Raw genomic sequence first — 144,179 nt, 5'->3', positions numbered from 1 at the left:
CCTGTATATATCTCATTGCCTCTAGGTGCGCTCGAACCTAACTATGCAATATGATTGGAATCATAACCAAATACACTTTGTATAGGCGTAATCATCTGGAACATTGAAACTTTCTCATCTCCCATTCTGACTGCACGAGCACATTACACTACTGAAGACCATCTTTGTATCTTAACAATCTAAAGACCCAGAAAATATTGCAGTCTTACTGCTCTAAAAGCACTGCTCTTGTATAACTTGACACTTATGTTATATATTTTAAGAAAGTTTAGTCAATGGATAGATTTCAATAAAGAGATAAGCAAGATTTCTGTAGATTTACAAAAAAAGGTAAGATTGCTCTATAAAAAAAGAACTTGGTTCATCCCCTGCTGTGAGCAGTTCTGCAGTTAGCTGTGAATTTCACTCTGTCTATTTTTTGTTCAGATTGAATTCCAATCTCCAGAGATACTTGAAAGTAAACTGCAGAGGCAGTCAGCTGTGGAAATTCATGGCCTGGTCAGTCAGCACTGCTGGTTGACTGCTCCTTTTTTCAGCTCCCATTTGGTAAGTCCTCTCACAATTCTTTCCATTTTAGAAGGACATTTGTTTTGATTTTTTTAATGGAGTTCAAAATAATGCAATAAAGCAAAAGAGATCTGCATTCCATACCCTCACACACCCTGTCTGAATACATTACAAGATATCACACTTCCTTTTGAATGGGAATGCAGTTTACACACAATATCCTATGCTCTTTCAGACCTGATGCTGCCCTTTCCTTACCATTCTTCAAAAATGTGATGAAGTGGCAGAGTAGGAGATCCTCTGTGGGTTGATGGCTTAGGCAGCCCTTCCCACACCTCCATTTCGAGTCCTGCTCAATGGTTTGTTACCAGACTATGGGACAAGAACATCCTCCTACAATTAAGAATTAGACTACCCAGAGTCCTGCTTCTGCTTCTTTGAGTCAGAACATGTAGCATGATGGGAAATCACTGACTAGTGTTGACTTTTAAGATCTCCTCGAGAAGAAATGTCATATCTCTCTCTCTCTCTGTCTCTCTCTCTCTCTGTTGCTGTCTCTCTCCTACTGTGATCTATATTTATCATGTGGAATTGCACAATAATGACACCCCATTCCCTCCATCTCTGTGGTCATTGTTTAGGCCATCCTTGTTGAGACAGTTGGTCATGTATCCTCCAACCTGACTTGAAGATAAACCTGCAGAAGAGGTGAACAAAGATGTATTATGTGTGATTAAAACTCTGAAGTTATTTTTGTAACTTTGCTCCTCATGACTGTGATTAGTCAGTAATTAGCATGTCAACAAAGATGTAAATCTTGAAACTTACTTCAAATCTGATGCAGTTAGGAGACTGTTGAAAACATTCGGGGCTTTGGCAAAGAGAAACAGAGATTCTTCCCAACCATGCATCAGGATGAGAAGATTTGTGTTTGTAATCTTTCCAACTAGTGTAGAGACAAACAGTGGGACATAGAAGGAAGCAAGGTGAACATCAGCAATCGGATGGGTTGCAAAGGAAACTCATCACGTTGCAAGAAGATTGAATTTTCAGCATTTGCATGTGAATGAATGAGTGCATTCTCATGTCTGAATGCCTGGAATTGGGACCATGTGGGAAACCTGATAAATGGTAGAATTGCTCAATCATAGAGATATATAATGCAGATGAGAGGCCTTTCAGCCCATTGAGTCTGGGCCACCAAACTGCATTATTACCTGCATCAGTCATACATTTTTTTACACGAGACTCATAGCTTTGAATGTTATGACATTCATTCAAGAGAATTTTAAAAGTGATCAAGTTACCACCTCAACTATCCTCCTGCTCAGTGCATTCCAGATTCCCACCACGCCTGAGGTGTAAAATACTTTTTGTCCGATCCTTTCTAAACCTCCTGCCTTTCACTTTAACAGCATGCCCCCTTGTTATTGACCCTGAGACTAGGGGCAACAGCTGCTCTCTATTCACCTTGTTCATCCCTCTCATAATCTTATCCACCTTTATCAGGGTCCCCCTCAACTTTCTCTGTTCAAACGAAAACTGTCTTAGCATATCCAGTCAGTCTTCACAGTTAAAATGCTCTATCCAAGGCAACTTCATGGAGAAGCTCCTCTGCACGCCTGTCATTGCATTAATATCTTTCCTATAGTGTGATGACCAGACCTGCACATAGTATCCAGCTGTGACCGAAACTAAGAACTGTACAGCTCCAACATGATCATCATGTCCTTGTAATCTGTGCCATGACTGATGAAAGCAGGTTCCCGATGTGCCTTCTTAGCAAACCCATTAACTTGTCCTGCCATTTTCAGGGATCGATGAACAAGCAATTCAAGAGCCTATTGTTCTTCTGAACCTCCTTCTATCCCAGCATTCACTCTGTGCTCCTTTGTAATGCCCCTTGTTCTGAAGTGAATTGCTTCAAGTTTTGGAAGCCTTGGTATATGAGTTTACAGCCCATCAGACCAATATGTGTACATCTTCCTGTAATCTAGCATCTTGCTCCTCACTGTCAGCCACCAGGTTAATGATCATGACAGCTGTAAACTTACCTATTGTCCTCCAACATTCTCATTCTGATTATCACAAACAATAAAGAAACCAGCAACGATCCTGTGTTATATCACCGCAGACCAGGCTCCGTTCACACAAACAGTCCTCCAACACACTCTGCCTCCTGTCACTACGGCAATATTGACTCTAACTTGCCACTTTACCCTGGATCCCATGAGCTTTTCATCCTCAGTTTCCAATGTGAGGTCTTATCAAAATCTTTGATCTGCATCAACCATCCTACCGTCTTCTACACATTTGGTCACCTCCTATAATATTTCACTAGATTTCTTACGCATGACCTAGGCCTGAATGTGCCATGCTGACTATCCCTGATCAAACCCTACCTTTCAAAATGGAAGTGACTTTTCATCAACATTATCTTCTCCAATGGTCTCCAGTTCTGCCTCATCTATCTTTATGACTCTCCTTGAAAACAACATGAGATTCCCTTGAGTCCTCTAACACCTCCTCTGTGGGCAGAGAAAATGTATAAGTTTGGGTTAGGATTCCAGTGTATCTTCAACCCTGATCTCCCCCAACAGCCGTGATACAACCAATCCACACCTGCAGATTCTAAATCTACCAAAAACAACCAATACTTCCTCGCTTCTTATGCCGATCTGCTCAAGAATTCCACAATCAAGCTTCTCAAATTCTGTATACTCATCCTCCTTCATCTGATTAAAGTATTAATTATTAAGACAGATTAAAGTATTCATTTAATACTTTACCAATGCCCTCTTGCCTTCATGCATAGATTGACCCTTTGGTCCATAACAGATCGTAATCTCCCCTTGTGGATGTGAGTTTGCTCACTGAGCTGGAAGGTTAGTTTTTTGGACGTTTCGTCACCATTCTAGGTAACATAATCAGTGAACCTCCAATGAAGCGCCTGTGTTAGCTTTAGCGGGACATAACACCAGCGCTTCATCGGCGGCTCACTGACAATGTTACCTAGAATGGTGACGAAACGTCTGAAAACTAACCTTCCAGCTCAGCGAGCAAACTCTCATCCAGAAACTCAACCTGAGCTACAAATCTTCTCAAAACTCGCCATCTCCCCTTGGTTATTGTTTTTTTCGTTATATAATTGTACAACATACGGGGCTCCTCCTTAATCTTGCTCACCAGTTGTTTTCTCATACCTCCTCTTTGATGTCCTAATTTCCTTCTTTGGTTTGCCTCACACTTTCTATGCACCTCACTGTTTTGTTTTGCCCCCATTGTTCCTTTCTATCTCGTCCTGAATATTCTTAGACAACTGATGTTCTCGGCGCTTGTTTTTCTTACATTTAACCCAAAGGAGAACATATTGGATCTATTGCTTGACTCTCCCAGAAATACATGGTGAGTCACTGTGTTCAGGTCTGCTCCCATTGGCTGACTTGTCATCAGTCCAGAAATTTCTAGTGGTAGATAATCCTAGCAATAACTTCACTCAAATCATTGTTCTTCACTAAGGTCTGTTTCAGCAGTTGAATGTGTTTCTCCTCAGGCAATAAACTGATGTGAGAACATATGACCAAAATACACAGCATTTGTGAGGAGCTGAGATGATGTACTGAAATAACCCCTTTAATTCAGTACAGTTGAACAAACAATACAATGTCACATAATGGGTGTCTTTATAAAGGTGCTTCGCAGATTCATTTGCGAGAAGATCAAGGACAGAATAACACGACAATCCATTTGGATACAAACTTACACAATGGCAGGTGTAGCATCTACTTACCAGGAGCTCCTATAGCAACGAGGATCAGGTAGTAAATTTTCTCGATGCCATCAACTGGATTGTGCATTTTTGCATGAAGTGAACTCTCCGTTTGAGAGGTAAGCAATCAGTTTTCATTGAACCTTGTGTGATTGCATTAGATGTTATTGCATTTATATGCTGTGGGAGCTCCATGGGGAATATGGGAATATTGTGATTGCAGAAACTCTCAATGTATTTATTTTAAATTAGGCACAAATCAGCAGAGCAGGTAATTCTCTGTTGCTGAGATATATTTGGTAGTGCCGTTCACTTGGATAATACGGTTCACAACTGTGAACAAAGAAAAGTGATGTTTTTCTTTCCCCCCAAAAAATCAAACTCCTCGCAAACACGATCAATAGAATACTCAGATCAAGCTCATTTTCTTCGAGTTGTCATTCCCACAACTCGAAACACTGTATTGTTAAGTTTCACATGAGAGAGAGTCTCTGCCCTGATCGTTCGAATCCACTCTCAGATAAAGCTGTCTCCTTTTCACTGCAGGTCACTGAGATCACGTTTGCAATATTAAACTCATACAACATGTGAAATTAGTTTCATGCCACAGACTGACACGGTCTGATCCCTTCAATCTGATACAGCAGCACAAACTCATGCAATGTTTAAACTGAATGTAACACCTCAATAATAAATCTCACCAATTGTCTTGCACCAGTCAAAGAGAATGCAATTTACACAGTTTTTACCATTGTTCTGATCTGAGTACAGTTCCTCCAATCAATGAATATATATTCACATCTACCAGTACTCAGATACCGTTCTATCCCCAATCCTGATGATTTAGTGAATTGTATCTTCTTCAGTCATTTCAACTTCCATCCTACCCTCCATCAGAAAACACCTTCCATCGATCTATTTATTCGGTTACAACTTAGCACCAGTCGGTGGCAAGTGATGCACATTTGAGGGTGGTATGTGATAATAAGTAAAAGGGTTCACTGCCCATGTTTCACCAGATGCCAGGCAACTTCATTGGCTGCAGAGATATTTGTGAACGTTCTCAGGGTGTCTCTGTCTCATTGGCAGTGTACCATTGTGCTGCCACCTGTGCTTGGTCTTTCCTGCCAAAGGAAAATGACATACTCAAGGATGGTGATGTCTTAGACATTGTAAGGGAAGTTTGGAGGATGGAAGATGGAATATGGTCAGACCGACAAGAATGATTGAAGCAAACATCGATATTAAAGAGAAAAATGTTGGTGCAGAGATTATCAAGGCTTGAAGCAAATAGGATTGAAGTACAACATAAAAGTGGAAGAAATATCAAAAAGAGTTGGCATAAAATATATCTGATTGGATGGAGTATTCTGATTCAATTTGATCAATCAACAGTAGAAAGAGCTGGGCATGGTTTTACTGATTTTCATGATTCATAAAAAAAGTTACCTGATTTTGGCAGTGGACTATTTGTAAGTAATTTTCTGATAGTTTGAGTTCATGAAGAAGCAGCTGTAGAAATATTATATGTTCATATATTAGCTGCAGCGAGAACACAACCATGCCAATTGTGGATTGTTCCCTGTTGCCAGAGGAGAAACAGGCTGTTGCTGCAGAATATTTTGGTCTCCTTAAATTTTTGGGGACGTCATTGTTCTCTTTAGCCGGGTTGTGTGTGTGAACTCCTCCCTCAGTCTTCTTCCTCTTTGTCTGATCAGTGTTCCACCTGCCTGGTGATGCCTGGTTAATGAAGACTGATGTGTTGAAACGTTCCCATGAGAACTGCTGCTGACTGGATCTGCTTGATGAGAAATTCCCTTGAAGGAAATCCCCTTTATTCCTCAGTCTATTCTTTTCTTTGTCCCTGCACAGATCCTCCAGCCTGCATTTGACCTAGCCCTGCAGTAGTCTCCCAACTACAGTATCTGAGTCCTTAAATTTCTTGGCCCCTGCACAGATTTTCTAGCACAATTTGTCTTTTATAACTTCCTTGGCCTGTGCTCATTTACATAGAGCGGAGACCATAGAACAGTGCAGCATAGCACAGGCCCTTTGGCCCACAATGTTGTGCTGAACTTTTACTCTAATCCTCAGGTCTATCTAATCTCCATCCCTACCTTATACTATCATTCATATGCGTATCAAAAAGCCCCCGTAAATGCCCCAATGAGGCTGCCTCCATTACCATCTTCTGCAATGCTTTCCATGCCCCTACCACTCTCCGAGTAAAGAACCTACCTCTGATGTCTTCCCAATACCTACCTCCATTCACTTTAAAACTATGTGTCCTCATAATAGCTACCTCCACCCTCGGCAAAAGTCTCTGGCTGTCTACTCTATCTATACCTCTGATCATTTTGTGCACCTCTATAAAGTCACCTCTCATCCTTCGTCATTTGAAACAGAAAAGCCCTCCACATCTTTCCTGTAATGAGGCGACCGGAACTGGACACAATACTCCAGATGTGGCAGAACCAGGCTTTTGTAGAGCTGGAGCATATCTTCACAGCTCTTGAACTCGATCCCTCTATTAATGAAAGCTGACACATCATATGCCTTCTTAACAACCCTATCCACCTGGGTGGCAGCATTCAGGGAACTGTGAACATAAACCCCAAGATCCCTCTGCTCCTCCACACTGCCAAGAATCTTTCTGTTAACCCTGTATTCTACTTTCAAGTTTGTCCTTCCAAAATGAATCACCTCACACTTTTCAGGGTTAAACTCCATCTGCCACTTCTCAGCCCAGTTCTGCATCCGATCTATGTCCCTTTGTAACCTAGAACAGCCCTCCGCACTGTCCACAATGTGACCCACCTTCATATCATCCACAAACTTGCTAATCCACCCTTCCATTCCTTCATCCAAATCATTTACAAAAATCACAAATAGAAGAGAACCCAGGTCAGATCCTTCTGGCACACCACTCGTAACTGAGCACCATGTTGAATATTTTCCTGTCCACTCCCACCCTTTGTCTTGTAAGGGTCAGCCAATTCTGAATTCTGCCACATTTTCCCCTATCCCATGCCTCCTTACAAATTACAAATCCGTTTCTCCAACTCCTGCCTATCCATTTCAAATCATCCCGTATCACTTGAACAAACCTCCCTCCCAGGATATTTGTGCCCTTCTGGCTCAAGTGCAACCCGTCCTTACTGTACAGGTCCCACTTTCCCCAGAATGTGCTCCAATTATCCACATAATAGAAGCCCTCCCTCCCACACCAGCTCTACAGCTACATGTTTAGCTGCACACTCTCCCTATTTCTTACCTCGTTATCACATCACACTGGTTCGAGTCCAGAGATAGCTACCCTGTTTGTCCTGGACTTCAGCTTCCAACCTAACTCCCTGTCCTTGTTTTTCACATTCTCTGTCCTTTTTCTACCTGTGTCATTGGTACTGATGTTTACCATGACTGCTGGTTACTCACCCTCCACCTTAAGGATCTTGAAGAACGATCTCAGACATCACAGACCGTGGCACCCGGAAGGCAACATACCATCTGTTCATCTTGCTCCCGCCCACAAAACCTCCTGTCTGTGCATCTTACTATCGAATTCCCCACGACAATAGTTTGCCTATTCTTCCCCCTTCCTTTCTGTGCCACAGCGCCAGGCTAGTGCCAGAGACCTGTTGGCTCTGGCCTTCCTCTGGTAGGTCGTCATCCCCAACAGTATCCAAAACGGTATACTAATTATAGAGGGGAATGGCCACGGGGTCACCTGCACTGTCTACCTATTCCCTTTCACCTTCCTGACATTCACCCAGCTACCTTTTCCTGTACCTTGGGTGTGATTACCTCCCTATAACTCCTCTCTATCACCCCTCTCAGCCTCCCGAATGATCTGAAGTTCATCCAGCTCCAGCTCCAGTTCCCTAACACGGTTTGTGAGGAGCTGGAGGTGGGTGTACTTCTCGCAGTTGAAGTCAGAGGCAACACCAGCAGTGACCCTTACCTCCCACATCCTGCAAGAAGAGCATGTAACTGCCCTAGCTTCCATTCCCTCTGCTCTAGATTTCCAGAAGAATTAGAAAAGGAAAAGTTACCTGACTGGCCCTCCACACTGTCTCTTTTTTTGGTTAGAGGAGGCGGATGGATGGGAGATAGTAAATGTGAGGTGTTTTGGGTTTAGCCAATGCCTGAATATATCAGTTCCTTACTGGCTCTCATTCTCTCCACACACCTGCCGCATAAAATAAGAGGGTCACTGCTGTGTGAGGTAAGTTTTTATACTGGAGAAAAGTTCCAGTGCAGACTTTGTCTTGCAGCTTCTATCCTGAGACCCCCTCTCTGAGTCTGGCACGCATTGTTCATGTTTCTAGGTGCAGGTTATGTTCTTCGAGTCAATATTCTGAAGCGTTTTGGCCAAATGTCATGGGGCAGCTATTCATGTTACAAAGATACAGCTATATTCCTGACTTGCATGGACAAGTCTCAGATCAGGGCTGACAGCTTTGCAGATCCATTTCTGTATTTGCTTAATCACAATTTTGAATCAGTCTGTTCAGGGATGTTATTACACATCAGGTGGGACCTATGTTCCAGGGAGCTCAGAGCCAAGAGGATCTACAAGGAGATCAGCCACTGACTGCCCGTGGGTCCTGCGGAAGTTATGACATCTTTCTATAAACATAGTGTTATATATGTCAACAATGTGCTATCTCAATCTCCTGATATCTTAGACTCCAGGATTACCAAACTTAGTCTGTCCAGTTGCATTTTGTAACTAAAATTCCCAGTCCATGCAGCATCCTGATGTATCCGCTGTTCACACCCTCGAGGGCAAACACATTTGTGTTAAAATGTGGATTTCTGACTGTGCATAATACCCTAGCTACAGCCTAAACAGCACCTTATACAGTTCAGGCATTGCAATGAGCCGATAGAAAATGAGACTTATCAGTGACTGCAATGCAAAATGTAACCTTTTTGTTGTGAAGCATCATAACAGCACCACCCTGTTGCAGAGAAGCACTTTCCTCCTTCCATGCAACCGCAGGCCGTGATGCCACAACATTGAAATAGCACATGACAATTCACTAACAATGAACTAGCCTTTTACTCATAACTTTCTGAGGAGAGGAATGGAAGGAAAACTGAGGGAAGTGTGAAATAATTGAAGAGTTTTCAACGTATATAATGCATGTAAAGTGCATGTCGCAAATAAGACAATATCAGAATGACAAATTCATTTATTTTCACAAAGATGACACATGTGAGAATTATAGAAAGTCCATGAGAACTATCACCGACATGGTGCAGGTAGTTTTGACTAAATGCTATTGAATGTGCTTTGCAATCAGCTTGTGTAGAACTTCATAATACAGAAATTTACATGTTGGAAAAGAGGCTAGTTCACAAATCCAACAAATTGATGCATACCCTTCACATTAGTTTGCCACTTCATTTCTGAATCTCTACATACTTTCCCTCAGTTATCTGCAGTTTGTTCCAACTTTAAACAAAACACTTCTGCTTGGGAACCCTGCAGCCCAATGGTATTAATGTGGACTTCACAAGCTTCAAAATCTCCCCTTCCCTGACGGCATCCCAAAACCAGCCCAGTTCGTCCCCTCCCCCCACTTCATCCCAAAACCAGCCCAGCCCGTCTCCGCTTCTCTAACCTGTTCTTCCTCTCACCCATCTTTTCCTCCAACCTCTAGCTGCACCTCCATTTCCTACCTAGTGACCTCATCCCACCTCCTTGACCTGTCCCTCTTCCCTGGCCTGACCTATCTCCTCTCTACCTCCCACCAATACTCTCCGGTCCACCTATTTTCTTTTCTCTCCATCTTCGGTCCGCCTCCCCCTCTCTCCCTATTTATTCCAGAACCCTCTCCCCATCCCCCTCTCTGATGAAGGGTCTAGGCATGAAACGTCAGCTTTTGTGCTCCTGAGATGCTGCTTGGCCTGCTGTGTTCATCCAGCTTCACACTTTGTTATCTTGTCTCAAAGCTGTTTACTTTATTGGTTTTGAGCACATCACTCCCACCTCTGTCTCAAACTCTCTTCACAAAATAAACCTAAGAAAAAATGCAATTCTTTTAGCCATAATATCATCTCCTAAAATAATTGCTATTTGTGACATGATGGCTCAATGCCTAATCCTGCTGTCTCACAGTGCAAGGGTTCCATTCCGGCTTCAGGTGACAGTCTGTGTGGAGTTTGCATGTTCTCACTGTTTCTGTGTGAGTTTACTCTGGGTGTTCGGTTTCCTCCCATAATCCAAAGATTTGCAGTTTAGGTGAATCGGCCAGGCTAAATTGCCTGTAGTGTGTAAGGTGTGAAATGTTCTTCAGAGAGTCAGTGTGGATTCGATGGGCCAAATGGCCTGCCTCCTCACTGTAAGGAGTCTATGATTCAAAGGTCCAATGAAATGGTCTCCATTGTGAATTTAGAATCTGTTGCTTTCATTCAAATTCACTACCCAGTATCCAGTATCGAAGAAACAAAGACCTTTGCTTTGGCAGGTTGTGGTAATGTTTCTTCCAAACCAGCTTTGATCAAGCATGATGCGATGGTACACATCCTAGCTGCAACAGCTTGATTGGGATAAACAAACCACAGAGGTCAGAATTATGTTCTCAAAAGGCAGGGTACTGGGAAAGGAAACTGCAGCACAAGAGCAGAGGCTGCACCCTGCAGATGTGCACTCGGTGCAAGACCAGTCTGCGCTATGGCACTTTGGGGAAGATTGATAACATGCTAACTGAACTGGAAAGCTCCAACCTTTAATATACTCTGTTAGAAGCCAAGCATGCCCATGCACTTGACATCCTGCATCATACCCCTCAATGCAAACCAAAACCCCACAACCCCGGTGCCTTCCTGTACCTTGTACACCACCCCTCATACCTTGAATGCATCTATAACCCAGCTTCTCATCCAGACCCACTCCTGCAAAGATGAGAATTTCTACTCCCTGAGGAAAGCCTTCCAACCTCGAACCACTTCTGCCATTGTCACTGCCGCGATGAAAACCTGGGTCCCTGTTTCTTGTGGTGTAGAAAATGATTTCTCCTTCATTTACCAAACCTGAGGCCAGAGTGTCAAACACCATGTCAAGCTGCAGTGTTCAAATGAAAGCAGTGCACTAATATCATTCTCCAAACAAAGCAGACCTATCAGTGAGGATTCACATCCAAGCTACCAGGCAGAATGGCTCTGCCTTGATGAACTCTGGGAATCAAATATGGCAAATCCCTGAGATGACAAAAAACTTCATGGTGCTCGCTGGTTAAACTGCCGTGATTTATCAGTGAATGCTGGATTATGGGCATCGTACAGAGCGAGAGAGAGGGACAGCATCCAAAAGACTAACTTGATCAACATCGTCTCTGAATAATTGATGCGTAACCCTGGAGAGTGAGCCAGTTCATGATGATTGGCATTTACCTTCCAGCCTTTGTTTAAGTTTTAAATCAAGCTGTTTGATTCTGATTGGTCAAAGCATCGGCCTGCAGAAATAAAATATACAGAAGGGCTGTGGAGTGACTGGAACCAGCTGGATCTTGTTGACTTTGAGATCCTTGATTGGGGGCGTCAGTCTGATTATAACCGTTTGCTTCGTCACAGAAAATGTGGTAGATACATGAGCTTTATAGATGAAGCCCTCATTGCATGCATTCTATCCCTCTCTGTAAAACAAAATGAATGGATTCAGGGGACTAATTGGTTACACTGATAGTTCTGTTGTTAAAAAAAAGCATTAAATGGGATGTTGACACTCAGATGTGCTTTTGTTTGACTGTAAGCTTTGAACAAAACTGCAATTTCTTTTTGAGGGCTTGCCGTAACCTCAGCTGCAATATTGTGTGCTGCTTTGGTCTCCCTCACTGAGGAAGGATGGGCTTACCATCGATGGATTGCACCATGGGTATACAAGGCTGATACCTGAGATGGCAGGACTGACCTAGGAGAAGCTACTGATCCTGTATTGACAAGTGTTTCAAAGGATAGATGGGGATCTGATTGAAATGTATAAAATTTTAACAGGGGTCGATAGAATCACTGCAGAGATGATGTTCCATTGGTTTGGAAGTCTGGAACCAATCTCCAGAATTTGCTGCATGGCTGAAATGAAGAAACACTTTAGTTTTCACTCAGCCACCACAGTTCTGGTCACTCAGTTACAGGGAAGGATGTCAATAGGCTGGAGAGAGTTCAGAAGAGTTTTACCAGGATGTTTCTGGGTATGGAAGGTTTGAGTTCTGACAAAAGATTAGATAGGCGGGAACTTTTTTCACTGGAGTGACGGAGGCTGAGAAGTGAGAGTTTAGAAGTTTATAAAATAATGAGGGGTACAGATGGAGTTAATGGCCATTGCCTTTTCATTAGAATGGTGGCTTTCAACTCTAAACGGCATATATTTAAGGTTGGGTGGAGAGTTTTAAAAAAAGACAGGAGGGGCAAATGTTTAACACTGATGGTGGTTCACATGTGGAATGAACTTCCTGAGGAAGTGGTGGATGACAGTAGGAAGGAATTTATTGAATTCAAAAGTGTGTAGAAAAGATTTACAAGGATGTTACAAAGACTGGGGACTGGCATGCATTTTAAGGAGAGGTCAAACAGTCTAGGCCTTCTTAGCTGATACAAAAATAGATGCTAAAGCAGGCTGTGATGAGGAAATAGAGTTTACAGATGGATATGAAGAGATCAGGAGAACAGGCCAGAATTGGGCAGATGGTTAAAAGCAATGTCCGTGGATAAGGCAGGAGATATGCAATGGATAATAAAGTTTATTCAGGCAAATGATCTCCTTCTACACTGTAATTATTCTGTGATACTATTCCCAGGAGAGGGCAGGGAAGCAGTAAATGAAACGTTATTTGTTTAATGAGTGTAATTAAAGTTCCACATGATGTAACTGACTTTTATCACCTGGGCACTGAGAAATCCATAAATGGTTCTTGCTTGTGGGTAGAAGCTGTACTTACCCTAGAATATAATCATGCAAAGTAATTCCCATTCCCTTAGAAATACATAGAACATTACAGCACAGTACATGCCCTTCGGCCCTCGATGTTGTGCCGACCTGTCATACCGATCTCAAGCCCATCTAACCTACACTATTCCATGTACGGCCATATGCTTATCCAATGATGCCTTAAATGTACCCAAAGTTGGTGAATCTACTACCGTTGCAGGCAAAGCGTTCCATTCCCTTACTACTCTCTGAGTAAAGAAACTACCTCTGACATCTGTCCTTTATCTTTCACCCCTCAATTTAAATCTATGCTCCCTCGTGCTTGCCATCAATAGAATGGGATAGGCAGCAATCCTCCAGATAAAGGACATTTACTATCCCGTTCTGGCAATCTTTAGTGTTCCTGGTAAGTCAGTGAATCCTTGTGGGTGAATAGTTATCATTGGAGATGAAGGTATGGCGCCTAATCAATATTTTTGCATTCACCCCTCTTACACCCGTGCTGTACAATCCTAGAGAAGCTGGAATACAGAGTTTCAAATATGCTTATGGCAAGGGAGATATTTGTCTAAATGATGCAAAATGGGAAGTTGAAATTCCTCTATATAGCATTGGATTTTTTCTCACTGTCTCTCTCTGTCTCCTTTTCTCTCTCTCTTTCTCTCTCACTCACTCTCCCTCTCCACCCAGCCCTTTTATAGTGCAACATTGTCTTTGAGTGACACCTCTTCGTTCACTAACATTTTTCAATCTGCCTAATGCTGGCAAGCACCTCCATTTTGTTTTTTGGAAGACTTTTTATGAAATGCGTGTTGGAAGAAACATTGAAGTAAATCAGGGAACCAACTCTTTCTGTGAGGACTCCTTTAATCATTCCTGACACCTGAATGCAGTCCTGAGACTTGTTCCATTGCATTATGTGGAACATTTTGGGAATACCAGAATGCAGTTTATTGGAAACTCGGGATGATCAGCCTGTCAAAACTTGTTTTATCTGTTGCCCTCTATCTTCCTTGAACAAGAGAAAAGTGATCAGTTTGACTCATATCAGGAGTCTGCTTCTATCAGAAATGAAAAGAAATATTAGCTATATATATTCCATATGGGTACAATAATGTTCTACTTCTCTGTCTGTTTCTTGCAGCAAATGTTATGACATTTCTGATTCTCTCCCGAGGAAATTGTGGCCTTTCAAAATGTATCTCTGTCTACATGATGGGCATGGCAGTAGCAGATCTGTTCATCATGGTCTTCAATGTAACAGTGTACTTGATAATTAATTATCACTTTCCATATTCTTTTCTATCTTGCACTGCTGTATATATGTTTGTCTTATACATAACTTTTGTTACTCTAGATATTTCAGTGTGATTCACAGTCACATTCACGTTTGACCAATTTGTGGCAATCTGTTTTCAAGACTTTAAAGTACTGCACCAAGAAAATTGCAACACAGTTATTGTAACATCTTCTGTTTTGACTTTTTTAAAGGGTATTCCTACATTCTTTTCATAAGAAGCCAATCAAATAATTGACAATGTACAATGGGGGTGCAGGACAAAAGCAGTTGTTTATACAATACCCACATGGTCAGTGTACAATTGGCTGCAGTCAACATCAGTAGATTTTCTCCCGTTTTCTCTCATGACCTCATTTAATTCTTTGACTGTCAGACATATTTTATTGGCTGACACAACACGTAAGGATCTTCGAGCTAAAGGAAATGAGGTTCAGAATGATCCAGAGGTGAACAGTCAGAGGAAATCCTTCATATTATTCTTCACTGTGTCAGACAGCTTTATTCTATTGTGGTTAACATCTGTTGGAAGTTTTGCGGTCACTCGACTGTCAAGCAGCATTTATTATCAAGGTGATTACTCAAATCCTGGATATATAGCCACGAAATCTGGATATCAGCTCATGTATTTGAGTTCCTGCACAAACACATGTATTTATGCAGCAAACCAGAGGAAAGACAGTGAAGAGCTGAGAAATGTTCTGAAGTCTCCTTGGTATAAATGTTTTGACTTTTTTTTTAAAGATAGCAAACATAAACCCCACACCCTCCCAAGAAATGTCATCTCATAACTAAAACAAGGTTTGATCTGTTTTTCTGTGTAAGAGTGTCAATCATCCTGACAACCTGGTAATGGGAAATGTTGGAAATGGTACAAATGATCTTCAATAAAACCTAATGAATTCAACTTGTTCACCATGTCTGGAGAATATAGTTAGCTTCCAAGATTGGATGTTTTCAAACGAGAGTGGCGGTAAGCTGACATGATAGTCATATTAGAAGTAGTATAAAATGCCATTAAAGTTTGCTTCCAGCTGCTGGCTACGATTTGAGGTAAAGATCTACTGTAAGGAACTTCAGCAACTTTACAAATTTGTTTCTCATTTTCAATATCACAAAAATTTGTCAATCTAACCGCTAAGAAAAGTGGTTTACAAACTTCACCATTCCAGTTACCTAATACTGCACAATTTATGTTTGACTCTATACAGGATAGAAAGAATTTTTCAACTATCAGCTGTCCTTCCTGTGCACCCTGGAGCAGGAATAATGCCATAAACGCTAATTGGAATGAATGAACTTTAGCTGTCAGGACAGAAGTCCTGTAGTGGCTTGAAAATATGTTTATTTGGACGCAGGTTGTTCTGAAGAAGGGTCACTGGACTCAAAATGTCAACCTCACTTTCTCTCCACAGATACTGCTATACCTGTTGAGTTTCTGCAGCAGTTGATGTCTTTGTTTTTGATTTTCAGAACCCAGAGGCTTTAGTTTTGTTAAAATGTGAGGTGGTGATTGCCTGCAATGAATATTACAATTGGCTGTTTTGGAGGCTGTACTTAGAGTCGAAATGATTCATAAAGGCTTGCGCCTTCTTTTTTGTTGAAACATTGCTGATCCAAAAGGTTTTCCACTTCATGATTTCCAGATAGTCCCTCAAATAGAACATAACCTCCAAGAGTTACAGAAGCAGCCTTCTTATGTCTCCTCTCCATTCCTCTGGTCGCTGTAGCTTTCAAATCCGTGCCCTGGTGGAGCATTGCAAATTATGCAGTGGTTTTTGAGCTAGAATTCTAATCTTTGACAGATACAGTGCATATCTCGCCCTTCGCTGATTCGCCAGTGAACGAAGAGACAGGAAATATTTAACTTGCTTTGGGAAGTGAAATGGTAGGATACACAATGTCAGTAAACTTGGCTTCTAACCCAAAAATAGCCCCCACATTTCCAATAGGCCCTGAGTGGAGAAGATTCCATCTTCTGTCTCAATGAAAGAGGCAGAGTGAGGTCAGCACAGCTTTAGGTTTTTATTTAACCAAGACCTAGGCACAATCTTTTCTGAAACCTCTGAAGTGAAACCAAACCATGTTGCAGCAGACTTCTTCATAATTCATATTCAGTAATAATCATAGTGCAGAGGCTCCTCTGTTGTTAAAAACGTTGACTAAATTTAAGTAGTGACGGACACAAATGACAACTTCTTGGCAATTTAATATTCATAACATTTTAAAAAAGCATCTAAAATACAAACTCACAAAATACAAAATACACTTACAAAGCCCTCTTGACACAATGACCTGAAGTAGCAAAAATAAAGCTATAACATGAACATATTTGAATGCAAATGGATTAAGCTGTTTATCTTAACTGCAATGCTAACAGATCATTGGGTCTACTAAATTAACTAATTTCTTTGTTTAGGTTTTGGGGAGATGCCTGAAACATCCCAAATTAAATGTTCTTGCGATTGTTTAAAGTGCAGTTGGACATCACTTATGTGAGGCAGGTAGCCACATGCCCTGAGGTTGAGAAGAACCAACCAGTAATGCTGATGATGTAATAAAAATAGAAAGGCCTAGTCAACTGAAATAAGTATCTTGTTTGTGTGTCGTGGGATTAGACAAAGTTAGAGCTGCCTATCATTCACAATTCTGTTCTATATTAGTGTATCAAATATTGCATTTTACAGCATGTGCCTCACAATTAACATGTTAGGAAAGTGGCAGAAAATTACAGGGTGGGAATCAGACAGCTTGGAAGAAAAGCTGGCAGATAGCTGACTTGCCAATTGGAAATGCCCACCATAGCCATAAAGGACTTTGGGCAGACTATACGAGCTCCGAATGAAACTTGCACCCCTCCCCTCACTGGGGAAGAAGTCCTGCTCCAAGGAGTTGCTGCACAATTAGACTGACCAGGAGGTTCAGCAGTGCTGGCAGCACTCCACAATGGGCTCCCTGGTGCTGAATCCATGAACATCAATATGGGGGAAAAGGGGTATTTGTCAAATTGGATGGGGCAAGGATTTGGGGTGGATTTAAAAGAATTTGCAAAGGGAAGAAGTAGTGTTGCCATTTTCAGGGGAAGGAGTGCACCACCCCATTACTTCAGGCTGTTTTAAGTCCTAACCAACTCCGTGGTTCTCTGCTTTTCTGTTCTTTCTTGTGACAGGTCAGGCGTGGATACTCTTTGTCCTGCTATGACCCAACCAAGGGGCAGAGGTATTTTAAATATTTCAATGTGCTTATCGTGATGCCTCACTCAAAACTGGAGGGCATTCACACGAGCCGAGCAACAACCTCACTTATTCATGCTCATAGAATGATATTGTGCCTGAGCGAAAATGCTAAATATCTTGATACCACCAACTCAGGACATTTTCTTAATAAACATCAGGACAGAGGTGGAGGGACAATAAAATATGTTTGGAACTGAGTTCCCTTGCGTGTCCTCACCATTCATTCCAGGATCATGAAATCACATGGCATCTTTTGATGTATGGGACAGATAACCTGCTGCTGAATCCCATCTGTTCCATTCTACTCGCAAATGTTGACTCTACACTCTCCACAGTGAACATTCTATGGAGGAAGCACTGATGGCGGTAAGGATTGTGATCTTCATGTGGGACCGAAATATCCATGATCAACAGTTATTTGATAGCACCGATACAGACTTCGGATTGCTGAGTGCAAGAGGACATTGCTGCTAGACTGAAATGGTAGCAGGTGTTGAGAGGGAATTTAGAAGGACAAATGCAGCAGATCGAAGGCAAGAAAGCCATTGCTCAGTGATGAAAGGCAAAATTTCACAGCACTCAATGTGTGTTCCCACTGATCCCCAGGGAAAAAGAACATTATTTTCTTCTTGTATTCTGCTCTCCCTTTTTAAAAAATATGGACAAAATGGAAAATTGATTCTTTATTCCTTGTATTATGAAGAATGCTGATGTTCTTACTGGCTCAGGGAGATCTTTGACTTAAATGACGCTTCACATGTATTCTTTCTTTTTTTTCATTTGACAAGATGGTCTTTCACTGAAACATGACTGCGCCATGTTGAAGGATTAGTTTCATCAAGAAAAGAGCAGTTCATTAAGCAAAAGAATGCTAAAATAGAATCAATCAAGTGCTGCTGAGGATTGATTTGTACTCAGTGGTCCGAATGGTCTGCTTCCACACTGTAGTGATTCTATGTTTGTAATGAAATCATTCAGGTTTCATGTCAGAAATTCAAAAATAACAATCCATGATTTTTCCAGTTAAAAGCAGGATAACATTCTTCAAAGCCAAACAAAGAAAATGCTGGAGAAATTCAGCAGCTATGTACAGAAAAGATATAACATGGTACCATCAATGTTCCATTTTTCCGATATCCTCGACTGCGCTCCCACATGTGTGTAGAGTTTGTGCCTTGTTTATTTTGCACTTAGTCGAGAGGACAAATTGCCTCTATTTCACATCCTAATTAAAAACTCATTTCACATCTGAGTGACGGCAAGAAATGCAGGTGCTGGTGTCAGAGATAACACAGTACGGAGCTGGAGGAACACAGAAGGCCAGGCAACATTAGCGGAGCAGGAAAGTTGACGTTTTGGAGCAGGACCCTTCTCCAGAAGTGAGATAGTGGCTGCCCATTCCTCCTCTTGGCCCCTTTTTTTCTGCTCATGGTTCTGGTTCTCCAAGCATCACCTCCTTGTCAGTCCAACCATGCACAGAATGGCCATTTTGGAGTGACGACAACATAGACAAACCATTCAGACCCCTGACCTTTTCTGTGATTCAGCAGCAGCATTTGCTGACGCCATAGAGCATGCTCACTATGAACTGATGAAGGCACGTGCATGAAATTCAAGGGAACACAGTGAAAAAGTGTATTCCAGGTCAAAGGCCAAAGAAACAGAGACTAGAGGTGGGGGGTGCCTAAGGCAAGAGGGAAAATGCCTCTTGGATTTGTTGCAGTGGCAAAACCAAAGTAAAGGACCAAGTGTCTGGGATTGCCGGAGATAAGAGATCAGGCCAAGAGGCATAGAGGCTGGACGTAGCAGTGGGAGCAAGAGTTCAGGACAAGTGTTGAAGCGACTGAGGCTGGGCCATGGAGAGAGTTAAGGACAGGGGGTAAAAAGACTTGAGCTGGGGTGGAGGTTAGATCAGAAGGGTAAAGAAATTGTGTGTGTTTGGTGGAGAGATCAGGACAGGTGTAAAGTGACTGAGATGGGCGGATGTGAGTGACCAGGAGAAGGGACAAAGAGACTGGAAATGGGGACTAGGGAAGAGAGCTAGACAAAGGAAAAGAGATTGGGTATGGGAGGGAGGGTAGAGAGATTAGGACCAGTGGTACGGAGACTTGGATTTGTGGTGTCAAGTTATCAGGAGCAATGGTATCAACTAGGTCAGGGGAAGACAGAGAAATCAGGACTTATGAAGGGTGAGAGAAGACATCTGTGGAGTGATCCTAAGTGGAGAGGATAAAGTAAAGATGGGAAAGGGTTCAGGAGCAATAGACAGGAATTTGGGAAGCATGAGATCGGAACAAAAACAGAAATTTCTGGAAAAGCTTAGATGGTCTGGCAGCAACCATGGAGATAAATCAAAGTTAACCTTATGGGTCCAGTGATACTTCCTCAGAACTGATGTTAGATCAGGCAAAATTGGTTTCAATGATAAATATGGGTGTGAAAGGGGGTGAGGTGCTAACGATGGGTGGAGACAAAGCACAAAAAGCACAAATAGTGAGAAGAACAGTTGGACAGACAAAGGAGTGGATAACAATCAGCTTGGGAGGATGAATGGCTGCTAATGAGGTCTGTTCATGTCTAACAATGGGTTGTGTGTAATAACAGACCAGATGGCAATAATGTGTGTTGTGCAGGTGGTGGGAAAAGGACTTGGGACGAGGTGCCATGAGCCCTAAAATTCTTCATCTCGATATTGAGTCCAGAAGACTGCAATGTCCCCAAGTGAGAAATGAAGTGTTGTTTCTCCATCTTGAGCTTCACTTCACTAGAGCACTGCAGCAAACCTGAGACAGATGTTCAGGCAGGGAACAAGGTACAGTGTTGATGTGGCAGGGAACAGGAATCTTAAGGTCAGTTTTGAAGACAGAACATAGGTGTTCTGCAAAGTGGCGAACTAGCCTATGCTTTGTTTTCCCAAAGTAGACTAGATTGAGTGACTGCTTCATCTGGAAGGTGTGTTTTGTCCCTTGGATACTGGGGAGGGAGGAAGTAAACAGTGAGGTGTCACACCTTCTGTGGTTGAACGGGAAGATGGCATTGGGTTGTGGGGCAGTGGTGTTGAGACTGAAGAAGTAGTGGACCAGACTATCCATGGATAAAGCTCCCTTCAGAACGCGTAGAGAGGAGGGGAGGGAATATGTACCTGGTGGTAGTGTCCCATTGGACGTGGCAGAAATGGTGTCTAATGATATTCTGGGTGTGAATGTTGCTGGGATGGTAGATGAGATCAAGGGGGACCCTATTGCTCTTGTGGGAGGGAAGAAAGGGGATGAGGGCTGCAGTGCAGTAGATCGGCCAGATCCAGCTAATGGGCGTTGTCAACAGTGGTGCTGGGGAATGCGGAGGAAAGATATAGGTGGGCAATTTGGAGATACACTTGTCAAAGTTGGCATCATCAGAATAGATATGACTGAGATGGAGGAAATGGAAGAATGAAACAGAGTCTTGACAGAAAGCAGGGTCTGAAGATGCACAGTCAAGGCAAATGGGGGAATCAGTGGGGTTTATCATGTAAGTTGGTGGCCAGCCCATACCCTGAACATAAACAGAGATGTCAAGAAAGGGAAGAGCAGAGTGAGAGATGGACCAGGAGAACGTAAGAGCAGGGTGGAAATTGGAAGCTAAATTGATCAAAATTTTCAATTCCAAACAAGGGACGAATGCTGCACAGATGATATCATTGATAGACCAGAGAAAGAGTTGTGGTGGGTGTCGGGAATAGAACTGGAAGCAGGAATGTTCCACTTAGTTCACAAAGAGCCAGGCATAACTGGGGCCCATGTGTGTACCCATGGCTACACTTTTGGCCTGAAGAATGTGAGAGGACTTAAAAGAGAGTTTGTTCAGGTTGAGGATGAACTCGGCCAGGTGGAGGAGAGTGGTGATGGATCAGGACAGTTCAGGCTTTTGTTCCTGGATGAACTGGAAATCCCTGACACTATGCTGATGGGGGAGAAATGTGTAAAGGGATTGCATGTCCATGGTAAAGAGGAGGTGACTGGGCACCGCAAACTGGAAATTTTGAGGCCTATATAAAACTTCAAATGGATCATGGAATGTCAGCAGGAAAGGGACTAGACAAGGGGAAAAAATGAAACATGGCACAGGGATTGGGACACGAGATTGTGACTGCGGGTAGTGGGTATCAGGTGGGAAGATATCAGGGTTTGTGTTGGAAAAACACCTGCACCCTTAGGTTTTGCGCATCTCAAATTATACTTCACTTCCAACGGTCTCTGTCCAGTTGCCTGATTCACACTCTTTATAGTTCCTTACATTACCAACTCAACATACACGAAAGCTCTTGTCTGTTTACAATTCCCTCCTTCCTCAGTGAATCACAAGCCCTGGGATGTTAGACGCAGTGAGTAGGTAGAGAGATGAACTGGTCTTTTGACTGACTGCTTTAATACAGAGCGAGATCCAAGTCAGCAGGTATTCGATTCAAAGTCCTCATTGAAAAAGACAACATAATGTGGCCCTGGAGGATCACAGAAGGCCTGGCAGCATCAGGAAAGCAGGAAAGATAATGTTTTGTTTTTGGACCCTTCTTCAGAAATAGGGAGCAGGGAGGGGGGAGGGAGCTGGGAAATAAATAGAGAGAGATGGGGTGGAGTTGGGGAAGGTCAGTGGGAGGGTAATAGGTGAGTGTAGGTAGGGAGCGGTGAGGATTGGTCAGTGGGATAGGTGGGGCAGATAGGTGGGAGAGGAGATGGATAGTTTGTGCCAGGTCAAGGAGGTGGAGATGAGAGGAAGGCTTGGACATGGGATGGGGGTGAGGTGTGGGATACGAGGCAGTGCCAGTCTCGGGGCTGAATCTAACCATATTCCGCCAAATATCATTTTCATTGGGTTTCTCAAAGGATCCCTCCCTGTGATGCCAAGTGAGATTTTTTTCCCTCTATTGCCCAATACTTGGCTTATTAATTCCCCAGCCCACCCCTCTCATCTGATGCTGGCCCAATTCTTCCCACTTCCCATTTCTATCTCAGTAAATCCCTTCCCTTCTCCGATTCCCAGAGAAACAGCCTACAATGGGGCAGAACGAACACAAAGTCTCATGTGGCAGGGAGCCAATATTCCAATCATGACCCTGTTTGCCCGGGCAGCTCACCGGCCATGCCCAAACTTCTGGACTGGTGCTGGGGATTGTTCTTCACTTATCATGCCAGGAACCCTGACTGCAGAGCATTTCCCATGACTTGGCAGTGAACCATTGCCCTGAGCCTTTGCGATATGGTCATTTGCAATACTTTTGCCAAGGTGGCTGCGGGTACCCGGTGAAGGTACAAGATTGATGTAGCATAGTGCCATCCAGAGACATGACCACCCATTTGGCTCACGACCCCTGGCAAGGCATGACAAGCATCCAGGCCTTGTGTCAAAATCAAAATGCAAGACAAGGCATCCAGGTAGGTACAAGCGAGTGAATGTGAAGAGAGAAAGCACACAGCCCGGAGAGACAGCCTGGTCCATTTGGTGAACTGGATGCCTGGTCCTGCAGAGCAGAATGTGCATTTCATTAAGGCAAGACTGGGTAAACCTGAGGGTGACAGTGAGCCATCACTGCTGCTGAAGGTGTTAGTTTAATTTAAGAAATACCTGAAATTTAAACTTTAATGATGACTGTGGATCTATTGTCGAACATCGGGAAAAGAAAGTCCTTTAGGGAAGGAAACTGCCATCAGTTATCTGGTCTGGATGACATGTGACTCCAGACCCACAAAATGTGGTTCACTCTTAACTGTACTCTGGGCAATTAGGGAAAATATCCTGCCTTGCCAGCAACACCCTCATCCTGTGAATGAATAAAGAAAAAGAAGCATAATGAACTGCAGAAATTCACCTAAGATCCTCCGAAGCACTGTCCAAACTGACAACAATTCCCATCTGGAAGGACAAAGGCAGCAGATACAAGGGATCTGCCACCAAGTGCAAGATCTCCTCCAAAGTACTTATCATCTTGGCTTTGAAATATATCACCATTCCTCTACGTTACTGTTTCCAAATCCTGGAATTCCCTCCCTAATAACATTATCGGCCAACTTGGAGCACATGAACTGCAGAGGTTCAAGACAGCAGTTCACAAACACCTCATCAAAGGCAACGAAGGATGGGCAATAAATGCTGGGCCAGCCAGAAACTCCCACTTACCATGAATAAAGAAAGAAAAAAATTGTTTTTAAAATGTGACTTGCTGCTCTCGATGTCAGGGAAGGTGTTGTTTGAGTTCGAATGTGGTTCTCCCAGATCTTTCACTGTTGTTCATGACATTCACTGGCTGGGAACATTCTACCCAATGTTGTTTTCAGTTTACCGTGACAGACTATCCCATATTAAACATTTGTATCGTTATTAATAAACTTTGATTCTTGTTCTTTCTTTCCATCTCCCCAGGATACCTACTGCCAACTTCTCCAATCTTTGTGCTGAGGAAATTGCCCTCGTTCTCAGTACAAGCCATTCACTGAGTGAGTTACTCTTCCTATAATGCATCCAAACTCACAATTCTGTCCCATCATTGCTCTGCCTAATAGAGAAGAGGAGTAGTCAGCCATGGATTGAATGAGTGTTTATGAGCTTCTTAGAAATGGAATATAGGCTTTATTCAAAACTTTTCTGTACTTGTTACCAAATGCTAATCCTATATATGTGCTGCCCCTTACCTTTCCAGATGGAAATGTTCTTGGGTTTGGAATCTCGGTCAGAGGATCTTTAGTAAATTTCTGCAGTGCATCTCGTAGGAAGTACACACTGCTGCTCCTAAGCACCAGTGGTGAAGGAGTGGACGCTTGGGCATTCAGTGCCAATAAAGTGGGCTATTTTGTCCTGGATGGTTTTAAGCTTCTTCAGAGCTGTAGTAGCGCACACATCCAGGCAAGTAGGGAGTATTCCATCATATTTCGGTCTTGTGCCTTGTCGATGGTGTACAGGCCTTGGGGAGTCAGCACGAGTTACTCACATCATTACTCCTTGGTTCTGACCTGCTCTTGTAGACACGATGATTATGTGGTGTGTCCAGTTGTGTTTGTGGTCAATGATAACCCTCATATGATGATAGTGGGAAATTCCGTAATAGTAACACCATAGAATGTCAAGGGGTGGTTAGAATATCTCTTATTGGTTTTGCTCAGGCATAAGTTGCAGGACACTGCCTAGAGCTATTTCTATGGAGTGACACCATTTCCCTATGTGTTTGTTAGATCTCAATCTCCTGCATTAATTACAGAAGTATATCAAATCCTTTTCTTTGAATGAAGTGAATATTCCATTAGTGATAATCCAGTGATTGGAAATGGCCGCAATAAGGAGAGATGATATTTTGGAAGGGTGCTCAAACATGGTTCTGTGGGTACAACTTAGGAATGGTGTGGGGACAGCCACTTCACTGGGAGTGAATTATAGACCCCCAAACATTCAGCGAGAAATACAGGAGCAAATAGGTAGCCTGTTCACACAAGTGCGTAAAAATAAACAGTGGGTAATTATACTAGGGCATTTTAAATTTCCAAACATAAATTGGGTTAGGCATTGCTTTCAGGGTTTAGAGGGGCAGATTTCTTGAAATGCATTCAGGAAAACTTTTTCTATCAATATGTCGAAGGCCCATCAAAGGATCATACAATGCTTGATCTGGTTCTGGGGAAAGAAACCAAGTAATTTATCAATGCGGCCACAGGGGAGCATTTTCGTAATAGTGACCACAGTACCGGAAGTGATACTCTGTTGAGGACAAGCTAAATGATGGCCTGAAAAAGATAACTTCAGATTGGGGAAGGGAGCTGTTATCAAAACATAGCATGATCTGGCGAGAGGTGAGTGGGAACTGCTCCATACAGGTGCATCTACAACAGAGCGTTGGAACTCATTCAAAGAATGACCTGGGGAGAGTTTCCTACATGTAGCCTTTCAGGGTAAAATGGTGCACCATTTCAGATAACCCTGGATGTCTCGGATAATTCAAGACTGGATGACGCAGAAATGTATATCTTTTAGCAAGTCCAAATGGAACAACCCAGCTGAAGTCCAGAAGGAATATATGAAATGCAAAACTGAACTTTAGAAAGCAATTAGAAGATGTAAAAAAGGACATGAGAAAGGAATTGCACACACGATTAGGGAGTATCCAAAGATATTTTATAAATATCTTAAAGGGAAGCAGTTAACCAGGGAAAGATTTCGGGACCAAGGGGGCAACCTGTGTGTGGAGCCGTAAATCTGAAAAAGGAGAATGTCAGTGTGGAATTCAGGAAAAGGGTCTGTGTGGAACTTGCGCAGTTTGGCATAGAAAATGGAGACTCTTTGTAGGCTCTGTGAGGTTTAAAAACACACAAATCCCTTGGCCACGATGAATTGAATCAAAGGCTGCTGTGAGATGTTGGGCAAAATCTTCAAAAGCTTTAACACAAATATTTTAATTCCTCTCTGGCCATGCGAGAAGCACAGGAGGACTGGAGGATGAGTACTAATGTTTTACTTTCTCTGAAGGTTGGTAGAAATGAACCAGGAAATTACACACCAGTGACTCTCATATAAGTGGTAGGGAAAAAGTTTGGAGAAAATTCTGAAGGAACGAATGAAAGCATGGTTAATTTAAAAGCATGGGTTAATTAGGGATAGTCGGAATTGCTTTGCAAGAGGGAGGTCATGCTTAAGAAATTTGTTAGAATGTTTTGAACATGTGATCAAGTGTGCAGATGAGGGGTTTACATCAGAGACTTGCACTCTCTCACTTTGCAGACATGGAAGATAAGAACACATAAGACGTAAGAATAGAAGAACTAGGAGCAGGAACAGATGATTCAGCAGCCCCAAGCCTAATCAGTTACTTGATCAATCATGGCTGATCTCCTATCTGCTCCATCTGCACTTTCCATGACACTCTCCATGATGCTTCAACTCATTACTCATAACGTGCTTCTTTTCATTCTTCTGTCCAAAACAGACACTTGCACACCTCCCCAGATTGAAGTCCATTAACTCGATATTTTCTTACGCACTTAACTCCTTTACATAGCACGTTTATGTGACATTATGTTTATTCATAACTTATTTTTCAAGATCTGTTTGCTTCCTGAGCAAATCTAGCAATCTCTGCCTTATCATCCATGCCTAACACATAATAGGAACAGGTTGAGTCTTAGATTTTCTCCCTGTAGATTTGCTAACCCAAATAACGTCCATGAATGCCCACACTCAGTTTGATTTGAGACAATGAATCATCTATCCACACTGATATATGCCACCACCACCTCACACACACTGTTAAGGCGTCTCACAAACACAAGGACAGTGACCAAAGACAGTGAAATCTGGAGGGTAATTGAGTGATCAGAAAAATTGGGAATGAGCTTAATAAGTGACAATCAAGCGTGAGAGAGAAAGAGAGGACTGATAGAGTGGAGCAGAAAGAGAGAGAGTGAATTATTGAGGTTGGGATGGATTTAAGTGAGGGAAAAGAAATTGGTCGTGAAGATCTCACCAGAATGGAAGGAAGACAGGCTCAATAGATTATTTCTGAAAGGAGAGAAATTAGATGTTTTCATAAGAAGAGGCTTATTTAATTTGCTTTTCTCGAGTAAAGTATAATGAGATCGAAGACATCGCTTGTTTGAGATATCATGGTGGACTTTTCCTGTCCTCTTATGCAGCCAGCACCATATCTCTTTCAGCCTGGATCACAACTGGCCCTCCATTTAATACATGTTTGCTGCTTGCACTTCTCTTGCTTTTGACTCTATTAAGAATCTTTGGACAAAAATTCCACGTCTGTGAACTCAAATCACTGGAACCTGCCTCTAAAATGCTCCCAGTTGCTTTGTTCATGAATGACTTACATCATTGATGTCATTGGGTATTTCACCAGTTTCCTGAGTTGCTCTCTAAACCTTGACTGAGTAGCCACATAAATAAAGGTATTTGTGCAGCAACTTAAATTCCGCAGCATAAAGCCGAAACGTTGAAATGTGAATTCTGAGTTGTTGTAATCCCTTGTATTTACACCAGTTGTGTTATAATATAAGAAATGTAAGACAAACACCAACCACAGAAGGATGAAGCTGCCAGATATGCTGAAAAGCAAAATGATCGATTTCTTTCTGCTCTTCATCTCTGGGTCAATATGATTCTGTGCTTTTCTTCCACCCGTTAGTCCTTTACGAACACGACTGGCCACTAAGATGTGTCGGACAGTCAAAACATTGAGCAACAGAATTACAGTGAAAGGTAGCAATGGATTCATAATCTTGTCAAACCAATCAAATCCTATCCACCCCGGGTCAGTATAAAAGTTTGGTTTTATATAACAGAGCCATGGGATATTGTTGATTACCTCACCAGCTTCAAGTATAAAGTAAAGGGGGATACTTTTTAAACAGAACAGAATACAAGTTATTGATAAAACCAACAGGGTTATTTTCTCAGTGCAGTACTTTGTTTTCAGTTTTTGGCAACAAATGGCGACAAACCGATCAAAGGAGAAAGTGACGGTGAACCAAACAGAACAGTCAGTTGCTGCACACCTCAGGACATTTATAACACTGCATACAGGTGTAATATACAGGAAAGATCCCGGGACATAATAATAAAGTACGCGCCACAGCATGACCTCGGTGATGATGACGAGTAGGTCTGCAGATGCCATGGAAACCAGGTACCGAGAGGTGCAGGTGCAGAGGCCACACTTACCCTGGGACAGAATGACAATCGCCAGTAAATTAACTGTTAAAAAAAAGTGAGAGGAGACAAAACACAATTATAATTTATTTGTCAATGCACTCTGTGTCTGACTGAAAGAGGGGGGATGGAAATTCAGCATGTAAAAAAAAGATCAATTTCAAAAGGATGCATAAAACAAAAAAACTCAATGCAATGTGCTAAGATTCCACTGTCATCTGAATTTAAACTTGCCATTCCATGATACTGATTATAACAAACAGAGTTAGTGAAATAAACCATCCAAAATTCCTTACTTCAAGGATCAGTCATCAAATGGATCAGACTCTCAGTGAGGTCATACTCATGCCCTGAATGGATAAGAACCCTGTGAGAGGATCGGAGTTAACTGAGAACCAAACCTATCCCCGGATTATGTCTATCCCATCAACAGTTCAGATACCATCAGGGTCAGAAACTTCCTGGTTTTTGGAGTGACAATGTTCAGTTTGTTACAATTTTGTACAAGCTGAGATTCTGCCTTGCCTTGCTGTGGACCTTCATCTTGAATCTGAACTCAGGATTCATACACATTACTGATGATAACCAGGACTACCCCTGACATGTCCATACACTCTCCAGATTCCATACATTGAAACATGGAAACATAGGAATTAGAAGTGAGAATACGCAACTCAACCCTTTTCGCCAACTCCACCATTTACCATGATCATGGATGATCATATTCTGGTCTCAACTCCACCTTCATTCTGTCCCCTGTATTCCTCTATCCCACTTCTCATCAGAAACTGATCTATTTCCTTCTGGAGGTAGTTTATTGATTCTGCTTCCAACACACTCTGGGGCAATGAGCTCCACAGATTCACAACTCTCTAGGAGAAGTGCTTTCTGCTAAGTTTTGAGCCTAGCTCCTGTCATTCAATTTCGATGCCCTCCTGTTCAAGACTATCCCACAAGGGGAAACATCTGTTAAACATCCACCTTATCAATCCCCATCAGCATCTTCTGTACTATAATCAGACTCCCATCATTTTTTTGAACTCCTGTGACTATAAGCCCTAACTGTTCAACTGTTTATCATCTGACGGCTCTTTATCTCCTGTAATCAATATTGTGGACCTCCTCTCAGCTGCTTCCTGTGGCAGCAAATCCTTCCTCCAGTAAGGAGAACAAAACTGGACACTGTACTCCTGGTGTAGTCTCACAAATGCCTTATACAGTAGCAACATCATTTCTTTACTTCAATAATCCAGTCTTTTTGGAATTAATGCCAGGTTTCTATATGCCTTCCTTATTATATGCTGCAACTGCATACCCACTTCCTGTGATTCATGCACAAAGATGCTCAGATCCCTCCATACTCATGCACTTTGAATCTGCTTCCAATTCAAATAATAATTTGCCCTGATCTTTTTCCAGCCACAATGGAAAATTTTGCACTCATATACTTCTGGATCTTGCATGATTCAATAGAATTAGAATTAGAATATCCTTCATTGTTGGATTGTACAGATCACTCATTCTCATAAACTCAAATTATGGCTCCAATTTACTGAGGCATTTATAGAAAGGATCATTTAATCACAAGAACCAAACAATGTTGGTGCCTCCTTCCATGCAAACATATCCTTCCGTGAACAGTGACCAAACCATGGTAATATTTTGCTGCAGTATTTTTCTGACATTATATGTCACGTTAACTACTCTACAGTTTCTTTGTTTTCTCATTATTTTCCATCTTTCAAAAGCAATGTTACAATTGGCAAATTTCAGTTTGCAAGGGCTGTTCCAGAATCTGTGGAACTTTTACAACTCTTAGATAGCATGTTCATTACCTATTGCAGAACATAGACTGAAGTCCAACCGTTCAAAGGGTGATAGCCAGAGAGTTATCCAACATGGGAATAGACCGTTCAGTCCAACCCATCCATGCCGGCCAGACATCCTTATCTGATCACATTCCATTTGCTAGCACTCGGCCCACATCTCTCTGAACCCTTTCTATTCATGTGCCCATCCAGATGCCTTTTAAATGTGGCAACTGAACTTGACACCATTACTTCCTCTTCTGGCAGGTTCCACACTTGCACCACCCACTGTGTTCTTTTTAAATCTATCCCCTCTCACCTTAATCTATTTCGTTAACTGTGGACTCCCTTTCCCTCAGGAAAATGACCTTGGATATTCACCGTAATCATGCTCCTCCTGATTTTATTAACCTTTATAAAGTCTCTCCTCAGCTTCTATTGCTACAGGTAAAAAGGCCCCAGCCTCTACAACCTCTCCCTACGACTCAAATCCTCCATCCCAATACATCCTCGTAAATCTTTTCTCAACCTCATCAATTTTAACAACATCCTTCTTGCAGCAGAGCAACCAGAGTTATACACAGCATACTAAAAGTGTCCTCACCACCATCCTGTGCTGATGCAACACGAGAACCCAAGTCCGATAATTGATGCACTGTCCCCTGACAGCAAACTTCCGAAGCGTCTTCCTCATCGATCTGCCCACTTGTAACTCATTGTGTCATATAGTCTTAGAGATGTCCAGCCTGGAAACAAACCCTTCAATCCAGCTCATCCACACTGACCATACATCCCAAATTAATCTCGTTGTTTGATAGCACTGTCCAGAACCTGACCATTAGGTGTATATGTCCTCCCTCATATGCCTTACCAAAATGCAACACCTCACATTAATTGATATTAAACTTTATCTTTATCTGCCTTCTCCGTCATATACTCATCTAGCTGCCTTTTAAATTTTATAACTCTGCCTACCTCCACCACTTACAAAAAATGTTGTCCCTTTAGTCTTTTTTAAAGATTCTCATCTCATCTTAATCCTGAGCTCTCTATTTTCTTTATTTTATAAACCTTTATTAGAACACCCCTTCTGTTCTGACTTTCTAAGGGAAAGAATCCCACCATCTTCACCCTCTCCATGAAACTACAACTCTGCAGTCCCGGCAACATCCTTGTACATATTTTCTGCACCCTCGCATGCTTAACAGAATGCTTCCTTCAGAAGGGCAATCAGAATTGTATACAATATTCCAAAAGTGGCCGAATCAATGCCCCGTATAGGAGCAACATAATGTCTCAACTCCTATAGTCAATGCTCTGACCAATAAGAGCAAGAGTGCCAAATGCCTTCTTCACTATCCTACCGACCTGCAACCCTCCTTTTTGGAACTGTGAACATACACTCCAAGGTATCTTTGTTCAATTACACTATCCAGAACCTCACCATTAGGTGTATATTTCCTCCCTTATTTGTATTACCAAAATGCAACACCTCACATTAATTAATATTAAACTCCATCTGCCACTCCTCAATCCATTGTCCCACCTGATCAAGGCACTCTGAGATGAACTTCTTGGCTGTCCACTATACCATCAATCTTGGTGCTGATATTCACGTCAAAATCATTAATAGAAATGACAAATCTTGGTGGTACAGGCCTCGAATCTGAAAAGCAAATGCCCAGCACCAACCCCTGTGTTCTCCCTTGCAGCTAGTTCTGTATCCAAATGGCCAGTTTTCCATGTGATCGAACCTTGTTAACCAGACTATCATGCAGAAACTTGTCAAACAGCTTTCTAAAGCCCATATAGTCAAGATTCACCACGCTGCCCACATCATTCCTCTTTTGCACTTCCTCAAAAAGTTCAATCAAGTTAGTGAGTCATGCACAAAGTCATACTGACTATCTGTAATTAATGTTTGTCTTTACAAACACATGTAAAACATATCCCACTGAATCCCCTCTGACAACGTGCCCTCCACGAATGTCTGGCTCATCAGTCTATAGCACCCTGGCTTCTCTTTACCAGATTGTTTGAATAATGGCACCATGTTAGTCACCATCCAGTCTTCTGGCACCTCACCTGTGGCTATCCATGATGTAGATAAGCAAAGGGTGCAGCAATCACTTCCTCTTGGGTAGACCTGATCATGTCCTGGGGATTTATCTACCTTTATGTGTTTTGAGATGTCCCGTGCCTCCTCCTTTGTGATATAAACACATTTCAAGACATTGTGATTTGTTCCTCTAGGTTCCCTAGCTTCCATATCCCTCTTCATGCTAAACACTGATGCAAAATACTTTTTTAGTATATCTCACCCAGCTCTTGCAGTTCCACACATTGGTAGCCATGTTTATCTTTAAAGGGTACTATTCTCCCCCCAGTTACCCTTTTGTCCTTAATGTATATATAGAATCCCTTTGGATTCTCCTTAAAGCTGTAGCACCCTTATACTCTTCTGGGGATTCTACACCTGACATATGCTTCCTTATTTTTCTTGGCTAAAACCTCAATTTCTGTAAACATCCAGCATTCCCTGCACGTATCGGACTTACCCTTTACCCTAATGGGAATGTGCTGTCTATGCACGCTCGTTATCTCATTTGAAGGCCTGCCACTTCCCAGCTATCCCTTTTCCTGTGAATAACTGCCCCACATCAACTTTTGGAAGTCCTTGCCTGATACAGTCAATATTTTCCTTCATCAAGTTTAGAACTTGAACTTTTCAATCAGTGTCCATCCTTTTCCAAACATATTTTAAAACTGATGCAATTATGATCATTTGTCACCAAGTGCTCCCTGACTGACACCTCAGTCACTTGCCCTGCCTTATTTCCCAAAAGAAGTTCAGGTTTTGCTGCTTTGCCAGTGGGCACATCCACATATTGAAAAAGAAAATTTTCTTGTACATTCTTAACAAATTCTTCACCATCCAAGGCCTTAACAGTGTGTTGCAGCCTATGTTTGGAAAGTTGAAATCTCCTGCCAGTACCACCCTATTATTATTACGGATAACTGAGATCTCCTGACAAATTTGCTTTTCAATTTATTTCAGACTATTGGTGGTCCTGTAGTACAACTAGGCAATCTTACCTTTCTTGTTTCTCAGTTCCTTTCAAAGTCAGCTCCAATGCTGAAAAAACACCTCATGAAATAAATAGCACATAGAGCCACATCATTTTTCCTGTCCTCCATCTTGGAGTACACCTTCAAGGAACAATGTACGCGCACTCCAAGATCTCTTTGTTTGGCAAGACTCCCAGAGCCTATTACTAAATGTACAAATCCTGCCCTGGTTTGCCTCTCCCAGTTTTCTTCCATTTGCCCACATGATCATACCTTGTTGACCTTGCTCTGTGCAGTGTTGACATTCTATCCTTGCACACCTTCGTTAATGCCCATTTGACATCTCAATAGCTTCTTCACCACCATTAGCAATCTCTGCCTTGCGATTCAAGCACTCTTATCATCTGGTCACCATCACTCTTACTGCCCCCACTCCCCATACTGGTCTACAGCAAAAAATCATCATTTTCAGCCCTTTTCATGTTCTGGGATTTGACATGTTTTTGTCCTGGGTTTTTCCAATACTTCTCTGTTTTAATCACACAAATGTGGGCATGCTTTAGCTCCTTCATGACTTTCCATTTCTTGTAAGTAACTTCTAATGTTGCAAACAATGTACAAAGTCTCAGTCATTTTCACATTCCTGATGCAAATTTTTCCGACCACTGCTTCACTCAGTCATGATTCCCTCTACAATGGCAAGGGACTTGACCAGCATATCGTGGAAGCCAAGGCAAGAGGGATAATCTATGTCCCTGCTTGTAGATCATCTATATTAACGGTAAACCAGTGCGGTGTGAGGGCTAAATGCTTTGGCACTCAACTAGCTCCAGTTTTCCCTCCAGAGAAGGATCTATTTATCACAGGCCTTTTTCTTTCTCTCAGTCTACAAATTCTCTATCCAAGCAAATATTCTAAACTTAACCACCTGTCATCTGAGCACCCCAGTCAATCTTTCATTTGGCACCTTGTCAAATGCCTACTGGAAGTCTAGATGTATCACATCCACCAGTTCCCCAATGTCCATTTTATTGGTTCCTTCATCAATGAACTCCAACAAGTTTGTCAAGCACCATTTTCCCTTCATGAAACAGTGCTGACACTGGTGAATTGAGCTGCAACTTAAGTTCAGTTCAGCATTCCATACTCTCACATACCGTGTCAATACATTCCAAGATATCACACTTCCTTTTTAATGGGAATGCAGTTTACACACGATATCCTATGCTGTTTCAGACCTGATGCTTTCCTTATCATTCTCCAAAAATGTGATGAAGTGGCAGAGTAGGAGATCCTCTGTGGGTTGATGGCTTGGGCAGCCCTTTCCCCTTTACCTCCATTCCGAGTCGTGCTCAATGGTTTGTTACCAGACTATGGGATAAGAACATCCTCCTACAATTAAGAATTAGACTACCCAGGATCCTTCCACTGTTTCTTTGAGTCAGAACATGTAGCATGATGGGAAATCACTGACCATTGTTGATTTTTAAGATCTCATCGATGAGAAATGTCATCTTTCTCTCTCTCTCTCTATCTATCTATCTTTCGCTCTCTCTCTCTTTCTCTGTCCTTTCTCTCTCCGACTGTGATCTATATTTATCATCTGGCATTGCACAATAATGACATCCCATTCTCTCCATCTCTGTGGTCATTGTTTAGGCCATCCTTGTTGAGGCATTTGGCCATGTATCCTAAAACCTGAATTGAAGGTAAACCTGCAGAAGAGGTGAACAAAGATGTACTGTGTGTGTTTAAAACTTGGAAGTTATTTTTGAAACTTTGCTCCTCATGACTGTGATTTATCAGTAATTAGCATTTCAACAAAGATGTAAATCTTGAAACTGCTCCAAATCTGATATGGATAGGAGACTGTTGAAAACTTGGCAAAGAGAAACAGAGATTCATCCCAACCATGCATCAGGATGAGAAGATTTGTGTTTGTAGTTTTTCCAACAATTATAGAGGCATATAGTGGCACGTAGAAGGAGGCAGGGTGAATGTCAGTAATCGGACGGATTGCAAAAGAAACTCATCATGTCTCAAGAAGTGATAATGGGAACTGCAGATGCTGGAGAATCCAAGATAACGAAATGTGAGGCTGGATGAACACAGCAGGCCCAGCAGCATCTCAGGAGCACAAAAGCTGGCGTTTCGGGCCGAGACCCTTCATCACACAAGAAGATTGAATTTTCAGTATTTGCATCTGAATGAGTGAGTGCATTCTCACATCTGAATGCCTGGAATTGGGACCATGTGGGAAAGCTGATAAATGGTAGAATTGCTCAATCATAGAGATATATAATGCAGATGAGAGGCCTTTCAGCCCATTGAGGCTGGGCCACCAAACTGCATTATTACCTGCATCAGTCATACATTTTTTTTTCACACTAGACTCATAGCTTTGAATGTTATGACATTCGTTCAAGAGATTTTTAGAAGTGGTTAAGTTACCACCTCAACTATCCTCCTATTCAGTGCATTCCAGATTCCCACCACCCTCGAGGTGTAAAATACTTTATCTCAGACCCTTTCTAAACCGCTAGCCTTTCACTTTAACAGCATGCCCCCTTGCTATTGACCTTGAGACGAAAGGCAATAGCTGCGGCCTATTCACCTTGTTCATCCCTCTCATAATCTTATCCACCTCAATCAGGGTCCCCCCTCAACTTTCTCCATTCAAACGAAAACTGCTTTAGCATATCCAATCAGTCTTTACAGTTAAAATGCTCTATCCCAGGCAACTTCATGGAGAAGCTCCTCTGCACACCTGTCATTGCAATCCTTCCTATAGCGTGGTGACCAGGCCTGCACATAGTATCCAGCTGTGACCTAAACTAAGATCTGTACAGCTCCAACATGATCACCATGCTCTTATAATCTATGCCATGACTGCTGAAGGCAAGTTCCCCATGTGCCTTCTGTGCTAACACATTAACTTGTCCTGCCATTTTCAGGGATCTATGAACAAGCAATTGAAGGTAGATTAGATTAGATTCCCTACAGTGTGGAAACAGGCCTTTCTCCCCAACACCGCCCTTTGAAGCATCCCAAATACCCCTGAACACTACAGGCAATTAAGCATGGCCAATCCACCTAGCCTGCACATCTTTGGACTTGGAAGGAAACCGGAACAACCGGAGGAAACCCATGCAGAGACAGGGAGAATGTGCAAACTCCGCACAGACAGTTGCCCGAGGCTGGAATCGAACCTGGGATCCTAGCGCTGTGTGCTAACCACTGAGCCACTGTGCCGCCCAATTCAAGAGCCTATTGTTCTTCTGAACCTCCTTCTATCCCAGCATTCACTCTGTGCTCCTTTGTAGTGCCCCTTGTTCTGAAGTGAATTGCTTCAAGTTTTGGAAGCCTTGGTATATGAGTTTACATCCCATCAGACCAATATGTGTACATCTTCCTGTAATCTAGCATCTTGCTCCTCACTGTCAGCCACCAGGTTAATGATCATGACAGCTGTAAACTTACCTATTGTCCTCCAACATTCTCATTCTGATTATCACAAACAATAAAGAAACCAGCAACGATCCTGTGGCACATCACCGCAGACCAGGCTCCGTTCACACAAACAGTCCTCCAACACACTCTGCCTCCTGTCACTACGGCAATATTGACTCTAACTTGCCACTTTACCCTGGATCCTATGAGCTTTTCGCCCTCAGTTTCCAATGTGAGGTCTTGTCAAAATCTTTGATCTGCATCAACCATCCTACCGTCTTCTACACATTTGGTCACCTCCTATAATATTTCACTAGATTTCTTACGCATGACCTAGGCCTGAATATGCCATGCTGACTATCCCTGATCAAACCCTACCTTTCAAAATGGAAGTGACTTTTCATCAACATTATCTTCTCCAATGGTCTCCAGTTCTGCCTCGTCTATCTTTATGACTCTCCTTGAAAACAACATGAGATTCCCTTGAGTCCTCTAACACCTCCTCTGTGGGCAGAGAAAATGTATAAGTTTGGGTTAGGATTCTAGTGAATCTTCAACCCTGATCTCCCCCAACAGCCGTGATACAACCAATCCACACCTGGAGATTCTAAATCTACCAAAAACCTCCAATACTTCCTCGCTTCTGATGCCGTTCTGCTCAAGCATTTCACAATCCAGCTTCTCAAATTCTGTATACTCATCCTCCTTCATCTGATTAAAGTATTAATGATTGAAGACAGATTAAAGTATTCATTTATTACTTTACCAATGTCCTCTTGCCTTCATGCATAGATTGACCCCTTGGTCCATAACAGATCATAATCTCCCCTTGGTTATTGTTTTTTTCATTATATATTTATACAACATACGGGGCTCCTCCTTAATCTTGCTCACCAGTTGTTTTCTCATACCTCCTCTTTGATGTCCTAATTTCCTTCTTTGGTTTGCCTCACACTTTCTATGCACCTCACTGTTTTGTTTTGCCCCCATTGTACATGTTATACGTTTGTTCCTTTCTATCTCGTCCTGAATATTCTTAGACATCTGATGTTCTCGGCGCTTGTTTTTCTTACATTTAACCCAAAGGAGAAACATATTGGATCTATTGCTTGACTCTCCCAGAAATACATGGTGAGTCACTGTGTTCAGGTCTGCTCCCATTGGCTGACTTGTCATCAGTCCAGAAATTTCTAGTGGTAGATAATCCTAGCAATAACTTCACTCAAATCATTGTTCTTCACTAAGGTCTGTTTCAGCAGTTGAATGTGTTTCTCCTCAGGCAATAAACTGATGTGAGAACATATGACCAAAATGCACAGCATTTGTGAGGAACTGAGATAACTTAATGAAATAACCTCTTTAATTCAGTACAGTTGAACAAACAATACAATGTCACATAACGGGTGTCTTTATAAAGGTGCTTCGCAGATTCATATGTGAGAAGATCAAGGACAGAATAACACGACAATCCATTCGGATACAAACTTACACAATGGCAGTTGTAGCATCTACTTACCAGGAACACCTATAGCAACGAGGATCAGGTTGTAAATTTTCTCGATGCCATCAACTGGATTGTGCATTTTTTGCACGAAATCACCTCTCCGTTTGAGAGGTAGGCAATCTGTTTTCATTGAACCTTGAGTGATTGCATTAGATGTCATTGCATTTATATGCTGTGGGAGCTCCATGGGGAATATGGGAATATTGTGATTGCAGAAACTCTCAATGTATTTATTTTAAATTAGGCACAAATCAGCAGAGCAGGTAATTCTCTGTTGCTGAGATATATTTGTAGTGCCGTTCACTTGGATAATACGGTTCACAACTGTGAACGAAGAAAAGTGATGTTTTTCTTTTCCCCCCAAAAAATCAAACTTCTCACAAACACGATCAATACAATACTCAGATCATTTTCTCAGTGCTGTCATTCCCACAACTCGAAACACTGTATCGCTAAGTTTCACATGAGAGAGTGTCTCTGCCCTGATCGTTCGAATCCACTCTCAGATAAAGCTGTCTCCTTTCATGACGGTTAGGTGATAACAGCAGGTCACTGAGATCATGTTTGCAATATTAAACTCATACAACATGTGAAATTAGTTTCATGCCACAGACTGACACGGTCTGATCCCTTCAATCTGATACAGCAGCACAAACTCATGCAATGTTTAAACTGAATGTAACACCTCAATAATAAATCTCACCAATTGTCTTGCACCAGTCAAAGAGAATGCAATTTACACAGTTTTTACCATTGTTCTGATCTGAGTACAGTTCCTCCAATCAATGAATATATATTCACATCTACCAGTACTCAGATACCGTTCTATCCCCAATCCTGATGATTTAGTGAATTGTATCTTCTTCAGTCATTTCAACTTCCATCCTACCCTCCATCAGAACACACCTTCCATCGATCTATTAATTCAGTTACAACTTAGCACCAGTCGGTGGCAAGTGATGCACATTTGAGGGTGGTATGTGATAATAAGCAAAAGGGTTCATTGCCCATGTTTCACCAGATGCCAGGCAACTTCATTGGCTGCAGAGATATTTGTGAACGTTCTCAGGGCGCCCCTGTCTCATTGGCAGTGTACCATTGTGCTGCCACCTGTGCTTGGTCTTTCCTGCCAACGGAAAATGACATACTCAAGGATGGTGATGTCTAAGATATTGTAAGGGAAGTGTTTGGAGGATGGAAGATGGAATATGGTCAGACCGACAAGAATGATTGAAGCAAACATCGATATTAAAGAGAAAAATGTTGGTGCAGAGATTATCAAGGCTTGAAGCAAATAGGATTGAAGTACAACATAAAAGTGGAAGAAATATCAAAAAGAGTTGGCATAAAATATTATATCTGATTGGATGGAGTATTCTGATTCAATTTGATCAATCAACAGTAGAAAGAGCTGGGCATGGTTTTACTGATTTTCATGATTCATAAAAAAAGTTACCTGATTTTGGCAGTGGACTATTTGTAAGTAATTTGAGTTCATGAAGAAGCGGCTGTAGAAATATTATATGTTCATATATTAGCTGCAGCGAGAACACAACCATGCCAATTGTGGATTGTTCCCTGTTGCCAGAGGAGAAACAGGCTGTTGCTGCAGAATATTTTGGTCTCCTTAAATTTTTGGGGACGTCATTGTTCTCTTTAGCCGGGTTGTGTGTGTGAACTCCTCCCTCAGTCTTCTTCCTCTTTGTCTGATCAGTGTTCCACCTGCCTGGTGATGCCTGGTTAATGAAGACTGATGTGTTGGAACGTTCCCATGAGAACTGCTGCCGACTGGATCTGCTTGATGAGAAATTCCCTTGAAGGAAATCCCCTTTATTCCTCAGTCTATTCTTTTCTTTGTCCCTGCACAGATCCTCCAGCCTGCATTTGACCTAGCCCTGCAGTAGTCTCCCAACTACAGTATCTGAGTCCTTAAATTTCTTGGCCCCTGCACAGATTTTCTCGCACAATTTGTCTTTTATAACTTCCTTGACCTGAATGCATTTACATAGAACGGAGACCATAGAACGGTGCAGCATAGCACAGGCCCTTCGGCCCACAGTGTTGTGCTGAACTTTTACCCTAATCCTAAGGTCTATCTAACCTCCATTTCTACCTTATACTATCATTCACATGTATATCTAATCGCCCCTGAAATGCCCCCAATGTGACTGACTCCATTACCCTCTCCTGCAATGCTTTCCACGCCCCACCACTCTCTGAGTAAAGAACCTACCTCTGATGTCTCGCCATATCTAACTCCATTCACTTTAAAACTATGCCCCCTCATAATAGTTACCTCCACCCTCGTAAAAAATAGTGTCTGGCTGTCTACTGTGTCTATACCTCTGATCATTTTGTGCACCTCATTCAAGTCACCTCTCATCGTTTGTCGTTCTGAAGAGAAAAGCCCCAGCTCTCTCAGCCTTTCCTCGTAAGACCTTCCCTCAATTCCAGACAACATCCTGCATCCTCTGCACCTTTTACAATACCTCCACATCTTTCCTGTAATGAGGCGACTGGAACAGGACACAATGCACAGATGTGGCAGAACCAGGCTTGTGTATAGCTGGAGCATAACTTCACGACACTTGAACTCGATCGCTCTATTAATGAAAGCTGACACACTATAACACTTCTTCACAACTCTATCCACCTGGGTGGCAGCTTCCAGGGAACTGTGAACATGAACCCCAAGATCCCTCTGCTCCTCCACACTGCCAAAAATCTTTCTGTTAACCCTATATTCTTCTTTCAAGTTTGTCCTTTCAAAATGAATCACCTCACACTTTTCAGGGTTAAACACCGCCTGCCACTTCGTAGCCCAGCTCTGCATCTAATCAATGTCCCTTTGTAACCTAAAACAGCCCTCCGTACTGTCCACAATGTGACCCACCTTCAGATCATCTGCAAACTTGCTAATCCACCCTTACACTCCTTCACCCAAATCATTTACAAAAATCACAAATAGAAGAGGACCCAGGACAGATCCTTGTGATACACCACTCGTAACTGAGCACCATGTTAAATATTTTCTGTCCACTCCCACCTTTTGTCTTCTAAGGGTCTGCCAATTCTGAATTCTGTCACATTTCCCCCTATCCCATGCCTCCTTGCCTTTTGAATGAGCCTACCATGAGGTCTGTTAAAAAATCCCTACAAAGTGACTGCTCCTTTCTTGTTCTGGACATCAACCCAAACTGACTCCGTTGATATATCATTCTCAAACTGCCTTTCAGTAGCTGTTATACCTGCCCTGACTCGCAATGCCACTCCCCTGCCTCTTTTTCCACTCTCCCTATTTCTTTTAATGCATCTAAATCCTGGGACTTACAACAACCATTCCTGTCCCTGAGTTTCCCAAGTTTCTGTAATGTTGATAACATCGTAGTTCCAAGTACCGCCCCATGCTCGAAGTCATCTGCCTTATTTCTGATACTTATAACATGGAAGTATATACACCTCAAGCCATTTCTGTGTCCACAATTACGCTGCATCAACCACATTTCATTGTAAATAACCTCACTCCCTGTTGTGTCTGTTGGAAGAATGCATACCTCATCCTCTGAATTATAAATCTGTTTCTCCAACCCATGCCTATCCATTTTAAACCATCCCGTATAACTCGAGCAATCCTCACTCCCAGTTTCTTTGTGCCCTTCTGGTTCAAGTGCAACCCGTCCTTACTGTACAGTTCCCACCTTCCCCAGAATGGACTGCAATTATCCACATAATGGAAGCCCTCCCTCCCACACCAGCTCTATAGCCACGTGTTTAGCTGCACACTCTCCATATTTCTTACCTCGTTATCACATCACACTGGTAGGAATCCACAGATAGCTACCCTGTTTGTCCTGGACTTCAGCTTCCAACCTAGCTCCCTGTCCTCGTTTTTCAAATTCTCTGTCCTCTTTCTACCTGTGTCATTGGTACCGATGTGTACCATGACTGCTGGTTGCTCACCCTCCACCTTAAGGAACTTGAAGACACAATCCGAGACATCACAGGCGCTGGCACCCAGGAGGCAACATACCATCTGTTCATCTTGCTCCTGTCCACAAAACCTCCTGTCTATGCCTCTTACTATCGAATTCCCCACTTCAATAGTTCTCCTATTCTTCCCCTTCCCTTCTGTGCCACAGGGCCAGGCTAGTGCCAGAGACCTGTTGGCTCTGGCCTTCTCCTGGAAGGTCATCATCCCCAACAGTATCCAAAATGGTATATTTTTTATTGAAGGGAGTGGCCACAGGGGACCCCTGCACTATCTACCTATCCCCTTTCCCCTTCCTGACAGTCACCCAGCTACCTTTTCCTGTACCGTGGATGTGACCACCTCCCTATAATTCCTCTCTATCACCCCCCTCAGCCTCCCGAATGATCCGGAGCTCATCCAGCTCCAGCTCCAGTTCCCTAACACGGTTTGTGAGGAGCTGGAGATGGGTGCACTTCTCGCAGGTGACGTCAGAGGGGACACCAGCAGTGACCCTTACCTCCCACATCCTGCAAGAGGAGCATGTAACTGCCCTAGCTTCCATTCCCTCTCCTCTAGATTTCCAGAAGAAATTGAAAAGGAAACCTTACCTGACTGGTCCTCCACACTGTCTTGTTTTTATTTGGTTAGAGAAGGAGGATGGATGGGAGACACTACATGTGTGGAGTTTTGGGTTTAGTCAATGCCTGAATATATCAGTTCCTTACTGGCTCTCATTCTCTCCACACACCCAACGCTGAAAACAAGAGGGTCGCTGCTGTTCGAGGTAAGTTTTTATACTGGAGAAAAGTTCCAGTGCAGAATTGATCCAGACTCTGCTGTCTTTGTCTTGCAGCTTCTTTCCTGAGGCCCCCTCTCTGAGCCTGGCACTCATTGTTCATGTTTCTCGGGGCAGGTCATTTTCTTCAAATCAATATTCTGAAGCATTTTGGCCAAATGTCATGGGGCAGCTATTCATGAAATTGGATGATCATTGTCTTCATCTGAGTGTTAAATTACCCTTCTTTCTAAGAACAAACACTTCTTATTTTCGAAAACATCTCTTTGATACTCTCTGATGAAGGGTCTAGGCCCGAAACGTCAGCTTTTGTGCTCCTGAGATGCTGCTTGGCCTGCTGTGTTCATCCAGCCTCACATTTTATTATCTTGGAATCTCCAGCATCTGCAGTTCCCATTATCTTTGATACGAGGGTGTGTTTTGCACAAGGTGATTTGTTGATGACAGCTCAATAGGTATCACAACATTTTTTTTGTAATGCTTCCCTTTGTTTTATAATGACAGGATTTTGGAATTACAGAATTTTGCTGTACTGCCTGTGTAATAATTCAGAAGGCACAACTAGAAAGAAACATTTGTTGCTGAACACAAAGATACAGCTATATTCCTGACTAGCATAGGCAAGTCTCAGATCAGGGCAGACAGCTTTGCAGATCCATTTCTGTAAGCCGCACCTCCATTTCCCACCTGCCAACTTCATCCCACCTACTTGACCTGTTCGTCCTCCCCTGACTGACCTATCCTCTCCCCACCTCCCCACCTATACTCTCCCCTCCACCTATCTCCTCTATCCATCTTCGGTCCGCCTCCCCCTATCTTCCTATTTATTTCAGAATCCTCTCCCAATCCCCCTCTCTGATGAAAGGTCTAGGCCTGAAACATCAGCTTTTGTGCTCCTGAGATGCTGCTTGGACAAATTGCCTCCATTTCACATCTTAATTAAAAACTCACTTTACATCTAAGAGACGGCAAGAAATGCAGGTGCTGGTGTCAGAGATAACACAGTACGGAGCTGGAGGGACACAGAAGGCCAGGCAACATTAGAGGAACAGGAAAGTTGACGTTTTGGGCCAGGACCTGCCTTCAGAAATAAGAAACATCTTACTATTTTAAAATTTACATACTACTTTTTATCTATAATTTAGCAGCTGTGGGGAGTTGGAGCTGCAGAACAAAAGTCAGCTTTTCTCCAGCAGACAAGAAACAGAAGCATTTAGCTTGTACACGGGCTCCTCACAGGAACAGAGAGAGGGAGAGAGATAAAGTGATACAGAAACAGAAACAATGAGCAGGACATAACCAAAAAACTGAGACACAGAGACAGAGAGAGATGCAGAGAAAGGCAGAGTGGCAGTTTTAATAAATGAACTTGTGTTGGCAATCCCTGCATTTTCCAGGGTTAATGCGAGATGTTTGGGAATAGGTACCGTCTGGTTACAGGACAATGGTTGGGAAATAGAGGACATAGTGGAACATGTCTTGAAGACACGGAACCAGCATCATTCATTCAGATAGTGGTGCTCATTCCTCCTGTTGGCCCCTTTTTTTCTGCTCATAGTTCTGGTTCTCCAAGCATCACCTCCTTGTCAGTCCAACCATGCACAGAATGGCCATTTTGGAGTGACGACAACATAGACAAACCATTCAGACCCCCTGAACCTTTCTGTGACTCAGCAGCAGCATTTGCTGACACCTTAGAGCATGCTTACTACGAGCTGATGAAGACATGTGCATGAAATTCAAGGGAACACAGTGAAAAAGTGTATTCTAGGTCAAAGGCCAAAGAAACAGAGACTAGAGGTGGGGGGTGCCTAAGGCAAGAGGGAAAATGCCTCTTGGATTTGTTGCAGTGGCAAAACCAAAGGACCAAGTGTCTGGGATTGCGGGAGATAAGAGATCAGGCCAAGAGGCATAGAGGCTGGACGTGGCAGTGGGAGCGAGAGTTCAGGACAAGTGTTGAAGCGACTGAGGCTGGGCCATGGAGAGAGTTAAGGACAGGGGGTAAAAAGACTTGAGCTGGGGTGGAGGTTAGATCAGAAGGGTAAAGAAATTGTGTGTGTTTGGTGGAGAGATCAGGACAGGTGTAAAGTGACTGAGATGGGCGGATGTGAGTGACCAGGAGAAGGGACAAAGAGACTGGAAATGGGGACTAGGGAAGAGAGCTAGACAAAGGAAAAGAGATTGGGTATGGGAGGGAGGGTAGAGAGATTAGGACCAGTGGTACGGAGACTTGGATTTGTGGTGTCAAGTTATCAGGAGCAATGGTACCAACTAGGTCAGGGGAAGACAGAGAAATCAGGACTTATGAAGGGTGAGAGAAGACATCTGTGGAGTGATCCTAAGTGGAGAGGATAAAGTAAAGATGGGAAAGGGTTCAGGAGCAATAGACAGGAATTTGGGAAGCATGAGATCGGAACAAAAACAGAAATTTCTGGAAAAGCTTAGATGGTCTGGCAGCAACCATGGAGATAAATCAAAGTTAACCTTATGGGTCCAGTGATACTTCCTCAGAACTGATGTTAGATCAGGCAAAATTGGTTTCAATGATAAATATGGGTGTGAAAGGGGGTGAGGTGCTAACGATGGGTGGAGACAAAGCACAAAAAGCACAAATAGTGAGAAGAACAGTTGGACAGACAAAGGAGTGGATAACAATCAGCTTGGGAGAATGAATGGCTGCTAATGAGGTCTGTTCATGTCTAACAATGGGTTGTGTGTAATAACAGACCAGATGGCAATAATGTGTGTTGTGCAGGTGGTGGGAAAAGGACTTGGGACGAGGTGCCATGAGCCCTAAAATTCTTCATCTCGATATTGAGTCCAGAAGACTGCAATGTCCCCAAGTGAGAAATGAAGCGTTGTTTCTCCATCTTGAGCTTCACTTCACTAGAGCACTGCAGCAAACCTGAGACAGATGTTCAGGCAGGGAACAAGGTGCAGTGTTGAAGTGGCAGGGAACAGGAATCTTAAGGTCAGTTTTGAAGACAGAACATAGGTGTTCTGCAAAGTGGCGAACTAGCCTATGCTTTGTTTTCCCAAAGTAGACTAGATTGAGTGACTGCTTCATCTGGAAGGTGTGTTTTGTCCCTTGGATACTGGGGAGGGAGGAAGTAAACAGTGAGGTGTCACACCTTCTGTGGTTGAACGGGAAGATGGCATTGGGTTGTGGGGCAGTGGTGTTGAGACTGAAGAAGTAGTGGACCAGACTATCCGTGGATAAAGCTCCCTTCAGAACGCGTAGAGAGGAGGGGAGGGAATATGTACCTGGTGGTAGTGTCCCATTGGAGGTGGCAGAAATGGTGTCTAATGATATTCTGGGTGTGAATGTTGCTGGGATGGTAGATGAGATCAAGGGGGACCCTATTGCTCTTGTGGGAGGGAAGAAAGGGGATGAGGGCTGCAGTGCAGTAGATCGGCCAGATCCAGCTAATGGGCGTTGTCAACAGTGGTGCTGGGGAATGCGGAGGAAAGATATAGGTGGGCAATTTGGAGATACACTTGTCAAAGTTGGCATCATCAGAATAGATATGACTGAGATGGAGGAACTGGAAGAATGAAACAGAGTCTTGACAGAAAGCAGGGTCTGAAGATGCACAGTCAAGGCAAATGGGGGAATCAGTGGGGTTTATCATGTAAGTTGGTGGCCAGCCCATACCCTGAACATAAACAGAGATGTCAAGAAAGGGAAGAGCAGAGTGAGAGATGGACCAGGAGAACGTAAGAGCAGGGTGGAAATTGGAAGCTAAATTGATCAAAATTTTCAATTCCAAACAAGGGACGAATGCTGCACAGATGATATCATTGATAGACCAGAGAAAGAGTTGTGGTGGGTGTCGGGAATAGAACTGGAAGCAGGAATGTTCCACTTAGTTCACAAAGAGCCAGGCATAACTGGGGCCCATGTGTGTACCCATGGCTACACTTTTGGCCTGAAGAATGTGAGAGGACTCAAAAGAGAATTTGTTCAGGTTGAGGATGAACTCGGCCAGGTGGAGGAGAGTGGTGATAGATCAGGACAGTTCAGGCTTTTGTTCCAGGATGAACTGGAAATCCCTGACACTATGCTGATGGGGGAGAAATGTGTAAAGGGATTGCATGTCCATGGTAAAGAGGAGGTGACTGGGCACCGCAAACTGGAAATTTTGAGGCCTATATAAAACGTCAAATGGATCGTGGAATATCAGCGGGAAAGGGACTAGGCAAGGGGAGAAAATGAAACATGACATAGGGATTCGGACACGAGATTGTGATTGCGGGTAGTGGGTATCGGGTGGTAAGATTTCGGGGCTTGCAGTGGAAAAATACATGCACCCTTAGGTTTTGCTCATCTCAAATTATACTTCAATTTCAATGTTTTCTGTCCAATTGCCTGATTCACACTCTTTATAATTCCTTACTTCGGGATGGGCACATTAGAAATGTGGATCTTATTCAAAGAAAAGCTCCTGTGTGTCCTAGATAAGTATGTACCTGTCAGGCAGGGAAGGAGCTGTAGAGCGCAGGAGCCGCGGTTTATGAAGGAAGTGGAATCTCTGGTCAAGAGGAAGAAGGCGGCTTCTGTTAGGATGAGATGTGAAGGCTCAGTTAGGGCACTTGAGGGATACAAGGTAGCCAGGAAAGACCTAAAGAAAGAGCTCAGAAGAGCCAGGAGGAGACATGAGAAGTTGTTGGCGGATAGGATCAGGGGAAACCCTAAGGATTTCTATAAGTATTTAAGGAATAAAAGAATGACGAAAGTAAGATTAGGCCCAATCAAGGATAGTAGTGGGAAGTTGTGTGTGGAGTCAGAGGAAATGGGGGAAGCACTAAATGAATATTTTTCGACAGTATTCACTCTAGAGAATGACAATGTTGTCGAGGAGAATACTGAGATACAGGCTACTAAACTAGGAGGAATTGAGGTTCATAAGGAAGAGGCATTAGAAATCCTACAGAGTATGAAGATAGATAAGTCCCCTGGGCCGGATGGGATTTATCCTAGGATCCTCTGGGAAGCCAGGGAGGAGATTGCCGAGCTTTGGACATTGGTCTTCAACTCGTCATTGTCTACAGGAATAGTGCCAGACGACCGGAGGATAGCAAACGTCGTTCCCCTGTTCAAGAAGGGGAGGAGAGAGAACCTTGGTAATTATAGGCCAGTGATCCTTACCTCAGTCGTTGGTAAAGTGTTGGAAAAGGTTACAAGAGATAGGGTTTATAATCATCTAGAAAAGAATAATTTGATTAGGAATAGACCGCATGGTTTTGTGAAGGGTAGGTCGTGCCTCACATGCTTTATTGAGTTCTTTGAGAAGGTGGCCACACAGGTAGATGAGAGTAAACCAGTTGATGTGGTGTTTATGGATTTTAGCAAGGCATTCGATAATGTTCCCCGCAGTAGGCAATTGTACAAAATGCGGAGGAATGGGATTGTGGGAGATATAGCAGTTTGGATCAGAAATTGGCTTGCTGAAAGAAGACAGAGGATGGTAGTTGATGGGAAATGTTCATCCTGGAGACCAGTTACTAGTGGTGTACTGCAAGGGTCAGTGTTGGGTCCACTGCTGTTTGTCATTTTTATAAATGACCTGGATGAGGGCATAGAAGGATGGGTTAGTAAATTTGCAGACGACACTAAGGTCGGTGAAGTTGTGGATAGTGATGAAGGATGCTGTAGGTTGCAGAGAGACATAGATAAGCTGCAGAGCTGGGCTGAGAGGTGGCAAATGGAGTTTAGTGTGGACAAGTGTGAGGTGATGCACTTTGGTAGGAGTAACCAGAATGCAAAGTACTGGGCTCATGCTAAGATTCTTGGTGGTGTAGATGAGCATGTACACAGATCCTTGAAAGTTGCCACCCAGGTTGACAGGGCTGTTAAAAGGCATACAGTGTTAAATAGAGGGATCGAGTTCCGGAACCAAGAGGTTATGCTGCAGCTGTAGAAAACTCTGGCGCGGCTGCGCTTGGAGTATTGCGTACAGTTCTGGTCACCGCATTATAAGAAGGATGTGGAAGCTTTGGAAAGGGTGCAGAGGAGATTTACTAGGATGTTGCCTGGTATGAAGGGAAGGTCTTACAAGGAAAGGCTGAGGGACTTGAGGCTGTTTTCATTAGAGAGAAGAAAGTTGAGAGGTGACTTAATTGAGACATATAAAATAATCAGAGGGTTGGATAGGGTGGATAGGGAGAGCCTTTTTCCTAGGATGGTGATGGCGAGCACGAGGGGGCATAGCTTTAAATTCAGGGCTGAAAGATGTAGGACAGATGCCAGAGGTAGTTTCTTTACTCAAAGAGTATTAAGGGAATGGAACACTTTGCCTTCAATGGTAGTAGATGCGCTGAATTTAAGTACATTTATGTCGTCATTGGACAAGCATATGGACATGCATGGAATAGTATAGGTTAGATGGGCTTCAGATTGATATGACAGGTCGGCACAACATCGAGGGCCGAAGGGCCTGTACTGTGCTGGAATGTTCTATGTTACATTACCAACTCACCATATACAAAAGTTCTTGTCTGTTTACAATTCCCTCCTTCCTCAGTGAATCACAAGCCCTGGGATGTTAGACTCAGTGAGTAGGTAGAGAGATGAACTGGTCTTTTGACTGACTGCTTTAATACAGAGCGAGATCCAAGTCAGCAGGTATTCGATTCAAAGTCCTCAATGAAAAAGACAACATAATGTGGCCCTGGAGGAATACAGCAGGCCTGGCAGCATCAGGAGAGCAGGAAAGATAATGTTTTGTTTTTGGACCCTTCTTCAGAAATAGGGAGCAGGGAGGGGGAAGGGAGCTGGGAAATAAATAGAGAGAGATGGGGTGGAGTTGGGGAAGGTCAGTGGGAGGGTAATAGGTGAGTGTAGGTAGGGAGCGGTGCGGATTGGTCAGTGGGATAGGTGGGGCAGATAGGTGGGAGACGAGATGGATAGTTTGTGCCAGGTCAAGGAAGTGGAGATGAGAGGAAGGCTTGGACATGGGATGGGGGTGAGGTGTGGGAAGATTATAAAAATGCCTTCCTCTTCGTCTCTGTCCTAGCTGGGTGACCACTTCCTCTGAGACTATGCCCTCTGGTCCTAGACTCTCCCACAAGTGGAAACAACCTCTCTGCATCTCCACTATCAAGCCAAATAAGAGTGTTATATTTGTCAATGAGGTCACCTTTCATTCATTTAAACTCCAGCCAATACCATCTCATATCACTCGAACATCTCCCAGAACAGAATCTTTCCATGCCTGGTTTGAAACTGCTCTGGACTAACTCCGATGCCAATATATCTTTCCTTAGATAGGGGACCCAAAACTGTTCAAAGTATTCAGCTTTGTGTAGTTATCGCAAGACTTTCCCATTTTTAACTCCAGTTTGTTTGAAATAAAGGCCGAAATTCCAAATGCCTTCCCAGCTGCAGTCATTCCCAGTATTTATTCTCCTGCTCCTCAATCTATTAATTTGCTTTTTGGAGCTCAGGAGAAAGGGAAACTGGGTGGACAGTTACATAGAACATAGAACAGAGAACATTACAGCACAGTACAGGCCTTTCGGCCCTTGATGTTGTGTCGACCTGTCATACCGATCTGAAGCCCTTAGTTCCTAAGTTGTCTTGCTGTCCCCTCTTCTGTGGCTATATTCACACCCAGATTCGCATTGAGATGGAATGCATGGTGTCCATCAACACCTTCGAAGCTGAGAGAGCAGTAGGATGCATGGTGTGTGGGGACAGTTGGGTGAAGTGTATTGTGAAAACCCCCAAAACTATCCTGATTTACTGCCTCCCCTTTGCATTTCACACTTGTTCAATGAGTCAATTTGATGGTGGTTTTGTATTCCAAAATAGGAATTGGATTTCTTTGTGAACATTATTTTCCTCTACAACATCATTTTGGTTCAGTTCTGTGAGTTTTCCCATATTGTATAGTTGTGTCAGAATGCCCCTCGGAGAAGCCTTTGGTTTTACTTTGGTTTATTTTACGAACGGTCTGAATCTTTTCCTCACTAAGAGAGTTTCCACTGGATCTGTAAAGGGTCCAGCAAGTAAGGGTTTGTTTTGAACTGCAGTTGAAAATAAGACCAGTTGCAAATCTCTAAAATTTTCTGCTGCCTAATTCAATGGACAGATAGAGGTCAATTGAATGGTGGTAACAGACAGATTTGTCAAGGGTATGGTGCAGGAACTCAGTGTAAAATTGACTGTTGCCTGAAGGGTAAGCCATCTTTCCTGCCCCTTTTCAAGGTTATGCAACTTCCCAAGTAACTTCTTAAATTCTTTCCCTCTCCTTAAACCTATGTGCTCTACTCTTTGATTCCACTACCCTGGGAAATGACCTTGGGTATTCACCCAAACCTTGTCCCTCATGATTTTATGAACCTCTATAAGGTCACCCCTCAGCCTCCAATGCTCCAGAGCAAACAGCCCCAGCCTATTCAGCCCCTCCCTACAATTCAAACCCTACAATCTTGCTAACGTCCTTTTAAATCTTATGTGAGCCCTTTTAAGTTTCACAACAGCTTTCCTGTAGCAGGGAGACCAGAAATGAATGCAGTATTCCAAAAATGGCCTAACAATGTTCTGTACAGCCGCAAGATGACATCCCAACTGCTGCACTCAATGCAATAACCAATAAAGGTAAGCGTATCAAATGACTCCCTCACTACTGTGTAATTCCACTTTCCAGGATATATTACACCGATACATTTTGGTCTTTTTGTTCGACAGGACTCCCCGCGGCCTTACCATTGGGTGTATGTGTCCTGCCCTCATTTGCCTTACCAAAATGCAAAAGATCACATTTATCAAAATTAAACTCCATCTGCCAGTCTTTGGCCCATTGATCAATACTCTGAGACAACTTTTTTTGCTGTTAACTTCACCATTACATTAATAGTCTTCTGCAAAGTGACATCATTCTTTGTATATCTGCATCCAAATCATTTCAATAAAAATCAATGGACCCAGCACCGATCCTTATTGCACATTGCTAGTCACAGGCCTCCATTCCAAAGAACAATCCTCCACCACTACCCTCTGCCTCCTACCTCCAAGCCAATTTTGTATTTAAATGGCTAGGTCCCCTGTATTCTATGTGACCTACCTTCCTAACTGATCTACCATACAGAACCTTATTGAACGTGTTGCTGAAGTCCTCATAGACAATGTCCAGAATTCTGCCTTCATCAATCTTCTTTGTCACCTCTTCAAGAAACTCAATCAAGTTAGTTTGACATGATTTCCCATGCACAAAGCCACAAATCCCGAGATAGCCCTTGCCTTTTGAAGTAAATGTGAATCTAATCTCTCAAAATGCCATCCAACAACTTACCTGCTACTGATAGCAGGCTTGCCAGCCTATAGTTTCCTGGCTTTTCCTGAAAAAGTTTCTTAAATGGTGGCACCACATTAGCCAACCTCCAGTCTTCCGTCACCTTGCCCGTGGCTATCAATGATACAAACATCTCAGCGAGGTGTCCAGAAATAATTTCTATACTGCATTGTCTGGGCCACACCTGATCAAGTCTATTTATGCATTTTAAGTTGTTCAGCTCTTCCTCCTCTGTAATATGGACACTTTTCAATTTATCATGACTTTGAGTTCTCCAAGTTCTTCAGCTTCTATAACCTTCTCCGCAGTGAACAATGCTGTGAAATGCTCAGTTTGCAACTCTCCTTGAGCTGCGTTTCCACACATAGACTGTCTTGTTGATATTTACTCTCTCCCCAGATCCTCATTTGACCTTAATGTATTTGTAGAATCTGTTTGTATATTCCCTCATCCTGTTTGTGAAAGCTGTATGATGCTCATTTTGCCCTCCTGATTTCCCTCTTGAATATACTCCTTTTCCCTGTTACTCTCGGGATTCACTCACACCCAGCTGTGTATCCTTGACAGATGCCTTCTTCTTTGTCTTGACCAGAGCTTCGATTTCTCTAGTTTCCAACCTTCCCTGAAACTACAAACCTCGCCCTTCACACTAACAGGAGTATAATGTCCCTTTACTCTCATCTCATTTTGAAAGGCCTTCCACTTCTCAGCCATTTGAAACAATGAGTTATTAGTCTTGTAATATTTTGCTGAATGCAAACCCTATTTAGAAGAAATTTCCTAACAACACAATTTGGAGCCACTTTCTGCCTGTTGTATTTGAAGAAGTTCAGCAGAAACAAAGGAAAACGCTCAGTGTCGATGCTGAAACTGTGTGATAGGGCACTATCCTAATAAAGGAGAAGGTGGAGATTTTCCAGCTGGTTGTGTTGATACCTCGAGTTAACATTAATTTCTAAAGTGTGAGATCGGACATTTGTACAAATAAACTTGTTGCAAGAGGGTGAAACCATGAAGAGTGGAAGGACAAACAATTGTTTTATAGCATCTTTTCTCACAGGAAATTTAACGCTTGGAACTCAGCAGTGGTGAGTGGAGACCCAGGGATGTGAAAAACAACAATGGTAAAAAAGATTGTTTATGCTTGGGCCACTGGGAAAATTAACCCTCAATTTCAATCTGTTTCCAGTTCTAAATTTGAGGGTTTGAACATTATTAATTGTAGAATAAACCTGTGGAATCTGATACTGGATCAGTATCCTTACTTTGGGAATGTTCTGGCAGAGGTCTGGAAGAACCCAACGGGATTGCTTTTTAAATGTGATAATTTACCTGAATTCAACGACAGTATTGATTTTTTTTGACAATCAGAGAAATGCAGAACACTGTGCGCAGATCCTGAATGCTGGGGTGAATGATCTGATTGTGTACAGCTTAATCCATCACAAGCTACTCCCATGATGCCCAGAATTAGTAAGCCCTCGTCTCACTGAGTTAATTGATTTGAAAAGGCTGAGATCAGTGTCTGGGTTGACATCATGAGATTTGGTGGTGAGGAGCGGAAGGAATAGTTCAGTAAGTTGACTGAAGATCAGAAAGTGGCAGCTTTCTGTAGAAGGGTCGAGGCCTGAAATGCCAGCTTTCTTGCTCCTCTGACGCTGCTTGGCCTGCTGTGTTCATTCAGCTCTCCACTTTGTTATCTCAGATTCTCCAGCATCTGCAGTTCCTACTATCTCAGAACATGACAGCTGCTGTTTTTAAACATGTCAAAGAGAATGGGACCCTATACACAGTGAACTACAACCCCTCACACTGCTGGATCCTCAGTGTGTCACTGGGCCCCATCTTCACACAATGTGACAGAAAACCGTAGCAAGCTCCCAACACTATATTCCTAACGCATTCACAACATTCTGGGAAATCTTCATGGCCCAGAGATTGAAAACTCCTGTGATTTGTTACTGAAGCTCAGAGTGATGGCCTTCTCTGTAGTTTCTGAGAAGAAGATTTTTTTAGAAATGGAGATTTGATGCAGTACAATGTGTACCTGATGTAAACCTATCCTGTCTGGGTTCCTGTTGGAACTTTTGGACAGAGATGTTTCTATCCAGATTGCAGTTTACACATTTCCATACCTCACTATCTAAGGGTTTGTCATTGCACTCATGTAATTCCTGACTGTGGATACTGAGGATATCCGTAACCATCTCAATGAAGCTCGCAGAAAGGAAGACAGACGGTTTGAGATATTTCTCCATTCTGTTGCGGGTCTCTCCACCCCACAGCAGCTTTCCCCCAAAGGAGTTTGTAGATGCACCTCATCAGCAAACAACGTGCCAAATGTTTGGCTGGGTGTCGGAGAATGTTGAAGAACAATTTGGATATGAAGAGAAAAGGAGAATACTGAACACATTTCACTGTCTGTTTGAGATTCAGAGTAAAATCATCATGGGACCTATAGAATTATACTAACGTTCAGTCGATTGAAATTGGCCGCTGGTTATTGTGCAGCGCTGTCCATTGTTATTGGACTCTGTGATGAAATAAAAGAGCTTAATTCAGAGGAATGCAAGTTCCAGAAGAAGGATTTAATCAACTGGTGTCTATACTTCAAACCTGGTTTTGAGTTAATTGTTGAATTAATTTGGTGCTTTGTGTCAAAACAAAGTCTCTTCAAGGAAACCAGATAACGAGAGATGAACACAAGTTGCATGATTAATATGAAAATGAGGAAATCAATCCCTAAGGAGATTGGAATATAAAATTAATTCTTGACAAAAAAAATCCTGAACAATATCCATTATCAATGCATATTGTTACTGAACGCAGTTGCAATGGAATTTTAAGAAACAAAAAGTTTGAACAACAGTTTTAATAGATTGACACAATCCAACAAAAGAGCCTGTTTGATTGGCATCATATCTACAAGTATTCAATCCTTCCATCAATAATGTTTAGTAATAACAGTGTAAACTATCTACAAGATGCACTGCAGAAATTCACCCAAGATCCTTAACACTTCCAAATCCATGACCATTTCCATCTAGAAAGATACAGGCAGTAGATACATGGACAACACCACCACCTACATGTTCCCCTCTGAACCACTCATCGCACTGACTTGGAAATATATTGCTGTTCCTTCACCGTTGCTGGATCAAAATCCTGGAACTACCCCCTTAACAGCATTGTGGGTAAACCTATAATACATGGAGTGCAGTGGTTTAAGAAATAGCTCACCCAGCATCTTCTCAAGGGGGCAATAAATGCTGGCCTCGTAATTGATATACACATCCCATGAAAGCATAAAACGTGTTAAATGTTTGATTTCATTTTGAAGAACAGATAATATCTGGAATCTTAGTCCTGCCAGTAAAAAGTATTGAAAAATAACTGATTATGAAGCATTAGCCTTGAGTTGAGATGTACCTCGGTTTTCATCAGTCAATTTCAGGGCATGAGCCATACCGTTAATGGTAAGTTCCTGGATTGTGTAACTGAACCACGTGATCTTGGAGTGCAGGTTCATAGTTCCTTGAAAGTCCTCGGAGTTTCAGGTAGATAGATAATGAAGAAGCCATTTGGTATGCTTGCCAGTTGGTGAGTATAGGATAATAAAATGTGAGGCTGGATAAACACAGCAGGCCCAGCAGCATCTCAGGAGCACAAAAGCTGACGTTTCAGGCCTAGACCCTTCATCAGAGAGTGGGATGGGGTGAGGGTTCTGGAATAAATAGGGAGAGAGTGGGAGCCGGACCGAAGATGGAGAGAAAAGAAGATAGGTTGAGAGGAGAGTATAGGTGGGGAGGTAGGGAAGGGATAGGTCAGTCCAGGGAAGATGGACACGTCAAGGAGGTGGCATGAGGTTAGTCGGTAGGAGATGGTGGTGCGGCTTGGGGTGGGAGGAAGGGATGGGTGAGAGGAAGAACAGGTTAGGGAGGCAGAGACAGGCTGGACTGGTTTTGGGATGCAGTGGGTGGAGGGGAAGAGCTGGGCTGGTTGTGTGGTGCAGTGGGGGGAGGGGACGATCTGGGCTGGTTTTGGGATGCGTTGGGGGAAGGGGAGATTTTCAAGCTGTTGAAGTCCACATTGATACCATTGGGCTGCAAGGTTCCCAAGCAGAATATGTGTTGCTGTTCCTGCAACCTTCGGGTGGCATCATTGTGGCACTGCAGGAGGCCCATGATGGATAAGTCATCAAAAGAATGGGAGGGGGAGTTGAAATGTTTCACGACTGGGAGGTGCAGTTATTTATTGTGATCTGAGCATAGGGACTGCTTTGCAGAACACAAAGAGTTTTTTTCAACAGTGCCCACTCCCTCAGCACTGACCCTCCGACGGGGGGTATTGAGTATATGCAGAGTATAGGAGTCGGTTTGTCATGTTGCGGCTGGACAGGGCATTGGTTAGGTCACTTTTGGAATATTGTGTTCAAATTTGGTCTCCCTTTATTGGAAGGATGTTGAAACTTGAAAGGGATGACAAAACATTTACAAGGATTTTGTCAGGTTTGGAGGGTTTGAGCTATAGAGAGAGTCTGAATAGACTGGGGCTATTTTTCCTGCACCATCAAAGGCAGACAGGTAACCTTGTGAAAGTTTAGAATATGATGAAGGGCTTAGATAGGGTGAATAGCCAAGTCTTTTCCCCAGAGTAGGGGAGTCCAAAACCAGAAAGCATAGATTTCAGTGAGAGGGGAAAGATTTAAAAGGGACAAAAGTGCCAACTTTTCTATGTAGAGGGTGGTGTGTGGATGTATTGAGCTGCTAGTGGAAGTGGTGGAGGCTGGGGCAATGACAACATTTAAAAGATATCTGGATGGGTACATAAATAGGAAGGGTTCTTATAATGTTGTAAAGTCAGCTGCAAAGTTAATGAAATATTTTTCTCCATGAGGGAGCAATCATTGAGGTATTTTTCGTTTTTCATGGAACTGTCAGCTTCACTCGCTGTTCATTTCTTACCAAGGGGGCAATTAAGAGTCAACCACATTTCTGCAGCACATGTACTTCAGACCAGCTAATGATGGCAGATTCCTTCCCTCAAGGCCATGAAGAAAACTCATGTTTTTCTGACAATCAACAATGGTCATCAATAGATTATTTTTATTTCGGATATTTATTGATTTCAAATTGCACCAATTGCTGTGGTGAGATTCGAATCCAAGTCCCCAGAACATTACATATGCCATTACCTCCCCATAGCTCTAATAGGTTATTCAGATTATGATGCAATGAGTGCAGACTAAGGTATATCTAAAAGATTAACAAAAAGTATTTTTAATGAAAACGGAGAAATTGAAAGAAGCTCTGAATTTACACCAGTGACAGGAAAACCTCCTTATTAATTTCAGAAGAATTGTTCTCATTTCCTTTCATATCCAAGAGAAACAGAAATTGCACCAGGTCCAGAACAAGATTTGGTTTGTTGACATGTTCTCTCTTTTTGTATCTAGATTGAGTCACCTTAATCTAGGAGGAACAAGAATAATAAAATTGCTTGAAGCTGTAAAGGAACATCACTGTCAAGCAGAAGATCTGAGGCAGTACCAGGCTAGGGGCTGAATCTAACCATATTCCGCCAAATATCATTTTCATTGGGTTTCTCAAAGAATCCCACGCTGTCATACCAGGTGAGATTTTTTTCACACTATTGTCCAGTACTTGGTTTCTTAACTCCTTAGCCCATCCCTTTCATCTGATGCTGGCCCAATTCTTCCCACTTCCCATTTCTATCTCAGTGAATCCCTTCCCTGCTCTGATTCCTGGAGAAGCAGCCTACAATGGGGCAGATCGAACTGTAACGTCTCATGTGGCAGGGAGCCAATATTCCAATCATGACCCCGTGTAAGGAGAGGGTCTTGACCCTGTTTGCCCGGGCAGCTCACCGGCCATGCCCAAACTTCTGGACTGGTGCTGGGGATTGATCTTCACTTATCATGCCAGGAACCCTGACTGCAGAGCATTTCCCATGACTTGGCAGTGAACCATTGCCCTGAGCCTTTGAGACATGGCCATTTGCAATGCTTTTGCCAAGGTGGCTGCGGGTACCCGGTGAAGGTACAAGATTGATGTAGCATAGTACTATCCAGAGGCATGACCACCCATTTGGCTCACGACTCCTGACAAGGTATGACAAGCATCCAGGCCTTGTGTCAAAATCAAAATGCAAGACAAGGCATCCAGGAAGGTTCAAGTGAGTGAGTGTGAAGAGAGAAAGCACACAGCCCGGAGAGACAGCCTGGTCCATTTGGTGATCTGGATGCCTGGTCCTGCAGAGCAGAATGTGCATTTCGTTAAGGCAAAACTGGGTAGTCCTGAGGGCGACAGTGAGCCATAATCCTTATTAATTTTCCTCTTGCTGCTGCAGATAGTGTTATTTTAATTCAATAAATACCTGAAATTAAAACTCTAATGATGACTCTGAATGTATTGTCGAACGTTGGGAAAAAAAACGTCCTTTAGGGAAGGAAACTGCCATCAGTTATCTGGTCTGGACTACATGTAACTCCAGACACATTTTTTTAAAAAATGTGGTTGACTCTTAACTGTACTCTGGGCAATTAGGGAAAACATCCTGTCATGCCAACAACGCCCTCATCCTGTGAATGAATAAAGAAAAAGAAGCATGATGCACTGCAGAAATTCACCAAAGATCCTCACACAGCATTGTCCAAACTGACAACAATTCCCATCTGGAAGGACTGAGGCAGCAGATACATGAGATCTGCCACCAAGTGTTTAGAAAATGTGACTTGCTGCTCTCAATGTCAGGGAAGGTGTTGTTTGAGTTTGAATGTGGTTCTCCCAGTTTTTTTTACTGTTGTTGATGACATTCAGTGCCCGGGAACATTCTACCCAATGTTGTTTTCAGTTTACCATGACAGACAATCCCATAATAAACATTTGTGTCAGTGTCAGCAATATCGTTATTAATAAATGTTGATTCTTGTTCTTTCTTTCCATCTCACCAGGATACCTACTACCAGCTTCTCCAATCTTTGTGCTGAGGAAATTGCCCTCGTTCTCAGTACAAGCCAGTCACTGAGTGAGTTGCCCTTCCTATAATGCATCCGAACTCACAATTCTGTCCCATCATTGCTCCACCTAATGGAGAAGTGGAATAGTCTGCCATGGGTTGAATGAATGTTTGTGAGTTTCTTTCATCTTAGAATTGGAATATAGATTTTATTCAAACCTTTTCTGTACTTACTACCAAATGCTAATCCTATATATCTTTCCAGATGGAAATGTTCTTGGGTTTGGAATCTCGGTCTGAGGAGCTTCAGTGAATTTCTGCAGTGCATCTTGTAGATAGTACACACTGCTCCTCCTAAGCACCAGTGGAGCGAGTGGACGCTTGGGCATTCAGTGCCAATAAAGTGGGCTGCTTTGTCCTGGATGTTTTTAAGCTTCTTCAGTGCTGTAGTAGCGCACACATCCAGGCAAGTAGGGAGTATTCCATCATATTTCGGACATGTGCCTTGTCGATGGTGATCACGCCTTGGGGAGTCAGCACGAGTTACTCGCTGCAATACTCCTCACCCCTGACCTGCTCTTTCAGATACAATGATTATGTGGTGTGTCCAGTTGTGTTTGTGGTCAGTGATAACCCTCAGATGATGATAGTGGGAAATTCAGTGATAGTAACACCACTGAATGTCAAGGGGTGGTTAGAATATCTCTTATTGGTTTTGGTCAGTTGTCTCCAAAGGAATAAGTTGCAGGACACTGCTGGGAGCTATTTCTATGGAGTGACACCATTTCCCTATGTGTTTGTTAGATCTCAATCTCCTACATTAATTACAGAAGTATATAAAATCCTTTTCTTTTAAAGAAGTGAATATTCCATCAGTGATAATCCAGTGATTGGAAATGGCCGCAATAAGGAGAGATGATATTTTGGAAGGGTGCTCAAACACGGTTCTGTGGGTACAACTTAGGAATGGTCTGGGGACAGCCACTTCACTGGGAGTGAATTATAGAACCCCAAACAGTGAGCAAATAGGTAGCCTGTTCACAGAGGTGTGTAAGAGTAAACAGTGGGTAATTACACTAAGGCATTTTAAATTTCCCAACATAAATTGGGTTAGTCATTGCTTTTAGGGTTTAGAGGGGCAGATTTCTTGAAATACATTCAGGAAAACCTTTTCTATCAATATGTCGAAGGCCCATCAAAGGATCATACAATGCTTGATCTGGTTCTGTGGAAAGAAACCAAGTAATTTATCAATGCGGCCGCAGGGGAGCATTTTAGTAATAGTGACCACAGTACAGGGTGTTATACTCTGTTAAGGGCAAGGTAAATGATGGCCTGTAAAAGATAATTTCAGATTGGGGAAGGGAGAGTTTATCAAAACATAACATGATCTGGCGAAAGGAGAGTGGGAACAGTCCCCTCCAGGTGCATCGACAGCAGAGCGGTGGGGCTTATTCAAAGAATGACCTGGGGAGAATTTCCTACAGGTGCCCTTTTAGGGTAAAATGGTGCACAATTTCAGATAACTCTGGACGTCCCGGATAATTCAAAGCTGGATGAAGAGGAAATGTATATCTTTTAGCAAGTCCAAATGGAGCAACTCAGCTGAAGCCCAGAAGGAATATATGAAATGCAAAACAGAACTTCAGAAAGAAATTAGAAGATAAAAAAAAGGACATGAGAAAGACACGATTAGGGAGTATCCTAAGGTATTTTATAAATATATTAAAGGGAAGCAGTTAACCAGGAAAAGATTTCGGTATGGAATTCACGAAAAGGGCCTGTGTGGAACTTGCTCAGTTTGGCATAGGAATTGGAGAGTCTTTGGATGCTCTTTGAGGTTTAAAAACACACAAATCCCCTGGCCACAATGAATTGAATCAAAGGCTGCTGTGAGATTCTGGGCAAGATCTTCAAAAGCTTCAACACAAATATTTTAATTCCTCTCTGGTCATGGGAGAAGCGGTAGAAATGAACCAGGAAATTACACACCAGTGACTCTCATGTAAGTGGTAGGGAAAAGTTGGGAGAAAATTCTGAAGGAACAAAAGAATAACCCTTTTTCATAAAGATGGGTTAATTAGGGATAGTCAGGATTGCTTTGCAAGAGGGATGCCATGTTTAACAAAATTTGTTAGAATGTTTTGAACATGTGATCAAGTGTGCAGATGAAGGATTTACATCAGAGATCTATGCGCTCTCATCATGGAGACACGGAAGATAAGAATATATAAGATGTAAGAATGCAAGACCTGGGAGCAGGAGCAGATGATTCAGCAGCCCCAAGCCTAATCAGTTACTTGATCGATCATGGCTGATCTCCTGTCTGGTCCAACTGCACTTTCCATGACACTCTCCATGATCCTTTAACTCATTGCTCATAGTGTGCTTCTTTTCATTCTTCCGTCCAAAACAGACGCTTGCACACCTCCCCAGATTGAAGTCCATTAACTCGATATTTTCTTACTCACTTAACTCCTTTTCGTAGCCCTTTAATGCCACATTATATCTACTTCATAACTTATTTTTCAAGATATGCTAGCAATCCTCTGCCTTATCATAAATGCCTAACACATAACTTGGAAAAGGTTGAGGTCCCAGATTTCTCCCTGTAGATTTGCTAACCCAAATAACGTCCATGAATGCCCACACTCAGTTTGATTTGAGACAATGAATCATCTATCCACACTGATAAATGCCACCACCACCTCACACACACTTAAGGCGTCTCACAAACACAAGGACAGTGACCAAAGACAGTGAAATCTGGAGGGTAATTGAGTGATCAGAAAAATTGGGAATGAGCTTAATAAGCGACAATCAAGTGTGAGAGAGAAAGAGAGGACTGATAGAGTGGAGCAGAAAGAGAGAGAGTGAATTAATGATGTTGGGGTGGATTTAAATGAGGGAAAAGAAATTGGTCATGAAGATCTCACCAGAATGGAAGGAAGACAGGCTCAATGGAGTATTTCTAAAAAGAAAGAAAATCGATGGTTTCATAAGAAGAGGTTTATTCTATTTGCATTTCTCGAGTAAAGTATAATGAGATCGAACACATCACTTGTTTGAGATATCATGGTGGACTTTTCCTGTCCTCTTATGCAGCCAGCACCATACCTCTTTCAGTCTGGATCACAACTGGCCCTCCATTTAATACATGTTCACAGCTTGCACTTCTCTTGCTTTTGACTCTGTTAAGAGTCTTTGGTCAAAAATTCCATGTCTGTGAACTCAAATCACTGGAACCTGCCTCTAAAATGCTCCCAGTTGCTTTGTTCATGAATGACTTACATCATTGATGTCATTGGGTATTTCACCAGTTTCCTGAGTTGCTCTCTAAACCTTGACTGAGTAGCCACATAAATAAAGGTATTTGTACAGCAACTTAAATTCCGCAGCATAAAGCCGACACGTTGAAATGTGAATTCTGAGTTGTTGTAATCCCTTGTATTTGCACCAGTTGTGTTATAATATAAGAAATGAACGACATACACCAACCACAGAAGGATGAAGCTGCCAGATACGCTGAAAAGCAAAATCATCGATTTCTTTCTGCTCTTCATCTCTGGGTCAATATGATTCTGTGCTTTTCTTCCACCCGTTAGTCTTTTACGAACACGACTGGCCACCAGGATGTGTCGGACAGTCAAAACATTGAGCAACAGAATTACAGTGAAAGGTAGCAATGGATTCATAATCTTGTCAAACCAATCAAATCCTATCCACCCCGGGTCAGTATGAAAGTTTGGTTTTATATAACAGAGCCATGGGATATTGTTGATTACCTCACCAGCTTCAAGTGTAAAGTAAAGGGGGACACTTTTTAAACAGAACAGAATACAAGATATTGATAAAACCAACAGGGTTACTTTCTCAGTGCAGTACTTTGTTTTCAGTTTTTGGCAACAAATGGCGACAAACCGATCAAAGGAGAAAGTGACGGTGAACCAAACAGAACAGTCAGTTGCTGCACATCTCAGGACATTTATAACACTGCATACAGGTGTAATATATAGGAAAGATCCCGGGACATAATAATAAAGTACGCGCCACAGCATGACCTCGGTGATGATGACGAGTAGGTCTGCAGATGCCATGGAAACTAGGTACCGAGAGGTGCAGGTGCAGAGGCCACACTTACCCTGGGACAGAATGACAATCGCCAGTAAATTAACTGTTAAAAAAAAGTGAGAGGAGACAAAACACAATTATAATTTATTTGTCAGTGCACTCTGTATCTGACTCAAAGAGGAGGGATGGAAATTCAGCATGTTATAAAAGATAGAATAGATTTCAAAACGATAAATAAAACAAAATATTCAGTCCTAAGTGCAATGTGCTAAGAACCCACCATCATCTCCATTTAAAACTGCCATGATACGGATTATAACAAGCAGTGTTCGTGAAGTAAACCATCCAAAATTCCTGACTTCAAGGAACAGGCTTCAAATGCATCAGACTCTCAGTGAGATCAAACTCATGCCCTGAATGGATAAGGACCCTGTGAGATGATTGGAACTAACTCAGAACCTAATCTATTCCAGGATTATACCTATCCCATCAACAGTTTAGATACCATCAAGATCCGAATCTTCCTGGTTTTTGGAGTGACTATATTCAGTTTGTTACAATTTTGTACAAGTTGAGATTCTGCTTTCCCTTGCAGTGGACGTTTATCTTGAATCCGAATTCAGAATCCATACACGTTGCTGATGTTAACCAGGACTACCCCCGATGTGTCCATACTCTCTCCAGATTCCATACATTGAAACATAGAAATCTAGCAATTAGAAGTGAGAGTTCGCAACTCAACCCTTTGAGCTAACTCCACCATTTAACATGATCATGGGTGATCTTATCCTGGTCTCAACTCCCCTTTCATCCTGTCCCCTATAGTCCTCTATCCCATTTCTCACAGGAAACTGACTATTTCCTTCTGGAGGTTGTTGATTGATTCTGATTCCAACACACTCTGGGGCAATGAGCTCCACGGATTCACAACTCTCTGGGAGAAGTGCTTTCTGCTCAGTTTTGAACCAAACTCCCCTCATTCAATATCTATGACCTTCTGTTCAAGACTATCCCACAAGTGGAAAGCATCTGTTCAACACCCACCTTATCAAACCCCATCAGCATCTTCTATACTCCAATCAGACTCCCATCATTTTTTTGAACTCCTGTGACTATAAGCCCTAACTGTTTAACTGTTTATCATCTGACGGCTCTTTATCTCCTGTAATCAACGTTGTGGACCTCCTCTCAGCTGCCTCCTGTGCCAGCAAATCCTTCCTCAAGTAAGGAGAACAAAACTGGACACTGTACTCCTAGTGTAGTCTCACAAATGCCTTATACAGTAGCAACATCACTTCTTTACTTTAATAATCCAGTCTTTTTTGAATAAATGCCAGGTTTCCATTTGCCTTCCTTATAATCAGCTGCACCTGCACACATCCTGTGATTCATGCACAAAGATGCTCAGATCCCTCTACACTAACGCACTTTGAATCTGCTTCTTATTTAAATAATAATTTGTTCTTATCTTTTCCAGTTGCAATGGACAATTTCCCACTTATCCACATTAAAGTCTCTCTGCAAAGTTTGGCCTACTCTTGAGACAAACAATATTCATCTGTAAACTCTTCGTCAACTCATCACAGTCTGCTTACGAGTTTCACACAAGTTTCAATGAACTATGCATGTGAACCCTGAGTTCTGAGTGTTCTACAACACTTTCTAGGGCCCTAAATATCAGTCTCGGTTTTGGATATATTTAATTTTGGAACATTTGCCGTAGAGAATTTCAAGAATTTACTTGCCTTTGAATAAAGAAATTTCACCTCACCAATCCTACACCAGTGACCCTTTGCATCGAGAATATGTTGCTATGCTTTGGATTTTCCTGTCAGGGAAATAACCTCTGTTATTCTGTTGACTTCCTTCTGGATCTTACATGTTTCAAGAAGAAATAAAATTAGAATATCTTTTCTTGTCAGATGTATTGATCACTCATTCTCGTAAACTTGAATTATGGCCTCTTATATGAAGGATCATTTCATCACAAGAATCAAACTAATGAACCAAAGTGGTTCCTCCAGGTTAACTGGTTTATAGTGCACTTGTTTTCTCATTTTCTCCTTCTTTCAATTGCGGCGCTACAACTGGCAACTTCCAGTTTCCAAGGGCTATTCTGAAATCTGTGGAAATCTTGAAATTCTGAGATAACATGTCCATTACCTTTTGCAGAAGACAGACTGGAGAACATAGAACATTACAGCACAATACAGGCCCTTCGTCCCAAGATGTTGTACCGCACCTTTACCCTAAGCCGAAGGTCTATCTAATCTCCACCCCTACCTTATATTATCATCCATATGCCTATCTAGTAGCGGCTTAAATGCCTCTAATGAGGCTGACTCCATTACCCCCTCCGGCAATGCAATCAACGCCCCCAACTAATTTCTGAGTAAAGAACCTACCTCTGAAGTCTCCCCTGTATCTACCTCCACTCACTTTAAAACTATGCCTCCTCATAATAGCTACCTCCACCCTAGGAAAACGTGTCTGGCTGTCCACTCTATCTATACGTCTGATCATTTTGTACACCCCTATCAAGTCACCTCTCATCCTTCGTTGTTCTAAAGAGAGAAGTCCGAGCTCTCTCAACCTTTCCTCATAAGATCTTCCCTCCATTCCAGGCAATATTCTGGTAAATCTCCTCTGCAACTTTTCCAATGCTTCCACATCTTTCCTGAAAGGAGGCGACCGGAACTGGACACAATACTCCAGATGTAGCCAAACTAGACTTTTGAACTGCTGGAGCATAACTTCACCGCTCTTGAACTCGATCCCTCTATTAATGAAAGCTGACACACCATACACCTTCTTAACAACTCTGTCCACCTGGGTGGGAGCTTTCAGGAAACCTTGGACTTGAACCCCAAGATCCCTCTGCTCCTCTACACTGCCAAGAATCTTTCCATTAACCCTGTATTCTGCTTTCAAATTTGTCCTTCCAAAATGAATCATTTCACACTTCTCAGGATTAAACTCCATCTGCCATTTCTCAGCCCAGCTCTGTATCCTATCAATGCCCCTTTGTACCTAGAACAGACCTCCGCATGCTCCACAACTCAACTCACCCTCATAAGGTCTGCAAGCTTACTAATCAACCCTTTCACTCCTACATCCAAATCATTTCCAAAAATCATGAATAGAAGAGGATTCAGAACAGATCCTTGTGGTACACCATCCATAACTGAGCACCATGTTGAATATTTTCTGTCTACTATCACCCTTTGTCTTCTAAAGGTCAGTCAATTCTGAATCCAATCTGCCACATTTCCCCCTATCCCATGCCTCCTTATTTTAACTGTATGAGCGCACCATGGGGAACCTTATCAGACACCTTACTAAAGTCCTGCTTTGTTAGTGGGTACATCCACATATTGAAAAAGAAAATTTTCTTGTACACTCTTACCAAATTCCTCACTACCCAAGGCCTTAAGAGTATGGTAGTTGCAGCCTATGTTTGGAAAGTTGAAATCTCCTGCCACTGCCACCGTATTGTTATTACAGATAACTGAGATCTCCTGACAAATTTACTTTTCAATTTATTTCCAACAATTGGTGGGTCTGGAGTACAATTAGGCAATCTTACCTTTCTTATTTCTTAGTTGCATTCAAATAACTTTGCTGGATGTGCTCCCCAGAATATCCTTCCCACATATAGCTGTAATGTTATCCCTAAACAAAAATGCTACTCTACCCCTCCATTGCCCCCGCTTTCTATCCTTCCTATAACATCTACGGGGCCAGGATGGACTAGTTTGGGCTAACGGGCCTGTCTCGGTGCTGAGGGATTCTATGACTATATATCTCCATGTGAATCCTTCTCCCATACACCAGCTCCTTGCCACACAATCATTTGCTCTATCCACCTATTTCTACTCTCACTCACTCTTGGCATCGGTAGTAATTCAGATATTGCTCCCTTCAAGGACCTGCTTTTCAACCTTCTGCCCGTTTCAAAGAACAAAGAACAAAGAAATTTACAGTACACGAGCAGGGTCTTCAGCACTCCAAGCCTGCACCGATCGAGATCCTCTGTCTGAACCTGTCACCTAGTTTCTAAAGGTCTGTATCCCTTTACTCCCTGCCCATCCATGTACCTGTCCAGATACATCTTAAAAGACACTAATGTGTCTGCGTCTACCACCTCCGCTGGCAACGCATTCCAGGCACCCACGACCCTCTGCGTAAAGGACTTTCCTCACATATCTCCCATAAAATTTCCTCCTCTCACTTTGAACTTTTGACCCCAAGTCATTGAGTCCCGCACTCTGGGAAAAAGCATCTTGCTGTCAACCTTGTCTGTACCGCTCATGATTTTGTAGACCTCAATCAGGTCCTGCTTCAATCTCCGTCTTTCTAATTAAAATAATCCTAATCTCCTCAACCTTTCTTCATAGCTAGCGCCCTCCACACCAGGCAACATCCTGGTGAACCTCCTCTGCACCCTCTCCAAAGCATCCACATCCTTTTGGTAAAGTGGTGACCAGAACTGTATGCAGTGCTGTAAATATGGATGAACCAAAGTCGTAAAATGCAACTGTAAAATGACCTGCCAACTCTTGTACTCAATACCCCGTCCGATGAAGGATAGCATGCAGTATGCTTTCTTGACCACCCTATTGACCTGTGTTGCCATCTTCGGGAAAAATGGACCTGAACACCCAGATCTCTCTGTACATCAATTTTCACCAGGACTTTTCCATACACTGTATAGTTTGCTCTTCAATTAGATCTTCCAAAATGCACACCTTGTTTTTGCCTGGATTGAACTCCATCTGCTATTTATCTGCCCAACTCTCCAATTTATCTATATTCTGCTGTAATCTCTGACAGCCCCCTTCACTATCTGCTACTTCACCAATCTTTGTGTCATCTGCAAACTTCCTAATCAGACAATCTGTACCTTCCTCCAAACCATTTACATATATCACAACCAACAGTGGTCCCAGCACAGATGCCTGTGAAACACCGCTGGTCACAGGTCTCCACTTTGAGAAACCCCCTTCCACTACTACTCTTTGTCTTCTGGTGCCGAGCCAGTTTTTTTATCCATCTTGCTGGAACGCCCTGGACACCATGCAACTTCACTTTCTCCATCAGTCTGTACAGTTTCCTATATTCTCTCATCAGAACCTCGGCCTTTTCTATTCCTATATTATTGGTTCTAGTCAGTCAAATGAGCTCCAATTGGACTCTCCCTTTTGAGAATTTTTAGCACCCTTTCTGAGACATCCTGAATTTTGGCACCAGAGAGACAACATCCCATTCTGATGTCTCACAATCGAGTGCAGACATGTCTGTCTGTATCTCTGACTAGAAAGTCTTCGATGACACTCCATCACTTGGAAACTGACATAACTTCATTACACTAGAGTCAGTCTCCATAGCAGAAACCTGGCTGTTGGTGCTACATTCCTCTGAAAGTCCATCACCCTCAACATTTTCCAAAACGGTACACTGGTTTATCATGGGGACAGGCACAGGGGACTCTGCATTTCCTGCTTACCGAAACTAAACTGCAGAGGCAGTCAGCTGTGGAAGTTTAATCAAGACATAAACTCAATAAAGACGTAAGTAAGATTCCTGTAGATTTGCAAAAAAACGCAAAATTACTCTGTAAAAGAAGCAATTAGTTCTTCCCTTGCTGTGAACAGTTCTGCAGTTAGCTGTGAATTTCACTCTTTGTTTTTTTTTCTTCGAGACTGATTTCCAACATCCTGAGATACTTGAAAGTGAAGACAGAGGCAGTCAGCTGGGGAGGTTCATGGCCTGGTCAGTCAGCACTGCAGGTTCACGGCTCCTTTTTTCACCTCCCATCTGGTAAGTCCTCACTCAATTCCTTCCATTTTAGAAGGATCTTTGTTTTGATTTTTTTATGGAGCTTTGAAATAATGCAATAATGCAAAATAGAGCAGCAATTACTGAGCTAAGAAGTCAAGGAAATCAGCTCCAACACTGAAAAAACACCTCATGAAATAAATATTACATACTGACATATCCATTTTACTGTCAAAATAAAAATCAAAGGAACTGCAGATGCTGACAATCAGGAACAAAAACAAAGTTGCTGGAAAAGAACTGTGGAAGGGTCGCTGGACACAAAACGTTAACTCTGCAGATCATTTATATTAATTGTAAATCGGTGAGGTGTGAGGGCTGAACGCTGTGGCACCCAAATGGTTTGCCACCCATTTATCATGGTCCTTTGATTTCTGTCAGACACCTAAGCATCCCAGTTAGTCATCTATTTGGCACCTTGTCAAATGCCTTCTAGAAGTCTAGATATATCACATCCTCAAGGTCTCCAATGTCCACCTTGTTGGTGACTTCCTCAAAGAACTCCAGCAAGTTTGTCAAGCACAATTTTCCTTTAATGAAACAATGCTGACACTGGTGAATTGAGTTGCACTGAGTTTCAGTTTGGCAGTTCACACCTTCATGCACTGGCTGTAAATACATTCCAAGATATCACAGTTCCATTTACTTGGGAATGCAGCTTACGAACAATATCCTATGGTGTTTCAGACTTGACACTCCCCATTCACCAAAAATATGATGAAATGGCAGGTTAGGAGATCTTTCTGGGTTGATGGCTCAGGCAGTCCATTGACCTCCTTCATTCCGATCCCTGCTCCGTGGTTTGATACCACACAATAGGATAAGAAGGTCTTCTTGCAATTAGGAAGCTTGGTGCCCTGGATGCCTTCTACTGCTTCCTTTAGTCAGAATATGTAGCATGATGGAACCTCAGCGACCATAGTGGATTTTCAACACCTCACCGATAAGAAATGTCATGTCTTTCTCTCACTCTCTCTCTCTCTCTCTCTTTCTCCCCTACTGTGTGTATATTTATCATCTCGAATTACACAGCAATGGCACCTCCATTCCCTCCATCTCCTGTGGTCATTTTTTAAACCATCCTAGTTCAGATGTTTGCTCACGTATCCTCCAACCCAAATTGAAGGTAAACCTGCAGAACAGGTGAACAAACATGTGCAACATGTGTTTAAAACTCTGAAGTTATTTTCTAAACTTCTTTCTGAATGACTGTAATTGCTCAGCAGTAGCATGTCAGCAAAGGCATAAATCTTGAAATTTCCTCAAATATGGTACAGTTAGGAGACTTGTTAAAAACATCTGAGACTTTGTCAAAGAGAAACAGAGATTCTTCCCAACCATGCATAAGGATTAAACGATTTGCGTTTGTAATTTTTCCAACTGTAATAAAGACAGATAGTGGGACATAGAAGTAAGCAAGGTGAACGTCAGTGATCAGATGGGGTGCAAAAGAGACTCATCATGTCGCAAGAAGATTAATTTTTAGCATTTGCATCTGAAAGAATAAGTGCATTCTCACATCTGAACGGCTGGAATTGGGGCCATATGGGAAAACAGGTAAATGGTGGAATTGTTAAATCATACAGCTATATCGTGCAGATGAGGCCTTTCAGCCCATTGATTCTGTACCACCAAATTGCATTATTACCTGCTTTCATCTTACTTTTTCACACTGGACTGATAGCTTTGAATGTTATGACATTTGTTCAAGAACTTTTTAAAAGTGGTCAAGTTACCACCTCAACTATTCTCCTACTCAGTGCATTCCAGATTCCCACCACCTCGAGGTGTAAAATACTTTACTTCAGGTCCCTTCTAAACCTCCTGCCTTTCAATTTAACAGCATGCCCCCTTGTTATTGACCTTTAGACTAAGAGCAACAGCTGTTGTCCATTCACATTGTTCATCACTCTCATAATCTTATCCACCTCTATCAGGGTCCCCCCTCAACTTTGCCTGCTCAAACAAATAATTAGATTAGATTCCCTACAGTGTGGAAACAGGCCCTTTGGCCCAACAAGTTCACACTGCCCCTTGAAGCATCCCACCCAGACCCATCCCCCTATAGCCCACACACCCCTGAACACTACGGACAATTTAGCATGGCCGATTCCGATTCACCTCGCCTGCACATCTTTGGACTATTGGAGGAAACCAGAGCATCCCGAGGAAACCCATGCAGACACAAGGAGAATGTGAAAATTCTGCACAGACAGTCGCCTGAGGCTGGAATCGAACCCGGATCCCTGGTGATGTGAGGCTGTAGTGCTAACCACTGAGCCACCATGCCACCCTAATGTCTTCGCATTCCAGTCAGTTTTTATAGATAAAATGCTCCATCCCAAGCAACATCATGGAGAAGCTTCTGTGCACCCCTGACATTGCAATAATGTCCTTCCTGTAGTGTTGACCAGAACTGCACATAGTACCCCAGCTGTGGCCTAAACAAAGTTCTGTATAGCTCCAAGATGATTTCCCTGCTCTTATAATCTATGCCACCACTGATGAAGGCAAGTTTTCTGTGTACCTTCTTAGCTAACCCATTGACTTGTCCTGCCACTTTCAGAGATCTTTGACAATCACCTCAAGATCCTATTGTTCTTCTGAGCTTCCTTCTGTCCCAGCATTCACTCTGTGCTCCTTTGTCATGTCCCTTGTTCTAAAGTGAATTGCTTCAGGGTTTGGAAGCCTTGCCCATATGGTTTTACATCCTATCTGACCAATCTGTATACATTTTCCTGTAATCTTCCTCCTAACTGTCAGTCACTATGTCATTGCTTATTAAGCTTGCTTATTGTCCTCCAACATTCTCATTTTCATGAATCCTGATTATCACAAATAATAAGGAAACCAACAATGATCATATGCTATGCACTGCAAACCAGACTCCAGTCTGACAAACAGTTGTCTACCACACTCTGGCTCCTGTCACTAAGGCAATGTTGACTGTAACTTGCCACTTTACCCTGTATCCCATGAGCTTTTCCTTCTTACCCCGTTTGCAATGTGAGACTTTGTCAAAAGCATTGATCTGCACCAACCACCCTACCCTCATCTACACATTTGGTCACCTCCTGTAATATTTCACTAGATTAGTTATGCATGACCTCTGCCTGAAGAACCATGCTGACTATCCCTGAACAAACCTTTCCTTTCTAAATGGAAATGATTTTACTCCGACATTAACTTCTCCTCAGGTCTCAAGTTCTGACTAGTCTATCTCAATGACTCTACTTGTAAATTGCATGAGATTCTCTCGAGTCCTCTAACATCTACTCTGTGGACAAAGACAATTTGTAAATTTGGGTTAGGGTTCTTGTGTAATTTCAACCCTAATCTTCCCCAACAGCCTGATACAATGAATCTAAATCTACCAAAACTCCAATACTTCATTGCTACTTATGCCAATCTGCTCAAGAAATTCACATTCTGTCTTCTCAAATTCTGTATATTCATCTGAATGAAGACAGATTAAAGTATTTATTTAATACTCTACCAATGTCCTCTGAGATTCACGCATAGACTGCCCCCTTGGCAGCCCAGACATTTCCATTGGGAGATGTTCCCAGAAATAACTTTACTCAAATTGTTTCCCTTCACTAAGTTTGGTTTTAACAGTGAATGTGTTTCTCCTCAAGACAATAAACAGCCCCGAATCTCCCCTTGGTTATTTTTTTTTTCCTTTATATACTTGTACAACATCTTAGGCTTCACCCTAATCTTGCCTACCAGTTGTTTTCTCATAATCTTCCCAGAGGGTAATGACCAGAATTGCACACAGTACCCCAGCTGTGGCCTAATCTAAGTTCTGCACAACTGCACCATGACCTCCTTGCCCTTATATTCAATGCCACAGCTGATAATGGCAAGTTTCCATGTGTCTTCTTAGTTAACCAATTAGCCTGCCCTGCCATTTTCAGGGATCTATGAACAAGCACCCCAAGTTCTCGTTGCTCTTCTGAGCTTCCATCTAATCCCAGCATTCACTCTGTGTTCCCTTGTATTATCACTTGTTCAAAAGTGCAGTGCTTCAGGTTTTGGAAGCCTTTGTCATGTTTACATTCCACCTGCTTTTGTTCTGTCCATTTCGACCAATCTGTTTACATCTTCCTGTAATTTAGCATCTTCCTCCTCACTGTCAATCACCAGGTCAATGCTCATATCATCTGTAAACTTACTTAACTGACTCCAACAATCTGATTTTCATAAGTTCTGAATATCACAAACAATAAGGAACCCAACAATGATCCTGTTATACACCACTGGGTTCCAGTCACACAAACAGTCCTCTAACAGACTCTGACTCCTGTCACTAAGGCAGTGTTGAATCTATCTTGCCAATTTACCATGAATCCCAGTTTCCCACGTGGAATCTTGTCAAAAGCATTGATCTGCATCAACCACCCTACTCTTGGTCACCTCCTTAAATATTTCACGCGATTTGTTAGGCATGCCCTCTGTCTGAAGGAGCCTTGCTGACTATCCCTGCTCAAACTTCACCTTTATAAAGTGAAGTTGTTTCTCCTTCATTATTTTCTCCTGTAGTTCCCCTAATATTGATCACTGGTCTCTAGTTCACACTTGTCTATCTCCATAACCCTACTTGTAAACAGTATTAAATTCCCTTCAGTCCTCTCGCATCTTCCTTGTGACAGGGACAATATGTAAAACTGGTAATTTCAGTTCTGATTCCCGAAACAGCCTGTGGTACAACCAATCCATAGCTGGAGATTCTAAATCTACCAAAACCTCTAATAATTCTTCACTTCTAATGTCAATCTGCTCAAGAATTTCACAATTCAGCTTCTCAAATTCTATATATTCATCTTCTTTCACCTGATTAAAGTATTGATTATTTAAGACAGATTAAAGTACTCATTTAATACTCTACCAATGTCCTGTGATCTTCACGCATTGATTGCTCCTTTGGTCCAGAATGCACCCAAGTCGTCACATGGTTATTGCTTTCTCCTTGATGTACGGGTACAACATTTGAGGCTTCTCCCTAATCTTGCCCACCTGTTGTTTTCTCATACCACCTCTTTGCTGTCCTAATTGCTTTCTTTGGTCTGTCTCACACTTCTTATACTCCTCACGGGCCAATGTTGTTTTGCTTCCTCTGTACATGTTATACATTCATTCCTTTCTATCTAGCCCTGAAAATTCTTCAATATCTGTTGTTCTCTAGGCTTATTGTTCTTACATTTTACCCAGAAGGGAATGTGTTGGATCCATTGCTTGACACTCCCAGAAATACATAGTCAGTCACTGTGGTCAGAGCTGCTCCAGTTGGCTGACTTGCCATCAGCTCAGACATTTCCAGTGGGAGACATTCCCAGAATTAACTTTACTCAAATTGTTTCCCTTCGCTAAGGTCGGTTTTAACAGTGAATGTGTTTCTCCTCAAGACAATAAACTGATGTGAGAACATATGATAGAAATACACAAAATTTGTTCGGAAATGAGATAACTTAAGATAATAACCTCTTTAATTCAGTTCAATTGAACCAATAATACACTGTCACAGATTGGATATAAAGGTGCTTAGCAGATTCCTATGTGACACATTCAAGGACAAAGTAACACAACAATCAGTTCAGGTACAAGCTTATGCGATTCAATTGTAATATCTACTTACCAGGAACACCAATAACAACTAGGATCAGGTAGTATATTTTTATAAGGCTATCAATTGGATAGTGCATTTTTTTGATGGAAGTGATCTCTCAGTTTGAGAAGTAGGCAGTCAATTTGCATCGAACCTTGTGTGATTGCATGAGATGTTATTGTGTTTATATGCTGTGGGAGCTCCATGGGAATATTGTGGTTGCAGCAACTCTCAATGTATTATTTCAAATTAGACACAAATTAGTGAAGCAGTTAATTCTCTGCTGATTGGGTATATCTGGTAACGCAGTTCACTTGGATAATGCAGTTCACAATTAATTAAGCATCTTCAACATGATCAACAGATACCCAGATTAAGCTTATTTTTTTCAGCAATTTCATTCTCTCAACTTTAAACACTGTATCATTAAGTTTCACATGAGAGAGTGCCTCTGCCCTGATGGTTCTAATCCAATCTCAGATGAGGCTGTCCCCTTTCCTGATGGTTAGGTGATAACAGTGGGCCACTGAGATCATATTTGCGATATTAAACTAGTGTAACACATGAAATTATTTCCAAGCCACAGGCTGATACAACACTTCAATCTGATACTGTGACACAAGCTAATGCAATGTTTGAAATATATGTAACACCTCAATAATAAATCTCATCAATACAGTCTTGCAACAGACAAAGAGAATACAATTTATGTGGTTTTTACAACTGATGTTGTTGTCCTGATCTGGTACAGTTCATCTAATTGATGAAGACATGTCAACATATAGCAGTACTCAGATACCATTCTTTCCCGAATCCCGATGGATCAGTTAATTGTATCTTCTTCAGTCATTTCACCTTCCATCCCACTCTCTATCAGAAAATATTGCTAATCGATCCATTAATTCGCTGTTGACTTCACATCAGATCCAGTGGCAGGGTGTGCTCGGGTGAGGGTGGTATGTGATAATCAGCAGAAGTTCCCTTGTCCATGTTTCACCTGATGCCAGGCAACTTCATTGGCTCCAGAGATATTTGTGAACACTCCCAGAGTATCTGTCTCCCACTACGCTGCCACCTGATGTTGGGATTTCCTGCCAACAGAAAAGGACATACTCAAGGATGGTGATGTGAAGTTGGTGTCTGAGACATTTTGAGTGAAATTTTTAGAGTGTGGAAGATGTTATATGGTAGGGGAGACAAGAATGATTGAAGCAAACATTGATATTAAAAATCAAAATGTTGGTGCAGAGAAAATAAGGGCTTGAAGCAATTAGGACTGAAATACAACATAAAAGTGGAAGAAATATCAAAAAGAGATGGCTTGAAATATTATATGTGATTGTATGGAGTATTCTGATTCAGTTTGGTCCATCAACAGTACAAATAATTGGACATGGATTTACTGATTGTCATGATTCATAAAAATAATTACCGGATGTAGGCAGCTGGCTACTTGTAAGTAATTTTCTGATAGTTTGAGTTCATGAAGAAGCAGCTGTATACATATGCTGCATTCATAAATTAGATGCAGTAAGTACACAACCATGCCAATTTTAGATTGTTCCCTGTTACCAGAGGAGAAACAGTCTGCTGCTATACTTCGGTCTCATTAAAGTTTTTGGAGCATTGTTTTCTTTCGCCGGGATGTGTGCGTGAACTCCTCCCTCAGTCTTCCTTCTCTTTGCCTGGTCAGTCTTCCACCAGCATTGTGATGCCTGATGAATGAAGACTGATGTCTCAGGACATTCCCACGAGAACTGTTGCCTGCAGGTCTACTTGATGAGAAATTCCCTCAAAGGAAACTCCCTTTGTTCCTCAGTCTATACTTTTCTTTGTGTCTGCACAGGTCGTCCAGTCTGTATTTGACCCAGTCCCAACTACGGAATCTGAGTCCTTAAATTTCTTGTCCGTGCATGGATTTTCCAGCACAATTTGTCTTTTGTAACTTCCTGGGCCCTAATGTAGTTGTTCCAGTGCAGAATTGACCCAGTCCCTGCAGCCTTTGACTTTCACCTTATATCCTGAGTCCGCCTCTTTGAGCCTGGCATTCATTGTTCATATTTCTAGGGGCAGGTTATTTTGTTCAAGTCAATTTTCTGAATCATTTGAGCCAAATTTCACAAAGCAGTTATTCATGATGTTGGATGACCAACACTGCCTTGACTGCCTTCATCTGAGCGTTAGTTTACCCTTCTTTCTAAGAGCAAGCACTTCTTATTTTTGAAAACATCTCTTTGTTGGGAGGATATGTTTTGCACCAGGTGATTTCTTGCTGGTGGCTGAATAGGCATCATGATGTCTGAAAGAACGTCTGAAAACAGAAAGAAATGTGGAATAATTGAAGTGTTTTTACTCACTTACATAATGCATGTCATGTGCATGTTGCAAATAAGATGCAGAGATATTTATCACAAATGACAAATTCATTTATTTTCCCAAAAATGATACATGATACATCTCTTCCAAACCACCTTCGTTCGAGAGTGAAACGATGGGACACATCCTCGATCCAACGGCTGATTTGGGGTAAACTAGCCACACAGCGATTAGTTTTAGACTTATGTTCTCGAAAGGCAGGGTTCCAGGAAAAGCAACTGCAGCATGAAAGCAGGACTACGCGCTGCAGATGTGGGCTCGGTGCGAGACCTGTCTGTGCGATAGCACTTTGGGGAAGATTGATAACATGCCATCTGAACTGAAAAGCTCCAACTTGTAATAAACTCCATTAGAAACCATCCTGCTCATGCACTTGATGTCCTGCATAACCATCAATACAAACCAAAACCCCTTAACCCTGGAGCATTCCTGTACCTTATACACCACCCCTCATATCTCCAATGCATCTATAATCGAGCTTCTCATAGAACACAGAAAATAGAACATTACAGCACAGTACAGGCCCTTCGGCCCTCGATGTTGTGCCGACCTGTCATATCGATCTGAAGCCCATCTAACCTACACTATTCCATGTACGTCCATGTGCTTATCCAATTACGACTTAAATGTACCTAAAGTTGGCGAATCTACTACCATTGCAGGCAAAGCGTTCCATTCCCTTACTACTCTCTGAGTAAAGAAACTACCTCTGACATCTGTCCTATATCTTTCACCCCTCAATTTAAAGCTATGCCCCCTCGTGCTCGCCATCACCATCTCAGGAAAAGGGGTCTCCCTATCCACCCTATCTAACCCTCTGATTATTTTATATGTTCTAGACCCACTCCTGCAAAGATGAGAATTTCTACCCCCATAGAAAGCCTTCCAATCTCGAGCCACTTCTGCCATTGTCACTGCTGCGACGAAAACCTGGGTCCCTGTTTCTTGTGGTGCAGAAAATGGTTTCTCCTTCATTTACCAAACCTGAAGCCAGAGTGCCAAACGCCATGTCAAGCTGCAGTGTTCAAATGAAAACAGTGCACTAATATCATTCTCCAAACAAAGCAAACCTATCAGTGAGGATTCGCATCCAAGCTACCAGGACTCTGGAAATCAAATAGGGCAACTCCCTGAGAAAAAGAACTGCATGATGTTCACTTGTTAAACTGCAGTGATATATCAGTGAATGCTGGTATTGAAAGTAGGGACACCGTACAGAACAACAGAGAGGGACATGTCCCAAAAGATTAACTTGATAGACATCATCTCTGAGTAATAGATGTGTAGTCAGGGAAAGTGAACCCATTCAGGATGATTAGTATTTACCTTCTAGCCATTGTTTAAATTTTAAATCAAGCTTTGATTCTGATTGGTCAAAGCATCGCCCTGCAGGAATAAAATATACAGAAGGGCTGTGGAGTGACTGGAACCAGTTGGATTATGTTGACTCTGAGATCTTTGACTGCGGCTGTTTACCCAGGCCAATTAGAAAAGCCCTGGCTGACGTTTATAACGAGGAAATGCTGCATGTTTGACTGGCTGTCAGAGGGAAGGGCCATGGCTTTGGGGGTGGCCAGTGGTGCTATCTGCCCTTTTTCAGTAGCTACGTCTATGTCTCACTGACCCTGAAGAAGGAGTACATGGTGTGCACGAGCACTCTCTGTACCTTTCAGGAGAGGTGGGCACTGCAGGGCATGGAGTTCTTTATTTCCCCCATAAACTCTATTTTGATTTGATCCCTGCGTAAGCCTTACTTTTTTTTCTCACATAGCCGAGGGGCTCTGCTTGATATGATGCTTTTGTCACATGGATGTTTTTCCTGGTGGTGGTATGTGATTGAAGTTATTTGCACAAGTGGTGGTTTTTTACTAAAAAAAAATTGATATCACCAGGCGATTCAGACTCTTCTCAGTTCAGGAGACTGACATCGAGCTGGCTGCCCGCAGCCAGTGTAAAATGCAGAAGTAAGTAAACGGTGACTTGTTGACTGGATATCAGCCTTTGTGCAGTTACTTCAGTCTGCTGCCTCCTTTTGTTGAGATACACTTGCATAGCGTATGTAAGTGTCCTTTCTGTATTCAAAGAACAAGGTCCTTTCCAAACTTAATGTTGAAATAGGAGCACATTAAATCACTTTGCATGTTAATGACGACTCTGATCTCTGTGTTAACAGCTGTATGAAACAGAATCCACTTGCCCACCAATGGGCACACTGCTCTCACATAGTATTAATATTGGTCTCGGACTCACATTGATCGTGATATTCTTGTTAATTATATTAGAATGTAATGTGCACAGCTGCAAATGCCAAACTTACGTTGGACATTGTAGGCTGCAGTTTGCTCTCTCCAATACTATGCCTACAGATATGTTGGTTTCTCTCTTTTTTAGCAGAATGAGATTAAAAATATTTTGCTCAAGGGCTGTGGAATGAGCAAAGACCAAGAGATTTCACAGCAATGTAACAATACCTCCCATCTAATTTGTTTATAGCAGTTCTACTCATCACAGAAAATGTGGTAGATACATGATCTTGACAGATGAAGCTCCCATTTCCTGTATTCTATCCCTCTTCTGTAAATCAAAATGAGTGGTTTCTGGGGACTAACTGGTTACACTGGTAGTTCTGTTGTTAAAAAAAAGCATTAAATGGGATGTCGACACTCAGATGTGCTTTTGTTTGACTGTAAGCTTTGAAGGAAACTGCAATTTCTTTTTGGGAGCTTGGTGTAACCTCAGCTGCAATATTGTGTGCTGCTTTGGTCTCCCTCACTGAGGAAAGATGGGCTTACCATCGATGGATTGCACCATGGGTATACAAGGCTGATACCTGAGATGGCAGAACTGACCTAGGAGAAGCTAATGATCCTGCATTGACGAGCGTTTAAAAGGATGGATGGGGATCTGATTGAAATGTTTAAAATTTTAGTAGGGGTCGACAGAATCACTGCAGGGATGATGTTCCCTTGGTTTGGAAGTCTAGAACCAGGGTCACATTCTCAGAATACTGAGAAGAAGAAACATTTTTTTTTCACTCAATGAGCAGCAGATCTTTGGAATTCTCTACAACAGAAGACAATGGAGATCAAGAGGCTGAATATATTCAAGAAAACGTTTGATAAAGTTTCACACTATTAACTGCCCTCTGAAATGGTTCAGTTAGGTTGTCGACTTGCTTGCTGAACCGATGGGTTTGATTGCAAAATTTTCATCACCCTGCTAGGTCACACTGTCAGGGCAGTTCCGGTGAAGTGTTAGTGTTCTTTCCCACTTGTTATTTATAAACCTCAGTTTGCTGGGGCGGCTGGCGTCACTTCTGGTTCTATTTATCAGTGATTTGCATATTGCACCCAGTTCAATGTGTTTGTTGACAGAGTTCCAGTTGGACAATCCACCTTCACCTCTGCAACAGACCACAGCAGGAAGTCACAATGTGATCGGACACACTAGTCACTCTACCGTACATCAGAGACATATCAGAGATGACCACAAGGCTACTCTGAACCCTTGGCATTAGGGCAGCTCACAAACAAACAACCACCCTGCGACAGCTACTGACGATCATTGAGGATCCCATACACACAACCAATAAAACTAACGTAATATACAAAATACCATGCAAGGACTGTAAGAAACACTATATAAATCAGACTGGAAGAAAACCAACAATACACATACATGAACACCAACTTGCCACCAAGAGACATGACCAATTCTCACTGGTCTCAAGATATATGGATAAAGAAGGAATCAAATTTGACTGGGTTTATATATATAATAGCACAAGCCAGGGAATTCCTGGAGTCCCTGGCATTCCAACCAGAACTCCATCAACATAGACACTGAACTGTACCTGACAAACAAACCACTGACAAACAGAACCAGAAGTAATACTAACCATTCCTGCAAATCGAGGCATAGAAATAACAAGCAGGACGAACACCAGCATTTCACTGGAGGCACACTGATGACGTTACCGCGCAGGGTAGCGAAACCCATCGGCTAGGACGGAAATACTTCGGCTAGGATGGAAAGTCTACAACCTCATGCATAGCCCGAGTTACAAATCTTCTCAGAAACATTAAATGGTTCAGTTAACCTGTCAATTCAAAGGAAATTCAGGATGGGCAAAAGTTCTTGCCTTGAAAGTGACATCCCATTGAAGAAGAAAGATGTTGAGTAGCCCAATACAGTGTAGGCCCAAAAAGAAGAAGCCAATAGTTTAAATTGATGATTTATGTACAAGATTAACAGCTAAAATGCAATGAGCAGCTGAGTTAAACAAAAAAAAACTTATTTTGCCTTTTCAGATGAGGAGGATAGCTATATCAAGAGAGATTGAGGCTGAAGTCCTGATGTATCTCGGTCCAAGCAAAGGGGATGGGCTTTACAAATAGTGAAACAAAAACAGAATTTGCTGTTGAAGCTCAGCAGGTCTGGGAGTATCTGTTGGAAGAAAACACATTTAATATTTAATATTTCAAGATGGATGACTCTTCATCAAAACTGATAATGGCAAGTAGCAAGTGGTGTTTATGCTGAAGCTAAGGTTGGGGTGGTGTTAGGGTGCGAGCGTCAGGTTTGCTTTCGGAGACCCTCACAGACTTGATGCAATAACAAGACACTGACCTGTTTAGAAAAACATAAATCCTTTCTTACCAAGCAAGTACAAGCTGTGGAGAATCACTGTACTTAACCCGGCATAGAGTGCAGAGTCTCGTAAGTAATTCTCCCGAGCAGCGGACAGACCCTGCTTTTTATACTTTACAAAATACATGATACATAAAACAATTTCACATTTTACAATGACATGATACATGAAACAATTATTACAACAGACAAAGACAGGACACCAAACAATTATTACATCAAGAACGTAAAAGACCAGGATATAGTATAGATTGATAGTGAAGTGGCTGCTACTGGCAGGAGGCGATTTCAAGTTGTTATCGGGACAGATTGTGATTTTAAGTAGCCAGTGTGTCTGGCTAGAACAAAGTCAGCGCCCTGGCCCCTTTGTCAGCGACAGAAGTTACATGCTTCAGAAGTCTCACACCTTTACAAATGTTCCTTACTTAACATTATTATTAACATTAACATTAATTGAGACAGTTTAATTCTAATTTTATTCAGTCAGGAAGCTTAAGACAGTGTCTGCATACCGATGTGTGGGAAGATAAGGAGTTAGAAAAGTTTTACACTGAATTCCTAGCTGGGCAGGAAACTTCAGGGCAGAACCTGTATACCTGTATGTAGACAGATAAAAGACTTTAATTTATAGAAATATAGAAATCAATGGGATGTTATCCCATTAACATCTCATTCCCTCCTTTTATCATTTCATGATAACCTATAATGGGGCCGAGAAGGGAGATGCCAGCCTGTCAAACACAAATCTGCAACAAGGGGCTCAGGCATGCCATAAATGTACAGCAGGTAGCTGTGACATCTACTATAACAACTAACCCATGTAGCAAGTGTGAGTCCCAAGAACCGCCCATAAGCCATCCCAACAAACACTGTCCAGGCCGGGGTCCCTCACTGTGCTGTTCCAACTGCCCCTGTATGGCTTGGATAGCCTGGGCAATGTTATAGGACTCGTTGGTGACGTGGGTAATGCACTCGTCCCCTATAATAGCGCATACTCCTCCTTGCTGAGCCAGCCGATAGTCCACTGCATACCGGGTTTGCAGAGCATCGTGCCAAAGTTCAGCTAATTCTTGGTTGACTGCCTCCAATGCCGTCATTGTGCTGTTTCCCAGGGCGGTGAGTCCACATACAAGGTAATTTGGATTTTCTGTGGTCACCACCCCTGGGGAGCATCCCAAGCTGACAGTTCCCAGGAAGCCGTATTCTCAAGAAAGCACCCAAGGCAATCGGGTTCTGCCATGCAGCGCAAAACTCCCGGCTCAGGAAGCGTGTGACAATTCGCCGTCGAGTTTGTGCTTGTTAGGGACAAGGGACCGTGAGGGGCCCAAAGGTCCCAACAGCAAATAGCACCGGCAGAGTTGGAGTGGCAGTCGTGAAGGTCCTGTTAAGGAGGAAAACAAATCCCTTTTTAGCAGGTAACATACTCACGTATTTCTTGATAGCTATTCCAGGAGGACTGACTCTTATATGGATGGAAGTTTGCAGAGTTAAATGGGAAAAAAAACGTAGTCCATTTTTACATGGATGCTATTGTAATCCCCACAAGTCCACTGTATGCCCAGGGTCACAGTTATTGGGTTAGCTTCTAAGCAGGGGCAGTTCAACAATCCGCCTCTAGCGGTGAAATTTCTCTTTGTCCACCGATGGGGCCAGGAAACATTATGGGGGTGATTAGTGACGAGCGCATGTACAATAAGTCCCAGTTCCAGTAAAGCAAAACGGATAGCTGTTGGGATTTGTACAGTTAGCCCCTTCCATCTCATGCCTAGGTCTAGTGTCCACACAACCAGGAGCGCCATTAACTACCAGTTCCACACACTTACCCTGCACACCTCTCATCCAATTTCCCCTCTCCCCTCGGTAAGTTTTACTGGAATACTCTACTTCATAAAGCTGACTAGGGTCCCATCAGGTGTTGCCACAAATAATGCTTCTACAGACCGTGCCAGTGAGTAACATGCTGCCTGATCCCCGTGCAGCTGGATGTGTGTTCTATAAAACAGATTGTCCTGCTGGCCATGCACGGGCAGAATAACACTCAGCCCAATGGTTAATTGCAAGCTGATGAGGAAATCCATCATTTACAGTCCTTTCACTTTAAGAGCTGTCGGAGTCTGAAGAAGCACTTAGTATGGTCCTTTCCACCTTGGTCCAAGCTTGGGGGCGATCCCAGTCCCGGACAAGTACAAAATCTCCAATCTGCAGCCATGAAGACTGATGCTGAATCTTGAGGTCTTGGTCCGGTGTCTGCAGAGGTGGTCCGAAGGCGCACTTAACCTGCGAGTGGAGAAACTTTAAGGATGATGTCAGTTGCCGGAAGTACCTTTGCATTTCTTCTCCCATCACATTTAGGTCAGTTTGGGTGGGTGGGCTGGTATTGGCATCCCACGGTTCTCTGCTGGGTCGGCCATAGACTATTTCCGCTGCTGAGAGCCTAGTAGTAAAATGGGGTGTTATTCGCATGTGATACAAGGCTAGTGGCAAAACCTTTAGCCAATTAAGGCCGGTCTCTAATGTCAACTTGGTTAATTTAGTTTTAAGTGTCCCGTTAGCTCTTTCCACTATCCCTGCCGCCCGGGGGTGGTAGGCACAGTGGAATTGCTGTTGGATGTGTAACGTATCACACAGTTCCTTAGTAATCTTCCCTACAAAGTGAGGGCCGTTGTCCGAACTAATTTGTCGTGGCCTCGGTATTATTTCAGTTAATAATAGTTTTACTACTGTTGAGGCTTTGTTGTTTTTCGTTGGGAAAGCCTCTATCCACTTACTGAATACATCTACAATGACAAGACAATATTTATAACAGTTTACGCGCAGTAATTCAATAAAATCTAGCTGAATGCATTCAAACAGCCCACCTGGCAAGGGTGTTTTTCCTGGTGAGCATCTCACCCCCTGAGCCACATTGTTTTGCTGGCATGTGAGACAAGATGCTATACGAGACTGGGCAGTCTCAGTCAGTCTGGGGTGCCATCAGGTATGGAGCATATTAGCACTCATTCCCTGCTTGCCAAGGTGGGTGTCAGAATGCAGACAGTCAACAAGCATAGTCAACAAAGTATCAGGTACACACACTTGGCAAATTGGGGTAACCCAAAGGCCTGAGGACGCAGAATGCAAACATCCATGCGCCTTCCAAATATTCTTTTCAGAAGCTGGGGCGTCCCCCTGTAAGTGCCGAACAGTGACAATATCTGGCATGCCCGTCTTGTCTGAAGGCGTGCGATTTACCGCCTGCTTGTTCGTAGAGGGTATAATAAAAATTTGGTCTGCAGCAGCCTGTTTAGCAGCCAGATCAGCCTGAGCGTTGCCCCGAGTAACTGTAGAATCAACAGAGGCATGGGCAGCGCATTTGTTAATAGCCAATTGTTTAGGGAGGACGATTGCCTGGAGAAGGTTTTTAACAGACAGGGAATTCTGGGGCGGTGTACCTGAGGACGTTAAAAATCCACACTGGGTCCGGAGAAGGGAGTGGGGCAGCAGTAAGGTGCAGGCGGGGAGAGGGTAGAAATTGGTTCCTTATCAGGCAGCCATGTCGGGTTCGCTCAGAAATGTGACTGGATTAATAGTGGAGCAGGAAGAGGTAAGGAATAAATCGCAGAGAAAATCTGGGAACGAGGGGGTAATCCCTGAGCTACAGTGTCCAGGTGAGTGCAGTAGTAGGCAACCGGTCATTATAATTCAAGTTTAAAGGGCCTACTGTAAACCTGTCAGTTTCAGTATGATGCATGTGTATGTGTAAGTGATGCAGTAAACTGCCACATTTGTGTCCTTGATATCTGAAGAATGGCAACGCATACACAAAGGGAAGAAACAGGAATGTGGGATCGAAACCACAATGAGATCAGCCATGAACTTAGTGAATGGCAGAGCACATTTGCAATGCTGAACGGCCTACTCCTGCTCTCAGTCCTATGTTCACTATCGAGGAATAGCAGAGCGGGGAGGCGGGGTGTCAGTGAAGGCCTGCAACACAATCACTGCTGTGACAGAGCTGTACGGTACAAAGGAAAGTAATCAATTTAACAGCTGACAAATCAGACAAACACAGTAGAAATGCTACAGCATGTAGTGGGGGTTCAGGATTGGCTGGCTTTAATCACTTGGCTTCATTGTAGCCCGGGTGCATGCAGAAGCAGCAGATGAGACTAGGATACTGTCCACTTACAGGCAGTAAACAGTGAACACTGGGATGGGGCAGGGGATTGGGTTCAGAATAGGAGCATTCTCTCCCTCACCTTGTGGACTTAAGGGGAGCACCAAGGAGCATAGACAGACCCATGGCGCTAGTGGCAGTGAGGCAGATCCACACAGGGGGTAGGACAGCTTCAATACTCACTCCACATGATGATTGCTATCATTTAGGAGGAAGGGCAACAGAGTTAAGTACACAGGAGGAATCCCTGCTCTGTCTCATATCTCATTTGCACAGTGTCACAATATCCCATTTACCAAACTGAACCAGGGAGGCAGTACGGGCACTAAGATTGCAATGGTGTCCTGAACTTAGGCAGAGAGAGAGAGAGAGAGAGAGAGAGAGAGGCAGGAGGGGGAAGAAAACTCTAGTTGGTTTAAAAAATTACCATGTGTGTGTACATCACCATCAGTCAACGGCTAGTCAAGAATTATAGTGTAAATTGACCAAATTATACATGCTAAAAAATTAACCAAATTTACCACACACAAAAATCAGAAATTCTTGGAAAAATAAAGAGAATTAATGTTTCAGGTCCAGTGACCCTTCCTCAAAACGGGAATGAATGAATAGATGATAGGCCCTAGGACCCAGCGGAGCCACAGCTGTGGGAGAAGCCACAGCCGGCAGTTTCAAGAGGTATCAATTACTGGGATAGGTGGGTGTGAATTTCAAAACAATGGAAAGGCGCTCTCCTGTCTTAAAGCGGGAGGGCGGGGGCTCGGGGGGACGTGGGGGGCAGAATTTCACGGGCTGGATATCTCAAATAGCTTCTAGTCTATCCCGGTTCGGCAGGACCAGTACAAATTTGCATTTACTTTTAAAGGACAACAGTACACGTGGAGTTGTCTGCCACAGGGTTTCCATAATGGCCCCAGCATTTTCCACCAGTGTATGGCAGACTGTTTAAAAGGTTTCAGTGAGCCACACAGGCTTGTACAGTACGTGGACGACATCCTGCTGTACACAGACAATGGTGAGGAACATAGCCCCCGAGTTATTGAGTTATTACGACTCCCGTGCAAGAGTGGGTTGAAGGTAAATCCTGAGAAGGCACAGATAGAGTTGAGGGAGGCCAAGTTCCTGGGACTGACTCTGAGGTCGAGAGTGCAGCATAGATGCAGCACAGGCTAAAGAGGTCTTGGGGGAGTGGATTGATACTTTTGAATAGTGCCCAGGATGTAACCTATAAAATCTTTTGGGTTAGTCTTTCGATCAGGGGCCCTTGACAGAATTAAACTCAAGGCTTCCTTGAGTTTAATTCCAAGGGGTACAGACCTGCATTGTATTTTGACCCCATTGTGTTGGGCCCAGGTGAGGGACCGGTTGATTAGGAAATTGTCGGTGATTTTTCTTACTGGGGCCCTTCTTTAGAGGACGGTTATCCAAGGGTCTCTCCCAAACTCTGTCCTCAGAATCACTATCCTCTGTCCGTGAGTCAGGACTATCATACCCTTCGCTACTTGTAGAATCGCTAGGAAACACTAAACAGGCTAGTAGAGGGTCGAGTGGACTGCACACGGGACTTGTGTTTTCCAGGCTTCTTTTGTGGGTTTTCAAAGAATTCTGCCATCCCTCTTTTTGTTCACTAACGGTCTGGTCTGTGTTCTGTTTCCTGTTTGTCTGTTTAGCCTTAGACCTAGTACGACATGAGATAGGGTCTGTACAAGCCGCGGGTTTGTCGGGGATTCATGTGGGCTAACTACTGAAGGGCTTGGAGATTCTATAGGAGGTTTCGTTTGGGCAGCGTACGGTGGCGGTGATAGGGCTACAGAGATTGCTGGGACTGATGGCAGTGTTGGGGTGCCTGCAGATGTAGGTTGGCGAAGGACGGGTAGGGTTGTGGAGGGGGTAGTGGTCCCGATGGGGCAGAGGACTGACTTCCCCAGTCCTCCTCGTCTTGTTCATCTGTGTCATTAATTTGGAGCAACATTGGCATGCCAGATATGTCAGGAGGTACCTCCGATTTTTTTTGTTTTCTGTCAACGAGGCCTGCCGCTCCAGTCCCCGTTCTTTGTCTCATTGTTCTCTCTCCTGCTTTTCTTGTTTAACTCTTTCCCTTGCATTCATCTCATGATCCTCACACTGCAGTTTTAAAACTTCCCATGTTTTAGGTTTCCCCTCATTATCACAGGCACTGATCCCTTTCCTACTGGCTGATTTTGATTTTTCAGTCAGCTCTTCAGCTCTTTCTCAAGAATGGCATTAACCCTTTCCAGTGTCTCTTCTGCCTTACGACATAGATCTATATCCCACGTTCCCCACAACAGCCAATTCTCATTTCCCACTTTTTTTGTTTAGGCATGCTGACAGACATTTGTATTATACTTCATTTTCGGAGTCATCCCGGCATAACCAATGTAAAGGGGTTCCGGCACCCGGCTTATCCAGCCCTTTCACAATTAACTTGTTTGTATATACTACACCAGTGTCCTTCGTCGCAACACCCACGTCAGGGCCCTGACCTTCGCGTGGGGGATTTTCCCTCTTAACAACCGGTCTAAGGCAGGGTGGCTGAGACAGACAGACACTGTAACTATTCTATAACTCGGCCTGAACACTTATTATACCTTCCCAAACTTATACGAATCCCTCCCTTTTCCCATTTGCCCGACTCAGGGACTCAACCCCTGTCACTGGGGGACTCTATCCTCCCGGATTTCTTTTCCAGTTACCTGACCTAGGCACTCTAACCCTGGCCACTGGGGGACTCTAACCTCCCAGATTTCTTTACTAACCTGGGGACTCGAACCTCCAGGCGTTAGGATTTAGCAGTGTTCAAGACCGTGATCTGTCTCAGGGTTCCGTCAGTACAGAGCCACGCAGGGACGAGGGGTCGCATGGATGGCAGGTTAGTGAGAGAGACCAAGGTGAATCGTACCTTGCCGGCCCATCTGTCTCATTACACTGACACTCGAACGATCACTTATTCAGCCCTCCACGTGCGACTGCTGGACATGTTGGAACCCTGCTCGCAGCGCCAAAAGTCAGGTTCGTTTTCAGAGACACTCACAGACTTGCTGCAATAACAAGACTCTGGCCTGTTTAGAAAAACACAAATCCTTTATTACAAAGCAAGTACAAGCTGTGGAGAATCACTGCACTCAACCTGGCACAGAGTGCAGAGTCTCGTAAGTAATTCTCCCCGAGCAGCAGACAGTTCCCGCTTTTTATACTTTACTGAGTGCATTATACATAAGACAATTTTACATCTCACAATGACACGATACATGAAACAATTATTACAACAGACAAAGACAGGATACAAAACAATTATTACATCAAGAACATAAAAGACCAGGATATAGTATTGATCGATCGTGAAGTGGCTGCTAATGGCAGGAGGCGATTTCAAGTTGCCAGTGTGACAGAATGTAACTTCAAGTTGCCAAAGTGTCTGGCTTGAACAAAAGTCAGTGTTCTACCCTCTTTGTCAGAGACAGAAGCTACATACTTCAGAAGTCTCACACCTTTACAAATGTTCCTCACTTAACCTTATTTGAGATAGTTTCCACACATCCCCATACAGGAAGATAAAGATTTGCACAGTTTAACTCTAATTCTATTCAGACAGGAATCTTAAGGCAGTGTCTGCATACCGATGTGTAGGAAGATAAGGAGTTACAAAGTCTTACACCTAATTTCTAGTTGGGCAGGAAGTATTAAGGCAGTTTTAAAGCATACCTATGTGTAGGCAGATAAGGGACATTAATTTATAGAAGTATAGAAATCAGTGGGATGTTATCCCAGTAACATCTCTGCCCGGCTGATGAAGTGTCCATCAATCTCAGCCTTAAACACACACAAGGACTCTGCTCCCACAGTTCTCTGTGGCAAAAATGTTCAAAAAGTCTGAACATTCTGCGAGAAAAAGTTTCTCCTCTTCTCAGTCTTAACTTGACATACAACTGGGTGGAAAGATAGAATGCTCCATTAGCAATGAGAGAGGAGTGGAAACATGAACTTGAGGAAAAGGGTCGGCAGACAAAAGAGATGAATGTTAGGATTTGCGGAACGAGTAAAACATTGGGGTCCCGAGAGCTGTATTTGGCATTCCACAAGATCGTACCTTCTCAGTGATTCCAATTCTATTTTCCCATCTTACCCTGATTATCTTATCTGAGAAGAATCTAACCATCTCGGCCTTAACATTCACTGAAATTGCCTTTACTGCATTGTGAGGCAGAAAATTCAGTGTTTCACCACTGTCTGAGAGAGAAAAAAATATAACCCAATGTCGGTCTGGATCGGGGAAAACCTACTTTTGAAACATTGCCCCTATTTCTGCACTGATCCATAAGAAGAAACCTCCATTCCAATTCCATCCAGTCAAAACCATTCTGAACGTTACAATGCCATCATTGCTGACTGCTCTGAATCCCAGTGAACAGAAGGGGAGTCTGTACAAATTTTCTGGAGATCCAGCTTGCTGACTGAAGGTAGCAAATGAGCAAGCATCTTCTGCACTCTCTCCAAATTATCTGCATCCTGCCTTAACCAAGGAGTCCAAAACCACATGCAATATTCCAGACTGGTCTCACCACTGCCCTGCATGACTGAAGCGGAACATTGTTACACATCTTTGTGCAAATCCTCTTGCAATAAATCACAGAATGCCACTAACCTTCTTCAGAACTTGCTGCAGCTTCATTTTAAGTTACTTTAACTGATTCACAACTGGATACCTCAATGCCACACACAATCATGACAGATTGACAGATCAATAGATTGACGGACAACTGGAGCACTGTGGAAGGTTTGAGTGATAAGGAGAAACTGGACAGACTGTGATGTTTCAGGCTGCAGCGTAGGAGGTTGCAGGGTGACCGTACAAAGGTTTATTAAATCATGAGGAGTATAGATAAGGTTAATGGTGGTTGCCTTTTTGTTAGGAAAGGGCATTCAAGATGTTGGGACTTTTTAAGTTGAGAAGAGAGAGATTTAAAATGGACATTTGGGACAACTCTTTTTTTAACACAGAGAATGATTTGCGTGCAGAATGAACTTCCAAAGGCAGGAATGGATGTGAGTACAGTCACAAGGTTTAAAAGACATTCAGATAAATACAGGAATAGGAAAGATTTGGAGGGATATGGACCAGATGCAGACAAGTGGGACTGGTTTAGTTTGGGATTTTCATTGGAAAGGACTGGTTGCAGTGAAGGGTCTGATTCTGTGCTGCATGACTCCTTCATTCTATAATTGTGAACATGATGGAGGTGCCAGTTTTAGACTGGGATGGACAAGGTCAAAATTCACATAGCACCAGGTTAAAGTCCAGCAGGTTTATTTGCAAACACAAGGATCAGAGCACTGGCACATCAGGTGAAGTGAATCTATAATGTGGAACAAAAAGAGTTTGCAATGGTAAAGACAAATTGTAGGGCAACCAAAAAAAACAGAAAAACTAAAGCAAAAGACAGAACGAAAAAAATCTTGCAGACAGACAGGAAATGTAAACAATATAGAAAGAGGTAGAGGGAGACAAAGGCAACTTGAGAGATAAACTGGATGATACACTGAACAGTCTAATCTTGCCTGAGAGTGTATTTTGGGCATTTTCTTCAACCTTCACTTTGATGTCTTGTTGTGCTCTCCTTTTTTTTAAGAGTCAGTGGACAGTGTCGAGTTCCCTTACCACTGTGACCCCAGGAAATTTGGCAACAATTTCATTGGAAGTCTCTTCCTCAGGGAGCAATGAAAATCCTAGTTTGTGGGTTGAGACATAGTTCACATAGCTACAGAACACTCCCAAAACCTACTGTGCACTCTCCATTTATTACCAGTGTGTGACAGGCAAGGAAGCTGAGGTTTGATTGAACATTGAGTGCTCACAGAGCTGGTCAGACAAGTTCTGTTTCAGTTACACTTACCAGAGAACAATGTGAGCCAACGTATTGTCATTCAGTTCTGCCTCATCTGACATGGGGATTGTGAGCAGCAACAACAGGAACAGTCAGAGGGTGCGCATTTTGAAATTTGTCAGCACCTTTTGATCATACCACAGGGAGAACACAGATGAAACTGAAAAGAATACAAAAAAACTGGTTCAGTTCATGACTTCATTGGTGAGAGACTGAAAGACATAGACAGACTCACATGTTGGCAAAAAGAAAACTTATCTCTTTTATTGTCAGTGCTACCCTGCCAATTTATTCAACAGAAGTTCTGGTTGGAGCACATGGGTACGACTTGTGGATGGAGATTGGGATTTCTTCCAGGAGTTACAGATTATAACCAACCTTTCTTGATAAGTGTAACAGGCCAACAGCGCTCTTTGGAGGTCGTTGGAGGAAAAGTGTAATCAGTCTCTAAGGACAGCTGAAATTCGACAATCTCCACAACAATTTGCACTTAATAGCACCTTTCAATGATTCATCCATCCCACTGGATATTTCACAGCTTTCCAGCACAGCAAACTGATCACAAACTGATCCTGAGATAGGAAGAACTGCCAAAGCAGGCGTCAGAGATAACACAGTGGGGAGTTCGAAGAACAGAGCAGGCCAGGCAACATCAGAGGAGCAGGAAATTAGATATTTCGGGTCAGTAACCTTCTTCAGAGCTTGGGGAGGGTAGAGAGAGCTCGGAAATAAATAGCGGGAGCGGGTGGTGCTGGGGAAGGTAGTTGGGATGGTGATAGGTGAGTGCAGTTAGAGAGTGGTGGGGATTGGACAGTGAGGTGGTAGGAGCAAATCGGTGGGAGAGACGATGGAGAGTTTGTGTCATGTCCAGGAGTAGGGATAAGAGGGAGGGTTGGTCATTGTCCAGAGGAAGTGGTAGATGCAGGAACAGTTACAAAATGTAAAAGACGGTTCAGACAGGTACAAGAATATGAAAGAATTAGAGGCATTTGAGCCAAATGTAGACAAATGGCAACAGTTTAGTTTGGGCATGGGCGAGTTGGACTGAAGGGTCTGTTTCCATGTTATATGAATCTATGACTATGTGGATGTCCTTGTACAGTGGTCATTGAAATCAGAAATGATGGTGCAGTAGGGTAACAAGGTGTGAGAAAGGCAAACAGCATTTTGGCCTTCCTTACATGAGGATTTCAGTACAGCTTGAAAGTTTGTACAATTGGCGAGACCAGTTTGTGTATTACAGACATTCTTGTTCCAGATACCTACAGAAACAGATACCTGCTGTAAAGAGACAAGAGTATGGATTTCCCAGAATAATGAAAAGTGAAAGAACTGTGGATAATGTAAATCAGGAACAAAAACATAGTTGCTGGAGAAGTTCAGCAGGTCTGGCAGCATCTGTGAAGGAAAAAACAGAGTTAATGTTTCAGGTCCACTGACCCTTCCTCAGATCCTTTTCCAGAATAATCCCTGCTGTGCCAGGTTGGCCTGTGAGGAGTGTTGAGCTTGAGTGGGTCTGCACTCACTGGATGATATATGAAGGTGAAGTGTCTTATTGATGTGTGTAGAATTCTGCCAGGGCTCAGGATGCAATGATAATGTTTCCCACTGTCCTGGGAGTCCAGATAAAGGCACCACAGTCTCAGGATACACATGGGAAACCACTTGTAATTGAGATGATGACAAATGTGTTCACTCAGAGAGCGGTGACCATCTGGAGACCTGTGCCACAAAAGGCTGTGGAGACAAAGGTCCTGATTTCTTTTATTCAAAAAAGAAGCAGATAAATTTCCAGAAGCTAAAGTTGCAGGTGGGTATGGGAAAAGAATAGGTGTATGATTTTGCAATAAGTGATCAGCCAGGATCACAATAGAAGGTGGAACACGCTGATGAGAAGCTCACCAATTCTCCCATTGCACATTTTCCTATTCTTTGCTTTTCTTTTCAGATATTCAACTTCTGTTCTGACCAGGCCTGCTATCCATTCTCTACTTGTTTACTCACCTCTTTCATATGTTATGGAATGGACCAAACCTCGTCAAAAACAGTAAGGAGATACTGGACATGAACTTTTGTTTCCAGGCAAGAAAATGGTGCTGCATTCCAGATGTGATTTGAATCATCAAACTACTGAGCTTTAAGCAAAACACACTTTATTCTTACTTCATAACCAAAATGCAAACAAAAAAATTGACATAACTTTAACTCTATTGAAATACTTAAATTACGTGTTGTTTAACTACTACTCATCAACCGACCCAATATCGCAACATCCCATGAACATCCCTCACAAATGCAAATCCAACAATTCAACAGATTCCACCCCAGAAGAAGGATCAGTAACAGGGTGAATCTAGCACAGAATCTAATAGTTTCAACTCCAAAAGCCCAATTTCAACAATTAAAAGCAAAACTAAAACCTTTGGTCTGTTTGAGCTGATTTTGCCCATTTCAGCTTCATTTGTTTACTTTAAACAAAAATTACTTACTCTGCTTTTCATGGAGCAGACACCTCAGCACCTGCTTCACAACCCCCTCATGAAGAGAAACTGAACAGAACAAATCCCTCTGAAAAGCACATATTGTCACACACATCTCTCTCTCTTTGGGCTGCATCTCCATCACCTGCTCACCCCTCCCCTTCCACATCACTCCACCCCCAAGCCCAGTCTTCAGTATAAATACCACTTATTCCTGACTGCTATCAGTTCTTATGAATGGTCACCAGACTTGATGCAGTAACTGTTTTCCTGTTACAGATGCTGCCAGACCTGCTGAGTTTCGATGTTTAGTTTATTAATTTCGAAGACAATTAGTGATGGAGAATGATGGTTGATTTAACTAGCAAATACACCAAAATACAAAAGCTGAACTTGCTCCACTGCTACTGCGGGGTGTCCCCCTCACTCCCTGCACTCCCATCTAGACACCGTATTATCTCTGAGCGCAGACAGAATCCAAAGTGCAGAACCAAGCTCATGCTTCTGCCTCCTGGAACACTATTGCCAGATATTCACCCCCGAATGGGACATCGGCGTACACGAAGTATAGACTTTATTACATTGACCTGCAGGCATTTAATCTGACTGCGGTTGGTACAGATCTCGCAAGCGTGCACCAACATACGCACAGTACAGCTGGAAACTATTGTTTACCATCCATCCAAATGATATTGCAGTTTAAGAATTAGAATTCAAGTTGTGCCTTTTCTACATTTTCACTGACATCATCTTGTCAAACCAGGTATTTAGAAATATGATGCCACGAATTCAGTAACCTGCTTCAGAAAGAGAGAGAGACAGGCTGACAGAATGAGTAAGAGATAGAGAGAGAGCAAACATAAACATAAAGACAAACGCAGAGAGAAAGACACAGAGAGAGAGACAGTGGGGGGCTGGAGTGGAGAAAGACTGTGAGAGAAAGAAACAGTGTGTGTTAGAGAGAGAGAGAGACAGATGGAGACAGACAGGGAGAAACAGAGCATGAGAGGCAGAAAGAGAGTGTGTGTGAGAGAGAGTGAGAGATCTTGAGAGGAACAGAGGGAGCAGTGAGAGAGACAGAGAAAGAGAGACACACTGAGTGAAAGAAAGAGAGAGGGACACAGGGAGTGAGAGAGATAGAATGATGTGTGTTTGAGTGAGACACAGAGAGAGAGAGATTGAGAATGTGTGTGTGAAGGAGAGAGAGTCAGTGAGTGAGAAACAGACAGTGCGAGAGAGACATTGTGAGGAAGAAAGACAGTCAGGGAAAGAGGGAGTTTGGGACACGGTGGGACAGAAAGAAAGAGTGAGAGAGACAATTAGACAGGCATACAGAGGGAAAGAACAAGAAAGAGGAGCAGTGAGAGATAGAGAGTGAGAAATCAATAGTGAGAGAGACAGTGAGAGATACTGTGAGAGACAGAAGGAGAGACAGCGAGTCAGACAGGAGATGCAGAGAGACACACAAGGAGAGAGAGAGAGAGACAGAGACACAGACAGATAGAAAAAATGTGAGTGAGGGAGTTAATAATTGAAAGAGACAGCGAGAGGGAGGTCCTGAGGCAGAGAGAATGAGAGACACAGTGTGCAAGAGAAAGGGCAGGAGAGTGGGACCGAGAGATAGAGATCGAACCTCAGTGGAGAGAACCAGCCTGGCAGAGGCCAATTCAAGATTCACTAACCTGAAACACCTCTTCTCCGAGCTACTGAACAACTCTACCCTTGAGTCTTCAATTTAGTCACTGCCCATGTTGGGCCACTCCTATTTTGATTTGACCAGACATTTACATCTGGGCAAAACATTCTTCTTGGCCAAATGAGATGCAGCATGTCCACCCATCTCTGAGGCCAACAGGCATAAAATGCAAAGTGTAAAACAAAATTCAATTGCATTTGCATGTACCTTTGCTTCGTGCCCACTTGACAACTAAACTCTGGTGGCTGCTTCCAGACCATCCTCAAGGTAAGACGTTTATTCAGTATTCAACATTTCAAAACATGTGTTTAATTACATAAACTCTACTTTTTTAATGAGGCAAATAGTTTGATGTGCTATGCTACTGCTATCTGACAAAATACACTTGCACTCTCCACTGGAAGCGTATCCTGCCCTCATAGGATCAGCAATACCATGCACTTTACTGAAAAGCACAAACCATTTGAAATCTGGCAAGTGGACAACCTGACAGTGAAGCGTTGCCTCACCACTGCTCCTGGTAAGCCTGTGTACTCTGTGGTTTGAACTGCTTGCTTTTAAAATGAAGATTTTAACTATTTCAACATTTGTGATAAGTTTCAGTTCCAGTCATGAGTAGAAAGATTGTTGTCAATCAAAGGAAAAGATGTGTAAAGCTGAATTGGGGGGTGAGGGGGGACACCTTGTAGTGCAGTGGCAATGAACAAGTTAATTAGAAAAATAGATCACTTTAAATCAACAGTTATAAAGCTGTCATTAAACCCCAGGCCTGGGGATTCGGAACACTTTTAAATTCAGCAAATCAGGACTCATAAAACAATGCATTCAGAAAGAAAACAGCATGAAATTAAAATAGTGAGAGACATAAACATGTGTTTTGGAAAACTTTCCCTCTGTTTCCATGATTAGATCTTGTTGGAATTCTGCTCATGACTCAAACTTAAATTGGTTACATATGATGAAATAATTAAAACCTTCGATTTAAAGGCAAGCTGTGCAGACTACAGAGTACACAGACTATCACATTACCAGGAGCAGTGGTGAGGCAACGCTTCATTGTCTGGTCATCCACTTGTCAGATTTCAGGTGGTTTGAGTCAAGTGCACATTACTGGTGATCTTATGACAAAGGACATTGCTTCCAGTGAAGCTTCTGACAGTAATATTTCACGTTAAATTATTTACCTTGTTAATAAAAGGAGAGTTCATTGAGCACATGTTGAATTGTTGTATGGTAAATAAATCCCTCACCTATGGAGCATCTGGAACCAGCCACCAGAGTATAGTCATCAACTTAGTCTGAAACAAAGGAACATGCAAATACAATCAAAAGTTTTGTTTTGCACTTTGCATTCTATCCCTATTGATGTAAGAGATGGATGGATGTGCTGTGGTGAAGATCATTTGGCAAAGAGATTGTTTTGCAAGATGAACTTGCTTGGAGGATGCAAGTTTTGTCAGTGTGAGGCAAGAACTTTTAAACTTTGGGCTTTAATATTGTCAGGTAAAGGGACAGCAGGAAAATTAGAAGGCTTCAAAAGTGAGATAGAGAGAATCCAGAAACAATCCAAAAACCATCATCTCCAACACCATTCATGGCCTCATCACCTCAGGGGACCTCCCACACACAGCCTCCAACCTCATTGTTCCCCAACCCCGCACGGCCCATTTCTATCTCCTTCCCAAAATCCACAAACCTGCCTGCCCTGGTCGACCCAACGTCTCAGCCTGCTCCTGCCCCACTGAACTCATCTCCACCTATCTGGACTCCATTTTCTCCCCTTTGGTCCAGGAACTCCCCACCTACGTCCGTGACACCACCCACGCCCTCCACCTCCTCCAGGACTTCCTATTCCCTGGCCCCCAACACCTCATCTTCACCATGGACGTCCAGTCCATATACACCTGCATTCCGCATGCAGGTGGCCTCAAGGCCCTCCGCTTCTTCCTGTCCCACAGGCCCGACCAGTCCCCCTCCACCGACACCCTCATCCGCGTAGCTGAACTCGTCCTCACCCTCAACAACTTCTCTTTTGACTCCTCCCACTTCCTACAGACTAAGGGAGTGGCCATGGGCACCCGCATGGGCCGCAGCTATGCCTGCCTCTTTGTAGGTTACGTGCAACAGTCCCTCTTCCGCACCTACACAGGCCCCAAACCCCACCTCTTCCTCCGGTACATTGATGACTGTATGGGCGCCGCCTCTTGCTCCCCAGAGGAGCTCGAACAGTTCATCCACTTCACCAACACCTTCCACCCCAACCTTCAGTTCACCTGGGCCATCTCCAGCACATCCCTCACCTTCCTGGACCTCTCAGTCTCCATCTCAGGCAACCAGCTTGTAACTGATGTCCATTTCAAGCCCACCGACTCCCACAGCTACCTAGAATACACCTCCTCCCACCCACCATCCTGCAAAAATTCCATCCCCTATTCCCAATTCCTCCGCCTCTGCCGCATCTGCTCCCACGATAAGACATTCCACTCCCGCACATCCCAGATGTCCAAGTTCTTCAAGGACCGCAACTTTCCCCCCACAGTGATCGAGAACGCCCTTGACCGCGTCTCCCGCAACTCATCCCTCACACCCCACCGCCCCCACAACCGCCCAAAGAGGATACCCCTCGTTCTCACACACCACCCTACCAACCTCCGGATACAACGCATCATCCTCTGACACTTCCGCCATTTACAATCCGACCCCACCACCCAAGATATTTTTCCATCCCCACCCCTGTCTGCTTTCTGGAGAGACCACTCTCTCCGTGACTCCCTTGTTCGCCCCACACTGCCCTCCAACCCCAGCACACCCGGCACCTTCCCCTGCAACCGCAGGAAATGCTACACTTGCCCCCACACCTCCTCCCTCACCCCTATCCCAGGCCCCAAGATGACATTCCACATTAAGCAGAGGTTCACCTGCACATCTGCCAATGTGGTATACTGCATCCACTGTACCCGGTGTGGCTTCCTCTACATTGGGGAAACCAAGCGGAGGCTTGGAGACCGCTTTGCAGAACACCTCCGCTCAGTTCGCAACAAACAACTGCACCTCCCAGTCGCAAACCATTTCCACTCCCCCTCCCATTCTCTAGATGACATATCCGCCATGGGCCTCCTGCAGTGCCACAATGATGCCACCCGAAGGTTGCAGGAACAGCAACTCATATTCCGCCTGGGAACCCTGCAGCCTAATGGCATCAATGTGGACTTCACCAGTTTCAAAATCTTCCCTTCCCCTACTGCATCCCTAAACCAGCCCAGTTCGTCCCCTCCCCCCACTGCACCACACAACCAGCCCAGCCCTTCCCCCCCACCCACTGCATCCCAAAACCAGTCCAACCTGTCTCTGCCTCCCTAACCGGTTCTTCCTCTCACCCATCCCTTCCTCCCACCCCAAGCCGCACCCCCATCTACCTACTAACCTCATCCCACCTACTTGACCTGTCCGTCTTCCCTGGACTGACCTATCCCCTCCCTACCTCCCCACCTATACTCTCTCCACCTATCTTCTTTTCTCTCCATCTTCGGTCCGCCTCCCCCTCTCTCCCTACTTATTCCAGTTCCCTCTCCCCATCCCCCTCTCTGATGAAGGGTCTCGGCCCGAAACGTCAGCTTTTGTGCTCCTGAGATGCTGCTTGGCCTGCTGTGTTCATCCAGCCTCACATTTTATTATCTTGGAATACTCCAGCATCTGCAGTTCCCATTATCTCAGAAGCAATGTGTTCCCGTTTGGGTTGAAGGGCAAGGCTGTTAGGTACAGAGAATGTTAGATGGCTGCAGAAATTGTGGCTTTTTCTGAAACAAAGAAGGTTGCGTAGGTCAGGAATAGAGACCAGGGATCAAGTGAATCCCTCAAAGAGTATAAAGTCACCAGGAGTATATGTAAAGGGAAAAGCAGGAGTGTACAAAGGGAACATGATATAGCTTTGACAAATGAGAGTAAGGAGAATCCAAAGGGAATCTACAAATACATTAAGGACAAAAATAAGTAACTGGGGAGAGAATACATCGCATTAAAGATCAACTTCTGTGTGGAATTGCCAGAGATGGGACAGATAGTAAATCAGTAGTTTGCATCAGTTTTTATCGTGGTGAAGGATATGGGCGCTCAAAAGCTTTCAGAAATAAATAAAAAAAACGTCCATATTACAGAGGAGGAGGTGCTGGATGCCCGAAAATATGTAACGATGGAAAAATCCCTGGGACCTGATCAGGAGTACCCTGGAACTGTGTGGGAAGCTCGGGAAGTGATTGTTGTGCCTCTTGCTGAAGGATTTGTATCTTCGATGCCACAGAGTTTGGCTAAAGTGGTCTCACTGTTGAAGAAACATGGCAATGGAAAGCCAGGGAACTATAGAAGAGTGAGCCTGACATCAGTGGTGGGCATGTTGTTGGAGAAAATCCTGAGGGACAGGATTTAGATGTATTTGGAAAGGCAAAGATGGATTAGGGTTGGTCAATATGGCTTTGTGCATGGGAAGTCTTGTCTCACTAACTTGATTGAGTTTTTTGAAGAAGTAACCACAGGGGTTGATGAATACAGAGTGCTCAATGTGATCTATTTGGACTTCAGTAAGGAGTTCGACAAGGTCCTGCATGGTAGGCTGGTTAGCAAGGTTAGATGATGTGGAATAAAGAGGAAACTGGCTTGAAGGTAGAAGACAGTGAGTGGTGGTGGAAGGTTTCATTTCAGATTGGAGACCTGTGACCAGTGGAGTCCCACAGGGATTGGTGCTGGGCCCACTGCTTTTCCTTGTTTGGATGTGCGTGTATCATATGAAACATGGTTCAGTGGACATAGAAACACAGAAGATCGGAGCTGGAGGAGAACTTTCAGCCCTTCAAGCCTGCTCCACCATTCATTACATTCACAGCCAATCGTTCAACACAATGGTCTAATCCTGCTTTCTCCCAGTAACCACAGATCCCATACACCACATGGGCTGTATCTGGCTGCATCTTGAATATATTCAATATTATGGCATCGACCACTTCATGTGGTAATGAATTTCATCGGCTCACCGCCCTTTGGGGGAAGAAATGTCTCATCATCTCCATCTTAAATGTTCGACTGTGTATCCTCGTACTGTGACCCCTGGTTCTGGACGCACCCACCATCGGGAAGATTCTCTTTGCATCTACCCTAATCCTGTGGGAATTTTACAAGTCTGGATGAGATCTCCCCTCAACCATCTGAATTCTAGTGAAAACAATCCCAATGTAGTCAATTTCTCCTTGTATGTCAGACCTGTCATCCCTGGAATCAGCCTGGTAAACCTTTGCTGCACCCCCTAGAGAGCAAGAGTATCCTTCCTCAGAACAGGAGACTAAAACTGAACACAATATCTTCAGCGAAGAAGGTTACCTCAGCATTCAGTGGCACCAGGATCAGATGGCCAATGGGCCAAGGAATGGCAGATGAAGTTTAATTTAGTTAAATGTGAGGTGCTGCATTTGGGAATGGAAATCAGGGCAGGACGTACATGCTTTGTAGTAAGATCCTGTGCAATGCTGCTGAACAAATAAAGCTTGGAGTGCAGATTGATAGCTCCTTGGAAGTCGAGTCACAGGTGGATAGTAAAGTGAAGAAGGCATTTGGTATGTGAGGAGTTGGGAGGTTATTTTGCAGCTGTGCAGGACATTGGTTCCGCCACTTTTGGAACGCCGCAAGCAACTCTGGTCTCCATGTGATAGAAAGACTGTTGTGATACTTGAAAGAGTACAGATAAGATTTACAAGGACGTTGCCAGGCTTGGAGCATTTGAGGGATTGGGAGAGGCTGAATAGGCTGGGGCTGCTATCCCTGGAGTGTCGGAGCTGTGGGGTGACCTCATAGGTATTTACCAAATCATGAGGGGCATGGATAGGGTGAACAGCCAAAGTCTTTTCCCTTGGATTGGCGAGTCCAGAACTTGAGGGCATAGGATTAAGGTGAGAGGGGAAATATTTAAAAGGGACTTAAAGGACACCTTTTTCACACAGAAGGTGGTGCATGACTGAGCTGCCAGAGGAAATGATTGGAGGCTGGCACAATTACAACATTTGAAAGGCATCTGGATAGATATATGAATCGGGAGTGTTCAGAAGGGTATGAACGAAAAGCTGATAAAAGGGAATAGATTGATTTAGGACATCTGGCGCATTTCGCGGTTTGGATCAGAAATTGGCTAGCTGGAAGAAGACAGAGGGTGGTGGTTGATGAGAAATGTTCATCCTGGAGTTCAGTTATGAGTGGTGTAGCGCAAGTATCTGTTTTGGGGCCACTGTTGTTTGTCATTTTTAGAAATGACCTGAATGGCGGCGTAGAAGAATGGGTTAGTAAATTTGCAGATGACACTAAAGTCAATGGAGTTCTAGAAAGAGCAGAAGAATGTTACAGGTTACAGAGGTTTATAGATAAGCTACAGAGCTGGGCTGAGAGATGGCAAATGGAGTTTAATGTGGAAAAGTGTGAGGTGATTCACTTTGGAAGGAGTAACGGGAATACAGAGTACTGGGCTAATGGTAAGATTCTTGGTAGTGTGGACAAGCAGAGAGATCTCAGTGTCCATGTGCATAGATCACTGAAAGTTGCCACCCAGGTTGATAGGGTGGTTGTGTTAGGTGTTGTTGGTGGAGGGATTGAGTTTCAGAGCCATGAGGTCATGTTGCAGCTGTACAAATCTCTGGTGCAGCTGCATTTGGAGTATTGTGTACATTTCTGGTTGCCGCATTATGGGAGGATGTGGAAGCTTTGGAAAGGGTGCAGAGGGGATTTATCAGGATGTTGCCTGGTATGGAGGGAAGGTCTTATGAGGAAAGGCTGAGGGACTTGAGGTTGTTTTTGTAGGAGAGAAGGAGGTTAAGAGGTGACTTAATAGATGATCAGAAGACTAAATAGGGTGAACAGTGAGAGCCTTTTTCATTGGATGGAAATTGCTAGCACAAGGGGACATAGGTTGAAATTGAGGACTGATAGATATAGGACAGATGTCAGAGGTAGATTCTTTACTCATAGAGTAGTGAGGGCGTGGAATGCGCTGCCTGCAACAGTAGCAGACTTGTCAACTTTAAGGGCATTTAAACGGGCATTGGATAAACATATGGATGATAATGGAATAGTGGAGGTTAGATAGGTTTCAGATTGGTTTCTCAGGTCGGTACAATATTGAGGGCTGAAGGGCCTGTACTGCGCTGCAATGTTCTATGTTCTATGGTTAGCGTGGGCACGTTGAGCCAAGGGTCCTGTTTTCATGCTGTCCAGGTCTGTAACTCTGTGACTCTGTGAGTGTTTCATGGCAACGAGGCCAGTCCCATCCTTTGCAACACGGGGTACAGGAAGAATCTCAATATGTCCTGGCACTTGGTGTTTGTGTACTGAGGGTCTATGCACAGCTTGATGCAGCCACACACTAAGGTGGCCATCAGGATTAGGATGTGGTTGGGTATGTTCACCCCATTTTTCCAGAGTTTCGTGTGTGGACTGTCTGCAGACATGGCTTATCTTAGGCCTCCAGATGAAGTGAAAGCTGGCTCAGGTGACAGAAACAGTACAGTTTGGAGGATGTGCCAGACCTGCCCATGCACAACAACAGAGAGGGTGCTTCACACTTTTAGTTTCTATATTCCCTTGCCTGTCCACTGGATGTCATGTAGGTGACAGTGGGCCGGCAGGAGGCAATGGTCAGAGAACAACACCAGCTGGATGTCAATGGATCTGACTGAGAACATGTAGGATGCAAACAGGAAATCTTTCCTTGGGCCGATAGACCCATCTGGCTGCAACTAGGTGTATGTACGTTCTATCTGCAGAGGTGCTAGAGATGTCATGCAGCTTGGACTTTAACTATGTCTGCCAGGAATCTGGACATGGATTCCAGCTCACTGTCAGCCCCTCTGGGTTGTCCATCCACATCAATGATGCAGTTGGATCTCCAGCCAGAATGACCGGCCCGCACATCGCCAGCAGCAGTCGGGGAGGGGTGGGGGGTGAACATGTTAATTAATCTCAATGGAGCATTTCTGTCTGTAACATCTGCTACAAGGAGGCACCCACCCACCACCTCCTTAACCTCAGAGATGGGGAAGTTGCCTCCTTGCAGCAGAATACCCAGGCTGGAGGAACGGCTGTCCTTTCCCCCTGAAAAAATGGAAGGTCCATAGGTCCATAGCTGTCCTGTAGCTGCTGAGATGCAGTATCCTACACCCCTGCAGAAACAGGACACCTGCTTTGACATTGCCCAGGTAAGCCAATGTGGAAACACATCGTGTCATCGATTCAAAGCTACACACAGTAACACTGGAAATTTTAACACTCATTTTAAAAGTTTATAGAATTACCCAGTGTCAATTCACCCAGTCTTGTCACTGGGGGAGTTCCAGAAAATCCATGGCTCGGGCAAACTGTTGGATACTTTCTGCACTGCTGTAGCTGCCTTGTTCCTCCCCGGGGGAGATTTCTCTGGTCTAGCAATGGTAGGGTGAGAATGAAGCCAACAGGGTCCAGTGCTGAGTCTGACAGAGGGACCAACGGAGTGTCTCTGCTCCCGGTTTCCCGAAGCTGTGGTGTGGTGGGTACTCTGTGGTTTCCAACAGATTCACCAGGCACCGCGGGTTGGGGGGTGGTCGTCTCCTTCTCCCTCATGGTTCTATGTCTGTTTTTTTGTTGATGGCCATCCCTCTGCACGTCTTCATTGTGAGAAGAGCTGCAGGTGTAGCCATCATGTAGCTGCCTCTTTCCGTTTCGCTGTGGGACTTTGGGGGCGTGGCACATTTTCCTTTTCTGGTTGTTTCTCCACAGTTGGCTTTGAGAAGGTGGTAAGCTGCCTTCCTGAAGCATGTAGCGAGAAAATGAGAAGCTAATATGTAAAGGGGTACCAGTTACCTGTAAGAACAATAGCGTGTTCATGGTGGTGGGTTTTAAATTTACAGACATAGATGGGGACTGCCATCGCGTTAAGGGATTGGATGGCTAGGAATTTTTTAAGTGTGCACAAGAACATTTTCTTCAGTGTGTACATGAACCTACCAGAGAAGGAGCAAAACTTGACCTTCTCTTGGGAAATAAGGCCTGGCAAGTGACTGAGTTGTCAGTGGGGGAGAATTTTGAGGCAAGTTTTAAAATAATTATGGAAATTAGACCAGATTAAAATGTTGAAGTTCTAAATTCAAGAAAGGCCAATTTTAATATTATTAGGTAAGAACTTTCAATGTTCAAAGAACTTTCAACTTGGTATGTGTCTTTGCAGGTAAAGGAATATCTGAAAAGTGGGAAGCCTTCAAAAATGAGATAACAAGAGTGCAGCGACAGAATTTTCCCATTAGGATGATGCAGGTATAGGGAATGCTGGATGACTGGAAAAATTGAGGTTCTAGCGAGAAAATGAAGAAAGCACATGTCAGGAATCGAGAGCAGGGATCAAGTCAACCCCAAGAGGAGTACAAGAGCAGTAGGAGTATACTTCAGAAGGAAATCTGGAGTACAAAAAGTAGGCATTAGATAGATTTGACAAATAGGGTTAAAAGGAGAATCCAAAGGATTTCTACCAATACATTAAGGACAAAAGAGTAACGAAGGAGAGAATAGGGCCCCGATTGATCTGCAAGGCCACTGATGTGTGGCACAACATGGAAAGGGGTAGATCCTAAATGAGTACTTTGCATCAGTGTTCACTGTAGAGAAGCATATGGAAGCCAGAGAACTTTGGTAATTCAACGGCGATATCATAAAAAGTGCCCATATTACAGAGGAGGAGGTCTTGAACATCTTAAAATGCATAAATGTGGATAAATCATAGGGACTGGATGAGGTGTATCCTAGAACTTCGTGGGAAACTAGGGAAATGATTGCTGGGCCTCCTGCTGAGCTATATATATCACCGACAGGCATAGATGAGGTGCTAGAAGACTGGGTAGCTCATGTGGTGCATTTATTTGAGAAAGATAGTAAGGAAAAGCCAGGAAACTATAGATTAGTGAGCCTGACATCAGTGGTGGGTGCGGTGTTGAAGGGGATTCTGAGGGACAGGACTTACATGTACTTGGTCAGGCAGGAACTGATTAGGGACAATCAACACGACTTTGCCGAAATTGTGTCTCAACAACTCAATTGAGGTTTTTGAAGAAGTGACGAAGAGGAGTGAAGGCAGGTTTCAGCAGTGTGTTTGACAAGGTTCTGCATGGTAGCCTGGTTAACAATGTTAGATCACATGGAATACAGCAAGAACTAGCCATTTGGATACAGAACTTGTGCAGAGAGTGGTGGTGGAGAGTTGCTTATCAAACTGGAGGCCTGCGACCAGCAGTGTGCCACAAGCATCAGCACCATGTTGACTGTTTTTTTCCTTTATATAAGTGATGTGGATGTGAATCCAGGAGGTAAGACGAGTAAGTTTACAGATAACACCAAAATTATTGGTGTAATTGAGAGTGAAGAAGGTTACCTCAGAATAAAATGGGACGTTGATCAGATGGGCCAAGAAGTAGCAAATGGAATTTAATCTGGATTAATGTGAGATACTACATTTTAGAAACACAGATCGGGGCATTATCCGCTGAATGGCAAGGTCCTGGGGAGCGCTGCCGTACCAAGAGACCCTGAGTGCGGGTTCGTGATTTGTTGAAGTGCAGTGGCAGGTGGTCAGGTTAGTGAAGGAGACTTTTGGAACTCTTCCCTTTATTGGTCAGTGCATTGAGTATCGGCGTCCAGAGATCATGTTGTGGTTGAAAAGCACATTGGGTTCGGCCACTTTTGCAATCCTGTCTTGAATTCTGGTCTCTCTGCGAGAGGAAACATGTTTTTAAACTTGAAAGGGTTCAGACAAGATTTACAAGGACGTTGCCAGGGTTTATTGGGTTTGAGCTGCAGGGAGAGGTTCAGTCAGCTGGCGTTGTTTTCCCTGGAGTGTCGGAGGCTGAGGGGTGACCATGTAGAAGTTTATAAAATCATGTGTGGCATGGATCGAGTGAATAGTCAAGGTCTTTTCCCCTGGTAGAACTGGAGGTTTAAGCTGAGGCGGAGAAGGATTTAAAAGGGATCTAAGGGGCAGCTTTTTTCACACAGAGGGTGGTGCATGTATGGAATGAACTGCCAGTGGATTAGGTGGAGGCTGGTGCAATTATAACATTTAAAAGGCATCTGTTTGGATATGTGGATAGGAACGGTTTGGAGGGTATGGAACAAATGCAGGCAGATAGGACTAGTTTAATTTAGGATATCTGGTCAGCATGGATGATTTGGGCTGAAGGGCCTGTTTCCATGCTGTTCACCTCTATCACTCTATGACACTGCAGTCCATTTGCTGGAGGGAGACCCACAAAACACCTTTGACCACAACTCCAATAGGAAGCAGTCAGCATGTAGTGTCTCTGAGACCCTGTGGGAACAAGTAGAAGGTGGATCCCCTCACATAGTTCCCTGAGCAGACTGTCCAACTCACTTGGCAGAATGTTCATCGTCGGAACTTTCTAACAAGCACCAAGGCATCGCTTGGCTGGTGATGAGGGGGGCACTAGCTGGGAAATCCTTTATCTATGCCCAGTCAGCCTGCAGCACCACACGCTGCCCTGGAAGTGGCTGAGGGGGGTTAGCGACCGTTACTTGTCTCCTTCTGAAATATGCCTTTCCAAAGGAAGTCTGGGGGAACATCCAGTGGTTTGTGCTGAGGTTTGACGCGAGCAGCTCCGTGACACGGGACACTGTGCTGTACGGTCGGTTCCCTGGACACACACCGAGACAAACATCGACTCTGCCGAGAGGACCAATGACTCAGTGAAAGTCGCTCTGTGGTGTGCCCAAACCTTGTTGCTATTCCAGAACAAGGAGGTGTTGCAGACTGGCACATTTCATGGTCCAGGACTTTATGCTGAGGGACGCACTAAAGTTTGGGGCAGCTGCTGCTGAGGCACAGTGGGAAAAGGCTCTGAGGTCTTCCTGCTGAAGGTAAATGGGGGTCCGTTCAGTTATCAGACTCTCAAATATATATAAGGATTAGGATCGTATGTACAAGAGAAGTATTTTGTTTTGTGTGTAGTCAAACGTCAATGTTTTATGTTTACTTGATATGCAACTGTGCAGAACCAAACTGCTTTTGTGTCAATGTATACATACAAAGAGGCTTTTGATGAATAAAGTGTATTTTTTGAAATTAAAAATAAGGCTCTCCGTGACAACACATTGTGGAGCTGGGGGAACGCAGCAAGCCAGGCAGCATCAGAGGAGCAGGAAAGCTGACATTTTGAGTCAGGACCCTTCTTCCTTTTTCTGGAAAAAAAGTTATATAAACATTGGACTGAGGGCTTATATACAAACGGGCTGGGGGCTTATATAAAGACTGGGCTGGGGGCTTATATAAACTCCAGACAAGGGTCAGTGAAATAAACACTGGTCTGAGGCGGTTATATCAACACTGAGCTGGGGGAGGGCATATTTCAGCACTGGGCTGGAATGTTATAAAACACCAGAGGTTACAGAAATGCTGAACTGTGGGTTGTATAGACACTGGGCTGGAGTTACATAAACATTTGGCTGGGGGTTTGTATAAACAAGGGGCCGGGGAGGAGAAAAACACTGAGTTGGGTGTGGGTTACATAAACACAGGGGAGGTTATGTAAATAAAGGACTGGGGATCCTATAATCAGTGGACCAGGGTCATATAAACACTGGGCTGGGCTGTGGGGGAGTTCTTTCAACACTGAGCTGGGTGGGTACATAATCACTGTGCTGAAGATTATACAAACACTGTGCTGGGGGATTATACAAACACTGCACTGGGGGATTATACAAACACTGCACTGGGGGATTATACAAACACTGCACTGGGGGATTATACAAACACTTTGCTGCGGGATTGTCCAAACACTGTGCTGGGGGATTACACAAACACTGTGCTGGGGGATTGTACAAACACTTTGCTGCGGGATTGTCCAAACACTGTGCTGGGGGATTACACAAACACTGTGCTGGGGGATTACACAAACACTGTGCTGGGTGATTATACAAACACTGCACTGGGGGATTATACAAACACTGTGCTAGTGGATTGTACAAACACGGCGCTGGGTGATTATACAAACGCTGCACTGGGTGATTATCGAAACACTGTGTTGGGGGAATTATACAAACACTTTGCTGCGGGATTGTCCAAACACTGTGCTGGGGGATTATACAAACACTGTGCTGGGGGATTATACAAACACTGGCCTGGGGATTAAACAAACACAGCACTGGAGATTGTACAAACATTGCACTGGGGGATTACACAAACACTGCACTGGGGGATTACATGTACACTGTGCTGGGGGATTACACGCACACTTCGCTGGGGATTATACAAACTCAGTGCTGGGGGATTATACAAACACTGCGCTGGGGGATTATACAACTCTGTGCTGGGGGATTATACAAACAATGGGATGGTGGGTTATACAAACACTGTGCTGGGATCATAAAAAGAATGGGCTGTCAATTTATACAAAAACTGTGCTGGGGGATTATACAAACACTGCATTGGGTGATTACACAATAACTGCCGTTGGAGGTTATACAAACACTGTGCTGAGGGATTACACAAACACTGTGATGGGGGATTATACAAACACTTTGCTGCGGGATTATGCAAACACTGCGCTGGGCGATTATACAAACACTGCACTGGGTGATTATCGAAACACTGTGTTGGGGGATTATACAAACACTATGCTGCGGAATTATACTAACACTGCGCTGGGGATTATACAAACACTGTGCTGGGTGATTACACAAATACTGCCCTTGGAGATTATACAAACACTGTGCTGGGGGATTATACCACCACTGTGCTGGATAATTATACAAACACTGTCATGGGCGATTATACGAATACTGAGCTGGGGGATTATAGAACACTGCCCTGGAGGATTATACAACTACTGTGCTGGGGGATTATACAAATACTGCCCCTGGGGATTATACAACCACTGTGCTGGGGGATTATACAACCACTGTTCTGGTGGATTATACAAACACTGCAATGGGGGATTATACGAACACTGTGCTGGGTGATTAAACAAACACTGGGCTGGGGATTATACAAACACTGTGGTGGGGATTATACAAACACTGTGCTGAGGGATTACACAAACACTGTGATGGGGGATTATACAAACACTTTGCTGCGGGATTATGCAAACACTGCGCTGGGTGATTATACAAACTTGGCACTGGGTGGTTATCGAAACACTGTGTTGGGGGATTATACAAACACTATGCTGTGGAATTATACTAACACAGTGCTGGGAATTATACAATCACTGTGCTGGGGATTATACAAACAATGGGCTGCGGGATTATCCAAACACTGTGCTGGGGATTATACAAGCACTGTGCTGGGGATTGTACAAACAATGGGCTGGCAATCTATACAAACACTGCGCTGGGGGATTATCCAAACTCTGTGCTGGGGATTATAAAAGCACTGTGCTGCGGGATTATCCAAACACTCTGCTGTGGGATTATCCAAACACTGTGCTGGGGATCATAAAAAGAATGGGCTGGAAATTTATACAAACACTGTGCTGGCGATTATACGAACACTGTGCTGGGTGATTATACAAACAATGGGCTGGGGGATTATACAAACACTGCGCTGGGGAGTATAAAAATTCTGTGCTGTGGTATAATCCAAACACTGTGCTGGGGATTGTACAAACAATGGGCTGGCAATCTATACAAACACTGCGCTGGGGCATTATACGAACACTGTGCTGGGGGATTATACAAACACTGTGCTCGGGGATTATACAACTCGTGTGCTAGGGATTATACAACCACTGCGCTGAGGGATTATACAAACACTGTGCTGGGGATCATAAAAAGAATGGGCTGGCAATTTATACAAACACTGCGCTGGGGGATTATACAAACACTGTGCTGGGGATTACACAAACACTGTGCTGGGGATTATACAAACACTGTGCTGGGGGATTATACAAACACAGCACAGGGTGATTATACAAACACTGTGCTGGGTGATTATACAAACAATGGGATGGTGGGTTATACAAACACTGTGCTGGGGATCATAAAAAGAATGGGCTGTCAATTTATACAAAAACTGTGCTGGGGGATTATATAAACACTGTGCTGGGGGATTATACAAACACTGTGCTGAGCGATTATACAAACACTGTGCTGGGGGATTATACAAACACTGTGCTGAGGGATTATACAAACACTGTGCTGAGGTATTATACAAACACTGTGCTGGGGGATTATACAAACACTGTGCTCGGGGATTATACAACTCGTGTGCTAGGGATTATACAACCACTGCGCTGAGGGATTATACAAACACTGTGCTGGGGATCATAAAAAGAATGGGCTGGCAATTTATACAAACACTGCGCTGGGGGATTATACAAACACTGTGCTGGGGATTATACAAACACTGTGCTGGGGGATTATACAAACACAGCACAGAGTGATTATACAAACACTGTGCTGGGTGATTATACAAACAATGGGATGGTGGGTTATACAAACACTGTGCTGGGGATCATAAAAAGAATGGGCTGTCAATTTATACAAAAACTGTGCTGGGGGATTATATAAACACTGTGCTGGGGGATTATACAAACACTGTGCTGAGCGATTATACAAACACTGTGCTGGGGGATTATACAAACACTGTGCTGGGGGATTATACAAACAATGTGCTGTGTGATTATACAACTACTGTGCTGGGGGAGTATACAACCACTGTGCTGGGTGATTACACAAATACTGCCCTTGGAGATTATGTGAACACTGTTCTGGGGGGATTATACGACCACTGTCCTGGGGGATTACACAAACACTCAATGGGGGATTATACAAACACTGTGCTGGGTGATTACACAAATACTGCCCTTGGAGATTATACAAACACTGTGCTGGGGGATTATACAACCACTGTGCTGGATAATTATACAAACACTGTCATGGGCGACTATACTAATACTGAGCTGGGGGATTATAGAACACTGCCCTGGAGGATTATACAACTACTGTGCTGGGGGATTATACAACTACTGTGCTGGGGGATTATACAAATACTGCCCCTGGAGATTATACAGCCACTGTGCTGGGGGATTATACGAACACTGTGCTGGGTGATTAAACAAACACTGGCCTGGGGATTATACAAACACTGCGGTGGGGATTATACAAACACTGTTCTGAGGGATTACACAAACACTGTGCTGGGCGATTATACAAACTTGGCACTGGGTGGTTATCGAAACACTGTGTTGGGGGATTATACAAACACTATGGTGCGGAATTATACAAACACTGCGCTGGGGATTATACAATCACTGTGCTGGGGATTATACAAACAAGGGGCTGTGGGATTATCCAAACACTGCGCAGGGGGATTATACAAACACTGCGCTGGGGGATTATACAAACACTGCACTGGGGATTGTACAAACACTGCGCTGGGGGATTATCCAAACACTGTGCTGTGGGACTATCCAAACACTGTGCTGGGATTATACAAACAATGGGCTGGCAATCTATACAAACACTGCGCTGGGGGATAATACAAACAATGTGCTGGGGGATTATACAAACACTGCGCTGGGGGATTATCCAAGCTCTGTACTGGGGATTATACAAGCACTGTGCTGCGGGATTATCCAAACACTGTGCTGGGGATCATAAAAAGAATGGGCTGGAAATTTATACAAACACTGTGCTGGCGATTGTACAAATACTGTGCTGGGAATTATACAAACACTGGGCTGGGGATTATACAAACACTGTGCTGTGGGATTATCCAAACACTGTGCTGGGATTATACAAACAATGGGCTGGCAATCTATACAAACACTGCGCTGGGGGATAATACAAACAATGTGCTGGGGGATTATACAAACACTGCGCTGGGGGATTATCCAAACTCTGTACTGGGGATTATACAAGCACTGTGCTGCAGGATTATCCAAACACTGTGCTGGGGATCATAAAAAGAATGGGCTGGAAATTTATACAAACACTGTGCTGGCGATTGTACAAACACTGTGCTGGGAATTATACAAACACTGGGCTGGGGATTATACAAACACTGTGCTGGGGATTGTACAAACAATGGGCTGGCAATCTGTACAAACACTGCGCTGGGGGATTATACGAATACTGTGCTGGGGGATTATACAAACACTGCGCTGGGGGATTATACAACTCATGTGCTGGGGATTATACAACCACTGCACTGCGGGATTATACAAACACTGTGCTGGGGATCATAAAAAGAATGGGCTGGCAATTTATACAAACACTGCGCTGGGGGATTATACAAACACTGTGCTGGGTGATTATACAAACAATGGGATGATGGGTTATACAAACACTATGCTGGGGATCATAAAAAGAATGGGCTGTCAATTTATACAAAAACTGTGCTGGGGGATTATATAAACACTGTGCTGGGGGATTATACAAACACTGTGCTGGGGGATTATACAAACACTGTGCTGGGGGATTATACAAACACTGTGCTGGGTGATGATCCAAACACTGTGCTGAGGGATTATACAAACACTGTGCTGGGTGTTTATATAAACACTATGCTGCGGAATTGCAAATACACTGTGATGGGGATTATACAAACACTGTGCTGAGGGATTATACAAACACTGGGCTGGGTGATTATCCAAACAATGGGCTGGCGGATTATACAAACACTGGGCTGGTGGATTATCCAAACTCTGTGCTGGGGATTATACAAGTACTGAGCTGGGGATTATACAAACACTGGGCTGGGTGGTTATCCAAACAATGGGTTGGTGGATTATATAAACACTTTGTTTGTGGATTATACAAATACTGCCCCTGGGGATTATACAACCACTGTGCTGGGTTATTACACAAACACTGCACTGAAGATTATACAAACACTGCACTGGTGGATTATACAAATACGACGCTTGTAGATTATACAAATACTGCCCCTGGGGATTATACAACCACTGTGCTGGGTTATTACACAAACACTGCACTGAGGATTATACAAACACTGCACTGGTGGATTATACAAATACGGCGCTTCTGGATTATACAAATACTGCTTATATCAATACTGTGATGGGTGATTATACGAACACTGTGATGGGTGATTATACAAATACTGCTTATATCAATACTGTGATGGGTGATTATACGAACACTGTGATGGGTGATTATACAACTACTGTGCTGGGTGAATACACAAACACTGCACTGGGGATTATACAAAACACTGCGCTGGTGCATTATACAAACTCTGGGCTGGGGGATAATACAACCACTGTGCTGGGTGATTACACAAACACTGAACTGGGGATTATACAAACACTGTGCTGGGGGATTATACAAACACTGTGCTGGGGGATTGTACAAACACTGCACTGGGGATTAATCCAAACAGAGTGCTGGGGGATTATACAACCATTGTGCTGGGTGATTACACAAACACCGCGCTAGGGATTATACAAACACTGCGCTGGGGATTATACAACCACTATGATGGCGGATTATACAAACACTGTGCTGGGGGATTATACAACCACTGTCCTGAGGAATAATCCAAACAGAGTGCTGGGGGATTATACAAACACTGCGATGGGAGATTATACAAACACTCTGCTGGGGTATTATACGCACAGTGCGCTGGGGATTATACAAACACTGAGCTGGGGGATAATCCAAACACTGTGCTGGGGGATTATACAACACTGTGCTGGGTGATTGTACAAACACTGCACTGGGGATAATCCAAACACTGTGCTGGGGGATTATACAAACACTGCGCTGGGGATTACACAACCACTATGATGGGGGATTATACAAACACTGTGCTGGTGTATTATACAAACACTGTTCTGGGTGATTATACAAACACTGTGCTGGGGGATTGTACAAACAATGCAGTGGGGATTACACAAACACTGCACTGGGGATTATACAAACACTGTGCTGGGTGATTATACAAACACTGCGCTGGTGGATTATACAAACACTGCGCTGGGGAATAATCCAAACAGAGTGCTGGGGGACTATACAAACACTGCGGTGGGGGATTATACGAACACTGTGCTGGGAGATTATACAAACACTGGCTGGGGATTATACAAACACAACGCTGGGGATTATACAAACACTGGCTGGGGATTATACAAACTCTGTGCTGGGGGTTTATACAAAGACTGCGCTGGGTGATTATACGACACTGCGCTGGGGGATTATACAAAGACTGCACCGGGGAATTATACAACCACTGTGCTGGGTGATTACACAAATACTGTGCTGGGTGATAATACAAACACTTTGCTGAGGAATAATCCAAACAGAGTGCTGGGGGTTTATACAAACTCTGGGCTGGGGAATTATACAACCACTGTGCTGGGTGTTTACACAAACACCACACTGGGGATTATACAAACACTGTGCTGGGGTTATACAACCATTGTGCTGGGGGATTATACAAACACTGTGCTGGGGGATTATACAACACTGTGCTGGGTGATTATACAAACACTGTGCTGGGGGATTGTACAAACACTGCACTGGGGATTAATCCAAACAGAGTGCTGGGGGATTATACAACCATTGTGCTGGGGATTATACAACCACTATGATGGGGGATTATACAAACACTGTGCTGGGGGATTATACAACCACTGTGCTGGGGGATTACACAAACACTGTTCTGGGTAATTATACAAAAACTGTGCTGAGGAATAATCCAAACAGAGTGCTGGGGGGTTATACAAACTGCTGTTATCCCGGCCCACGAGTATCTTAAAACTCTCACCACATTATAGGGTTGTTTCTGATGTTGATGTAGTCCATGTATATGACTGAATTCAGGCCATTTGAGAGCACATATTGATAGAGTAGCATATAAGCGAGACCAGGTAATGTTGGCAGTTTCCTTCCCTGAAGGGAATTAGTGAATCAGATGGAATTTTCTTTTTATACACATGGTTTCATGCTCATCATGAGATTTTTTTTGAACTTCAAGTTCCACCACCTGCCATGGTGCGATTTGAATCCAGGTCATCAGAATATTACTCAAGGCTCAGGATAAATATTCCAGTCACAATACCATAATGTATTGGAATGAAACTTATTAGAAGGAAATAAATATTAATAGGGATATCATGTTGGGAAAATGAATGAGATTAAAGTTCAATGAATTCCCAAAGCCTGATTATCTGTGTTGGAGAGCCCTCCCTGAGGTGGCCTTAAAAGTAATGGATGCATTGGTGGTCGTCTTTCAAGTTCTGTAGATCCTGGAACAGAAGAGGGGAGTTAATGTAACCCCAATGTTTAAAGACAAAGGTGGCACAGAGAAGACAGGCAATTAGAGACAGACTGCCCTGACACTGGGTGTGGGGAAAATGCGAGAGTCCATTCGAAAATGTTTAATAGTAGAGCACTTGGGAAACAGTAAAAGAGTTGGCATGGAGTTACAGAAGAGAAATAATGCTTGATAAATTCACTGGAAGTTTCGATTAGAAGAGATTAGAATACAAAATGGAAGTACATGGGATTGGGACAATGTTCTGACTTGGATCGAGAACTAGTTGGCAAACAGGAAACAGAATGGGAATGAACCTTTTTTCTGAGTATCAGCCAGTGACTAGTGATGTTCCACAGTGATCATTGCTATGGCCCCAGCTAATTGCAATATATGTATTGATTTCGAGCAGGAAGGGGCATAGGGAGAAAGTGGGAACAGGGGACTGAGGTGGATTATCTGCCATGATTATATTGAATAACCGAGCAGGGCTCGAAGCACATACTCCGGCATCTATTTACTATGTTTTGTGTGTAGGACCAGCCAATGCTGCTCGTGATGGAGTTCCGACTCTAAAGGAATGGCGACATAGGTCAAAAAGCTTTCTGAAAAACTGCATTCCCTCCTCAGATGCTCCAAGAGCTGCTGAGTCTCTCCAGCAATTTCTGTCTTTTTCAATTGGTACACACAGCTGCAACTGCCCATTGGTAGTGTAAAAAGTGAATGTTCAACATAGGACCATAGGAACAGGATGAGGCCATTCAGCCTCTCGAGCCCGCTCTTGCTTATTCTAGCTCATGGTTAATCATCTACCTCAATGCCATATTCCCAAGCTATCCCTGTATCACTGATGTAATTAATGAAAGGAACTCTTATCAGTCTCCACCTTGGAGTTAATCAATGATCCAGTTTCCATCGCCGTCTGGGATAGAGAATTCACTGGAGTCACCAATGGAGTGAAGATATTCCTGTTCATCCTGAGCTGAATTGTTTGTCTTTAATTCTGAAGCTGTGCACCCTTACAAGAAGTCTAACAGCCAGGCACAGCACACTTTCTACATCGACTGTGTCTATCCCTATAAGAATGTTGTAACTTTCTGAGAATGTTGCCCATTCTGAAATCTTCTTGTTGAGTACAGATTAAAATCAACTAATTATTGTAACATTTCTTGATCATTATCCACTTTCAAGTGTTTTCCGATCACAGATTGAATTGCTGGAGATAAATTAACTGAAGCTCTGAACAAAATCTTAAACAATTTACTCAACAGTAAATACTAAATCATGAAATGTTACTTAGAAATTGTTATGACAGTACAGCTGACATTGAGAATCACTTTCTGTCTGTTCCAGTTGAAGGCATTCAACAGAAACACAAAGACGTGCTCTGGATACAGGCAGAAAAACTAAAAGTGAAAGCTATCCTAATAAAGGTAAAGATTCAGCTGGTTGATCAATGCACTGAGTTAATGCTCATCTTGAATGTACGAGGTCAGGCAGTTGTACAACATGAACTGCTAGTAAGAGGCTGAGATCATGAAGAGTGGGGAGAGAAACATCTCCAGGGAAAACTGGAAAATGTACAATCTGCTCAATTGTTTTTGGCAGAGAAATTCCATATCTGGGAGTACGGTAGCAGTGATTGGAGGCCCAGGGATTGGGAAAACAACAGTGGTACGAAGATTGTTTATGACTGGGAAACTGGGAAAATATACCCACAGTGTCAGTTTGTTTTCAGTTTTAAATTCTGGGATTCAAGTGCTATTAACTGTAAAATAAATCTGAGGAGTCTGATAGTAGGGTCACAATCCTTATTTTGGGAAAGTTCTGGGAGAGCACTGGAAGGATCCAGAGAGGTTGCTTTTTATATTTGATGAGTTTTAGGAGAGTATAGACTTTACTGAGTCAGAGAAATACAGAACCTGAGTTTGTGTGCATAGATCCCGAATGCTGGTGTGAAGTGTGTGTGAGAGATAATGGGAACTGCAGATGCTGGAGAATCCAAGATAATAAAATGTGAGGCTGGATGAACACAGCAGGCCAAGCAGCATCTCAGGAGCACAAAAGCTGACGTTTCGGGCCTAGACCCTTCATCAGAGAGGGGGATGGGGTGAGGGTTCTGGAATAAATAGGGAGAGAGGGGGAGGCGGACCGAAGACGGAGAGAAAAGACAAGAGAGTTGCAATGGGAGAGAGATTCCCTGAGGTTGGTCCGGAGGGAGGAGGGTAACTTCTTCAGGTTAGGCATCCCTGGAAGAGGCTTCGCAGTGAGGTTAAAATTGTATCAGAGATGATGGGAACTGCAGATGCTGGAGAATCCAAGATAATAAAATGTGAAGCTGGATGAACACAGCAGGCCCAGCAGCATCTCAGGAGCACAAAAGCTGATGTTTCGGGCCTTGACCCTTCATCAGAGAGGGGGATGGGGTGAGGGTTCTGGAATAAATAGGGAGAGAGGGGGAGGCGGACTGAAGATGGAGAGAAAAGACAAGAGAGTTGCAATGGGAGAATCCAGAACCCTCACCCCATCCCCCTCTCTGATGAAGGGTCTAGGCCCGAAACATCAGCTTTTGTGCTCCTGAGATGCTGCTGGGCCTGCTGTGTTCATCCAGCCTCACATTTTATTATCTTGGATTCTCCAGCATCTGCAGCACCTGTTCACAGACACGTGGAAGAGAACGAGACCCTCCACACCACGAGCGATATTCCTTCGTCCTGCTGGGTCCTTGGTCTGTCATTGCATCCCTTCTTCACACAATGTGACAGAGAGTTCCCAAGGCCATCACTCAACTCTATTCCCACTATATTTACAACATTCTGAGACACCATGGCTGAGAGATTGAAAATCCCCACAATATGTTACGGAAAGTTGGTGAGATGGCCTTCACAGCAGCCTTTGAGAAGAAAATTGTGTCTAGTGATGGAGATCAAGTATGATCTGTAGCTTTCCCAGTTCCTGGCTTTATGATGGACCTTTCCAGAGAGATGGTTCTTTCCACAGTGTGGTTTACACCTTCCCACATCTCACCATCCAAGAGTTTGCAGCTTCTCTTGATGTATTCCTGTCTCCATATCCCGTGAATACCCAAAGTCTCAGTGAGGAAGACAGTTGATTTGTGGTATTTCTGCATTTTACTGCTGGTCTCTCCTCCTCACGGGCAGCCTGGAGATTTTTCTGGTTGCAACGACCTGTGAGAGGTTCACTGCGTGAAGGAGAAGATTTGAAAGTCAGATTGGAAACACAGCATGTCAAAACTGATGAAAGGAACCTTCTGAGTATGTTGCACATTTTGTTTGAGATTCAGAAAAAAGCATTGGCTTACATTGTACTTGGTTCTGCAGAAATCCTTACGTTTTGTGGGTTGGATCTGAAACCAGTTGAGTATGCAGTCCTCTCTCACCTCATAAACTGTGTGATGAAATAAGGGAACATGATTTGGAATCCTGCAGCATTGAGTGTGAAAACCTTCAGCAACTGATACCTACAGTTCACAAATCTCTGGTATTGAGGTAATTCTTTACTATCTCTAACTGGTAAACAAATTGTAGAACTATCACAGAAGGAAATAAATGGTTCACAATTCAGAGAAATTAAAATTTTACTTCTCTCTGAACTAAGGCTGTAAGATTTAAGAATTTCCAACAGCACAGAATATTGAGAAATGGAGTTTACAGCTATGACAGTAAAACACAAGCGGTGGGAAATCAGCCTCCAACAAAATGCCTGAACTGAACAGCCCGCAGTAGGGACATGCTCCACAAACATGGTGAGGCTTGTCAGTGTCTGCACAGAGATGAACTCTGATTGTCAGAATGAGACTGGGTGGAGGGGCATTTAAAGGCTTTAAAGATGGTGATTTATTTAACAAACACATTTGCTCAGTGACCCAAGTGTGTGTAGAGTGGGACCTGTCAAAATCCATTGTTAATTAAAGAAACTTTGAGTATTAATTCGCTGTTTATTTTTAAGCATTTCCTGGGACATCTAAGAAGGAGAAAAGACAAGATCCTGGTTTGATTTAATTTGTTTCTCATACTCTGAATGTTTCTGTTTCGGCTGTGGGACAATAAACTGGGAGGCTCAGGAGTAATGCTCCTGTCTCTTGGTCTCAGGAAACCAGGTTGTAAAATACAAAAAATTCAGTAAGTACTACAATCTGAGTTTATGTATATGAAGGTGCATATTGAATGGTATATGTCAGTCTCAGTATCAGTGATATGGCATTAACCCTGACTCTTCTTATTTCTCTCTCTCCGAACCCAGTCAGTGGGGTACTGGTTTCACAGCTTCTTGAGGTGAGGATCTCACCTCTGCCATCCGTGTAAACCAGTCCCTCATTTTTCTCAACCTACGATCAAACACTTTCACACATCAATATGTCCCCACTCTCTACCAACTCATAAAGAACTGCAGGAATCTGAAGCAAATCTGATGAGTGTCTGTCTAAAAGGCTTATGTAACCAGCAGCATTTTAATGTTTTTGTCAGAGCTATTGATTGAAGTTTTTAAATTGTTATTGAAGTAATAAGTTCACTGCCCCTATTCCCACAATGCTGCTCAATTTGTTTATTTCTTTTTTCATCCTCAATGATTTTAGGCAGGTCACCTGGGCAACTGAAATCACTGCAGGGCACAAGGCCTGGACTGAACGTGACAGTGTAAACATTTCAGTTCATAAACACCACTCCTTGCATCATAGGGACATTCCTATATTCACTGTCCCTCCCTTTAAATGGCTGCACTCCAGGTTGAAATCTCACAGACTGTTTCCAGGTATCCACCTCAGGCTCAGTGAGAATGTGAGAGACGATTATGTTGAGTACCTGTTAAGTATCCTACCATTCCCCATTGGGTATCGGGAAGTTACAGCTACAATTCAAGCAGACACACCAAGACAAACATCTCGGGGCAATTTGAGTTAAAAGTTACAATGATTTTACCAACAATATCGACAGCTGAGAAATGGGCAGAAAAGAAGCTTATCATTTTGGTATAAAACTGGTGTTTCAGATGCTTAAAATAGAAATGGCAAAGTTTCTGTGAGACTGCTGATTTATCATGGCCATTTCTCAGTAGATGAGCAAGTTAAGGGATAGATATACATTCAGACATCCTGATCATCATGTGTTCTCGCAGACAGCATCTGCTGTATCCACTTGAGCAGGCAGACCACGCCATTGAACAACTACTTATAGAACATAGAACATTACAGCACAGTACAGGGCCTTCAGCCCTCGACGTTGTGCCGACCTGTCATATCGATCTCAAGCCCATCTAACCTACACTATTCCATGTAAGTCCATATGCTTATCCAATGACGACTTAAATGTACCTATAGTTGGCGCATCTACTACCATTGAAGGCAAAGTGTTCCATTCCCTTACTACTCTTTGAGTAAAGAAAGTACCTCTGACATCTGTCCTATATCTTTCACCCCTCAATTTAAAGCTATGCCCCCTCGTGCTCGCTGTCACCATCCCAGGAAGAAGGATCTCCCTATCCACCCTATCTAACCCTCTGATTATTTTATATGTTTCAATTAAGTCACCTCTCAACCTTCTTCTCTCTAATGAAAACAGCCTCAAGTCCCTCAGCCTTTCCTTGTAAGACCTTCCCTCCAAACCAGGCAACATCCTAGTAAATCTCTTCTGCACCCTTTCCAAAGCTTCCACATCCTTCTTATAATGCAGTGACCAGAACTGTACACAATACTCCAAGTGAGGCCGCACCAGAGTTTTGTACAGCTGCATCATAACCTCTTGGTTCCGGAACTTGATCCCTCTATTAATAAAAGCTAAAACACTGTATGCCTTCTTAACAGCCCTGTCAACCTGGGTGGCAACTTTCAAGCATCTGTGTACATGGACACCGAGATCTCTCCACTCATCTATACTACTAAGAATCTTACCATTAGCCCTGTACTTTGCCTTCTGGTTACTCCTACCAAAGTGCATCACCTCACACTTGTCTGCATTAAACTCCAATTGCCACCTCTCAGCCCAGCTCTGCAGCTTATCTATGTCTCTCTGCAACCTACAGCATCCTTCGTCACTATTCACAACTCCACCGACCTTAGTGTCGTCTGCAAATTTACTAACCCATCCTTCTACGCCCTCATCCAGGTCATTTATAAAACTGACAAACAGCAGTGGACCCAACACCGACGCTTGCGGTACACCACTAGTAACTGGTCTCCAGTATGAACATTTCCCATCAACTACCACCCTCTGTCTTCTTTCAGCAAGCCAATTTCCAATCCAAACTGCTATATCTCCCATAATCCCATTTCTCCGCATTTTGTACAATAGCCTATCGTGGGGAACCTTATCGAACGCCTTGCTGAAATCCTTATACACCACATCAACCGGTTTACTCTCATCTACCTGTTTGGTCACCTTCTCAAAGAAATCAATAAGGTTTGTGAGGCACGACCTTCCCTTCACAAAACCATGCTGACTATCCCTAATCAATTTATTCTTTTCTAGATGATTATAAATCCTATCCCTTATAACCTTTTCCAATACTTTACCAACAACTGAGGTAAGGCTCACTGGTCTATAATTACCAGGGTTGTCTCTACTCCCCTTCTTGAACAGGGGAACCACATTTGCCAACCTCCAGTCATCTGGCACTATTCCTGTAGACAATGACGAGATAAAGATCAATGCCAAAGGCTCGGCAATCTCCTCCCTGGCTTCCTTTCCGGCCCAGGGGACTTATCTATCTTCACCCTCTGAAGGATTTCTAATACCTCTTCCTTGTGAACCTCAATCCCACCTAGTCTAGTAGCCTGTATCTCAGTATTCCCCTCGAAAACATTGTCGTTTTCTAGAGTGAATACTATTGAAAAATATTCATTTAGCGCTTCCCCTATCTCATCTGACTCCACACACAACTCACCACTACTATCCTTGATTGGGCCTAATCTTACTTTCGTCATTCTTTTATTCCTTAAATACCTATAGAAATCCTTAGTGTTTACCCTTATCCTATCCGCCAACAACTTCTCATGTCTCCTCCTGGCTCTTCTGACCTCTCTCTTTAGGTCTTTCCTGGCTACCTCGTAGCCCTCAAGTGCCCTAACTGAGCCTTCACATCTCATCCTAACAAAAGCCTTCGTCTTTCTCTTGACCAGAGATTCCACCTCCTTCGTAAACCACGGCTCCCGCACTCTACATCTTCCTCCCTGCCTGACAGGTACATACTTATCTAAGACACACAGGAGCTTTTCCTTGAATAAGCTCCACATTTCTAATGTGCCCATCCCCTGCAGTTTCCTTCCCCATTCTATGCTCCCTAAATCTTGCCTAATCTCATCGTAATTGTCTTTCCCCCAGCTATAACTCTTGCCCAGTGGTATACACCTATCCCTTTCCATCACTAAAGTAAACATAACAGAATCGTGAGCGCTATCACCAAAGTGCTCACCTACTTCCAAATCTAACATCTGGCCAGGCTCATTACCCAGTACCAAATCTAATGTGGCTTCGCCCCTTGTTGGCCTATCTACATACTGTGTCAGGAAGCCCTCCTGCACACACTGGACAAAAACTGACCCATCTATCGTACTCGAACTATATTGTTCCCAGTCAATATTTGGAAAGTTGAAGTCCCCCATGACAACTACCCTGTCTCTCTCACTCCTATCGAGAATCATCAGTGAAAGCAAATTGATAGCTTGAAGATAAAAAGCACAGCCCATTGATTGATTGATTGATCCATTTGTCAGCCTGGATGGTGAGTGACTTTGAGGAGAACTTACAGCAAATGGATGATGTCACCTCTCATTCATTGTCTTGTTTACCTGCCCATTAATTGTGCACATTCCCACAATTGCCAAACAACTCAGTCTTTAAATATTTTTGTTATTAACCATTTGTATAGTTGGTGTTGAAGATAAAACGTTTATGCTAATGAATAAATTAAATATTGCCAGTGGGTGACTTGCTCCCTCACTTCTTCTTTAAAATATTTGACATTAAATTGCAGATAAATTTGCACATTTCTTGATCTCATGAGGAGATGAACGCTTCTGTCTCAAAGTTATACCTTTGAGGAAGGTTTCAAGAGGATGTTGGTGGTAACAAGGATGTATATATCAGCCCTGTTAGCCCAGTGTATGTATAATCACCCAGCACAGTATTGATATAATCACCCAGCGCAGTGTTTATATAATCCCCCAGCACAGTGTTTGTATAATCCCCCAGCACAGTGGTTGTACAAACCCCTAACGCAGTATTTGTATAATCCACTAGTGCAGTGTTTGTATAATCCACCAGCGCAGTGTTTGTATAATCCCCAGTGCAGTGTTTGTGTAATCACCCAGCACAGTGGTTGTATAATCCCCCAGTACAGTGGTTGTATAATTCCCAGCGTAGTATTTGTATAATCACCAGCCCAGTGTTTATATAATCACTCAGCACAGTATTGATATAATCCCCCAGTGCAGTGTTTATATAATCACCCAGCGCAGTATTTGTATAATCCACCAGCACAGTGTTTGTATAATCCCCCAGCGCAGTGTTTGTATAATCCCCCAGCACAGTGTTCGTATAAGACCCCAGTGCAGTGTTTGTGTAATCACCCAGCACAGTGTTTGTATAATCCCCCAGCGCAGTGTTTGTATAATCACCCATCACAGTGTTTGTATAATCCCCCAGCACAGTGGTTGTATAATTCCCAGCGTAGTATTTGTATAATCACCAGCCCAGTGTTTATATAATCACTCAGCACAGTATTGATATAATCCCCCAGTGCAGTGTTTATATAATCACCCAGCGCAGTATTTGTATAATCCACCAGCACAGTGTTTGTATAATCCCCCAGCGCAGTGTTTGTATAATCCCCCAGCACAGTGTTCATATAAGCCCCCAGTGCAGTGTTTGTGTAATCACCCAGCACAGTGTTTGTATAATCCCCCAGCGCAGTGTTCGTATAATCACCCATCACAGTGTTTGTATAATCCCAGAGCACAGTGTTTGGATTACTCCCCAGCACAGTGTTCATATAATCACCCATCACAGTATTTGTATGATCCCCCACCGCAGTGTTTGTATAATTCCCCAGCACTCTGTTGGGATTATTCCCCAGCGCATTGTTTGTATAATCACCCAGCCCAGTGGGCGTATAATCCCCCAGCACAGTGTTTGTATAATCCCCAGCACAGTGGTTGTATAATTCCCTAGTGCAGTATTTGTATAATCCTCCAGCACTGTGTTCGTATAATCCCCAGCGCAGGATTTGGACAATCCACAGGGCAGTGTTTGTGTAATCACCCAGCACAGTGGTTGTATAATCCTCCAGCACAGAGTTTGTACAATCCCCAGCGCAGTGTTTGTATAATCCCCCAGCGCAGTGTTTGTGTAATCACCCAGCACAATGGTTGCATAATCCCCAGCAGAGCAGTTGTAGAATCGCCCAGCGCAGTATTTGTATAATCCCCCAGCACTCTGTTTGGATTATTCCCCAGCGCAGTGTTTGTATAATCACCCAGCACAGTGGTTGTATAAGTCCGCAGCACAGTGTTTGTATAATCCCCAGCACAGTGGCTGTATAATCCCCTAGTGCAGTATTTGTATAATCCCCCAGCACAGTAGTTGTATAATCCCCCAGCGCAGTGTTTGTATAATCACCCAGCACAGTGTTTATATAATCACCCAGCACAGTGTTCATGTAAACCCCCAGCGCAGTATTTGTATAATCCACCAGCGCAGTGATTGTATAATCCCCCAGCAGTTCTTTCAGTTTTTATTATTCTGGAAAATCCTTACTACTGTCTCTTTACAGCAGGTATCTGTTTCTGTAGGTATCTGGAACAAGAATGTATGTAATACACAAGGTGTGATCTCACCTATTGTACAAACTTTCAAGCTGTACTGAAATCCTCGCGTAAGCAAGGCCAACATGCTGCTTGCCTTTCTCACACCTTGTTACCCTACTGCACCATCATTTTTGATTTCAATGACCACTGTACAAGGACATCCACACAGTCATAGATTCATATAACATGGAAACAGACCCTTCAGTCCAACTCGCCCATGCCCAAACTAAACTGTTGCCATTTGTCTACGTTTGGCTCAAATGCCTCTAATTCTTTCATATCCTTGTACCTGTCTGAACCGTCTTTTACATTTTGTAACTGTTCCTGCATCTACCACTTCCTCTGGACAATGACCAACCCTCCCTCTCATCCCTACTCCTGGACCTGACACAAAGTCTCCATCGTCTCTCCCACCGATTTGCTCCTACCACCTCACTGTCCAATCCCCACCACTCTCTAACTGCACTCACCTATCACCATCCCAACTACCTTCCCCAGCACCACCCGCTCCCGCTATTTATTTCCGAGCTCTCTCTACCCTCCCCAAGCTCTGAAGAAGGTTACTGACCCGAAATATCTAATTTCCTGCTCCTCTGATGTTGCCTGGCCTGCTCTGTTCTTCGAACTCCCCACTGTGTTATCTCTGACGCCTGCTTTGGCAGTTCTTCCTATCTCAGGATCAGTTTGTGATCAGTTTGCTGTGCTGGAAAGCTGTGAAATATCCAAAGGGGTGGATGAATCCTTTCTTGCTTGGATTGAGGATTGGCTGTCTGACAGAAGGCAGAGAGTTGGGATAAAATGCTCTTTCTCGGAATGGCAACTGGTGACGAGTGGTGTCCCGTAGGGTTCAGTGTTGGGGCCACAGCTATTCACTTTATATATTAAAGATCTGGATAAAGGGACTGGGGGCATTCTGGTGAAGTTTGCCGATGATACGAAGATAGCTGGACAGGCAGGTAGTACTGAGGAGGTGGGGAAGCTGCAGAAAGATTTAGACAGTTTAGGAGAGTGGTCTAGGAAATGGCTGATGAAATTCAATTGAGTAAATGTGAGGTTTTGCACTTTGGAAAAAAGAATACAGGCATGGACTATTTTCCAAATGGTGAGAAAATTCACAAATCAGAAGTGCAAAGGGATCTGGGAGTGTTGGTCCAGGATTCTCTAAGTCCGTAATTAAGAAAGCAAATGTAATGTCGTTTATCTCAAGACGGTTGGAATATAAAAGCAGCAATGTGCTTCTGAGGCTTTATAAGGCTCTAGTTCGGCCCCATTTAGAATATTGTGTCCAATTTTGGGCCCCACATCTCAGGAAGGACATACTAGCCCTGGAGCGTGTTCAGCGGAAATTCACACGGATGATTCCTGGAATGGTAGGTTTCGCGTATGATGAACAGCTAAGGATCCTGGGATTGTACTCATTAGAGTTTAGAAGGTTGAGGGGACATCTAATAGAAACTTACAAGATAATGTATGGTTTAGAAGGGGTGGATGCTAGGAAGTTGTTTCGGTTAGTCAGGGAGACTAGGACCCATGGGCACAGCCTTAAAATTAGAGGGGGTAAATTTAAAACTGAAATGAGATGACATTTCTTCAGCCAGAGAGTGGTGGGCTTGTGGAATTAATTGCGGCAGAGTGCAGTGGAGGCTGGGACATTGGATGCCTTCAAGGCAGAGATCGACAAATTCTTGATCTCAAAAGGAATCAAGGGCTACGGGGAGAGTGCAGGGAAGTGGTGTTGAAATGCCCATCAGCCATGATTTAAATGGCGGAGTGGACTTGATGGGCCGAATGGCTTTACTTCCACTCCGACGTCGTATGGTCTTATGGTCTAAGTGCAAATTGTTGTGGAGATTGTCGAATTTCAGCTGTCCTTGGAGACTGATTACACTTTTCCTCCAACGACCTCCAAAGAGCGCTGTTGGCCTGTTACACTTATCAAGAAAGGTTGGTTATAATCTGTAACTCCTGGAAGATATCCCAATCTTCATCCACAAGTCATACCCATGTGCTCCAACCAGAACTTCTGTTGAATAAATTGGCAGGGTAGCACTGACAATAAAAGAGATCAATTTTCTTTTTGCTGACATGTGAGTCCGTCTATGTCTTTCAGTCTCTCACCAATGAAGTCACGAACTGAATGAGATTTTTAAAATTCTTTTGAGTTTCATCTGTGCATTCCCTGTGGTACGATCAAAAGGTGCTGACAAATTTCAAAATGCGCGCCCTCTGACTGTTCCTGTTATTGCTGCTCACAATCCCCATGTCAGATGAGGCAGAACTGAATGACAATACGTTGGCTCACATTGTTCTCTGGTAAGTGTAACTGAAACAGAACTTGCCTGACCAGCTCTGTGAGCTGATGGCTGCACTCAATGTTCAATCAAACCTCAGCTTCCTTGCCTGTCACACACTGGTAAAAAATGGAGAGTGCACAGTAGGTTTTGGGAGTGTTCTGTAGCTATGTGAACTATGTCTCAACCCACAAACTACGATTTTCATTGCTCCCTGAGGAAGAGACTTCCAATGAAATTGTTGCCAGATTTTCTGGGGTCACAGTGGTAAGGGAACTCGACACTGTCCACTGACTCTTAAAAAAAAGGAGAGCGCAACAAGATATCAAAGTGAAGGTTGAAGAAAATGCCCAAAATACACTCTCAGGCAAGATTAGACTGTTCAGTGTATCATCCAGTTTATCTCTCAAGTTGCCTTTGTCTCCCTCTACCTCTTTCTATATTGTTTACATTTCCTGTCTGTCTGCAAGATTTTTTTTCTTTTTGTCTTTTGCTTTCGTTCTTCTGTTTTTTTTTGGTTGCCTACAATTTGTCTTTACCATTGCAAACTCTTTTTGTTCCACATTATAGATTCACTTCACCTGATGTGACAGTGCTCTGATCCTTGTGTTTGCAAGTAAACCTGCTGGACTTTAACCTGGTGCTATGTGAATTTTGACCTTGTCCATCCCAGTCTAAAACTGGCACCTCCATCATGGTCACAATTATAGAATGAAAGAGTCATACAGCACAGAATCAGACCCTTCACTGCAACCAGTCCTTTCCAATGAAAATCCCAAACTAAACCAGTCCCACTTGTCTGCTTCTGGTCCATATCCCTCCAAATCTTTCCTATTCCTGTATTTATCTGAATGTCTTTTAAACCCTGTGACTGTACTCACATCCATTCCTGCCTTTGGAAGTTCATTCTACATGTGAGCCATTCTCTGTGTTAAAAAAAATTGTCCCAAATGTCCATTTTAAATCTCTCTCTTCTCAACTTAAAAAGCCCCCACACCTTGAATGCCCTTTCCTAACAAAAAGGCAACCACCATTAACCTTATCTATACTCCTCATGATTTTATAAACCTTTGTAAGGTCACCCTGCAACCGCCTACGCTGCAGCCTGAAACATCACAGTCTGTCCAGTTTCTCCTTATCACTCAAACCTTCCACAGTGCCCCTGTATCTGTCAATCTATTGATCTGTCAATCTGTCATGATTGTGTGTGGCATTGAAGTATCCAGTTGTGAATCAGTTAAAGTAACTTAAAATGAAGCTGCAACAAATTCTCAAGAAGGCTAGTGGCATTCTGTGATTTATTGCAAGAGGATTTGCACAAAGATGTGTAACAATGTTCCGCTTCAGTCATGCAGGGCAGTGGTGAGACCAGTCTGGAATATTGCATGTGGTTTTGGACTCCTTGGTTAAGGCAGGATGCAGATAATTTGGAGAGAGTGCAGAAGATGCTTGCTCATTTGCTACCTTCAGTCAGCAAGCTGGATCTCCAGAAAATTTGTACAGACTCCTCTTCTGTTCACTGGGATTCAGAGCAGTCAGCAATGATGGCATTGTAACGTTCAGAATGGTTTTGACTGGATGGAATTGGAATGGAGGTTTCTTCTTATGGATCAGTGCAGAAATAGGGGCAATGTTTCAAAAGTAGGTTTTCCCCGATCCAGACCGACATTGGGTTATATTTTTTTCTCTCTCAGACAGTGGTGAAACACTGAACTTTCTGCCTCACAATGCAGTAAAGGCAATTTCAGTGAATGTTAAGGCCGAGATGGTTAGATTCTTCTCAGATAAGATAATCAGGATAAGATGGGAAAATAGAATTGGAATCACTGAGAAGGCATGATCTTGTGGAATGCCAAATATAGCTCTAGGGGTCCCAATGTTTTACTCACTCCGAAAATCCTAACATTCATCTCTTCTGTCTGCCGATCCTTTTCATCAAGTTCATGTTTCCACCCCTCTCTCATTGCTAATGGAGCATTCTATCTTTCCACCCAGTTGTATGTCAAGTTAAGACTGAGAAGAGGAGAAACTTTTTCTCGCAGAGTGTTCAGACTGTTTGAACATTTTTGCCACAGAGAACTGTGGGAGCAGAGTCCTTGTGTATGTTTAAGGCTGAGATTGATGGACTCTTAATCAGTCAGGGAGAGATGTTATTGGGATAACATCCTACTGATTTCTATACTTCTACAAATTAATGTCCCTTAAATGCCTACACATAGGTATGCTTTAAAACTGCCTTCCTGCCCAACTAGAAATTAGGTGTAAGACTTTGTAACTCCTTATCTTCCTACACATCGGTATGCAGACACTGCCTTAAGATTCCTGTCTGAATAGAATTAGAGTTAAACTGTGCAAATCTTTATCTTCCTGTACGGGGATGTGTGGAAACTATCTCAAATAAGGTTAAGTGAGGAACATTTGTAAAGGTGTGAGACTTCTGAGGTATGTAGCTTCTGTCTCTGACAAAGAGGGCAGAACACTGACTTTTGTTCAAGCCAGACACTTTGGCAACTTGAAGTTACATTCTGTCACACTGGCAACTTGAAATCGCCTCCTGCCATTAGCAGCCACTTCACGATCGATCAATACTGTATCCTGGTCTTTTATGTTCTTGATGTAATAATTGTTTTGTATCCTGTCTTTGTCTGTTGTAATAACTGTTTCATGTATCGTGTCATTGTGAGATGTAAAATTGTCTTATGTATAATGCACTCAGTAAAGTATAAAAAGCGGAACTGTCTGCTGCTCGGGGAGAATTACTTATGAGACTCTGCACTCTGTGCCAGGTTGAGTGCAGTGATTCTCCACAGCTTGTACTTGCTTTGTAATAAAGGATTTGTGTTTTTCTAAACAGGCCAGAGTCTTGTTATTGCAGCAAGTCTGTGAGTGTCTCTGAAAACGAACCTGACTTTTGGTGCTGCGAGCAGGGTTCCAACATGTCCAGCAGTCACACACGGAGGGCTGAATAAGTGATCGTTCGAGTGTCAGTGTAGTGAGACGGACGGGCTGGCAAGGTATGATTCACCTTGGTCTCTCTCACTAACTTGCCACCCGTGCGACCCCTCGTCCCTGCGTGACTCTGTACTGACGGAACCCTGAGACAGATCACGGTCTTGAATGCTGCTTAGTCCTCATGCCTGGAGGTTCGAGTCCCCAGGTTAGTAAAGAAATCTGGGAGGTTAGAGTCCCCCAGTGGCCAGGGTTAGAGTCCCTAGGTCAGGTAACTGGAAAAGAAATCCAGGAGGATCGAGTCCCCCAGTGACAGGGGTTGAGTCTCTGAGTCAGGCAATTGGGAAAAGGGAGGGGTTCGTATAAGTTTGGGAAGGTATAATAAGTGTTCAGACCGAGGTATAGATTAGTTACAGTGTCTGTCTGTCTCAGCCACCCTGCCTTAGACCGGTTGTTAAGAGGGGAAATCCCCCACGTGAAGGTCAGGGCCCTGACATGGGTGTTGAGACGAAGGACACTGGTGTAGTATATAGAAACAAGTAAAAAGTGAAAGAGCTGGATAAGTCGGGTGTCGGAACTCCTTTACATCGGTTATGCCGGGATGACCCCGAAAATGAAGTACAAGACAGACGTATTTTGGCATGCCTGAACAAAAAAATTGGGAAATGAGAATTAGCCATTGTGGGGAATGTGGGATTCAGATCTATGTCGTAAGGCAGAAGAGACAGTGGAAAGGGTTAACATCATTCTGGAGAAAGAGCTGAAGAGCTGACTGAAAAATCAAAATCAGCCAGTTGGAAAGGGATCAGTGCCTGTGATAATGAGGGGAAACCTAAAACATGGGAAGTTTTAAAACTGCAGTGTGAGGATCATGAGATGAATGCAAGGGAAAGAGTTAACCAAGAAAAGCGGGAGAGAGAACAATGAGACAAAGAACAGTGACTAGAGCAGCAGGCCTTGTTGACAGAAAACAAAAATATCGGAGGTACCTCCTGACATATCTGGCATGCCAAAATTGCTCCAAATTAATGCCACAGATGAACAAGACAAGGAGGACTGGGGAAGGCACCCCTCTGCCCCTTCGGGACCACTAACCCCTCCACAACCCTACCCGTCCTTGGCCAACCTACATCTGCAGGCACCCCAACACTGCCATCAGTCAGTGGGATGGCTTATCGGTGTTCTTGGGGCCCCTACCTGTTACATGGGTTAGTTGTTCTAGTAGATGTCACAGCTACCTGCTGTACATTTATGGCATGCCTGAACCCCTTGTTGCAGATTTGTGTTTGACAGGCTGGCAGCTCCCTTCTCGGCCCCATTATAGGTTATCATGAAATGATAAAAGGAGGGAATGAGATGTTAACGGGATAACATCCCATTGATTTCTATATTTCTATAAATTAAAGTCTTTTATCTGCCTACACACAGGTATACAGGTTCTGCCCTGAAGCTTCCTGCCCAGCTAGGAATTCAGTGTAAAACTTTTCTAACTCCTTATCTTCCCACACATCGGTATGCAGACACTGTCTTAAGCTTCCTGACTGAATAAAATTAGAATTAAACTGTCTCAATTAATGTTAATGTTAATAATAATGTTAGGTAAGGAACATTTGTAAAGGTGTGAGACTTCTGAAGCATGTAACTTCTGTCGCTGACAAAGGGGCCAGGGCACTGACTTTGTTCTAGCCAGACACACTGGCTACTTAAAATCACAATCTGTCCCGATAACAACTTGAAATCGCCTCCTGCCAGTAGCAGCCACTTCACTGTCAATCTATACTATATCCTGGTCTTTTACGTTCTTGATGTAATAATTGTTTGGTATCCTGTCTTTGTCTGTTGTAATAATTGTTTCATGTATCATGTCATTGTAAAATGTGAAATTGTTTTATGTATCATGTATTTTGTAAAGTATAAAAAGCAGGGAGTGTCCGCTGCTCGGGAGAATTACTTACGAGACTCTGCACTCTGTGCCGGGTTAAGTACAGTGATTCTCCACAGCTTGTACTTGCTTGGTAAGAAAGGATTTGTGTTTTTCTAAACAGGTCAGTGTCTTGTTATTGCGTCAAGTCTGTGAGGGTCTCCGAAAGCAAACCTGACGCTCGCACCCTAACACCACCCCAACCTTAGCTTCAGCATAAACACCACTCGCTACTTGCCATTATCAGTTTTGATGAAGAGTCATCCATCTTGAAATATTAACTATTAAATGTGTTTTCTTCCAACAGATACTCCCAGACCTGCTGAGCTTCAACAGCAAATTCTGTTTTTGTTTCACTATTTGTAAAGCTCATCTCCTTCGCTTGGCCCGAGATACATCAGGACTTCAGCCTCAATCTCTCTTGATCTAGCTATCCTCCTCATCTGAAAAGCCAAAATAAGTTTTTTTTTGTTTAACTCAGCTGCTCATTGCATTTCAGCTGTCAATTTTGTACATAAGTCATCAATTTAAACCATTGGCTTCTTGTTCTGGGCATACACTGTACTGGGCTACTCAACATCTTTCTTCTTTAATGAGATGTCACTTTCAAGGCAAGAACTTTTGCCCGTCCTTAATCTCCTTTGAACTGACAGGTTAATTGAACCATTTAATGTTTTTGAGAAGATTTGCAGCTTGGGCTATGCATTTGGTTGTAGACTTTCCATCCTAGCCGATGTGTTTGCTTGTCGACGTTTCGCCACCCTGCGAGCTCTGGTGAAATGCTGGTGTTTGGTCCTGCTTGTTATTTCTATGCCTCGATTTGCTGGGATGGTTAATATTAATTCTGGTTCTGTTTTTCAGTGGTTTGTTTGTCGGGTACAGTCAGTGTGTTTGTTGATGGAGTTCTGGTTGGAATGCCAGGGCCTCCAGGAATTCCCTGGCATGTCTCTGTTTGGCTTGTGCTATTATGGATGTGTTGTCCCAGTCAAATTCATTTCCTTCTTTATCCATATGTATTGAGACTAGTGAGAATTGGTCATGTCTCTTGCTAGCGAGTTGGTGTTCATGATCTTCATTGTCAGTTTTCTTACAGTCTGGTTTATATAGTGTTTCTTACGGTCCTTGCATGGTATTTTGTATATTACGTTAGTTTTATTGGTTGTGTGTATGGGATCCTCAATGATCATCAGTAGCTGTCGCAGGGTGGTTGTTCATTTGTGAGCTGCCCTAATACCAAGGGTTCATAGTCGTCTTGTGGTCACCTCTGATATGTCTCTGAAGTACGTTAGAGTGGCGAGTGTGTCCGGTCACATTGTGTCTTCCTGCTGTGGTCTGTCGCAGAGGTGAAGGTGGATTGTCCAACTGGAACTCTGTCAACAAACACATTGAACTGGGTGCAATATGCAAATCACTGATAAACAGAACCAGAAGTGACGCCAGCCACCCCAGCAAACTGAGGTTTATAAATAACAAGTGGGACAGAACACTAACACTTCACCGGAGGCGCCCTGACAGTGTTACCAGCAGGGTGATGAAAATTTTGCAATCAAACCCATCGGTTCAGCAAGCTAGTCGACAACCTAACTGAACCATTTCAGAGGGCAGTTAATAGTGTGAAACTTTATCAAACGTTTTCTTGAATATATTCAGTCTCTTGATCTCCATTGTCTTCTGTGGTAGAAAATTCCACTGATATTCTGCTGATTGAGTGAAACAAAAAAAGTTTCTTCATCTCAGTCATGCACCGTATTCTGAGAATGTGACCCTGGTTCTAGACTTCCAAACCAAGAGAACATCATCCCTGCAGTGGCTGTATCAACCCCTACTAAAATTTTATACATTTCAAACAGATCCCCATCTATTCTTTTAAACGCTCGTCAATGCAGGATCACTAGCTTCTCCTAGGTCAGTCCTGCCATCTCAGGTATCAGCCTTGTATACCCATGGTGCAATCCATTGATGGTAAGCCCATCTTTTCTCAGTGAGGGAGACCAAAGCAGCACACAATATTGCAGCTGAGGTTACACCAAGCTCCCAAAAAGAAATTGCAGTTTCCTTCAAAGCTTACAGTCAAACAAAAGCACATCTGAGTGTCGACATCCCATTTAATGCTTTTTGTTAACAACAGAACTACCAGTGTAACCAATTAGTCCCCAGAAACCACTCATTTTGATTTACAGAAGAGGGATAGAATACAGGAAATGGGAGCTTCATCTGTCAAGATCATGTATCTACCACATTTTCTGTGATGAGTAGAACTGCTATAAACAAATTAGATGGGAGGTGTTGTTACATTGCTGTGAAATCTCTTGGTCTTTGCTCATTCCACAGCCCTTGAGCAAAATATTTTTAATCTCATTCTGCTAAAAAAGAGAGAAACCAACATATCTGAGGCATAGTATTGGAGAGAGCAAACTGCAGCCTACAATGTCCAACGTAAGTTCTGCATTTGCAGCTGTGCACATTACATTCTAATATAATTGACAAGAATATCACGATCAATGTGAGTCCGAGACCAATATTAATACTATGTGAGAGCAGTGTGCCCATTGGTGGGCAAGTGGATTCTGTTTCAAACAACTGTTAACACAGAGATCAGAGTCGTCATTAACATGCAAAGTGATTTAATGTGCTCCTATTTCAACATTAAGTTTGTAAAGGACCTTGTTCTTTGAATACAGAAAGGACACTTACATACGCTATGCAAGTGTATCTCAACAAAAGGAGGCAGCAGTCTGAAATAACTGCACAAAGGCTGATATCCAGTCATCAAGTCACCGTTTACTTACTTCTGCATTTTACACTGGCTGCGGGCAGCCAGCTCGATGTCAGTCTCCTGAACTGAGGAGAGTCTGAATCGCCTGGTGATATCAATTTTTTTTCAGTAAAAAACCACCACTTGTGCAAATAACTTCAATAATATACCACCACCAGGAAAAACATCCATGTGACAAAAGCATCATATCAAGCAGAGCCCCTCGGCTATGTGAGAAAAAAAAGTAAGGGTGACGGCAGGGATCAAATCAAAATAGAGTTTATGGGGGAAATAAAGAACTCCATGCCCTGCAGTGCACACCTCTCCTGAAAGGTACAGAGAGCGCTCGTGCACACCATGTACTCCTTCTTCAGGGTCACTGAGACATGGATGTAGCTACTGAAAAGGGGCAGATAGCACCACTGGCCACCCCCAAAGCCATGGCCCTTCCCTCCGACAGCCAGTCAAACATGCAGCATTTCCTCGTTATAAACATCAGCCAGGGCTTTTCTAATTGGCCTGGGTTAACAGCCGCAGTCAAAGATCTCAGAGTCAACATAATCCAACTGGTTCCAGTCACTCCACAGCCCTTCTGTATATTTTATTCCTGCAGGCAATGCTTTGATCAATCAGAATCAAACAGATTGATTTAAAATTTAAACAATGACTGGAAGGTAAACACCAATCATCCTGAATGGGTTCACTTTCCTTGACTACACATCTATTACTCAGAGACGATGTCTATCAAGTTAGTCTTTTGGAAAATGTCTCTCACTCTTGCTCTCTACGGTGTCCCCACCTTGAAAACCAGCATTCACTGCTATATCGCTGCAGTTTAACAAGTGAACATCATGCACTTCTTTTTCTCAGGGAGTAACCCTATTTGATTTCCAGAGTCCTGGTAGCTTGGATGTGAATCCTCACTGATAGATCGGCTTTGTTTAGAGAATGATATTGAACACTGCAGCTTGACATGGCGTTTAGCACTCTGGCTTCAGGTTTGGTAAATGAAGGAGAAACCATTTTCTGCACCAATAAGAAACAGGGACCCAGGTTTTCATCGCAGCGGTGATAATGGCAGAAGTGGCTCAAGGTTGGAAGGTTTTCCTCAGGGAGTAGAAATTCTAATCTTTGCAGGAATGGGTCTGGATGAGAATCTGGGTTATAGATGCATTGGAGATACGAGGGGTGGTGTATAAGGTACAGGAATGCTCCAGGGTTAAGGGGTTTTGGTTTGTATTGATGGTTATGCAGGACATCAAGTGCATGAGCAGGATGGTTTCTAATGGAGTTTATTACAAGTTGGAGCTTTTCAGTTCAGATGGCATGTTATCAATCTTCCCCAAAGTGCTATCGCACAGACAGGTCTCGCACCGAGCCCACATCTGCAGCGCGTAGTCCTGCTTTCATGCTGCAGTTGCTTTTCCTGGAACCCTGCCTTTCGAGAACATAAGTCTAAAACTAATCGCTGTGTGGCTAGTTTACCCCAAATCAGCCGTTGGATCGAGGATGTGTCCCATCGTTTCACTCTCGAGCGAAGGTGGTTTGGAAGAGATGTATCATGTATCATTTTTGGGAAAATAAATGAATTTGTTATTTGTGATAAATATCTCTGCATCTTATTTGCAACATGCACATGACATGCATTATGTAAGTGAGTAAAAACACTTCAATTATTCCACATTTCTTTCTGTTTTCAGACGTTCTTTCAGACATCATGATGCCTATTCAGCCACCAGCAAGAAATCACCTGGTGCAAAACATATCCTCCCAACAAAGAGACGTTTTCAAAAATAAGAAGTGCTTGCTCTTAGAAAGAAGGGTAAACTAACGCTCAGATGAAGGCAGTCAAGGCAGTGTTGGTCATCCAACATCATGAATAACTGCTTTGTGAAATTTGGCTCAAATGATTCAGAAAATTGACTTGAACAAAATAACCTGCCCCTAGAAATATGAACAATGAATGCCAGGCTCAAACAGGTGGACTCAGGATATAAGGTGAAAGTCAAAGGCTGCAGGGACTGGGTCAATTCTGCACTGGAACAACTACATTAGGGCCCAGGAAGTTACAAAAGACAAATTGTGCTGGAAAATCCATGCACGGACAAGAAATTTAAGGACTCAGATTCCGTAGTTGGGACTGGGTCAAATACAGACTGGACGACCTGTGCAGACACAAAGAAAAGTATAGACTGAGGAAAAAAGGGGATTTCCTTTGAGGGAATTTCTCATCAAGTAGACCTGCAGGCAACAGTTCTCATGGAAATATCCTGAGACACCAGTCTTCATTCATCAGGCATCACAATGCTGGTGGAAGACTGACCAGGCAAAGAGAAGGAAGACTGAGGGAGGAGTTCACGCACATACCCTGGCGAAAGAAAGCAATGCTCCAAAAACTTTAATGAGACCGAAGTATTCTACAGCAGCAGACTGTTTCTCCTCTGGTAACAGGGAACAATCTAAAATTGGCATGGTTGTGTACTTACTGCATCTAATTTATGAATGCAGCATATGTATACAGCTGCTTCTTCATGAACTCAAACTATCAGAAAATTACTTACAAATAGTCAGCTGCCTACATCCGGTAATTATTTTTATGAATCATGACAATCAGTAAATCCATGTCCAACTATTTGTACTGTTGATGGACCAAACTGAATCAGAATACTCCATACAATCACATATAATATTTCAAGCCATCTCTTTTTGATATTTCTTCCACTTTTATTTTGCATTTCAGTCCTAATTGCTTCAAGCCCTTATTTTCTCTGCACCAACATTTTGATCTTTAATATCAATGTTTGCTTCAATCATTCTTGTCTCCCCTACCATATAACATCTTCCACACTCTAAACGCTTCACTCAAACTGTTGTCGACACCCACTTCACATCACCATCCTTGAGTATGTCCTTTTCTGTTGGCAGGAAAGCCCAACATCAGGTGGCAACACAGTGGGAGACAGATACTCTGGGAGTGTTCACAAATATCTCTGGAGCCAATGAAGTTGCCTGGCATCAGGTGAAACATGGGCAAGGGAACTTCTGCTGACGATCACATACCACCCTCACCCGAGCACACCCTGCCACTGGATCTGATGTGAAGTCAACAGCGAATTAATGGATCGATTAGCAATATTTTCTGATAGAGAGTGGGATGGAAGGTGAAATGACTGAAGAAGATACAATTAACTGATCCATCGGGATTCGGGAAAGAATGGTATCTGAGTACTGCTATATGTTGATATGTCTTCATCAATTAGATGAACTGTACCAGATCAGGACAACAACATCAGTTGTAAAAACCACATAAATTGTATTCTCTTTGTCTGTTGCAAGACTGTATTGATGAGATTTATTATTGAGGTGTTACATATATTTCAAACATTGCATTAGCTTGTGCCACAGTATCAGATTGAAGTGTTGTATCAGCCTGTGGCTTGGAAATAATTTCATGTGTTACACTAGTTTAATATCGCAAATATGATCTCAGTGGCCCACTGTTATCACCTAACCATCAGGAAAGGGGACAGCCTCATCTGAGATTGGATTAGAACCATCAGGGCAGAGGCACTCTCTCATGTGAAACTTAATGATACAGTGTTAAAGTTGAGAGAATGAAATCGCTGAAAAAAATAAGCTTGATCTGGGTATTTGTTGATCATGTTTGAAGATGCTTAATTAATTGTGAACTGCATTATCCAAGTGAACTGCGTTACCAGATATACCCAATCAGCAGAGAATTAACTGCTTCTCTAATTTGTGTCTAATTTAAAATAATACATTGAGAGTTGCTGCAACCACAATATTCCCATGGAGCTCCCACAGCATATAAACACAATAACATCTAATGCAATCACACAAGGTTCGATGCAAACTGACTGCCTCCTTCTCAAACTGAGAGATCACTTCCATCAAAAAAATGCACTATCCAATTGATAGCCTTATAAAAATATACTACCTGATCCTAGTTGTTATTGGTGTTCCTGGTAAGTAGATATTACAATTGAATCGCATAAGCTTGTACCTGAACTGATTGTTGTGTTACTTTGTCCTTGAATGTGTCACATAGGAATCTGCTAAGCACCTTTATATCCATTCTGTGACAGTGTATTATTGGTTCAATTGAACTGAATTAAAGAGGTTATTATCTTAAGTTATCTCATTTCCGAACAAATTTTGTGTATTTCTATCAATGTTCTCACATCAGTTTATTGACTTGAGGAGAAACACATTCACTGTTAAAACCGACCTTAGCGAAGGGAAACAATTTGAGTAAAGTTAATTCTGGGAATGTCTCCCAGTGGAAATGTCTGAGCTGATGGCAAGTCAGCCAATTGGAGCAGCTCTGACCACAGTGACTGACTATGTATTTCTGGGAGTGTCAAGCAATGGATCCAACACATTCCCTTCTGGGTAAAATGTAAGAACAATAAGCCTAGAGAACAACAGATATTGAAGAATTTTCAGAGCTAGATAGAAAGGAATGAATGTATAACATGTACAGAGGAAGCAAAACAACATTGGCCCGTGAGGAGTATAAGAAGTGTGAGACAGACCAAAGAAAGCAATTAGGACAGCAAAGAGGTGGTATGAGAAAACAACAGGTGGGCAAGATTAGGGAGAAGCCTCAAATGTTGTACCTGTACATCAAGGAGAAAGCAATAACCATGTGACGACTTGGGTGCATTCTGGACCAAAGGAGCAATCAATGCGTGAAGATCACAGGACATTGGTAGAGTATTAAATGAGTACTTTAATCTGTCTTAAATAATCAATACTTTAATCAGGTGAAAGAAGATGAATATACAGAATTTGAGAAGCTGAATTGTGAAATTCTTTTTTAAAATTCTATTTTAATTCGAAAGACGGAGATTCAGTGGGGACCTGATTGAAGTCTACAAAATCATGAGGGGTATGGACAAAGGTTGATAGCAAGAAGCTTTTTCCCAGAGTGCAGGACTCAATTACTTGGGTTCATGAGTTCAAAGTGAGAGGAGGAAATTTTATGGGAGATATATGTGGAAAGTTCTTTACACAGAGGGTGGTGGGTGCCTGGAATGCGTTGCTAGACTCAGACACGTTAGTGTCTTTTAAGATGTATCTGGACAGGTACATGGATGGGCAGGGAGTGAAGGGATACAGACCCTTAGAAACTAGGTGACAGGTTTAGACAGAGGATCTCGATCGGTGCAGGCTTGGTCGGCTGAAGGGCCTGTTCCTGTGCTGTAAATTTCTTTGTTCTTTGTTCCTTGAAACGGGCAGAAGGTTGAAAAGCAGGTCCTTGAGGGTAGCAATATCTGAATTACTGCCGATGCCAAGTGTAAGTGAGAGTAGAAATAGGTGGATAGAGCAAATGATTGTGTGGCGAAGGAGCTGGTGTATGGGAGAAGGATTCACATGGAGATATATAGTCATAGAATCCCACAGCACAGAGACAGATCCGTTAGCCCAAACTAGTTCATCCTGGCCCCATAGATGTTATAGGAAGGATAGAAAGGTGGGCAATGGAGGGGGTAGAGTAGCATTTTTGTTTAGGGATAACATTACAGCTGTATGTGGGAAGGATATTCTGGGGAGCACATCCAGCGAAGTTATTTGAATGCATCTGAGAAATAGGAAAGGTAAGATTGCCTAATTGTACTACAGGCTGACCAAGAGTCAGAAATAAATTGAAAAGCAAATTTGCCAGGAGATCTCAGTTATCTGTAATAATAATAGGGTGGTAGTGGCAGGAGATTTCAACTTTCCAAACATAGGCTGCTACTACCATACTGTTAAGGCCTTGGATAGTGAGGAATTTGGTAAGAGTGTACAAGAAAATTTTCTTTTTCAATATGTGAATGTACCCACTAACAAAGCAGCAAAACCTGAATGTCTTTTGGGAAATAAGGCTGGGGAAGTGACTGAGGTGTAATCAGGGAACACTTTGCATCAAATGATCATAATTGCATCAGTTTTAAAACAGATATAGAAAAGGATAGGCACTGATCACTAAGTTAAATTTGTAAACTTAAGGAAGGAAAATATTGACAGTATTAGGCAAGAACTTCCAAAGGTTGATGGGGGCAGTTATTTGCAAGAAAAAGGGATAGCTACAATGTGGGATGCCTTCAAAATGAGACAATGAGAGTCCATAGACAGTATGTTCCTGCTCAGGTGAAGGTTAAGGGCAATAGGTGCAGGAAATGCTCGCTGTCTAGAGAAATTGAGGTTTTGCTTCAGAAAAAGAAGGAAGCATATGTCAGGTGTAAACAGGTGTAGACAGGATCAAGTGAATCCCCAGAAGAGCATAACGGTGTTTGGAGTACACTGAAGAGGGAAATGGGCAGTGCAAAAAGTGGACATGAGATGGCTGTGGCAAATAGGTTTAAGGAGAATCCAATGAGATTCTAAAAATGTATTCAGGGCAAAAGGGTAACTAGAGGGAGAATAACTGCCCTTTAAAGATAAACATGGCAACCAATACGTGGAACTGCAAGAGCTGGGTGAGATATATGAAACAAGTATTTTGCATCAGTGTTTAGCATGGAGAAGGATATGAAAGCTGGACAAATAAATCAGGCTAGGGAGGTGATTGCTGGGCCATTTGCTGAGCTATTTATATGATGGAAAGCCAAAGCTGAGGTGCCGAAAGACTGGACAGTGGCTAACATGGCGCAATTATTTAAGAAATCTGGTAAGCAGAAGCCAGGGAACGATAGACTGATGAGCCTGTCATCAGTGTTAACAAGGTGTAGCACTGGATGAACACAGCAGGCTAAACAACATCAGAGGAACAGGAAGGCTGACATTTTGGGCAGGAATGTTTGTTGGAAGCTCGGGATTTAGACACTTTAATGAAATAGGGAGGGTGGTAAAAGAATCAGGGGAGTGGCATTGCTAGTCAGGGCTATTATCGCGCCTACTGAAAGGCAGTTCGAAAATGATATCTCTACAGAGTCAGTTTAGGTTGAAGTCGGGAACAAGATAGGAGCAATCACTTTGTTGGGTTTGTTTTTTATGGACCCCCAAATAGTTGCAGAGAAGTGGAGGAGCGGATTGGGAGGCAGATACTGGAAAGGTGCAGAAGTCACAGGGTTGTTGTCATGGATGACTTCAACTTTCCAAATATTGATCGGAAACTTTTTAGTTGTAATAGTTCAGATGAAAGGGATTTTGTCCAGTGCATTCAGAAAGGATTCCTGACACGGTACGTAAATAGACCAACACGAGGAGAGGCCACTTTGGATTTGGTGCTTGACAATGAGCTGGGTCAAGTGTTGGACTGGTTGGTAGGAGAGCATTTTGGTGGTAGCGATCATAAATCTGTTACTTTTACAATAGTCATCAAAAAGGGTACATACAGTAGGGTAAGGTTTATAATTGGGGGAAGGGTAATTCTAATTCTGTTAGGCAAGAACTGGGTAACATAAAATGGGAACAGATGCTGTCAGGGAAGAGCACTATTGAAATGTGGAGATTGCTTAAGGAACACATACTGCTTGTGATTGATATGTTTGTCCCTGGCAGGCAGGGAAGATTAGATTCCCTCCAGTGTGGAAACAGGACCTTTGGCCCAACAAGTCCACACCACCCCACGAAGCATCCCACCCAGACCCATCCCCTCTATAACCCACACACCCCTGAACACTACAGGCAATTTAGCATGGCCAATCCATCTAGCCTGCGCATCTTTGGACTGTGGAGGAAACAGGAGCACCCGGAGGTAACCCACGCAGACACGGGGAGAATGTGCAAACTCCACACAGACAGTCACCCGAGGCTGGAATCAAAGCCAGGTCCCTGGTGCTGTGAGGCTGCAGTGCTAACCACTGAGCCACTGTGCCACCCCAAATGCAGTAATATGAGGGAGCCTTGTATCTTGAGAGAGGTTGAGTGGCAAGTTAAGAGGAAGAAGGATGCTTATATAAGGTTTAGAAAACAAGGAACGGAAAAAAGCTTGAGAAGGATACAAGTTATCCAAGAAAGAGCTGATTAAGTGGCATAGGAGAGCTATAAGGGTCATGAGAAAATGATGGCAGATAGGATCAAGGAGAGCTCCAAGGCTTTTTATATGTAAGTAAAGAATAAGAGAATGACCATTTAAAGGGTAGGG

General features: G+C 43.2%; 4 protein-coding genes and 2 pseudogenes across 5 annotated transcripts in view; 3 read left to right on the top strand and 3 right to left on the bottom strand.

Moving 5' to 3' along the window:
• The window catches only part of LOC125446711 (probable G-protein coupled receptor 139), an 8,472-nt gene extending 4,059 nt beyond the window's left edge, over nt 1–4,413 (bottom strand). Inside the window, exon 1 of one of the 2 annotated variants that reach the window (XM_048520444.2) lies at nt 4,298–4,413. In XM_048520444.2, the coding sequence (XP_048376401.2) occupies nt 4,298–4,364 (67 nt within the window). In that variant the 5' untranslated portion in view covers nt 4,365–4,413. The remainder of the gene's footprint in view (nt 1–4,297) is intronic. The other variant, XM_059640197.1, reaches the window with a different exon arrangement.
• A 23,163-nt stretch (nt 4,414–27,576) lies between these two features.
• Nucleotides 27,577–38,409, bottom strand: LOC125446739 (probable G-protein coupled receptor 139). Its single transcript, XM_048520511.2, has 2 exons — nt 38,262–38,409; nt 27,577–28,463 (listed from the first exon to the last, which is right to left on the bottom strand). The coding sequence occupies exons 1-2, from the start codon at nt 38,407–38,409 to the stop codon at nt 27,577–27,579; spliced, it is 1,035 nt and encodes a 344-aa protein (XP_048376468.2).
• An 8,463-nt stretch (nt 38,410–46,872) lies between these two features.
• Nucleotides 46,873–54,680, top strand: LOC132206352 (NLR family CARD domain-containing protein 3-like; annotated as a pseudogene).
• A 7,695-nt stretch (nt 54,681–62,375) lies between these two features.
• On the bottom strand, nt 62,376–74,948 carry LOC125446714 (probable G-protein coupled receptor 139). The gene is made up of 2 exons (XM_048520453.2): nt 74,837–74,948; nt 62,376–63,463 (listed from the first exon to the last, which is right to left on the bottom strand). Exons 1-2 carry the CDS (start codon nt 74,901–74,903, stop codon nt 62,577–62,579), a joined length of 954 nt encoding a protein of 317 aa, XP_048376410.1. The 5' UTR covers nt 74,904–74,948; the 3' UTR covers nt 62,376–62,576.
• Nucleotides 74,949–117,637: 42,689 nt separating this feature from the next.
• On the top strand, nt 117,638–120,966 carry LOC132206351 (uncharacterized; annotated as a pseudogene).
• An 18,922-nt stretch (nt 120,967–139,888) lies between these two features.
• LOC132206355 (probable G-protein coupled receptor 139) overlaps nt 139,889–144,179 on the top strand; it is a 10,463-nt gene continuing 6,172 nt past the window's right edge. Inside the window, exon 1 of the mRNA XM_059640161.1 lies at nt 139,889–140,070. Within this exon, the coding sequence (XP_059496144.1) occupies nt 140,004–140,070 (67 nt within the window). The 5' untranslated portion in view covers nt 139,889–140,003. The remainder of the gene's footprint in view (nt 140,071–144,179) is intronic.

This window comes from Stegostoma tigrinum, chromosome 36 (assembly GCF_030684315.1).
Source record: "Stegostoma tigrinum isolate sSteTig4 chromosome 36, sSteTig4.hap1, whole genome shotgun sequence".
NCBI classification, from domain to species: domain Eukaryota; kingdom Metazoa; phylum Chordata; class Chondrichthyes; order Orectolobiformes; family Stegostomatidae; genus Stegostoma; species Stegostoma tigrinum.
Note: the sequence above shows the minus strand (reverse complement) of the source record. Positions and strands in the feature narration are given on the sequence as shown.

Coding starts and splice junctions, on each gene's coding strand:
- LOC125446714 (XM_048520453.2), bottom strand. CDS start 74,903: ATGCACTATCCAATTGATAGCCTTATAAAAATATACTACCTGATCCTA. Junction 63,464..74,836: donor AGTTGTTATTGGTGTTCCTG/GTAAGTAGATAT, acceptor TTTTTTTAACAG/TTAATTTACTGGCGATTGTC.
- LOC125446739 (XM_048520511.2), bottom strand. CDS start 38,409: ATGACATCTAATGCAATCACTCAAGGTTCAATGAAAACAGATTGCCTA. Junction 28,464..38,261: donor CGTTGCTATAGGTGTTCCTG/GTAAGTAGATGC, acceptor TTTTTTTAACAG/TTAATTTACTGGCGATTGTC.